At 35.8% G+C, this 144,179-nt stretch overlaps 2 protein-coding genes across 3 annotated transcripts in view; both read right to left on the bottom strand.

Moving 5' to 3' along the window:
* Window positions 1-42,097, bottom strand: part of LOC145663013 (2-oxoisovalerate dehydrogenase subunit beta, mitochondrial-like) — a 42,137-nt gene extending 40 nt beyond the window's left edge. The window contains exons 1-8 of the mRNA XM_081729142.1: window positions 41,842-42,097; window positions 37,019-37,096; window positions 27,540-27,742; window positions 19,284-19,439; window positions 11,979-12,150; window positions 7,456-7,601; window positions 2,775-2,861; window positions 1-454 (exon numbers count right to left, since the gene is read on the bottom strand). The exon at window positions 1-454 is cut by the window's left edge and continues 40 nt beyond it. Coding sequence (XP_081585268.1) covers window positions 314-454; window positions 2,775-2,861; window positions 7,456-7,601; window positions 11,979-12,150; window positions 19,284-19,439; window positions 27,540-27,742; window positions 37,019-37,096; window positions 41,842-41,989 — 1,131 coding nt within the window. The 5' untranslated portion in view covers window positions 41,990-42,097 and the 3' untranslated portion in view covers window positions 1-313. The remainder of the gene's footprint in view (window positions 455-2,774; window positions 2,862-7,455; window positions 7,602-11,978; window positions 12,151-19,283; window positions 19,440-27,539; window positions 27,743-37,018; window positions 37,097-41,841) is intronic.
* Window positions 42,098-60,986: 18,889 nt separating this feature from the next.
* On the bottom strand, window positions 60,987-119,809 carry LOC145663014 (2-oxoisovalerate dehydrogenase subunit beta, mitochondrial-like). Of its 2 annotated transcripts, none has more exons than XM_081729144.1 (8): window positions 119,540-119,809; window positions 108,189-108,266; window positions 90,269-90,471; window positions 83,664-83,819; window positions 81,808-81,979; window positions 76,899-77,044; window positions 69,431-69,517; window positions 60,987-68,224 (listed from the first exon to the last, which is right to left on the bottom strand). In XM_081729144.1, the coding sequence occupies exons 1-8, from the start codon at window positions 119,679-119,681 to the stop codon at window positions 68,084-68,086; spliced, it is 1,125 nt and encodes a 374-aa protein (XP_081585270.1). In that variant the 5' UTR covers window positions 119,682-119,809; the 3' UTR covers window positions 60,987-68,083. The 2 variants fall into 2 exon arrangements, with proteins under 2 accessions (XP_081585270.1, XP_081585271.1); XM_081729145.1 differs by lacking the exon at window positions 119,540-119,809 and adding an exon at window positions 118,880-118,898.
* Between the last annotated feature and the right edge of the window lie 24,370 nt (window positions 119,810-144,179).

Below are 144,179 nucleotides of genomic sequence, written 5' to 3'. Positions count from 1 at the left end.
TAAGTAATACTAATTAATATTATTACATGTGTTAAACAATAAGAGACTGAATGAAATGTACATACATACAATACCTATTAAAGTACATTCATTGATATTTTTAATCTTTAATTTAAAGGAGTTACTAAATTACATTTAGTATTAACATCATAATTGTTATTATTTTTTTTTTCAGAAATTTTACTAAGCAAACCAAATTCTATTTTAAAATATTATTTCAGAGTGCCTGTAATAAAATTATTTTAATATTATTAATGATAGCTATCTAGTGTTATAGAAGTAATGTTTTTTCTTTAAAGAATCCTGCTTAATCTCAATAGTTTATACATTGTTTGATTGCATCATAAACACGCCATTCTGTGGGAAGATAAAAAGGTTCAAAAACATGTGGAAAAGGTGTATCAAATCCACACACTCTCATAACTGGTGACTCTAAATGAAGAAAACATTTTTCCTGTGAAGAGAAGAAAATACTTCATTAGAACCCTTGAATACATGAATAAAAATAAAGACACACAGAACTTATACAGCTTTCTAGAACTACATTAAAAGAAAGAAAAAAACGAAATAAAATGTAAACTTTTCCGATTGTTGATATGTCGTTTTCAAATAACAGAAAACTAGAAAAATGAAAAAGGATAACAAACATTATCAAGGCTGCTAATTAGATAACGCCATTTTGCTGATTTAGAATATCCGACTAGCGCATCTTTTTTATTTTATCCCTTCTTTTTTCCTTATAGTCTGAAGATGCTTGTCAAATAAATTATATTGGATTCAAAATTGGATTTTTAAATTATATTTGATTTGTGCGATTCAGTTTATTTCGATAATTCTTTCATCATTGTAAAGTACCTTATTTCGGATAGTTGTACGCTACTTACTTCCATGTTTCCATTCCTGGAATTGACGAACAGTATAAAAAGGAGAACAAGGCATGTGAAAAACTCATTATTAAATGGGAAATATTTGATTTTGAAACTTGAATATTTGAAAATGGATTTGAGGTAAAGGAAAATGATGAATAAGATTGATAAATAATACAATGTCCTTCGTTGGTTATTGGTTACCAGTTTTTTTTCTTTCTTTTCAATTTTTCACTTGTATTACGTGTTTAGTTTACTTGTTAAAATATTTATTCTTTGCACGATTTCTTCTTAAACAACGTGTCACTGAATATTCTGCAGAAAGACAGATAAAAATGAGAAGATTTCGAATCATTAAATGTTTCTTTCTTATATTATGTTCTAATAATTCTTTTCCGATCATACAAAAATAAAAGATATTTACATAGTTATAAACAAGTCACACTTGAAGAAGTAAATAAAGACACTTTGCTATCATGTCTGAACGTGTCTTCGTCACAGTATATGAAAAAGTGTAAAATACACGCCCGGTTTGTGTCAATGTAGATCATATTAATTCTAACTATATAAGCAATAATAATTTCGATTAAAATGCCAATTATTGTACACAAGGATGAGTCAATTACAAAATTAATTTTTGATATTCCTACTGAAAACTTTCTATTAACTAAGCAAATTATCATATGGATTCCTTTTATAAGTGAATATTATTACTTTCAGTGTCGCAAAATCAAAAGTTATTCCTAGTTTTAAGTTTACTACTTAATTATTTACCGGTTCAATTTTACCTCTTAATACCGTTGTTAGTAGGATAGGAACACTACAAAATAATAGAGAATAGTAATTAGCTGCTAATAGGTGATAATAGGATTTTTTTTTAAATGGAGGGTGATCAAAAACACAGATCGCTTAAATAGAGCCTCCTTACAATATGTAATGCAGTAAATTGTTATCTTACTACAATTTAAATTAATAAGTTTTATTGATGTCTAGAAATAACCAGGCCCTATTTAGGTAAGTGCTATTCTGTGCTCCGCTTTGTGCTTTGTACCAACAATGGAGATGAATAACAAATTCCCTGCTTTTAGTTGACATTTCATTTCTACGTGAATATGGTTTTGGTCAGGGGGAGATATATATATGCCTTATTATAATAACGTTCAGAACTCGCGTAAGTTATGTTGAAATTAAAAGGGAAAAAGTCCCAATTTTCGAAGTTCACCTAAGTCATGAAAATATTAATTGCAAACTCCCCTTAAGTCACGTCAGCATTCTTTGATTATATTGAAAATGTAACATTTGGTTGTTACTAAATCCCTGATTGCTGTTCATTATTAAATTTTCAAGAAAAAGCTAGTTTATTGATAAGAAAGTTCTTAAAATAGTTTGTCAGTGTAAATGTGACGATTCAGCATGAAAGTTGTTCGGAAAATGTTAGCAGGCAGTTGTTTCAAAGTAATTTTGCAATGTAATGTAATAATCTATACAACAAACAATAAATGTTAGTAAATACTAAATAATAAAAAATAATAATGCACTATAAGTATTTTTCGATGCAAAAAAATACATAAAAATTTATGTACATTATTGTGCAGTACTTTGATTTTGTAAATTGTTATGACTTAAAAAAATAAATTTTTGTTACTTTGATTAGATCTAAACCCCAAATAAGGTATTTTTTACGCTTTGACATATTTTTGTGTATAGTCATACATAACATATACCAGTACAGCTGAAACATGATCCATTACTTGAGGAACTATAGCAATACTAGTTCTTCGTTTCTCCTGTAAGATTACAAAAACTGACTTTATGTGGTGTTTGGAAACACGCTCCTCTATTATCGAACGTTAGTTTTTGTTAATTTTACTTAAAAAGGTATGAGCCCATACTATTACTTCCTCTTACCACGACAGTTGCTGCTATTTCACCAGCAAAACCTCCAGTCACTGGACATTCATGAGAAACGATTAATCTTCCTGTTTTCTTAACGCTCTGAAAATAAGAGCAAATATGTAATTTTCTGTGGAAGGCTTCAATATTAGAAGACATTGAAAATTCATATTTTAGCTTTTGTAAATTCTTGTATCAGATAAATACAACTCCAAAGAAATCACTACAGTCAGAAAACTATACAGGGTGTCCACACGAAACCTCCCTGATTACAAATATTAATTGCATGGAAACTATTAGTGTCAGAGAATAACGGTCTGCGACATTTTGAAGAGCAACTCAGTTTTTTTTTTCTTTTGGTTCTTGATTGTTAATTGTTATTTGTTGCAGGTGTTCATGAACAAACATGACAACAATACAAGAGAGAGTGCAGTGTGTTGTGTGGTTGGCTGAGAGTAAATCACCAATTACCGCGCAAAGGAACTTCAGACAAAAGTACCAACGGCACCCACCAGACGTCAAGACCATTAAAACATGGTTTGAGAAGTTATTAGCCACGGGGAGTGTCAACCGACAGCCTGATTCGGGCAAAGCACGAACGTCTGAGGAAACTATGGATGAGGTCAGGGAGACCTTCACTAGAAGCCCAACAAAGTCAGTTCGCAAAGCGTCACTCGAGCTGAACATCCCATGTTTAACGGTCCATAAGGTGCTCCATAAGACTGCGTTTGTAAGCATATAAGGTACAAATTGCTCAGGCGCTACAGCCCGATGACCTATCAATTCGAATTAGGTTTGCAATGGAGATTTTGGAACGGATCGATGATGATTACGATTACTTGGGGAGGGTAATTTTCAGTGATGAGCCAACCTTCCACACACCAGGCAAGGTGGATCGTCACAATGTGCGCATTTGGGGTTCCGAACCACTATACATTGTTCGTGAATATGTTAGAGATAGCGAGAAAGTGAATGTGTGGTGTACTTTGGGACGCGACAGAATTATCGGACCATATTTCTTCATACAATAACTGGTCCCGTTTATCTGGGCGTACTTGAACACTTTGCTTTTCCACAGCTACTTCCTTTGCAATCAAACGTAATATTCGAACAGGATGGTGTCCCACCGCACTGGTGTTTAGACGTTCGTACGGTTTTAGACCGAACGTTTCCACAGCGATGGATTGGACGGAATGGACCCACTCCTTGGCCACCGCGATCTCCTGACATAACCTATATGGATTTCTTCCTATGGGGCTATGTCAAAGATAGAGTCTACCCCACACCTGTACGTGATATCCCTGCTTTTCGTCACAAAATTGAAGAAGCCATCAACTCGATCACATCGGACATACTACACAACACAAGGCGGGAGGTTGTATATTGACTGGACATTCTGAGAGCTACTAACGAGGTCCATATAGAAGTGCATATATGAAAAAAAAGTTGCTCTTCAAGATGCCGCAAACCGTTATTCTGGCACTAATAGTTTCTATGCAATTAATATTTGTAATCAGGGAGGTTTCATGTAGACACCCTGTATTACTTACAGTAACTGCATTTAGAAATATATTTCTTCAAATATAGAGCAAAGCTTGGAGTTCTTTTTATCTAAAATAGAATACTTTAAATCAGTATATTTCAGAAAGTATTCGCCAGAAGTTATAGTAGTATAAGTATCATTGATAGAAGACAAAGAATGATATACATATACAATCTGCTAGTTAAGAATATTTTATTTTTTTTACATATACAGTGCATAAATAAATAAATACTCCATCCTAGTGGAATAAAAGACTGTTGTATGAATAAATAAACAAATAAATAAATACTCTATTCGAGTGGAAAAAAGACTATTACATAAATAAATAACTAAATAAATATTCCATTCCATCGGAATAAAAGACTATAAGTTATTATTGGCAAAGAACGAACGACACACTTTCTAGTGCCATTACAATTCGTTTCTATCTAGATCATTTACCTACCTTTCCGGTACTGAAATTTCAGAATCGTTCAAAATTATACTTGAAGGGATTAAGAGGCTAAAGATGGTAAGCAACAAATTCTACATTTCAAGAAAACTGAGGTCAAAAGTTTTACTATATAACATATTCCTTTATCGACTCAGAATCTCTTCATCCTGACGAGGAATCACTTATGGTTGGTTTAAAGGGACAAGTTTTGTCGATAGATGGCAGTACAATCTTCGTATCTTTTCCATGTATTTTTTATCTTTCACGAAAACTCACGATTTGTTACAAATTTCAACCTACAGACTTCAAATTTTTAGAAAAGTAACTTCATAATCTACCGAAGGCAATAATCTGTGCCGATTTTTTATTTAGAATTTTCTTCATTGTTGAAATGACTTGATTGTTGAAATGGATATCCAAACATTTAACAATGGAACTCTTTCAACAATGAAGAAAATTCTAAATAAAAAATCGGCACGGATTGTTCACTTTAATAGGTTATGAAGTTCCTTCTCTAAAAAATTGAAGTCTTTACGTTGAAATTTGTAAAAGAAATTGTAAATTTTCGTGAAAGGTAAAATATACATGGAGAGATACGAAGACTGTAGTGGCATCTATCGGCAAAACTTGTCTCTTTACACTAACCTTAAATGAGGTATTGTTCTGTAGAAGAAATAGCACACAACATCTTCACAAACTACCAGAACTCATCGTTTCGTTAAAAGGTAAGATAGTACCTTATTTTCTAATTCCTTCATTTTTAACTCTTCGTTCACGTTCAAACTTTCCAAAGATATAAAGACGCAAGACTCTGTTGGTAAATTAAAAAAAGAACTCCAGAAATATTTATTACAACACTGCTTTTACTCTGTGGAGGAATACATGAATTGCTGACTACATTAAAATTCTACATGATCTGTAGTACCGGTATATCAGTGCCATTACTTGTTTCAACATTAGATATACGGTATATGCAAGGATTTCTACATACACTGCAATAGCTACTTACTCTAACTTTATTTTTAATAATGATATCATGCAAAATGTAACGCACAATTATTGACCTAATGTGTATAATTTACATTATTATTGTTTCCTTTACTTTGGTATTGATCTATAAATAGCGTGTCCACTTCAGATGCATTGAATACAGTGCTAAATGTATGGAAAAAAACGAAAATACAATACAATACAGGAAAACAGTCTGAGAATACGAGGGCTGTCTAAAAAGTATCCGACCTTTGGCCAGAAAAATAGTTGCGAATACCTGACAGATTTGGGACCCTAATCCCCTTCAAAGTAGGCCCCTTGTGCTTCCACACACTTAGCCCACCGATCCTTCCACTGCTGGAAACACCGCTGGAAGTCTTCTTTTGGAATGTTGTTCAGCTCCGTCGTCGTGTTCCGCATTATGTCTTCTCTACTCTCAAAACGGGATCCCTTCAGATGCATCTTCAATTTTGGAAACAACCAGAAGTCACAAGGAGCCAGGTCTGGAGAGTAGGGAGGTTGGCGAACGGTTGTAATTCCATGTTTGGCTAAGAACGTGTGGATCAATTGGGATGAATGTGCTGGGGCGTTGTCATGATGGACGTGCCAGTTCTTCGCTGTCCACATGTCTGGTCTTTTGCGCCGGACTGCGTCACGGAGTCGCCTGAGAACATCTTGATAGTACTCCTTTGTCATTGTTTGTCCTTCCGGTGCGTACTCGTGATGCACAATTCCACGGGCATCGAAGAAAACAGTCAGCAACACCTTGATTTTGCTTCGCACCTGCCGCGCTTTCTTCGGCCTTGGAGAATCGGGATGCTTCCATTGAGACGATTGTTGTTTTGTTTCTGGGTCGTACCCGTACACCCATGACTCATCTCCAGTTATCACGGTATTCAGATACCCAGGATCAGTGTTGGTGGTGTCCAGAAGGTCCTGTGCAACGTCAAAACGGGTGTCTTTTTGTTCCTGAGACAACAACTTGGGTACAAATTTAGCAGCCACTCGTTTCATGTTCAAATCGTCACGCAAAATTGCATGTGCAGAATCTTTATTCACTCCAACATCTTCTGCAATCTCCCGCACTGTCAAACGGCGATCTGCCATCACCAAATTTCGCACCCGCTCAACAACAGCTGCATTCCGAGCAGTTTGGGGCCTGCCGCTACGCTGCTCACTCTCGACTGATGTGCGGCCATCTTTGAATCGGTTGAACCATTGTTTAATTTGTGTTACACCCATCGCATCTTCTCCAAACACCTGCTGAATCTTACGAATTGTTTGGCTTTGAGAATCACCCAGCCTTTGACAGAATTTGATGCAGTATCTTTGCTCAATTCGTTCAGTCATCTTGCGAGAAACACTAAATCCGACGAACACTACCAACAGCACCTCACTTCGCGACCACCAGCTCACGACTGGCACACGCGAACGCGGTGAAAAAATTCAAGCATGCGCATTAAGGTTCCTCCTTCCACCGTGCACTGTGGCGCCGCCTGAGAATCACTACTTTGCGTGGAAAAAATTAAGGTCGGATTTTTTAGACAGGCCTCGTATAGCGCTTTCCGTTATTCGTACGTCATTATCAGAGATGAAAAAGCGAGAGACAATGACAAATATATGTTTCTGGACAATATATTGTGCTTGCCACACTCTACAGTTGAAGTTGGTAGTAGTTTGATAGTTGTTAATAGTTTGATCTCTCATAATGTAAAAACTATTCTACTTACATTGCACACAGCTTCTCTGTCCCAAGGTATAATGGTTACCAAATCAATTACTTCGCAATCCACTTTGAAATCCGTTTTCGCCCTCTCTGCTGCTGCTCTTACCACATGAACTTGAGTACCCCAAGTAACAATTGTTAAATCTTTACCTATTAAGAAACATATCAATTTACATATGTAAAATAAAAATTATTTTAATGACAGTTGAGAATGTTTGAATACGATAGACATAATATTATCATAACAATTAGAGTTTTAAGTAATTCTTTACAGTGGCGTGATGATAACTATGCTAGCCTGCCTGTAAAAACAATTTCGAATCCCGTAAAAGCATAATTAAAGCTTTCAGGTACTAAATGATTTACGATCAGTTATGGTATATTGAAGCAAATAAAATTACAAGTTAATGCACTGTTTATTATTACTAGGTTGTATCATTTGTAGTGTACAATATCTGCTGCTTGTATTTTAAATATTTATAAAACTGTATTGCTCTCTAATGAAACTGCACTACCCGACAGCGAAAAGGAAAACATGTGTCGCTATTGTATATATATAAAAAATGGAGATGCAAATAAGTCACAAGTTCTTAGTGTAATGGAAAGAAGAAAACCTTGAGACTGTAATCTTAATGGACTATGAATATGTTTTCTTTTCGAAAATGACCTGTCCTGAAGGACAAAGGTATGTATAAGTTAATGGGAATTTTAATTGCTGAAGACTCATAGTTTAGCATCTGATTGAAAATTAATGAGTAAAAACTTGTAACTTGTAATAAAAATAAGGGTCCTGGAATCAGGAGGCATCGTTGGTCTTGGTGACTACCAAGAAAAGCAGATAGAGGGAACTAACGAATCCTGTGAGATCGTATTAGTCATACACGTCAGAAAAAACTTTGGACTTGGGTTAAGTTTCTCATATCATGTTCATGCAGGTCTTTTTTTATTAACACAGGTAAAATTTAATTAAAAGCACAGCCTGAGTTTTTTTGTATTGCTCTCTTGCGAATATTGGTTTGTGATATTCAATAACAGCTGAGAAGCTATTCATAGTGTAAGTACTCTCTTTTTGTAAAGTTGTAATTTTCTTTTATATTAATAAATTGTAGTTTTAGCATTTAGAGGCTGTAACGGTTCTTTTACTTCATTTCCACAGAGAAAAGAATTGAACCTACCTCTTATGCTCAGATGTTTCAGTTCTGACAGGTTAGAATACTATTTCCCTTTAAGATAATTATATTTTAATACAATAGCTACCACATAAATACACTAAACTTTCATTTTTATTAATCAGTAGTAAAAGATTATGTAATAATTGAGTCTTTTTTTTTTGCACCAACACCAAGATTATGAAGGGCTGCACTTACTTTTAACATGGGCTCCGAACTACGGACGGGGTTTGAATCCCGTACAATTAACGAGAGCACATATCAACCTTACAGTATAGGTCGTTTCCCACCATACTATTTTGCCTCCATATACTATTCTGTTTAGCACAAATCAATTATTGCTTAAATCACTTACCTTTCCAAAAACTCCTTAAAGATGATTTCAAATTAATTAACTACATCATTTTGAACACTGGAGTACCGTTCTCTTACTAAGTGTGCAGATGAAGTTGAAGAAACCCTAGTTTCTGCATCATGATTAACTATTAAGTTTCCCACTTATTGAAATATAGCAAACGACTGTCAGAATAAAGGATCACACCTGTTTTATATGTATTCATATGTTGCTTATGTTATTATTTAAGGACTCCTTCTCGAGGAGGACAATTTCAATAGTTTTATATATATCTATATCTATCTATCTATCTATCTATCTATCTATCTATCTATCTATCTATATATATATATATATATATATATATATATATATTTGTAGTTTTACGTCCCACGGTTATGCCGGTTAGGCTAAAGGAGACGGTGATGATGAGTAATGAATGAAATGGTGGAATGAAGAAAGTGGGAGGAAACGGGAGAACCCCGAGAAAACCCACGCACACGGTGTTTGTAAACCACAAAGTTCACTTGGCGGGAGCAGGGTTTGAACCCGAGACCCCTAGCACCAGAGGTGAAGGCTCTACCACTGAGCCACCGCGGCCCCCCTATCTATCTATCTATCTATCTATCTATCTATCTATCTATCTATCTATCTATCTATCTATATATATATATATATATATATATATATATTGTAAGGATCACAACCTTTCAGTGCGAGCACACGTTATTCATGCAACAGTGCTATGTGCTATTGTTTACAAACATCAGTGCAGCAGACGATACTCATAAAACCAGCAAGACACGAAGATAGCGCGACGGGAACCGAAGAAGAACGAGCCACCAGAAATGGCCTATAAAATGGACCCGAAGAGGGCAGAAGTATCAGTTGACCAATGATCACTTAACCTACACCTGCTCCTGAGGTCGCTCTGGACGAAGGAGTGCTACCTTGCCTAAAATCCCTGGAGGCTGCCATGAACTAAGGAGATTCCTAACTACAACCCGAACCTCTAGAAGCTGCCATGAGCTAAGGGGATTCATAACTACAACCCGAACCTCTGGAAGCTGCCATGAGCTAAGGGAAATCATAACTACAACCCGAACCTCTGGAAGCTGCCATGAGCTAAGGGGATTCATAACTACAACCCGAACCTCTGGAAACTGCCATGAGTTAAGGGGATTCATAACTACAACCCGAACCTCTGGAAGCTGCCATGAGCTAAGGGAAATCATAACTACAACCCGAACCTCTGGAAGCTGCCATGAGCTAAGGGGATTCATAACTACAACCCGAACCTCTGGAAACTGCCATGAGCTAAGGAGTTTACCAAAATGTACCGTATCCTGAAGTCACTGCAAGACGTCCTGGAGGCTGCTATGAGCTAAAGGGTTCCCGTATAAAACATTTCCTTCCTTCACCTCACTGGTCATAAGGAAGATTTTAAGATATTCGCTTTGTAGATACACTGTTTAGTAATATTTTTATAAAATACATTAGGTGAAAGGCTAGAATCTCCGACTACCATTGTCTCTACCCACATAAACATTTCAATACACACACTACACTTTACTGTTTTAGTAGTATTTCCCCATATTTATGTATTACAAACTTATAATTAAGTGGAATTAATGTTTCCTTACTACATGCATAAATTTCATCGTTGTTAAGGCAAATTAGAGCAGATACACAAACAGTAAAATACGAATAGGGTATTGTATATATATATAAACTGCTGAAGTTGTACTTGTTGACAAGGAGACCTTGAATAATAAGGAATTTCTATTTTGCACAAATATTTAATTAATGTTTATTTTGGACAATTTTGGTCTCTTATTCATTATGGAATTCTTTTCTGAAGTATTCTAGTCGAATTCAATTAATATTTAAAACTCGAAAAAGATGTTTGATCACAATTGAAGCTATTTCCAAAGACGAATATTTAATTACTTTTCAAACAAATGAACTATTAACTATTCCATGTTTTGCAGTGTTACAAATATTATTATTTATCAAATTATATATATAGCTAATAAAGGTAACGAAATATGGAAAATGTAGATGCACACTCTTACCATACTAGTCAACACATAGACATCCTTATGAATTTTGTTAAATAAGCTTTGCAAAAAAAGTTTTTGATATTTACGGGAATTAAATTACTTATTTCCTTACCAACATACCTACAACTAATGGAAAAAACGCTTTTAAAAGTTTTTTTTTTTTTTAAAGTGATAAAAGTTTCTACAGTATTTCTCCAAAAACATTGGTTACTACTTAAATTTATCACATTGAATTTGATCAAATTTTTATGTTATTTGAGGTAATGAAAAACTGTACAATGGATTATTTATATGATGATTCCGATGTACAGGTATTTTGACAACTGTCAATTATATATTCCAAAGATGGTAATAAGATGATAATAAGAGAAACAGCAATGAGTACAAGATGTGAACACGTATAAAATAAGTGTGATCCTTCATTCTAACTAATGTTTATTGCATTTCAATAAGAGAAAAACGTGATCATTACCCAACCTTTCTTCAACGTAAAAAAAAAAAAAAAAAAAAAGTTCTTTCCAGTGGTGGATTTACAAGGTAAAAACTAAAGGAGGGGGACAGCCAGAACCCAGACTATGATAGGTATATCATGAGTTTAATATAAGCTTCCAAAAGTATATAAATGATAGCGTAAATTATTTTTATTACTCAAAAAACTCGGGGGGGGGGGGACTAGGCTCTCTCGGGCTAGAGCCGCCACTGGTTTCTTCAACGCTATCTACACGCCCAATAGAAGAACGATTGTCCAGCGTTCGAAATGAATGATGTAGATGGTTAGTATGGAATCATCTTGTAGAAACTCAAAACTCATGGAGAGTTAAGTGAAATATAACTTCTACGCTCTATTTACACGTATTTTTCAGGTTATAACACATTAAGCCATATTTGAAAAATTTATGAAAAGAAAAAAAGATTTTTAAGAACGTTATTTTTGTTGTAAACTAAAATTACTTCTCCAAACCTTCCATAATAATATCTGCTTTTCCCAAAGGTAATGTGTACTCTTGAACCGGGACTTCATCCACTGCAGCACGATACATAGCCTTTGGTTCGAAGAAAACGCATGGATTCTGGTCCTTCACACACGCCAACAGCAAGCCTTTGGCCTTAAACGCACCACGTGGAATAACAACCTGATAACGAAAGTTTAAACAAAAAATACATATCATTCTATGAATACTTTCAGGCTTGAAGCCCGCAGAACTTCTCTCAAGGAAGCCATACATGAGAAATGACTTACCGGAAAATAACTAACTACCTAAGTAATAATAATAATAACATAACCACACGCACTTCAAGAAAATTACGCGATAGGTAGGACTGTCAAACCTCCAATTGCAGCTGAAATGCCCAGGTTCGAAATACATTCTTCGGATCTACAGCCAACAAAACTAAATCTTTAGGCTACTTACCAAACGTTTAAATATTAAATTAATTATAATTAACTATGTATGCCATTTATGTCTTATAGTATATGTAGCACTGAGTTGTTAGCTATTTACAAGAATTATATTTATATTCTAACAAAAGGTTAGGTTTAAATTCTTTTCATTGTTGTATTGTCGCATAGCAGCAAGACTATTTTCATAACAATTTGTCTGAGATGGAAAAATATAATAATTTTTATATCCAAGACTCATAAAATTTTAAAAATTTAATTTTATGTATATCAACAGAGATCAACAATTTGAGAGAAGACCTAATAATTTGGTTTCAAGGATTATACGGAACCGCACTGACAAGGATTTTTAACTTAAATTTTGAACTATTAATGACAGAATATATAACTTATACCAAGCAAACAAATGAAGTGTAATAGTGAATACAGTTCGAAGCTGCCTAAATAAAACCTAAACCCTGCTTCTGGGATAAAGAAAGAAAGAAAGAAAAGTCTTAGATGGAGATGAAATTTAAAATTCGTTTCGGTGGAAATGAACTGTAGAATGCATTTCCTGTTTCGGAAGATTTAATATTAATAATTGACAGGAAATACAATAATGGATGGTTGTAAATTATGAAGTACATTTCTCGCGAAAGTAGATGCACCAAAGCTGCTCAAAATAATCCAGCATGTTCTCTCCGTAATAGCATGTAACGCAGATGTCGAATGGATGTTTAGTGTAATGAATATTTTATAGTCAGATGATAGGAAAATAATTTTAACAGGACTTGTAATGGCTGTAATTTGTGTTCAGATGAACCTGAAGATGATCTGTCCCAAGATTTACACGAAACTGTTCTAGAAACCAGAACGCATCTTGACGTACCGAGCAGGTCTGAGAATATGAAAAATAAGGTAGTTGTCTATAATCACTAGTGTACTATAATTTAATTCAGTACAATATACGTTTGATTATTAATAATAGTAACGTTAGTAGTTTGTAATAGTGGTTAGAACTGTTAGAAGCAACGGTGGTAATATAGTATATATTCAAAAAATACGTCGAAATTTCAGTTTGAAATTTGTGTACACAATTACAGAAATGCTATTGGTCTCCGGGCTTGCCTTCAGTTCAATCTTGCAACCATAACGATAAGCAGTACTTTCGCTAAAGGATTCATCATATAGGAGATAATGAAGACGAAAAAATTACTTTCGCTAAATGCTTCAACATATAGAGAGTAAAAGCAATAACCAGGAAGAAAACTACATTCGCTAAACGCTTCTTCAGATAGGGTGAGTGAGCAGTAAACAGACAAAAAAAAAAATATAGGATTAGTTAAACGCTTCATCAAAAGGGGAGGGAAAAGCCAAGTGTCAGATAAACCATCAACTATTATGAGAGACATTTATTCATGAAATGTTTTCCTTTACTCTGTAGTTCAGTTTCTTCACTTACTACTTTGTTGACATATTTCATGGTAAATGAAATTAGAGAAAATAAAGAGTAGAATTATATTTTAAAGAGGTGTAAAGTAAATTCAATACTTCTGTTACAAGATAGAATAAAGAGATTGTATTTCACTAGAAATGGATTTGAAATAAGATATATGAGTTTGCAACATTATTGTTGCAACGTAAATAACAGTTCCTCGATAAGAAGAACAGATGACAGGAAAGAATGTGGGAGAAAAACTGGAAAGTGGGATCATCGAGTTAACCCTATGGAAGTTAGTCCAAGAGTTAAACGAAACTGTAGGATATCAATGTGGACAATGGTTAGATTTACTTTAAAGATATTTAAATAGAAACAGGAAAGTCAGAATTGAGGGGTGTAGTTGAAATAGCTGATAACAGTAAGAACCAAATTGTTGGATAAAAGCGATTGAAGTGATAAATTAGAGTGCAAAATCGCAACTTCCAACTATCTGCACGAATATTCCTTCTTAATTAATTTTATCAATAACTTTCTATGTTTAAATTGCTAATAATTATTACAATAATTAAATAATTTGGAGAAAAATGCAACAAGTGTCTAAAAAATTGCAATAAGGGTTATCAAGTTTTCCGTCATACACCTCAATTCTACTGCAGAAGCAGCGGTTGAGGTTCCAATATGGTGCCCATCTAGATGCTTGTAAGCTATATTTGTTCTTTGATTTTTCTTTTCATTTAGTGGGCCGCGGTGGCTCAATGGTAGAGCGTTCACCTCTGGTGCATGGGGTCCCTGGTTCGATCCCAGCTCGCGCTAAGTGAACTTTGTGGTGGACAAACACCTTGTGCGTGGGTTTTCTCGGGGTTCTCCCGTTTCCTCCCACTTTCTTCACTCCACCATTTCATTCATTTCTTACCATCACCGTCTCGTTTAACCTAGCCGTCATAACCTTGGGAGGTAAAGCTCAAAGATTTAATTTCATTTATCACTAATCGTTCGCCTCGTGTCCTCTATCTGATGAAATATTTTAGCGAAAGTGCTCATAATAAATTATTTCAGCGTCTGTGATTTGATTTTCACTATTCTCTGGTAAATATTCATTTTCTACGTTTTCAGTTTCTGTTTTGGGATTTCTTTATTGTAAGTAGGACTTGTAAATAAAAAGAAAGATAGATAAATAGTGATAGATAGAGATAAAGTGTGTGTGTGTGTGTGAGAGAGAGAGAAACCATTGATAAATTACAGGAAAGGTGCAGAATAAATTAATGTAATTATTACAGGCCAAGAGGAATAGCATGAGCTATAACCTTGAGGCCCGCAGTTAACACAGTTATAAGATACTGATGTCACCAGTAGTGTTGATAACTGGCAAAAGCGTATGCACTATAATTTGGCAATGTCTCACATTGCTGGGGAGAAGTGATAAACACGCTTTGAATTCATCTCCAGGCTTACTTTTCTCCCATTTATTTGAAACGATCTGATCACTTATATTCATCTGTCCTAGTATTTAACATTTATCTGTTTAAACTAAATGTTCAAATGTACTAGGTGAATTTATGGTTACCTTTTACTTTTTTAATGCATGGTGAGTGTATATTAATTTAAATTGAGTAAAAATTTTATCACATGACACATTTTATATTTTGAGTCGCGGTGGCTCAGTGGTAGAGAGCTCACCGTTGGTTCATGGGATCTGTACTTCAATCCCAGGTCGCGCCAAGTGATGATGGACAAATACCGTGTGCATGGGCGTTCTTGAGGTTCTCCCGTTTCGTCCTATTTTCTTCATTCAATTATTTCATTCATTATCATCATCCCATCTTCCTTAGCCTCGGTGCATAATCCTGAGACGGTGCAGAATATATTTAATCCCTGTATTCTACAGACTTGTCAACTTCTTTTCTCCTCATCCAGTAAAGTTTGTCATTTCTTTGGTAAAACAAAATGGTTCTTTTCTATCCTCCCTCCAGGAATGCTTATTTATGGAACTCAGATAGGGGGAAAGGGGTCTTCAAGGTCACAATAGTGGCCGAACTAAACAGCGTTTGTTCCATGGAGTATGTTTCGTTTTGTATAGTTCTATGCTGTTTTAATTTGTATTTTGTGCTGATTTTCTTCCTTTTTATCACATGAAGGGTAAGAAGAATCACAGACAAAACAGAATTTTTAAATTATTTTATGAAGAGAGAGGCTGATAGTTAAAAACCAAGTAATGAAAACAGGTACCGGTACAGAGCCAGAGCTACTGGTGTTTCAGTAAGTATAGCGACTCGAAAAAGTATTCGTACAGTCCCAGGTTTTGTATAATTTCAATGGCACTGTTCATATCAAAGATGTAAAGTGGGTGATATTACGTGAATTAGTGTATACACATGAATATATTAATGAAATGACTGAAATATAAACTCTCTTAACAAAAAAATAAAAAAAACAAAATAACTCTAAAATTGTACGTGGAAAAAGTATTCGTACAGCTGACACATGCAAGAAAATATAACATCACTTTTCAGTTTATTAATACTTTGTAGGGTTTCGAAGTGAATTGAACTACCAGTGATCTTATAAACAGAGACAGACATTTTTACCTTTGGAATGGAATTGGTGTTATACTTTTGGAAAAATTGAGTTCCAATATCATGTGGATAAGTATCTTATTTAGTTTGAATTGATAATTTTGTTGGATTATGTGGCTAAATTAAATCACAGTGATATTACTTAAAAAAAAAAAAGAATATTAAAATATTGCCACAATTAAATTTCAAATATGTGGATTGTTAAATTTCAGTATTAACAAAGAATCTTTTATTTTATTTGTTAAAAAGTAGTCAAATTTATTTTTCTATTAAATGGCCAAATTTGATTTAAACGTAGCATTCAGAAGCCAATATCCGCAGCTGTATTTTTTCCCCGTTTTCGGTGAAAAGGTATGCAAGAACTATTTTGGCAGCGGAAGACAGTAATGTGCAAACCGAAACAGACACAACAGATATAGATGACTTCATTGAGAATTATATGGAAAGTCTGAGAAAAGAAGAGGAGTATGGCATTTAGTTGGAGGAAGAGTGTAGGCTAAATACATACGAAGATAGTATTAAAAGTTAAAGGAATTGCAATAATTTACCTTACGTCGAAATGTCACTGATATGCTTAGTGTGGTTTTTCAGGCTAAAGTGTTTGTAAGAAGTCGAGGAGTCATGCAGTATTGTGTACAGAAACCCCTTTTTGATTATCGAAAAAAATGAAATTAACGTGCGTATAGTATTTTTTCTTTTCATTGTAAATTTTCTGTGTATTAATTTGTAGTAGAAATAAATACTGTAAATTGACTAAGACATGCATAGTATCTTAACTCAGTATATTCATTATATGCATACATTTATTTATTTATTTATTGCATAAGTCTATCTTCGTTAACCACAAACGTATCTTTAACGGAAATTTTTGCGAGTACCGTTCGATTCCGCTAAAGACAGGTTTTACTGTAGTATCATTTTCTAGAAACAAGTACTTCAGAAGGCAGGATAAATACTTTCTTAGGAGATGTTTAACACACACGTGACTGTTGATTCAAGATGTTACGAATATTAAAATGATTCATAATGATTCATAGTGGTTCCAATTCAATTGCCAGTGAAAGTGCGTCCGTTACAGGAAGTAGATTCTAAGATCGGGCAATAAAGGTGTTATCTATTTCATTCATTTAGGAGATGCACACCAAAAGAATGTGGCGTTTTGATCTAAAGTTCACATTTTTTGTCATTTTAGGAAAGCAACTATGGCGTCGGAAACCTCCATCCTTCGTGTCTAAGTAACGCAGGTTTTATTTACTAGGTGGCAGCAGACGAGTCGTATTGCCTGAACGAGTAAGACATGTTTCTGATACTGCCCGGGGACATGGAAAAGATCAACGGGTAATTGTTAAATTCCTCACTGCAGCTGGACGTTGTGCAGTCAATTGGGTGGTGACAGTGCTCTTGCAGAAAACACTGTTAGGAAGTGGGTGCATGAGTTCAAAGCAACACGAACGAGTGTGAAAGATAAGCAAAGGTCTGGAAGTCCAAAAGCAACATCAATTGAAGTTAACATTGGCGTGTCACTTTGCAGGAGATTTGTGATACAATGGGGCCAACAGTAGGAACACTAGAACGAATAATTAGAAACAAACCGCGCCTATCTCGCTGGGTTTCACGAATGCTTAATGGCAGTCAAAGATTCGATCAAGTTGCAAATTCGACATGCTTCAGAAGAGAGGGACGCAATTTCTTGGAAAATATCGTGACGATGGATGAATGGCAGATTCCATTATTCAACACGGAAATAAAAAGACTATCGATGTAGTGGAAACACGCAGATTCACCCCTCACACACAATTCCCTTAGACGGCATCTAATGATGTGTGATACGCTTTCTTCTGGGATTTCAAGGGAGTGATATTGTACCAGCCTGTTGCCAGAGATCATACAATTATGGTCAAGTATTTACCTACACTTTTGGATACAAAATGTCTGCCAAAATTAACTGAGAAACAACTACAAATGGCAAATGGCAAGTTCATGCTCCACATGGACAAAACACCACCACACCATGCTAATGTTGTAGCCTCATTCTTGGCTGAACACGGCATTGAACTCCTGCCACACTCACCCTACTCACCAAATTTATCCCCTAGTTCTTCTGGTTGTTTCCAAACCTTAATGTTTCTCTTCGTGGACGTCATTTTGCCAGTATATTCATCCCTGGGAAGTGTTATTTTCCAATATCTGAAACATACTCCCAAAGATGACTGCGCCACACGCTGCACAAAATGGATTGAGCGATGGCGACTGTGTATCAATCAAGAAGTTTGTTGAGAAATAGACACAGAGTAGTTCCCTATATTCCTTGTTCTTGGAAATTAGAACAAAGCGAGAAGTACTTTTGGTGTACACCTCGTAATTAATATTTTTTAAAGACATATATACCGGGTGTAACAAAAGCGGGGCCATAGGCCATAGACTATCTTTATTGTGAGTAAAGATGTAAAGAGAGGAAACTTGTTGGAAATAAAAGGTTTCCCATCTAAAAGAGCGGAATTTTTCCGCTTGGCCAAGCCGTTTGGGGTTCTACATTGGTAATGTGCCCAATGTTAAATGAAAATGCAATGTTGCCAGTTCGTCAGGTTGGTCGAACGGAATATAATGCCACACAAAAACATTGTTGTGTGAGGGAACCTACAATACCTTGGTGAAACGGAAACGTTACTTTTTAATTTAACATTGAGCGCATTACCAGTGGAGCTCAAATGGCTGATGTAATTTTAAAAATTCCACCATTTTAGATGAAAACAATCTTCTTTGAACAACTTTCCTCTTTTTTAATTTTTGTGGATCTTTTCTCATAACAGAGATAGCCTATGACCCAGGACTTTTGTTACATCCAGTATATTACGTATTATATCTATAACTTACTTTTAAACCTGGAGTATGTGCAAAATATGATTCAGGACTTTGAGAATGGTAGAGTGCACCGTGACCAACAGCGCCCCATGTAGTACGAACAACTAACCCTCCAACTGGCCACATATTACCACTACGGTATCTCATTTTAGCTGATTCATTACAAATCTGTAAAAAAGAAATAGAATTAAGGAAAAATATAGAAAACAACTGAGGACATATCTTCGATGATAATTTATACACATTACTAATGTTAATATATGTTTAGCATGCAGCACAAACTCTAGCCCAAGCCTTCACAGCATTATAATTAAAGCACTCGTGATATTCGTTCAACCAGTACTTTGGCGGTTGGTGCAACCAGCTATTACACCATAGCCAACCTAACAAACAAGGATGTAAATAAATACTACTTTTATTTTATTAATTTCCAAACTATACTATTGATAAGCTTAGTAAGTCTTATAGAACGGTTATGTCCGTTCGTCTGTCTGTCTGTAGATAGGTATCAGAACAAAAGAAGTAAGAGGTAACGAGAAAAGGTTTCCTGATATGAATTCTGTGCCCCAAGAATAGGTCCCATCTCCGACCTTATCCACTTATTCCAACCGGAAGTTAGACATCTATCTTTCATTTCGTTTAATTTACTTTCAATTATTTACTCCATCTAACCTATACATGGTGTTTGGATGGTTCAGTTCACATGTACATAGTATTTGTGTAAGATTATATATATAAAAAACACATGATTTACAAAAGTGATAAATATAGGAAAAATATTTTTCATTGTTACACAGATATTCCTTGATATTCTTTTACACTATAAATATTTTTCTCTATTAGATACGTTTTTAGGTTTCGTTTAAATTTATTTAAGTTTTTCTCCGACTGGGGAAAGCATTGAATATTTTATTTACCATATGTCTGCTGCCCTGTTGTACCAGTAATAATTAGTAAAGTAAGACTTTGTTTTGATCTCTAGCGTTATAATGATGAACTTTCGCCTTATATTCATTTTGCGTTAGGCTGAAAACGGATTCTTCATATATGTAAATAGATAGAACTGTTAATTTTCACTAACTTTCTAACGTACGATTTACAGCTTGTTGTGTAATGTAAGTTTGCAATGGTACGGATGGCCTCTTTCTTTTTAATAAATATAGATTTGATTTTAGCTGCGTTATCCCAAAATACAATGACATACTTTGTGATAGGTTATATGGATCCAAGGTAGATTTGCATTAAGCCTTTTAAAGTTAATGTGTATTTTACTCTTAGAGCATATAGCCTTGAGTTGAGTTTATGTATAGTTGCTTCCATATGGCTATTCCATCTGAAATGCTCATCTATTATAATGTCTAAAAATTTTGTTTCGTTGACCAGCTGTATGGATGGGTCCTTTAGATTTATTGTGGATTTATTAATATTTTTAGCATCCGATGAGTGGAAAAGTATATATTGTATTTTCGTGTTGTTTAACTGATTACTTTCAAAATAAGAGCGAAGTTGTTTTTGTTTTGTTTTGTACATTGTTAACAAGAGCTTTTGCATCTTTTTCTTTGATAATAACTGAGGTATCGTCAGCATACAGTATAGTTTTGGTATCTATATTGCTAGGTAGATTATTTATATATAGTACAAATTGTTTCCTATTTTCTAAATAAGATTTGAATAATTTGAGACAGTTTTCATGTATGCCGTAATGTTCAAGTTTGTTTTGAAGAATCTCTTGGTTTATCACATCAATTGCCTTACTCAGATCGTAAAAAATACGGAGTACTAGGCATTTTTCGTTTATTCCTAACCGGCATAACCGTGGGACGTAAAACTCAAAGATTTTTTCGTTTATTCCTTTCAGTTAAGCTGTAGGTAGCGGTTTGGGTGCCTTTGTTGCGCACAAAGCAATATTGCTCATTCCTTATAATATTCTGGCGTATGAGAAAACCCAATAGTCTGCTCTTTATTAGATGTTCAAATATTTTAATGAAAGCAGGTAGCAGTGAGATTGGCCTGTAATTTTCGTCGGATGTGGAGTCTCCTTTGTTGTATATTAGTTTTACTTGAGCTATTGTAAGAGGATCAGGAAATACACCACATATTAGGCATTGATTAAATAAATATGTTAGATGTGGTGTCAATGACTCCTTACGTACTTTTATTATTTTTTGTCGGTATTTCGTAGTTTGTGGACCTATTTTCCTGCAATTTACTAATTTGTTGCAGTACCTCGTTTTCTAATATTGGTGTACGAAATATGCTATAAACAGAACGCGGTATCGCATTTGCTAACAGTTTAATGCTGTATCAGATTCTCTTATTTTTAATAGCTTATCGCCTGTTTCCGTAAAATGTCGGTTAAATTTGTCAGATATTTGAACAGGTTTATGTATGTTTGTATCATCAATGATTAACTTTTTAATATTACTTACCTGTCTATCTTTTATGTGTACGTGATCTCTGACAGCTTATCAGAGAGACTTGGTTTTATTCCTAGAATAAGTAATGATATTGATGTAGTGAATCGGAGGTGCGCGATGTATCACTCGTTTCTAGCTTTTATGAGATGAGGCTTTAATTGCTCTTTCTCTCACCTCTTTGATGCGATTAGAGAAATGTTCGGATAAACCTATTTCCTCCCTTCGGAATTTAGCATTGTTCCATAGAATTTCTTCTTTTATTGTTTCCGGATTTAATATTAATCATAATAGAGCAAAAATGTTAATATGGCGCTAAATTCGTTGTACAAAAGCAGAGGAGTGATTCCTGAGAGTAAAACAAACAAAAAAATTCCTATAAACATAGGGCGAAAACCCCATCGTTTACGTGTGTTATAGGCTGCCGAAAACATGAAAAAATGAATTCTAAAGGTCCATAGCTCCAAAAGTATGGGACCTACTGTAGTGGGGTCAAGATTTCACTTAGGAACTAGTATGTGCTCTATACAAAAATACATGTTTTAGAATCCTAAGGTACTCACGCAACAATTTGTATGGAGGTAGGTGGAGAGTACTTTATATCATAGGCCCGTAGTCAAACTCCCTCTAAAAAAATTGTTGTGGAAGCGCCTCAGGATTCTGAAACACGCATTTTTGGATAGGGCACATACTAGTTCCTAAGTGACGTCTTGAACCGACTACGGTAGGTCCCATAGTTTTGGAGCTATGGACCTTTAAAATTCATTTTTTTATGATTTCGGCAGCCTATAACACGTAAAGGATTGGTTTTTCGCCCTATGTTTCTTGGAACTTTTTTGTTTGTTTTACTCTCAGGAATCACTCCTCTGCTTTTGTACAACGAATTTAGCGCCATACTGTATATTTTTAAATATAAGTCCAACGTCTTAAGGACAGACCTTTCTGTGTCATTATCACTCTACTAAAACCGGAAGTGGTTGAAATTCACTGGAACTTCCGCCTTGAATATTGATATCGTGAATCATAAAGTGGAATGTTTATATATATACATATATGAACTTTTAAATTTCCATTTTTAATAGATAAGTTAGACCGTAGATTAAACTTATTCTTGAGACAATAAATTAATATATTAAAACTGGAAGTTCCGCTATGGAAACTAGAAATCCTACCATTTCTGAAATGAAATGAAATCTTTGAGTTTTACGTCCCACGGTTATGCCGGTTAGGCTAAAGGAGACGCTAATGATGAGAAATGAATGAAATGGTGGAATGAAGAAATTGGAAGGAAACGGGAGAACATCGAGAAAACCCACGCACACGGTGTTCGTCTACCACAAAGTTCACTTGAAGCGAGCTGGGATCGAACCAGGGACCCCATGCATCAAAGGTGAACGCTATACCACTGAAACACCGCGGCCCTCCTATCATTTCTAGCTTCAATATTGATTCTCATAAAAGCAAAACGGTAATAGATAGTGAGAAAGTTGTTTCGTTTATACAATAGCAACATTTCATTAAGCGGGGAGCTGAAATCTCATATCTTTTCAGGACATATTTGAATTTTGTATTCAGGATGGACCACTGAGCTCGAAACGGCCTTTTAACTTTTAAAATTCATTGATAAAATTCAATGAAATTTTGTAACGTGCAAATATCTACAAGAGACAATGTTTAATGTACTCTGCAATGCTACCCGATTAATACTATTGCGAACCCAACATAAAGTGATCTATTTTTAAATGGTACCACGTCAAGTTACTACATATTTTAAATCTAATCTACATGCTAAAGAAAATTTATGATACCACATTTATTATTTTATGTTACAAACTAAGGACGCTATATTATTATTTTTGGGGCTTCAACCACTAGCGGATCCAGAAGGATCGTTTGGGAGGGGCAGTTCGCTTCCTGGAAGATGAACGTAGCCCCAAGGTGACCAGAATTCTAATTTGCAAGAAAGGGACGCATATGAATCCGGGGCTGGAGGGGGTGTAGATCTAAACCTGATTCCCAGATTCCATATTGGGACCCGAACTCTTATTGTTTTTATATGAAAGTATATGCTTTCTGTAAATTTAAATTAAATACACACTTCCGTTTTGGAAGCGAGGCGGTGACATGATTCACTTCACACATAGTCACTGCAATATATCAGATGCACTGTTTTGCACAGCACTTGGATAAAAGAAAATACTGTGTTGACGATGGCCTTCATTTTAACGAAAGCGTGTACACTTTGCTCTAATAGTTTATATTTTGAATAACAATTGCGGGACAACAATTGGGAAAAAAGACAGGCTCGGTCTACGCAAAAGTAGATAACAAAAGTATACATGCATAAATAATGATACAAAATTCATGTATCTTTATATTTGTGGGGTCTACGAAACACAGTATAATCATAGCTATGCCTACAACAACAATGAAATTATACTAGCCTTCACCCAGGTGGGGCTTTGCCCTGAGACCCCCAATTTGCTCGGCATACAGCCTCGCACGATATAGCAAGTGCTCACTGGCGCAAATCCGGGGGGGAATAAGGAGGACGCCCCTCAAATCTTGAAACTGGGGGACTGCCCCCCAATAATCCGATTTGAAATTTGTCTTTTGGGGAGAAATGTGATGATTTGTGTCCGATTGCCATAAAGGAAAGTGAGATGAAATTGATGTCCCCCCAGAATAAGCCTCAAATATGCCTGCCTCCCAATGTTCAAGAAAACTCTACTCTCCAGAACCCTCTACCGCATTGTTTTGCAACTTCATAAATATTTTGAATATCGCTTAAAAAATATGGGAACGGTCTTACCCGTTCCCCCCAATGTTGAAGACAGATTTGCGCCGCTGTAAATGCTCCTACGTGATACTCTGCACAATATTTCGCGTTCTTCTGTGTTTTTCATATACAATTGAATTGAGCTAAAACTCTGTCACAAAATTCAAACACCTCGTAAAGCATTTTAGTGAACCACCTCCACCTCTTTTCCTTCCCTTTTACGTTAAGTGGCAAACAAACCCGCTCAAATACATTTTGAATTATTTTAAATAAAAAATCAAATTACCAACTTTCATATTTCTAACCATAAGGAATTCTGAGATATGGACATCTTATAATAATATTTCCCTTCCCTTTTAGGTAAAATATCAAAAGCACTGAAATATGTGTTGAATTATTTTAAGTGGGAAGTCCATATACCAAATTCCATGTTTCTAACTTTCAAAGATTCTTATTGCAATCCGCGTCCCTTTTTCCTCCCACCTGTTGTTTTCTCCATTGTACTAAAGTATCAAAAAACGTTGAAACGCTTGTAAAATTATTTTAAATAAGAAATCCAAATAACAAATTTCTATTCCTTAATCTTAAAGGATTCGGAGAGATGGCCATCTTATTAAAATAATTTCCACACCATTCCCCCTTCCTTTCTTCGAATTTCCAAAAAATCTTTCCTTAATGATACCCTACGTCACAAATCTTAACTACTGTTGGAATTTCAAGTTCTAGCTTAAGCAGTTTGTCCTGTGCGATGATAAGTTATTCACTTAGGACTTCATATTTTATATATGAATTACAATAACAGCTTGTGTCATTTCCGAAGAAAAGATGAAATGCCATTAAAAGTCACAATGAATCCCTGATCCCTTCCTAATGTTTCCGCGTTGAACCCCAAAAATCACGGCTCTCTCTGTTGATCTAGTAGCTAGCGAACGTAACTTTGATCTTTGATGTATGAGGTTGTGTAGATCAGTGCCGTGTAGTGGAAAATCAGCGCCTGGGGCGAGAGTATACGACGGCGCCCCCGTACATATGAATTATGTCGATAGACCAGCCGCGAAGCGCCATCATGGTTGGCGCGGTGCATAAGAAAATTTTCAAAAATAAACCCTGCTTTTCCTTGTTCCTGAGCACATTTTTATTACTTCTCTTCCTCCCATTTTATATATGTGCACAAGTATAAATCTGACTTCGGTTAAATTAAATATTAGATTGAAAAATACTGCTCTTGATCTAAAATATCCCAAGTAAGTTTTCCTTTCTCTTTTTTTCCTTCTTTTCTTTTTCCTCCCGAATTTTGGGCCCCTTACTCACCCCCCAACGGCACGGCACTGTCTGTAGTTTGATTCCGGGTGAGAGAGCATCGAACGCACTACAGTGGTTCAGATCCAACTTTAAACTCTAGTTATCGTTTTGTAAAACATCGCTTTTGACAAACGACATAAATACATACCAACCAATCAACCAACCGAAAAGTCTCAGATTCAGAGAGCTTTTCGGTAAGGAGCGCTGAAGATTCTGTTTCTCTTTATTCAAGGTAAAGGTACTTGAAATTTCGGGACCCGAATTCCATTTCCATATCCTTTTTCTAGGACACAATGTTAAAATATACCTTTTTAGTTCAAAGAGTGAGCCGTCTTACCCTCCTTCCTACAGCTGTTCGTCCAACGAATGAATCATATTCTCGTTCCTTTGGGGCTTATGGTGACCGCCTCAAGGAACTAGGGACAGAAGTAGTCACACTTCAAATATGTTTATGTTAAGTACTATTAAGTACCACACATTTTGATTAGACTGTGGTAGGCTTGTCCTACAGTTTGGATAGGTCGGGAAAAGACCTTCCCAATGGTGAATGCTGGAAGTAAAATTTTAAAAACCTTTGGAGGGGTCAGTCGCCACCTCCGCCCTCCCCGTGGATCCGCCAGTGGCTTCTACAGTAGTAAGAACGTAAGTGAGACGGATGTGCCAATGCGTATCGAATATATCTTGATATCGAATACTGTGACCATGATAGGACGTATTTCTCACTAGTAGAAACGAAGTTACAAAGGACTGAAAATTTTACATTCTTCAAAAGGTTTTATTTCGAAAAAGTGGTTGCAATTTTTACAAAGGTTTGTCGTGTCTTGTACATTTTGATTCAAAATACATAATACTATATATATATATGTGTGTGTGTGTTCTATACAGCGAAATAATAATAATAACATCCTGATGTGTTAGGTACAATCTGACTTTATATTTCTCTAATATGCCGAAGTCATTAACCCTTTGCGCTCCAAATGCCATTTTCCTATGTGCGTGCTGTAATACTTGGCTTTCATTTACTGTTAAAAGATTGTCTACACCGTTATATAGGGCATAGTTTAAAGTTCAATAAATATCATTTTCTGTGCAATCACACACACACACACACACACACACACACACACACACACATATATATATATATATATATATATATATATATATATATATATATATATATATATATAAGTATATATTCACACACAAAAAAAATTTATTGTGCAACACTTGGATTGAAAAAGGGAATTTTTGATGTTCTGAAGGAATTTTATGGTGCTCCAGGTTGGCAACACTGACCGAAGATCAAAGACAAAGTTTTTTTCTTTTTTATTTCTTTCTGATTTCGATATAGATCTGGAAGTTGCCAATTGTTTATCGTCAAAACAAAGACACGTGTGTCGTAATTGAATGCTCTCTTATGCTTGACATCTATTGAGACAATTTTTTTTGTCTTTTCTGTCAGTAAGGTGTTGTCACCTAAGAAGAAATAATAGAACTAACTCGTGCCTATCACCAACTAAGAAATTTCATCATCTCCAGGATTAATACGACTCTCAATAAAGAATACATATCCATGACATCCCCATGAATGCCACTGGTATTTTGCAACGGAGTATTTTATGAATCCACATGACTGTCACTGGAGTGCAAAGGGTTAAGAGGCCTGGTTTCATTAAAAGTCCCGAAAAGAAATTAGTTTTGTAGTTCAGTGGTTATTAGATGTTGTTTTAAAGAAATAAAACTAGAAATGAACATAAAATTATCTATTACCTGGTCAAATGCAGGGTAAATATAATCAGCAAACTGTATTTCAGCAATGGCTGATCCTCCAGCTAAGACATGTCCAATAGCGAAAGCTGCAATGCCTTGCTCACAAAGTGGAGTGCTAAACACCCTTTCTTTGCCATGTTTCTTCTGCAGATCTTCAGTCACGCGAAAGACTCCGCCAAAAGCTACATCTTCCCCACATATAACTGTTATTGAGGAAAAATTTATTCAACAGACTTATGTTTAACCTACTCAACAACAACAATATAAGAAAACAGGCTAATGGTCCTCAGTTTGAAAACATTTTATTTAACTTTTTAAATCTTGTAATGGTCTTTGGTGCCATATAAGTTAAAAATAAATCTTTAATAATAAATTACCTACATTCTCTCTAATCCACAATTTCTTGCACATATTAGGGCTGAACTAGGGAAAGCGCCGGATTATTGACAACGCTTAAAATTTTCTGTCCTTACCTACGTAGAGTTTAATATACATTGGCAAAGTTCAAATTTAGTCGCAAGTATAATCAAATTGCTCGTTATCACTTTTTCGCAGAACATTTCGTTTCCTCAAATCACTGTCCATTTCGCTTGCGTAGTGTTAGATTTTCTTTCCAATTTGCTGTCATAAACAGAGCACGTTCTATGTTGTACTCAGCAGCGCTGGCTTTCCTAGAAGGTCCTCTTTTGAATTTTCCAGTAAAGTAAGTTAACGTCACTCCACTTTCGACGCAAGGCATGAAGGCTCAAGGACTGTGTGTGGAGGTAAAGTTTACACACTTTCTTGACTTTGTCACTCATGGAAATGATGTAGCCTGCACTACGCTTGAATCTCCTATACTTCCCGAAGAACAAATTTTAAACAGAGTGGGCGAATCTCAGAGCGCCACTGGAACGAATAAAACTTTTCGCTCTCACCGGGTGTCAATCCCAGGCTGCTCAGTTGGCAAGTACACGCTTTACTGACTACGCTACCCAGCTCTTCTTAACTTGTCTAATGATCTCCAACCTTTCGAACAGATCATGCGTTACTTGTTTCCATTTGAATATCATGACTAAACTTGCCAATTCATGACAATCGCTTCAAAATTGTCATGATAATTCATGCCTCAACTATGAGTTGTAATGTTTAGAATTGTACAAGCTTTGCTTTTTGTAGATTTAAATTTGATTTTAACTTCTTGCTGAGCAAAACAATGCGTTTATTGGAATCATCTCAATTTATGAACAGTAGAGTAAGTTATTGAGAAGTCTTACAGGATAAATAAGTTAACAGTACAGGTTTATTTTTGTACATTTAGTATTATTATTTCTTTCTTTCTTTATTTTTATTTATTATTTACATTATTTAATTAATTTTCATATTTTAAAAAGTTAATTGTAGAGCTTATTGGATCAAAAGATCCAATATATTTCAATCAAAAATTTTCTTGTAGGTCTTGTATCTGGAGAACTACACATATAGTGTAGCCGAACCCAAACTACCACTTGATTCAGTATCATATCCTTATTTCATAAAAGATATGAAAACTCAATTTACGAGCCGTCCAAAAATTTTGTGGCCCCTGATCCAAAAACTAAGTATTGGCCAAGATCGCAATCTTTTGATGCAGTTTTTTGGATCATTCCTAAAATTCTTGTTTTGTTAATTATATGAGTTAGACCTAGTTATTAGAAATGAATGTATGGTGTTAACAGGGCGGGGGGAAGGTGAATAGTAACTTTATTTGTTTATATGTGATGTACGGGGTTTGGCTGTAGTAGCCTATAGTAACTAATCACAATTCAGGATTTTTTTTCACTGTCTCTTATATTAAAACCTGTCACTGCCAGTGTATTCATAGTGCTTGATGAAGCCAAAGCGGAAAATTGGCGAAACTGTTACAGATTAATAATTTTTACATTAAACATATTGTTTGGAATCAAATTCAATTACGAGAGTCAAATTTTACATTGTTGGCGTGGAGTCACAAACGATCTTAGTGATAATGACAATGTGATAGAAAATCGTTTCGACGGCTAGAATAGCAACGGGATAAGTAAAATTTTTGCCACTGAGATCACTGAAATAGACCAGTGCGGGGTTCTAGCCAATACTTGGATATGTGGGTGGACGGATAGTAGTGGGAAAAACCACGTAGTTAGCAGTGTGGTGTTCAGCTAGGATTGTGAAGATATACGAAGAGTCACTTGAATGAAAAATGTTTCGCGGACTCCAATCAAGAAAAGTGTAGCAAAAACAGAAGTGAAATTTGCGAATTACTGATACCATATCCTTTAATTTAAATCACCTGCTGGTTCCCTGCAAGCCATTCGAAGCTTCGTGCGAAAGAATTTAGTTTAGTTACAGATAAACAACAATGTGAGTTAGCAATGATTTGTCTCTAAATACGTCTTAATTTTAAAAATTGCCAAACGGTTTCTACAACGTCTCTTGTCTTCTTCGGTTGCTTCAAAATTTCTATTGCAAACCTACATTACATCTCCTGACGGAAAAATAACATTTTTCACCATCACAGGTATTGCACAGACGAAGAATGTAATGTGATAACACGATAAAAAAAACTGAAGGGTCTACTGTAGTTCAGTGGTAAAGTGCTCACATCTAGTGCATGGAGTTTCTGGTTCAATCTCAGCTCTTGCGAAGTGTGATTGTGGTAGAGACCTGCACAGGCCGAATTTTTCGGCCCGAGCCCAATCCAGCCCGAATGTACCTAGGCCCAGTCGAGCCCGGACCCGAAAAATTTTGGAGATTTTCGGCCCGTCCCCTTCCCGGCCCGGCCCGATAAGTTTTTTAAAATTCTTGGCCCAAGCCCAGCCCGGGCCCGATAAATTTTAAAAGTTTCATTTTGTAACATTTTTCACGGGCACACTTCTTCAACGTTTGCCTTTGTTCTAATTACCGTTTAACAAATGTCAATAATTATTAATGAATTTCAATTAATCAGCCCCAGCCCGGCCCGGCCCAAAGAAATAACAGTCGGCCCGCCCAAGTCTCGCCCACGGGCCGGACCGGGCTTCGGGCCAAGCCCGGCCCGTGCAGGTCTCTAGATTGTGGTAAACAAGCACTGTGTGCGTGGGTTTGCTCGGGGTTCTTCAGTTTTCTCTTACTTTATCCATTCCATTATCATCATTCATCTCATCATCATCGTTTCTTTAGGCCCGGTTCGACGTTAAAAAAGTCACTCACTGTTCCTTGGTGTGAGATGAAAAAGTAACCTAGTATTGTCATAAAATTGTAAAATTATTTTTAAAAAAGTCTATTATGTTTGATACAAAATCAAAAACTTGCAAGAATAACTTTTAAAATTAAAGTAGTCCTTTTCCTTTAGTGTTATTTCTGTATATTTTCTCAGATCACGGGCAAAAGAAATCCTGTAGCAATCTTAATGTTATTAGGTTGTTAAGTATTTAGATATCTAAACTACCAAAAAATGAATTTTTTGTACTTCATCTAATCAGGTTCTAAGTTAATTTGTCAATACGAACTCAGTTACGTATTTGACAGTTTAATCAATAAAATCATTTAAGCAGGAAATTAGAAAATCCAGTTCAGATTCAGCTAAATTAGGTTACACAAAAATAGACTCTCAGGAAAGACGATTGTAAAATTTGTTGTGTATATAAAGGTCCAAAAAAGAACCAAGTGATAACTTAGGTTTTGACAAGAATACAGAAAATAACCACAGTCGAGAACAGTAAGTTGTTTGGAAATCACCATGGTTCCTAAGAAGGATAATGGTGCGGTAATAAGACGGTCCCTTCCTCTCATAATATGTAAGTTGCATTTTGTTATTAATATATATCAAATTTGTCATTGATAGAATCTAAAGCTTATAGTTTGGACTCAAGGGTTTTGGCTATCTACAAGTTCTCTCTAAGGTTGTTGCAAATGTGAACAATTGATTATTATTTAATTGTCCGAAATTTTGTATTTTGTAATTTGTCAGGTAACTTTAAGAAATTAGAAGGTGAAGTTTACAACCTACTATTTGTGAGTGTAAAACTGTACATAAGTAATTTTCTTTTGTAATGAGAAATAATAAGATGTTACTTTAATTTGATTTTCTCTGAAGAATTAGACAGATGGAAATACTTACACTTTTCTGAATATTATTTATATAAAAAGGCAACAGTCGAAACTTTACAATATTTAAAGAGTATTAAAGAAATCGTAATTAAAAATGAAATTTGTATTCTCCAAATTAACTGAAAGTTGAGCTAAACCTACATGTATTAATAACTTAGTTGAAGAATGTTAGTGTAATAAAATTAAAATTGAAAAATTGCGTCCTTCATTGAATATTAGTTGTTATCTTGTGTGCAATAAGAAAGAAATAGTCGTTATAATTTTAAAGCCTGTAAACAAATCATATCCTTGAGAAACAGTAGCGGGTTCACTTATGAGAATAATCGATTTTTTCTTATGAACATTGCCAGATATCTTGTGAAGGGGTAACCATTTTGAAATATTAATAAATCTTGCAAGTAACAATAGTAGTTAATGGAAAATTATTGTATTACAAAAATGCTATGTATGAATATATTGATTTTAGGCCGTATGCTTTTTGAGATTGTAGATTATGTGATCCCACCACTTACCTAGACTTCCCATATCCAGATTCAGACTAGGATTTTTAATTTTTACATTATGGTATGTTTTAAGTATTAAAACAAAGTGATGAACTACTATCAAAACAATTTCCTCTAATCTCGTTTTATATTTTATTTATTTTAAAATTCTTTTTTCTATTTCTGTTCTTATTTATTATATTTAAATAGTGAATTACTTGAAGTATGCGTCAATAGCTTATATCCCATTCTTATCCAAATTACTTAAATGCGTTAAACGGAGAATGCAAGAATAGAAGAAACAATCTTTTCTTTTCTTTTTTTTTTTTTATCATATCTTCCCTAGTCCGAATTCAATGAAATACAAAGAATGAAAACATATTTTTTAAACTGTTTGGTTTACCAAAGCTCTCTATATATTTACTCTGTTCGTCTATCCAGAAGTCAAAATGAATATCTGACCGTCCGGGGAACCAAAAATTCTCAAGAACTACTTGATGGATCATCATCAATTCTGACCAGGATGTATAGAGTCAAAAGTTAGGAATAGAGTTCATTGTCGAATGTGATATTTAAACCGGAAGTTATAGAAATCAACCACTTCCGGTTTTAATTTTGATCACTATAGAGTAAAAACTGGAATAGATAGCGAAAAGCAGTTTCCTGCAATCAATTGAGTGCCCTACAAAAACATTTCATCTCTACCTTTAGCTCTCTAATAAAACCGGAAGTGATAGAAATCCACTACAACTTCCGGTTTCAAGATTGAGGTACAACTTAGATTTATTTCAGAAACGATAAGAAATTGTACATTAGTTGCAGAGTTAAAAGAGAGGATATTCAGTGTAGAACTAGGAAATGTAAACGAACAAAGAAACCAAAAGAAATGTGATTAGCACCACGAAAAAAAAAAAAAAAAAAAACTACAAGATGGTAAGAAACTGCAACACTCGAAAATGTTGTAAGCTTACAGACGTCTGCAATTCTAGGTCTTTTCAGGGAATGCCGAGTTGTCGAAAATTTAACTGAATAATGTATATTGAGCAAGGCGCAGGTGAAAAACCTCCGTTTGGGAAACAAGGAAGACAGAAGAATAAAACCACAAATAGGGGAGGACAATGCCTGCAATGTACACAATGTAATGAGTACAATGTACACATGACAACGACCTCATTTGAATACTGAACCCAAGTTATTGTGGGAGTCAGTCCACGAATTATTAGCACGGATAGCACAAGGGCAACTCTGGTCCGAGACAAGCTTGATACTACAAAGTCTCAACTTTAGACCAGAGCCAAAACGACTTTATAAGTGTACTACTCCTAGTGTTTCTATGTCAAACGATCAGAGTTTCGTAGTTGGCTCGCTCACATCCTGCAGAAGGGACATCTCAGACGAAGAACCATTAACAGCAATAGCAGAAAGAAGACAACATACGAAGTCAGTCTTAGCACATACCGGTAATGCGTTGGTCAGTCAGGACTATGCGGAATTTTACGGTCATAATTAAAACACCTACACATGCATCATTAGAACATAATTAAACGTTTTCGAATTACCTTAATTCTTGTATTCTCATTTCGTGAATATCCAAACATTGAATACGTTTGGTCTTACGGATCTCGGTATTTGCCATTCACAACAGAGTATGATGGAAACAACCTTTCCTTATTGGTACAAGTCTTAGATTTTTTATTGTTTCCTACTCCACCCAATTGGTACTAGTAAAGGAGGGTAAAAAATATTGATCTACACAGAAAGAAATCGATAAGAGAGAGCGAGAAACATTTTTCTGGAATCGATTTAGCGTTCTAAGGATATGCACGATCTTATCTCTTAACCCTCTATGTAAACAGGAAGTAGCAGCAGTCAACTATTTCCGGTTTTAACGGTAACCGCTAGAAAGTACAAATGGTAATAGATAGCAAGAAGCAGTTTACTGCAATCAATTAAAAGTTCTAAGAATATATTCGTTTTTCCACTCTAATCTCTGTACTAAAACCGGAAGCGGTAGAAAATATATTCTTTCAGTTTCACAGAAAATATATTCTTTCAGTGAAAGTGAATTCTATCACTTTCAGTTTCAATAATAGCTGAGAATATATCACGCCATATAAACGAAATTCCTTCATGTGGTGTACATGTGGCATTATTACTTGTTTCATTCTTCGAAATTTATTGATTGGTCGAAGTTTATAACGTCCCTTTTCCCCACCAACGCTATATAAAATGGGACGTGCTGTTTAAGATGAAATCCTAACTCCTAGTTAAGTTTGTATCTGAAGCAAGTAACTCTATCAGAGATCGAGCCAGAGACCGCACGTTAATATCTTGTCCATAAAGGGGCATATGAATTTCGTTGAGTATACATTCATTTCCATAAATTACTTGCACTTTTTCAATTTATTAATGGTCATAACACAAACAGAATAACTTGGGATGAACATATTGTTATTTTTTTTTTTAAATGTTTGTTTCATTATCTACAGGGTTTGTTCGTAAAGTAATGAAAATGAAACTGATAAAAAGAATTTATTGATATGATCGGTACATAATGTTAAAATTCTTCAAAATAGTCTCCTTGGGCGTCGATACACCGCTGCCAATGATTCCCATGCTGCAAAGGCTCCATGAAAATCAGCTGCCTCAATTTCTTTCAGAGACTCTGTGACAGCCCGTTGGACGACGGGAACATCATAGAAACGGTGACCTTCCAGGCTTCTCGTGAGCTTTGAGAACAGAAAAAAGTCTGGTGGGCTCACATCGGGGCTGTACGGTGGCTACGGCAAAGTTGCAACCCCTATTTGAGGCAGGTAGGTTGTTACAAGGCACTGTGGACTGAAACGTTGTCCAGTCGTTTCCGTTAGATGGCTCTGTGCAGGTGTGCAAGAACTTCTTTGTAGAAAACAGCATTGAATGGGTTTCGTTCGCGGAGTAACAAAAACTCAAAAACAAGCTTTTGCGCCACGCGTGATTCTCACTGCGTCGCAGCTCGGATGCGACTGCAGCCCGGTGCGTTACTTAGCTTAGATCCCCACCACGCGCTGCTGGAGACTGGAGCGCCACGCGGCGGCTAGTCTCATTACTTTACGAACAGATCCTGTATAGATTACATGCTTCTGTTTCAAAAGAAAATTCTAGTGCACTAAGTTATAATATTAAGTTTCGGAATAGTTTTTTGGGCAGTTTCTTACCTTAGAGCTTCTGTTTATCGCTCACAGAAGAAGATAATAAAGATTATTTTTAATTTATTTGTTAAGGATCTCCTCCAAGTTTTTTTAAAAAATAAAATTCTTATTGTCCTTCGTTCGTATATATAGGCATAATTATCATGTATGTTAAAAGAAATGAAAGCCTTTTGACTCATATTAATGATGCACATTCATATGATGTACGATAAAAGAACAACGTTAACACGATTATGACAAAATCACATTCCTACTAGAAGGAAAACTGTCCCTCCAATATTCACTAAGTCATACAACACGTAACCGACTTACTTAAAAGATATTTAAACCATAGCAAAGTTCAAAAAGAAATTATATTTTTATGTAGCAAAAGATATTATGATGTGGACGAATATTTAAGTGATGTTATTGAAATAAATGTAACATTAATGATACTCCTAATATCTCAAGCTCTGACTGATTATGTACAAAAAAGAATGAATGAATATAATGGAAGGAAATATTGTTTACTCCATTTCTCACATAATATCTAATTCACTGTTAGATGGGTTTATTCATATATCATAGCTACTGGTTGTCCAAACACAATGGGAGTCCATGTAGTCAAGAATGAGAACGTGTGACTGATCAGAAACGAACTGAGAAAAGCTCATTAGTATAACAAACCGGAGACACCTTTCAATCGCTGGTCCAGCCTTATCTTTTCACTCTTAAAATGTCATTATCTAAATTAGTATTTAATTCTCATGTTGTAGCTTTTATGAAAAAACATTTCAAAATCCTGCCTCTCAGTCAAAGGTGTTAAAAGTTCCTATCTTAAGCAATTTCTGTTCTTTTTCTAATTTAAGTTTTGACTGTTTTCTATACTCAGGTTCACTTAATATTTTCCGTATCTTGGGTTATGCAGGTTATGCCTGTACAAGAAAAATATATATATATATATATCAGTCACACCTGGTTACCTGCCTCTACGCTAACTACTAATGATCTAGAATATTCAAAGTGTTAAGCTGAAGAATAATAAGACAAGTGTGTCAGAACAACAAAACTCGTAAATTTCTTACGGTGGCGGCTGGGTTTATAAAAACTAGGTATTTCTGGAAGTAAATCAACAATAAAAAATATTTAAATTACGATAAAAGAATATGGTGTCAATAATGGAATAATAATAACCAGCCAAACAGATTCTTCTTACTTGGATATTTACAAATATAAAAATCCCGTTTTAGCCATATCCGAGAAAATTTGCAGCCTTTTGATACAAGAAGCCCCATGCCATGGCCCATGTTGGTTCATGTGTAAGTACGGTCCTTGCAACCCGATGTTGGTCAATAGGTAAATACGGCCCTTGTAACCCGATGTTGGTTAATGCGTAAATACGACCCTTGCAGCCCTAGGGCATGACTCATGTTGGTTCATGCGTAAATACGGCCCTTGTAGCCACAGGGCATTGCCCATGTTGGTTCATGCGTAAACATGGCCCTGATTATAATTAATTTTCGTATCAAACATGCTGTCTTTTAACGTTTTTGTTTGTATTTTATCTTATTATCACATTTTATGTTCCCTAATTATACATTGTGTCTTTACTTCACGATATTTTCTACATCAGTGAAGATATAACTGATCAGTCGAATATAATAAAACTTGATTTTTTTTTACTAAGTTCTACTGCATCAAACTTAGTTAAGTGCCCATTAATATCTACAAGTTTACTTACTCAAATTAGGATCCTTCTGCAATGCTATATCCATAGCACTCCTTAAAGATAACACCATGTTTGTTTTCTTTTTTTCACCTAAAATTAGAACAGAGGTTTAAGTCAGTTTTTGTATTTTCCAGGGACAAAGCAGGAAACAAGAAGCAACAATTTCAGAAAAAGAACTGTGATTTTGGAAAGTTTCCATTAAAAGTCGGTATGAAGCGTCTTCAGGACGAGTAATAAATTCAAAGTACACTGGTTGGTGATTTATTATTCACTTTGGTGATGCAGAATGAGGAATATTAATAACCAGAAGTGAGACATTCACAACATATATTCTAAACGTTGACCTTTTGACATGATCTTACAGGGAAAAGTGGAAAACTGAACCTAATATGATGGTTGCTGTTCAAATTGCAATGATAGCTGGTTTGATGTTTTAATAGAGGTGTATTCTTGTCATGTTAACACTGATACGCAATGAACATTTCTCGGGCAACTGTTACACAATTCTGCAGAAACGAGTTTCGCAGAACATTTTGTTGAATATATCTTGAGGTTGATTTGGATTAGAATCTTTTCAGCACCGAGGTTGTATGAGATATGGACCTACAGTTTAAGGTGCAATCCGAACTACCGTGATGCTTTCGAATTTCAAGACCCATCGGGAATTGAACATGGGAATCCGTGTGTTAGCAATAGACCAGGGGGAGGGATTGACTATTTCTAGTAATCTTATAAGTTTACACTTGAGTCAATCTAAAAGAAAGTATTGAGATTGGCTATCTACATTAAAAATAATGGCCTATGTTTAGTTGAAGAAACAGCCTTCTTTTTCGAAAAAAATGTTACAATTTTGCTAATTTCTGCTAATATTTGGTTAGGTTAGGGTAACTACATGCATTATTGTATTCATATTCTCTTATGTGAGCTTTCGGTAAGTATGTATAATCTCTACACAGCGTTTCGCATTTCTCATTTTTACAACATGTACTTCTATTCTATTCTTAAATGAGTAATATATGCAATTCCTCTCTTGAAACGGGAACATTTCCAGATCATCTTAAACTTGCAAAAATAAGACCAATCCACAAGAAAGGATCAACTACTGACCCAGGAAATTATCGTCCTATTTCTATTCTATTGATTTTCTCCAACATTTTGGAAAAAGTAACGTACCGGTATAATAGATTGGTACCCTTTCTGCAAAATAATATCTTCACAAATAACTAATTCGGTTTGAGGAAGTGCAGATAAATTAAATGACGTAGTTGATTTTCTATGTGATATATATAAGGCAAGAGAAAGCAAACATAAAATATATGGAATTTTTCTGGATCTCACGAAAGCCTTTGATCTTGTTAATCACAAAATTCTATTAAATAAATTACATAGTTATGGTATTAGAGGTCAAGCTAATTTATGGTTCCAATCCTATTTAACTAACCGCATGCAATATGTGGAAATAGGAACAACCGTGTCAGAGTTAAGGCACATTAGGCATGGAGTTCCACAAGGATCAATATTAGGTCCTATACGTTTCCTAATATATATTAACTATCTTTCCAATTATATAGTTCCCAACAAAAGTGTCCTTTTTGTTGATGATACAAACATTTTAGTTGAAATCCCAAATAAACTTTGCTCCGAGGAATATATATATTTAAGAACACGACAGATAAACTTATAGAATGGATGAAAGTAAACCAATTCAACTTAAATACAGCGGAAACAATAATAAATCCTAACGAGGGAAAGCAGAGTTTTCTAAATATACATCAAATACATATAGGCGAGGAACTCATGCAGGTATCTGAAAGTTATAAATTTTTAGGATTAAAAATAGATTCTAAGTTAACATGGGATGAACATTGAATGATTTGCTGAAGAAACTAAGCGCGAGAGTCTATCTTATATGTAAACTTAGTAAGATTCTAACTACGGAAACAATGAAAACAACTTATTTCGCTTGATCCAGTCAATGTTACCGTACGTAACAATTTTCTGGGGTAATACTTGCCATGCGACGAAAGTATTTAAAATGCAGAAGAAAGTGCTATGAATAATGCTATCAGTTTCCGTTAACACTTTCTTTTTATTTTGTCTTCATAATCATACATATTACACGAATTCGTGCATATGAATAAGACTCGTCAAGGCATAAAAATACCAAAATGCGAAACTTAAAATACACTTGAAGTTGTTGGTACATAAACATATTTTGTATAGTTCAGAGGAATATCTTCAGTTTGATCTTTCTGTATAATATAGATATTAAGATTTACTTAAACGTAGAAATATATAGAAAAAGATAAAATTATTTTTAAAATAACTTTTAGTTTAGTATTATTGTTACGAATGTATTTTGAATGTATAATATTTATACTATTAATTCTTGTACTGTAATAATGTATATCTTGATAAACAATGAACCCAGTGTTCTTAAGGTGGAAAATGAAATAAATAAAATAAACAAGAGAGCCAAATCAATTACAATTCCCTTAATTCGAAAAAAGTTAAATTTACGCTAATTAGGGTGAGGTTACTTGCATCGCTGTATTCATATACACTTACATACACTTCCGCTAACTCCAACTAGTCCCCTTTCGCATATCTCACTTCCTTGCAGTATATTTTTATTCCATTGGCACTAGCGCAAATTCCGGAGGGGATGAGGGGGACATGTCCCCTCCAATCTTGGAACTGTGGGGGACTGTCTACTCCGATAATCCGATTTAAAATGTGCTTTTTGGTGAGAAATGTTTTGATTTGTGTCCGATGGCCACAAAGAACGTGAGATGAAATCGATGTCCTCTAGAATAAGCCTCAAATCTGCCCGCCACCCAATGTTGAAGTCAGCTCTGCTTCCCTGATCCTCCACAGAGTTGTTATTCAACTTCATACATATCTTGAACATCGCTTAAAATGGGAACGGTCTTACTCGTCCCCCCCCCCCCAATGTTGAAGACAGATTTTCACCGCTCTCCATTGGCCTATCAAATTACACAGGTGTCAATTATCCTCATGTAACATCAACTCATTTCTCCTGTAAATATTGTTTTTATTTTTTACTTACTTTTGGCTCCCCATATCTAAACATAACCCGTAAAATCATATATTTCTTATAGTTTGTTTGTTCCGTGCTTATCATTTTGACATTTGTTAATCTATATTGCTCTGAGTATTGTAATTCGTTTCGCGATAACTGTTATTTTCGATTTGGTGTCCTGAATAGGAACCACTGACCCGTGTTTGGCATAAATTATAATTATTCCTAGTGATGTATGTTATTTTTTCTCTTTTGAGGTGTGAGGGAAGAGGGGGACATTAGAGCATCACTTTCAACATTGAACTTAACCGTCTGTGCTGACATTGAAAGTTGGGCATTTATTCTGAAGTTGGTCGTCCGCCTGATTTCCGACAAAAAGCGAAATAACAGTTACGAAAAATCATCAATACGAAAAATAAAATGAATAACAGTAACAGTTAATTTAAAAATCATCAATTTTTAGAACCGCTTTGAAAGGGCATAACAGAGTAGGGTAGGGCAACGTAGAGTATGGTAGAGTAGAGTCGGGTTAGTTTAGGATCAGGGAAGTTTGGACTCATTTTGTTAAACTTAATACAATGTAATTTCTCGTCTCTGTGTACGGATACCAACTTGAGCGTCGCGGCACACCTGCAGGCATGTTCGAATACAAATGCTCGTTACTTTCCCACAATTCAACCTTGCTCGAAGTAATTCCGTGCGTTTGCCAAATAGTTCCATGTTTATAACCGCTTATAAAGAAAAATAAACACAACTTCCGCTCTTCTTACATATTATCAAGCACACAAACGAGCAAATTATCCATTTCTTCAGGGTAAAATTTCAATTTTTTGGTATAAACGGATGACCAACTTTGGAACTTAAACCTGTAAGTTGTCTTCTACTTCAGTGCAAAAGGTAACCTTTACTTATATCGAAATACTGATTTTCATATTACATACCTACTTCAGAATAAACTTTGAAGTTAATCTCGGATTAACTGCTGTATCGCCGTACCAATTTTAGGAAATTTAAACTTACTGGGTCAATTGGAGAATTTGTTTAAGTTTGTGAGGAAGAAAGTCAGGTAAGGGGGAATGGTGAAAGTAAAGAAAATGGTTGTATTTTCTTGATTGTTTTTGATGTTATAAGCGGCACTGTATGTGGAGGTGGATGGACTATTTCGCGGAGAGGTACACTTGTTTTAGTATACGGATCCATAGATTGTAAAAGGGACAAGAAAAATTTGGGCAAGTCTTTAATTTGCCTATTTCATGTCGAGAACAGAATCCAACTAACCCCTGTGGAGCTTCTAACCCGTTTCTCCTCCTCCTCCTTCTCCTACTACTACTACTCATATTATAGATCCGTATAGTAAAACTACATGCCTAATAACGTAATCTAACGTAACGTAATGTAATCCAACTAAATATAACCGAATGCAGTACATTTTGGTACCTTTTTCGATTTTCAAATTGGTCCGGCGACACAGCAGTAATGCCGTTAATCTCTGTAAATATTTCAAAATACAAAATATCAGAACAATACATCAATATTGAATGAGAATCAAATAAAAGACTGAAATATTATAATATTAATTTCTGTATTGGGTTTTTACTGATAACATTTATTCTGAGATCTATTTGGTCTGCTATATATATTGGAAATTTGAAGACGGTTTTTGCTATCGCATGTAGAAAGGAGATTAACACAAGTGCTATACTTAATTTTCTGGTAAATTAAGGTTCTTCATGTGAAAATAAACGAATTCAACATTAGACTATGTACAATTGATCACATTAGGCGTGTTTACCATACGAATCCGGTACGGTTTCTTCATAGTATTTAAAATGAACAGCGCGTTTCTGTTGTCCAATGTATCTTTTGATATTTTCTTGCAGAATACAGCATATTTCTGTTTCTGGAACGGCAATTGCTTTCATTATTTTAAAAAATGCCATGTTGAATTGTTTTCAACCACCACGGGCACTATCTTCCAAGATGTTTTGCTTTCTTTCTTAACCTCAATTCATGTTTCATTTCTTCAGGTTCAGACCTAGGTTTTAATCACCTACATTAGTCAGCTTTGTTTTCAATACGTAATTGCTTTGTAATATAGTATCTAATTTTAATGCGAAAATCAAATAAAACGATAGATGATAATGAAGGACTGTGGATGAATCATCTCCTTTCAAAGATTATTATCTATAAAATGTCTTTTCAAAGATTATAACAATAGAAGGTTTTCACCACTTTACATCAACTGCGTACCTGGCTTGCCAACCATACAATAATTTAACGATATTCGATGATTCAAATACAGTGGCGTATGTAGGGTTTTGTTTCGGAGGGGGCTATGCACAATACGTGAATAAGCACATAATTTTTTTTTCTTTTGGGTGCCGACAAATTTTAATGAAGTTGTGCATATAATAAATTTATTTCGGGGGAGGGAGCTTGAGTCCGATAGCCCCCTAAATATGTCATTGGCTATATATGATAATGTCTTTGCGATAATAAGTGAATATAGCGATAATTTTAGAACGCACATTTTTTTTTCAGTTTGTGAATGTGCAAATGAATTGTAGATGTGCATTAAATAATTATAAAACACACATACTGAGGTTTTTAAGTCATTCCGGCAAAATAAATTAATATTGATTTGAGAATTGGCAAATGGCAATCCGGCATTCATTAAATTTAGTTACATTTACGCGTGGAGGTGAAAACATTGTTGTTGTTCAAAGTAGTGTTATTAACGATTTAAAAAATGAAAGAGGACAATGTTGCCGATTTGGAGTTCGAAATCGAAGATTACTAGCTAAGGTTATTATATATTATTGCTATTATTAGTAGTCTGCAATTATAATGTGGAGTTCGAGACAGTTTGGCGTTGATATAGGACAAACCATCTCGAACTCCAGTTTAACACAACTTAATTTTTCTACAAATGTTATTTTTTAGTTCTTTTTTTTTTTAGTGTGATACAATTTTTTCTGAGTGTGGACATTTTTGCTGCTAATAATATTATTATTTACAATGTTTATAGCTGAATGACAGTTTAAAACTGGCGATTTCGGGCATTATGTCTGCTCCATTTCGGTTTACATCTTCGGTTGTAACCATGATACCATATAGTATTTAACAATTAGCTTAAAACAATTTCCTACTTTTTATACATTAATAGCGTAACAGCCGACATGGCTAATGACTGCGGTATCTAATCTATTTTCAGCCACAAATGTGGTTCTAGAACAATATTATAATGTGCGTAACGAATATACGACAATTTAAAGACGAAAATCGATCATTTTGTTCACTGAGGCTGGCAACTCTGCTGCTTACCATCCAATAGCGTCATTACAGGTTTTCTTGGGGAGGGGGAAGACTCTTCGCTGACACAACTAGTCCCACGTTTTTTGTTAGTATAGTACTATACTACTGATTAAAATGTAATGTCTAGAACTCAGGGTAATTGCCTCCTTGCTCCCCTAAATGATACGCCTGGTACTGTACCATCAGAACAACACGGATAGTATAACAGCAAGATGTCAGCAGCAGGGACGTACGGAAGGGGGGGGACACGGGGGTCCGGACCCCCCCCGAAATTTCGACTTTTTAAAAATTTAGCCTAATTTTAGGGGCAATTTTAGCAATTTTAATATAAAATAGCTTCATATTTAGTTTGAACCCCCCCCCCCGAAATAAATTCCTGGGTACGCTACTGGTCAGCAGTGTCACAAAATATTGATGCGTTTGAAAAACGAAATTGAGTGATGCCATTTTTACGTCCTGTGTCAGCTCCGAAGCTATATAGGATGGGACCTATAGTGTAAAGTGGGATCCGAACCACTACGAAAGAGAAAGATAACAATGAAATATAAGGTGAAAAGTACAACAAAAACATGTCCGAGGCGGATTGGAACCCACGATCCCTAATATGTCGGTTGTCTAGTCTTCTAGACCACAGACTATCCGGACCGACTAAAACCGAAATGGGGTAGTAATAAGATAATTATATTTCCAATGTGAATATGGTAATATTATAGTGGCAAACATAACCATATGGTATGTAGGAGGGGAAGTAAAAAAAACTCTCTTCGTGCACTTAACACGAAAGACATAAACCAAGAAAGTACTCTTCCAAATATTGATAAGATAATCTAGAGAACCAGTTTACATAATTAGAAAACATGTTTCTATCTTCGCGTGTATCATTTTGTTTTCGCGAGTTGTCTGGTTATTCACCGGGGCTACAGAGGTATAATGCGAAACGTTCACTTTTTTCTAATACATTTCTTTATTACTATCTGTCGCCACATATCAGACTTCTCCATTGAAGATTTTCAGCACACGTGGCTCGAACAGTGTGCAACACTGTACCATTACACTCCACTGTTATGTTTAGTGATAATAGCGCATTTTAAATCTGTGCACACTTGTATATGGTTCCATTTCAGACTAAATATTTTATGCTCAGTTGGCAACACTACACCTATGGCAAAACTGCTTGTGGTTTTCGATAGAGTATTTTCTTCTCATTATATGGCAACACTGTTTACGGTTTTTGATAGGGCATTTTGTTCTCATTATATTGTGCAAGTTTTGTTTTGATTGCTTTAACGGTTTTCAAGATATTTACTTTAAACGTATAATTTTTTGGATATTCAAATTTTGAAGCTCTGTAGCTCCTATCCTTCTGGTCCATAGCACCTTAAATTTTGCTCATTTTCATTTCTCATTATGATTTATCAGATGTGCCATGTGGCAATCAGATTTGAGCGACAACTTGTGGGATCTTTAGAAGAGATCCTGTTTCTACCAATTTATTCACTAGCGACCATAATATAATGTTCATGTGTGAGGCAGAACGTGAGGCAAATTTGTTTCTAAATGCATCCTTGCGTAGCAACAACATATTCCGTTCTTCAAAAACTTTTAACGATAAACTTACGATGCTCCAAAGAGTACACTATTCTCACTGTGTACTGATAATACACAGTAACACAGAACTATACAGCACAGATCCCAATACAACGACATACTTTCCTGTTTCTAATTGACCTTGGCGAGGTTGCCATCTAGTGAAGAAAACTCAAATCTCCACACCGCACTGACCTCGTTCCAATTGTAAAGGTACACTGGCGAACAGTGTTTCTTTCAGATCTGTTTTTTGGGGGACACTCCCCCCCACGGAGCTGAGAGTGCCCCCCCAGAGCAGACCAAAATAATTCGTCTATAATATAATAATAGAAAAGTGTCAGTAGTGCCCCCCGGAATACTAAGCGTGTCCGCCCGGAACATTGTTTCTAAAAGAAACACTGATGGTTAATATTTGATGTTTTTCTTGAGGCGTAATAGTTAAAGCCCGTCATGTCACAGGGGAAAAATACGTTCTTTTCAATTGAAAGTGATATTCAAGAAATTATTTACGTAACATATGCCCCCTCATGAATATTTTTAAAAATCATTTTTCCCTTTCTGAAAGCTAAATAATCCATAGGACGAAAGAATGGATGTGATTTTCAAACTCCCTGTTGTTTGTTTAGTAAAATTAATTGGCTACACACATCTTCTGAAAACTTTCCGTTTTTAGGTGAGATATACTACAGCAGATTTCAGATGAGAAACGACATGGCCTTGAGTTGGCTTCACACGGCGTCCAATTGGCATTGAGCGGTGTTGACAGTTCGCGACAAGCAGTTCTGCACGCTGTCTTCTCGCGCTACAGCGAATCTTGACAATATCAGAGGCGCTACTTAGAAATATTGTACTAGCACATTAACTGCTCACTTTAGGAAGTAGAGAAAATAATTACGAACAAATACGTGAAAACTACATCTTTCTATGTCGACTGGTTGTCATGATAGACGCTTTGAAAAGTTTCCATATAAAACAATTAGTAGAACGAGCGTTGAGTCCCGCGTCTAATTTCCAGTGGATTTTGTTTCGAATTGCAAATAGAACTCACAACTTTTATTACAGGATAATCAGGGGTGTAGCCAGCAGGTTGTTCTAGGGGTACATTACTTACAATGGGAGACAAGCTTTTCACATATTAAAAGCAGAACAAATTACCTTTTTCACAACATGAAAGCATTTTAATTCACCGTACATACATACATACTATACACATATTATATTTTCACAATGCTACCTTATCAAAAGACGGATCTTGACAGTACTGAAGTTAAAAACCGGATTGTAAAAGATGAATCAATAAGCTATTCATAAGAAAACAAATGCTGTTTTTGGCAATCTGTTTATCTGACTTTGTGTTTATGTGGGTTAAAATAGTAAAGGAAAAAAACTTGAAAAAAAAAAATACCAACTCAGATAGGCCCTGTTATTGCAATAATATAGAGACTTCACACAGAAAGGGAAATGAGAATGTAAAGCATATGATTAATTTTAGCTGTTTTAATTAGGTACAAAAACCGTACTGATGATGTTTTCTTTTTTAATTTTCATGTTTTATCATAAACGTCCCTCATTTACATTAACTATTAAATAAGTTTATTAATCATATACCAAACAAACCTCATTTCGGGGTTGGAAATAATTTGGAAAGACAGGGCCCCCTTTTCCCCCGTGGCTACACCCTTGAGAGTAGTAAGCGAGCGAGAACAAAGTATGGGAAGTTCGTAGTATTGGTTTGAAGTTCACTTCCAGATAGATTCTTCCTTATTCGACAGAAAGAAGAGTAGTATGTTTTGTTTATTTTTTCTTTCACGTTTCACTACGTTACATATATGCGACCACTTATTCCCTCTTTTCCCCTCAAGCAGGGATTCAAAAGCACCAAGCGTCTGAATGGTGTCGTAAATTATCGTAACCCAAAACAAACTCGATCATATGGACTTGCTTAACAGAATCAGACGGATTGTTTTCGTGAGACCTAGACCAAGCCCCAAGAGTGTTATTTGTTATGAAAACTGATAAGGAACAAAGGGGCTATTCGTGTAGGAACGCAACTTCTCTTCTAGCATAAACAGAATCCATCAGTATCTGGATTGCTTTCTTTCCTGGTAGTTCGTTTGTTCTCCGAAAACTAAAATTGACGATGTCTTTTAGTAAACCGAGTGCAAGTGCGGGATTTTCTAAAAAAAGAAGTGCTTCGAAGTCAAGCTCGGAGAATTATTTTTTGTATTTACAATTTTTTTAAGAAATACTCATCACAAGAAGAAAGAAAGAAACTTAACTTTAAAAAGTGTCAAAGCCTAACAGCACAAGCTTGCGGGATAAATCGAGCCACAGTGTCACGAATCTGCGTGGAGGCAAGAAAGATGCCTCTCAGTAATATTCCAGTTTTTCTATCTCCTAGAAAACACAAAGGACCTCCTAAAAGGCTCACAAACCTTAATGACTTTGACAAGGACGTAATACGCAGGACTGTTTTTGACTTTTATGACCAAGGCGAATTTCCGACTTTGCAAAAAATCACAAATGCTTTGAAAAGTAAGATTTCCTTTACAGGTTCCAAGTCATCCACTTACAGAATACTCCGGGCTTTAGGTTTCAGGTATAAGAAAACAACCGATGGACGTAAGTTTTTAATGGAGAGGAGTGATATTGTGGCGGCAAGACTAAAATTTCTTCGGAAGATGCATGAAATTCGGACTTCTGGCGACACAAGACCAATATTTTACTTGGACGAGACTTGGGTAAATCAAAATCATTCACATAAGTCAGTTTGGCAAGATTCCACAAAAAACGGTGGATTAAAGGTGCCTCCGGGAAAAGGAAGCAGACTTATTGTCTGTCATGTGGGATCTGCAAAAACTGGATTTATACCTGAAAGTAAGTGGATATTTCGGTCTAAATCAACTTCCGACTATCACGAAGAAATGAGAAGTGCTACATTTAAGGATTGGTTTTTGAACCATTTCTAAATTATTTAGAGGAGGGTAGCATTATAATAATGGATAATGCCCCATATCATTCAGTCGTCACAAATAAAATTCCAAATTCATCAACTAGAAAAGATGCCATTGTTGAATGGCTACACCAAAAAGGTGTTGAATTTTCGGCAACAGAAACTAAGGTTGAGCTATTGCAGCGCGTAATGCCGTTCAAAAACCAATCTAAAATGTACGAACTAGACCAACTGGCAAACGAAAACGGACACGAAATAGTAAGGTTACCACACTATCATTGTCAATACAACCCAATCGAGCTTATATGGGCTCAAGTAAAGAGAGGAGTTGCAACAAGAAATAAGACATTCAAGTTGACAGACGTTGAAAGACTGATAAACGAAGAAATTGATAGCGTAACGCAAAACGACTGGCAATCTTGTGTACAACACACGGACAAATTACAAGAAGATGACTTCATGAAAGAAATAGGACGTGACGAAATTTTGGAACCCATAATAGTAAATTTACAAGACTCAGATTCAGACAATGACGAAATATTAACTGACATAGACGATAGTGAAAGTAGTGGGGAAGACGAACCTTTAGCAGTTCCACTGGAGTAGATAACAGGTAAGTAATTTAGTTGCTATATATACTTTTAGGATGCACAGTCAAAATTCCAGATATTGCTGGAATAATATTGTTACATTGTGAATAATGTTGCAAATTTATGTGTCATAATCTCAGCTGGAGGAAGAGCGAGAAGGGAAAGGGGAGTCCGCAATCCGGCAACACTGCGCGAAATATCGCGCAGCATTGGCTACTGCCCGTGATGCTTTACATCTGAAATACACAATAGTTCTTGCAGGTTGAATTTTGTTTCAACCTGAAGAACGAAAACCGAGACAAACAGGAGTCCCGAAAGCGTTTTTCGGGCAGTTAATTATTTCATTGAAAACAGGGGCTGATTCGGAAAACCGGGACGTCTGGCAACCCTACATACAGGGTGCGGAAAAAGTCCCGAAACGATTCAATATCTCGCGAAATATATAAACCAGCAAAACAAAAATAACACGTATTAAATAGTTTTGAAAAAGCTATCCAATGATACCAAACGCAACCTCCTATTGCCAACCCCTTCGGGGGTGACTTTAAAATTTTAAATGGAAACACCCATTTTTTTTATTGCACATTTGGATTCTCCAGAAAAAGCGACAGTGATTTGACCCAAAATTGAAAACAGTGCCTTCGCGGATGGCACTTGAATCGACGCAGGAAAAAGGGGACGGGAAAACGTTATGAAAATGTGGCATCTCTGTATCGTGTCTGTAGCCTTATGGTTAGCATACTACACTGCGGAATCAGAGATCATGAGTTCGATTCCTGCGCAGAGTAAAATTTTTTATGTGAACTTTTTATACCCAAATAATGAATTCATACATTTTAACTTCGATAAAAATAATGATTTTTGTCCATATTCATTAATTTGCAAGAAAATACAAATGGTGATATATTTTTTTTGTGTAAATAACCCTATGAACTCTATAACTCTATTACTAAGAACTACTTCATAAAGCTAGTTTGCAAAACAATTATTGAAATTTGTGTAATGTAACTTCAAAAACATACTAATTGAAGTTAAAACGTATAGAATTTATTTGGGTAAATGAAAGAAGAAAGATTGCCTTGAACGGGGATAGAACTTCTGACTCCGCAATCCAATACGCTAACCGTACGGCAACAGAGCACGGGACTTTCAATTAGTGTTTTCGTAACTTTTTGGTGCCCTGCCTTGTGTGTGTGTGTGTGTCGATTCAAGCGCCATCTGCGAAGACACTTTTCAATTTTGAGTCAAATCACTGTCACTTTTGCTGGAGAATCCAAATGTGCAGTAAGAAATGGGGGTTCCCATTTAAAATTTTAAACTTATCCCCTGTACCCCAGAAGGGAGAGAGGATAGGGGGTTGCGTTTGGTATCATTGGATAGCTTTTTCTAAACTATTTAACACGTATTATTTTTGTTTTGTTGATCTTTATACTTCGCGAGATATTGGACCGTTCCGGGACCTTTTCCGCACCTTGTATAATTAACATATTTTACATGCATTAATAATCAACAGATTATTCCCAATTTCTGATGATTGTTGTCATATATAAAGGTAACCAAGAAAGTTCTGTCGCTTTTTCACCCACCACTTTCGAACATCGATATGTCAACTAAGACGTATATAGAAGATCAAAAATAGTCCCCATCAGCATCGACGACCTTCTGTCAACATTCTGGAAGGCCATGGATTCCATCGCGGTAGAACTTGGTGGACCATGAAGCGAAGAAGGTACCAAGTGCACTTTACACCTCTACTAGGAATTTGAACTGGTGTCCTCGAAGGTGATTGTCCAAGGAATGGAATAGGTGATAATCGGACGGTGTTCAGGGAGTATCCAATAGTGTTTCCCATCCAAGGCGTAGAATAGTGTCCCGGGTCATCCTTGCCACGTGGGGCTTAGCGTTGTCCTGTAAGAGAACGATCCCTTTGGATTCAGTGGCTTCAGAGTTTTGAGTTTTTCATGAACATGGCTCAACTGCTGACAGTACACAGTTGCATTGATGCTCTGACCAATTGGTACCAGTTTCCGATGCACGATGCCGCGAGCAGTCCACCAAACACACAGGAGGACCTTCTTCTGGTGCAGTGCCGGTTTCGGCTGTTTTGGAACCGGTTCATGGGATGCTAACCGATTATGATAACGCTGTGGAGCTTCATACAGGACCTACTTCTCATCACATGTCAAGATCTTGTCCAGAAATCACTCCTTCATCAGACGAGACAGCAAAGAAACACAAATGTCTGCTCGCATTGCCTTCTGGCCCGGAGTCAAATTATGTGGAACAAATCGACCCAACTTGTAGTCCTTCCCAAGTTGATGGAGGTGCTGCCAAATGGTTTCTCCACTGAATTGTAGTCCCAGTTTCTCACACGTCTGGCCACTGTTCGCCTCACATGCTGCCTGGAGATCTTCATTTTGTATATGTGTTGGTCTTCCGGCACGTGGCGCGTCTTCGAGTGTATTGTCACCACAGTCCTTAAACTTGTTAAACTACTGTTGCACTGCCCACGTAGTCATGATACCCTCATCAAAGGCCTGGTATATCTTCCGCTCCGCTGCAGCGACATTTGACCCCAGTTCAAACTCGTACAGCATACATGCCCTTATGACGCTCTGTGGAGGTCCCATGTTCACGGTGTAACTGAATGCCACAACCAGGTAGTATGTTGGATATACCCATACCAACAACTGACCTTCGACTTATCCCCATTTGCATTCAACTCTCGGCGTGAGGGCCAATGGAACACAAACTTCTACAAAAAGCGACAGGACTTTCTTGGTTACTTTTATATTTATATCCATAGGTACAAAGCAATTTCGTCTGTCAAAGATGAATCTTGTCTGGTTGGAGAAGTTGGTGCAGCATGGAAATTGCTCCTGCGTCGTATGGATTCAGAGACAGCACAAACTGCTTGATTGTGAAAATTCTCGTACGCTCAATCCACTATGACCAGGAAGGAATGAAAATTTAAAAACAGTAGCAGTAAAACAAGACTTGAGGGGGATTATGTATAGATTAAGGGGATAAAGGGCTGGAAAAGAAAAAAAATACTGGAAAATTATTCGTTTCCACTGGAAGCTAGTGTTGCCACGAGACGAGACTTCAGGCTGTCTCCTCTCGTCTCGTGCAAAGCATGTGTCGTCTCGAAAAAATGTGCTCGTCCCGTCTCGTCTCGAGAGGTTGTCCCGTCCCGTCTCGTCTCGTTTGTCTCGTAAAAAATATAGCAGCGTACCATGGGAACGAAAGAAAAAAGTAGCAGACTGCACCATGCTAATCAAGATACAACTAAGTTATTACCCAGAACACACAAGACAAGAAATGCCACGGTAGCTACACCGTGAAGCATTCACCTCTGGTATGCGTGGTAGTCGGTTCGATCTCGGTTAGTGCCCTGTGAGCTTTGTGGTGGACAAACATCGAGTGTGTGTGTTTTCTCGAAGTTGTCTTGTATCCTATCACTTTCTTTATTCCACTAATTTTCCCATCATCTCTATTCGGAGTGCGCCAAAGTTGCCTAAAAATAAATTCAAATAAGCTCACAAGGTAAGGACAAATAGTTTACAAGATAATATATCTCTGCTGTTAGTTGTCTGAGGCTTCTCGGCCCTGCCTTTATTTTTTTTACATTCTGAAACATTGAAATTTGCTTCACAAGTTTCAACACACGAATATACAGTAAATTGCTCATAGGTACGTCGAAGATGACGATACTAATGTCAAATAATGTTTACACGACAAGCAAAGTTCGATGTAAAGGCGTCACCATTCCCGACACTACCGTATACTATCAGCCCACTTACCGTATACTACCAGTGTGTGTGTACACTTTGATTTCATATATTCCAGCCTTTAGGTTTCACAGTGTTAACCCATACCAATCCAAAAACTACTTTCCATTTTAGCATGTTTAGATTTGTTGCAATTATTTTTTTTAAAAAAAGCTTGGAACCAAATAATTTTATTGAGTAATGGAAAGTATTTGATTGAAAATTTATAGGTTACTGCACAATAAGTTCTACTTAAAGTGTCACAGTAATGGGAGCTGAACGACACATCGGAGGAAAGAATGCTTGGGATCAGTCTACACCTCCATGCTACAAATCTGTTCCCATACCCGCGGGATGTGTGCCCCTATATGGTAGTTGCCCCGTTTGTGTAACAAACTCATGACAGTACACCCAGATTAGCTAGTGGTCTAAAAATGACTTTAGGGTGGCCATTTTGGATTAAAGTTTCTTATATTGTCATGATCTATTCGTAATCATACAACGTACACACCAAGCCAAGCGGTCTGCGGCGATAGATCATCGGCTTGAAGGCCCCGGGTTAAGTCCCGGAAGGATCATGTGTATGGATTTTAACAGCATTTGTTTTTCCGTATTGTGTCGGGGGGCGAAATCGTACGGAATAAAAGGATTTCAGTCTGAAAAATTTGGAGAGAATATCCTCGCCAGGTTACTTTCATGGGAGTAAGGAATTAGTAAAAATATAGGATATACATTTTATAGCAGGGTTAAAAATATGGTTTGGGTATCCCATTTCTTTTCTGTTAATTATGTTCTTCAATGTTTGAATTTTGATCATTCTCATGATATTTTCTGCTTTCAACGGAGTTCCATGAATATTATACCAAATGTTCTTTACACTTATCAAGTTCGAGAGGTTTTATATGCCTGTAAGAAACAATTTCTGAAGATAATTCAGGTCCTAACGAATATTCACTAGGAAATGTAAGTATTCCCCTTCTCAACATGGAAGCAGACGGCAATTTTGCACTCTGGTCAGATCAAACATTTCCGCGGAACAAAAGGAAGGCCCCCCTGTAAGACCTCTTCACCTTCAGTGTTATTGTTAGTACCATAAATTTGCTGAAAGCAAACAATTTGAAGGGTTCGTCGACAATATCTTTGCTTTCTTTGTCCTTCGCCCGGGTTCCAAACGAAGAGGTGAATTTTACATGACTGCTGTAAGCGAGCGATTGGTAAAATGGTAAAAGTATGTTTATATATATATATATATATATATATATATATATATATATATATATATATATATATATATATATATATATATATATATATATATATATATATATGTGTGTGTGTGTGTGTGAGTGTGTGTGTGTGTGTGTGTGTGTGTGAGAGAGAGAGAGAGAGAGAGAGAGAGAAAGACAAAATTTTGGTTGCAAGATGAAATATTTCAATTGCCGTTTTCGGTTCATTTAGGAAAAAGAATACCGTCACCAGAGAATATAGACAAGTGTAGTCTGTTCTCTTCCGCCACCTCAGCCAGAACTTTCAACTACAGCCTGTGATGAGTGTAGACCTTACTCAGTTTTCAAATGGAATAGATGGTGGTGGTAGTTCGGTTTCTTGACCTTGTAATAATCTTCCCTGTCTTTGTTTTGTTTGTCATCATTCCAGCCAGAAATGAAAAAAAAAATGAGAATTCCTCAGTTTACAGCAAGGGGAATTTGGGACAAGAGATTAAGGATGATATTCCTGGAAGCTCATGTATCACGATTGTTTCATTCAATAGGAAGAGGACACTATTCTATGAAGGCTTTTCAACGTGTTTTCTCACAAAGGGGATTTTCCTTTTGCAATCTATATGACCACTGGCAATTTCAATCTTGACCATTCCCGAAAGCTTTTTCATTTTCGAGACGAGACATTTCAGGAGACGTCCCGTCTCGTCTCGTTTTCGAGACGACAAGTAGTCTGTCTCGTCTCGTGGCAACACCAGGAAGCGACATTTGACACCTCGGGTACTTTCGGACAGTTAGTTCTTGGTTTAAAACAAACTAGTACGTACCTAAAATCCTAATCCAAATAACATTTAAACTTGTTTCTGCACTAATAACAAAGTTGCTTTTGTCTTGATCTACATTTTCGTAGGTCACTCGGTATTTAATGTGTTTTCACTATGACAGATAAGTACACAGAATACATAAAAATGGAGATAATTAACTATAACATTTTTCCTCTGTGAGAACAATTGCGCGAATGAAATGCCCACTTTGAAGTCTCGTGGGGAACTCAACTCAGCAACACAACATAGGGATGGAATAGTCACATATCTAATGTTAGAAACTCTTTACATGTCTAGGAAACAGGATGGGGTACCCAGACAGAAAGAAGATAGTGTGTTCTTGAACAGGATCACATAAAAGTGCACCATGTAAAACACAATCCCAAGTGATTTTGTTTACGAATTAAAATCAGATGTTCTGTACAGCAAGTCACCAAAAACATTAACGCTGCATTTGGGCTAAGAATGGCGAATGAACTCACCATTCGCCGTTGGTTTGTCAAATTCCGTTCTGGTGATAGCATTGTAAATGATAACCATGGGCATCGATTAACATTGTGTTCAGATCAGCTCTTTAAGAACACAATGGAAGCAGATCCTCGGGAAAGTGTTGAAGATAGGCATACAGAATACCGCTGTCACTTGGCGGCTACGTGCAATCGGTAAGGTGAGAAAAGTTGGTGTCACTAAAGTTAACGCCAGCATAAATAATAAATAAAAGGAAGAACAGGGAAATTTCTTGCATCAAAATGTCACTTCAGATGAAAATAAATCTTCTATGACAATTGTACACGATCAAGGCAATGGTTGAATTGTGAACAACGTCTAGGACGATTTTCTAAACTACTTTTCTACCCAGAAGGTGGTGGTGTTGGTATGATGGTCTACGGTGGAAGTGATCCACCATGTTTTTCTCAGGCGAGGTGAAACAACAAATAAATATCGTTATTGTGTTAAACTCCATGAAATGCAGCCCAAACTTGGTCCACATCCATCTAGCATCCAGCAATAGTCAACAGAGATGGCGTCATCATGTTGAACGACACTGCTCGCCCATGGTGCGGGTCTCCCGTGAATTGCAATATGAAACCCCTCCTCATTTATAATATTGCCCCAATATCTCTCCTACTGACTCTTCATGAGTTGTTCCAGCATCTCGAACACTTCTTGGGAGGGAAGATCTCTGATGATCAGGCGGCAAAACGTACGGTTCAGGACTTCTTCCTCGGATCGCAGATTCCAGAATTGCTACAGAAACCAACCATTCGCCGAGCAACAGCAAAATTGTGTAGTTGGAGGCAGCAACTATTATGATTAACCAGTTACTATAGTTTTCTAATTCATTTATATGTTCTGGTCTTTCAAAATGACATCTGGAGCGGATATTTCATTCGGAATAATCCAATGTATCGCTGTCATATAGAGTATAATTCAAATTTTCTGCAATAGAATATACCCAATTTTCAATTTTCCCCGTACACATTTGCTTACAATAAATATAACATAATTATATTTTGCAAACGTTTATATCGTTTCTTTCACGCTCAATAAGTGAGTACATTGGGTATTTTAGGTTATAAAAACCATGAGATGGAGGAAAGAAAGCAATTAATAGATGAAAGCGGTACCGATATTCTTTTTAACATAAAAAAATAAATTATGTAGGAAGAGTATTAACACGACTACAGCCACGCGTGACGTCTACAACCCAGCATTATAAATGCAGCTGTTTAATAAAACATGATGCTTTTCAACTTTCTTGCACAATATTTTCTACTAACTTAATTCAGAAAGAATGTCTCAAATTGATCTATTTTTTCTTTGCTTTAATCTCACAAACAAGATCCCATATGAAGTATTTTATGGCCCCAGCGTGTCATTCCAGTAAATAAGATCAATTGTCAAATTGACAATCATATTCATCAAACGGCGCATCAGATTCAAATGCTCAGATCAAGCGACGAATCTTACTTGTTCTTGGTCGTAATTCATTCTCATGCAGAACAGGGATACAAGGAAACACTAATAAAAGCTAAGCAAAGCACACACTTATTACTAGTCTGTATTTCATTTTCGGCAATATATCATTGCCTTTATCAGACCAGTTAATCATTGTCTTTATCAGACATTATCAGATCAGTTAATAATTGCCTTTATCACACATTATCAGATCAGTTAATAATTGCCTTTATCACACATTATCAGATCAGTTAGAAATTGAATTTATCACACATTATCAGATCAGTTAATCATTGCCTTCATCAGACCAGTTAATGTATTTGATAAACGCAATGACGTATTCAAAAACTAACTCAGATTACTAATCATAGGAGTTTGTTTTGATCAAATTTTATTTTATTTAAGTTATGCATTGTTCCAAAACTAGAATGAGCTGTATTCAAGAAAAAAAGAATGAGTCTAAAGTACCTTCAAACACAAGTGCACTACGCCATTGAAGTGTCCAACACACGCCGCGTGACTGTCGCTGTCAGTTTTCTTGATCACAAAATATGTTTCCAAATAGCGACGAAATCAAGGTCTTTGCAATATTACATCACCAGAAATCAGAAAAAAAAAAATGAAATAAAATGATTCAGTTTATCGTCCAAATATTCTGCTGCTTACGCTAAAGGAGATGGTTGATTAAAGCAAGTGAACAATAATGGAAGAATCGGTGGAATGAGAACATGGGAGGAAAGGGAAGGATCCCGAGAAAACCTACAGACACGATGTTGTCCACCACAAATTTACTTCACCGGGGATCGAGTCAGGAACCCCACGCACCAGAGATAAGTGCTCTACCACTAACACACCGTGTTCTCCTTCAAGAAATCAGAACATCGGCTATCAGTTACTAATCGTTCTGTGTCTAAAACTAATCACTATTTTTTGATTTTAGCACAACAGCAATAATTAGGTTCTTCAGCATATTTAAAGCTGCTGCTGTTAATCAATGTTTTAGACAACCTGTGAATTGGTAACCAATTAGATTGTACTGGAAAGCCCTTAATCTCTACTTTTTTTAAAAAAAATTCTAGACAATCATAACAGAAGCAACAATTAAACTCTTGGGTATATTCTAATTAATGTTCTTATCGATTTGGGATCATTTACTTAAACAATGAAAACATGACATCATAAGTATTTCTCGGCTAAAATAATTAAAATAAAATACTTTATTTAACTTTTCCCATTATATATATATTAAAACCTCAATAACCCTTTAAGTTTGTCAACTAAAAGAAACCCACTGGCTGTCAATTTTGAAATTTTAACCAGTCTTTTATTTACGAATTTTCTACAAAGAAGAATCTGGAGCTAACACAAAACAATTTAATAACTGCAGCATTCCCTCGCAATCCTGCACCAAACAGAAAATGAGATATGGGTATTTTCTGCGAGACTATTCGATAGACATCATTACAGTTGCCTTGATAAGTATATAGAACTTCATAGACAGTATCTTCTATTTACTTGGTACTCGAATTAGCATTATTTTTTTGTATAAATACAGCTATACAGAAAAATAGGAATAAGAACACGGGTAATGTTGAACAATAAAATCATAAGGACGACAGGTATGGTTTATGTCATCTTAATAAAAAGAATAGAAATCGATTCAATGTCTTCAATGCATCTTAACCAAGAATGTTACGTAATGAGCATAAACTTTCATAAATATCAGTTCTTACCTCAGAACACTGAAGATATTGGAAACTGGTAAACATCCAATGTTGAATGCTTATCAGTCGCAGATTGCCAACCACATTTAATCCATTTAGCAGCATAATTTCCAGCATTCAATGAAGAAACCAGCGGCATATTAATATTCACGAAAGTACAAATTCTAGCTTGTAGGTTGGATTTTAGCGTTCCTTTCAGCACTAAGGCTATTATAACATGTGGACCTACAAGTTAACGTGGGTTACGAACAACATGAGCTCCCGCCGACAATCGAACCCGGGTCTCCCGCGCCAAAAATGCGTACGCTAACTAGAAATTCTACTATTTTAGCATTTAAATGATTCCTAGATGCAGTACGATGGAGATCCAAGCTTGAAAAACCCTTCCACTTTTCCAGATGAAGATGGATGAACACCGAGCCTTAGGTACAGTTTGAACAAGTTTTGTCCTAAAGCTACGCTGCACTCGAAATTCCTGGAAAATGTTTAGACTCGTCTGCAGAAAAGTTCGATTTTTCTGGAATTTCAAGTACTTTCTAGTCATTTTTTTTTTTAAAGCTGATTCCTTGGCCCACTTTGATTCTATCAACATTACAGCTTCATTTCTAGTGAAAGTGAAACTTTATGTTGTTCACTAGGCTTTGAAAAATTGTAGTATTATCCATTCATATTTATGAAGAGACTCTTCTGATGATTTCGTGACTGGAATACAACCAAAGGTACTATCCTCTTCCAACTACGAATGAATCCTTCAAGGTTCTACAATCTTCAGTTTTCAAAGGTTGCAATAACTGCAGTTATTTCAATCTTGGATAGAGATATACCGATGGATTCTGATATTTCTTGGAAATATAAACGAAGTATCTGAAGATGTTTTAAAATCCCGAATCATGGTCAACTCATAAATAAATATCCACTTTGACAGTTTTTCATACAGTCCGAAAAATGTTGGTCAACCCTGAGCATTCTATGGGAATCTGTAAATGCATTTTTAAAGTGTACCACTAAAGCAGAATAACACTTCCACAAAGACTCTCCTGAACGGTATGAAGATATCCACCTAATATAACACATTTTGCATATATATTATAAAACTAACTTCTGGGTCCTCTAAGAAAATTTTCCGTCTACTTTTGGGTGATATGACTTTTCTAGAAATTTCTCAACATTAATCACGTGTATTGTAATGCTGAATGCTTTCACGTACAGCCAATTCAAGTTTGTGGCTCATGCAATGAAAACAACTGCATATACACCTAATTTCTTTTCCAGCAACGACACCGCACCATTTATTTCTCCCTTGCATGTTCCTTGCCCCATCTGGAAAAATGTCAACAAATCATTCGTGTAGCCTAATTTCAGAAATCTCTATGGACTCTCAATTAGTTATGACTGTCTAACAGATGTTTTCTTATTTTAGCAGTTTATTTAACCTAAAAATACGTTGCAGCGCTCCTGATTAAACATTGTACGAAGATACACTTGATGATTTATCCATCAGCAGTGCAAACGGTTCGTCAGAAGTCGCAAGAAACCAAGTCATACTTTTATCATGTAATGATATTTAATGAGAAAAGCAAAAAGGCTAATACTCACCGCAAAAGATATATAGAACTTGTTGCATGTAAAACTGCTATATATCTTTTGCGGTGAGTATTAGCCTTTTTGCTCTTGGGCAGCCACAAACTCAACTATATTTGCACACGATACATTTTAGAAAAGAACTATGCCTAGCAGCACGAGTTTTTCACACTAAGAATTTGAAAATTTCGCGTTTCGTTTTTCATATTTCGCGTTTTGTCGCATTTTCCAAATAAAGTTTCGCATTTTGCAGGTCTTGTCAAAAAGATATTCCCTGCCATTTTAAAAATTGTTCCCTTTATTCATAGATCACTCCAGAAATAAAACACTAATTACCTAAAAACAAAATACACTGAATATTCTAAAAGTTCAACTGACATAGGTTTCCTGCAGTAGTCAGGCCTTTAGTATTACACTTACCATACGTCAAAACGACTCTGCATAAGGCTTACTATGAGTAGGAAAGTTTTGTTGTCTTCTAAAAACACATAGGCACAACTTACATTTAAGCATTAAATATAAGCATGTTACATGTTTCCACATTTTCGCCTTCATTGTAAGTTTGGCACTTATCGCCGGTCCATGCCATTAGTTAGCTAATTAAAATGGTTCCTCACCATCCAGCTGCAATGGTGATAGCTAACACACATGTTCTCTACAGCCGTGGCCGAATCACCCAAAATGCACCGTTCATACCAAGTTCTACCGTTCCGTCAGTGGAAAACTCGCGTTTTTAAATTAATGAAAACGTATTTTTAAAAAATCGCGTTATTTCGCGTATTGTTGGAAATTTCGTGCAAAACTGCCAATTTCACGTTTTATCGCGCAACGGAAACCAATGCAAATACACATAGAATATCATAAAACGTCAAGAAACTGAAAATTACTTAATTCTGACGCATTTTGTTTTATCGCGCATTGCAAAAAACTCGTGCCTCTATGTCTAAATCTGCTCCATTTAATTGTTGCATTTGGACGACATGAGGATAACCAGAAATAAAAAGGCGAGTCTGAGCAATCACATAGACTGTTATCGATTTACGGAAACTTCCGAAAGGTAGCGTGGCCACAGATTGTATCCCAACGTTTAATATAGATAATGTGTTTCGTAACTGATAGGGTCCCCAATACTACAGCCCTTGACAAATGTGTTGCTAAAAATCTACAAGGATCATTACGAAATTTTTTAGAGGTAGAAAAAACTCTTCCCAGCTTGGGAAAACAGTAATTAAATTAATGCCAGGGAAGGGAAAGCTAGAGAGGGTGCGGAGTGAGATTTTGACTTTCCCCCCTCTAGATATAAACCATTGCTTTTAACTAACATGTGCTAACATTTTAAGACATTTGAAAATAAAAATAATCTATTTTTTGCACAAATTTCTTTATGACGACGATGAATAAAACCTGCAACAACTAAGTACAAAGCATGTTATTATTGATATTTCCCTTTAACATAAACAGTGGTATAAAAATGTTTTTACAAATCTAAACATCTTCAATAAGGTTTCTTTCCTAAAATTGATTACAATAATATGATAGAAAAATAAATCAACATCTTCCATATTAATATCTTACCAAACCATAACAATAACAGTAATATTTATTTGTTTTATCTATATACTAAACAAATGGTAAAAAAATCATTTGGCAATGTTTGAGCATAACAATATACTATGTGCGTTACACAAAATACTACAATAGTATATTGCAAGGACAAAACACATTCTTATTATGATTCCTTTCAAACCTAAATATCAATTTCTCTGGCTTTAAGACGCTATGAAACACCATATACCACCAAAGCATCTATACAAACGACACTTCAGGAAAGTAATGCACAAAATGTTTTCGTAACACATTTATGTAATACAAGACGAATTCTCCAAAATAAAGAAATCGCTTCAAATGTTTGGTTGAAGTAACATGAATCAATTAGAAATGAAGTTAGTATAAGAAAAATGATAAGATCCTTAAATAAGTAAGTTTTAAAAATACACAGATCTTAATCAAATATGGAATTACCCTTGCAATTATCACTCATATATTTTTGAAAGAAAGAAAAAAATGTTGAAAACCTACAGAGGTATTTTGAAGGAATAAGTGAGAAAGTGGAATTAAAATTAAAAGAAAAACCTGCACAGATCCCTCTAACTGGTAGATAATTTCACTTAGGTTATTTTGTTTAGCCCTAACATTCTCCTTTGCTATCACCTGATTCGGAGTTAGTAGCACGCCTCCTACTAAACAACGTACAAAATGGTTTTGAACTTTGTAGGACATGAACTACCAATTTTAAAACCACATAATATGGCGATACCATGGGAGAATACTGTGAAGTCCCCGGGAGAAGTTTTAGTTCAGTGGAATTACTTACACTAATGGGACAGATCCATGCAGAATCCCCTTTTAATTCTTTTTCCTTCCTTATTCCTTAACCCAAAGAAGAATCCCGTGTAGTTTGCACATCGAAACATTGTCTTCTCAGAAATATACGAGTGGTAAGTACAATGATAGTTCTATTCTAGATTATGAGGCATCATTAATATGTAATATAACAATAAACAGATCATAGTATTGTGAAAGGTCAAAGTAGGTATACTTATAACTAATCCATTATTCTTTTAAATAAGTAATTCGTTCTCGTTAACATGATACATTTTAACAAAGACTTACAACAGGAATACGAGAAGGGACCGAAAAGAAACCGGATTGAAAAAGCGCAGTCGTTCCTAGGCGTAGTAGAGAGTTCTCCCGCAAGGTGGGTCTAGTAGAGACCTTCCCAAATCAGTTGGCCAAGCGACGTCTGCGTAGGAGATTAATGTTTGATCGTATTATTGTTTTTCTCAACTGTTTTCGTTTGGCGCCTTCGAAATCGTTATGGCAGATTCAAAGGAACAAAGAGTGTGTTTGAAATTTTGCTTCCTACTTGGAAAATCGGAAATGAAAACTTACCAAATGCTTCAACAGGCTTTCAAGAAGAACACTATGAACAGCACACAAACAATTTTTTGAGTAGTTTGGACGTATTAAGTGTGGTGAGGTGTGTTGAAGATCATGCTCATTCTGGGTGCTCTTCTTCATTACGAAACGACGAAAACATCGAAAAACATCTGCCAAAAAATTAACGAGGATCGTCGTTTCATGATCGATATTTCAAAACAGACAGGAGTGAGTTGAAGCTCGTGCCAGCGTGAGGTTTTGCAAATAAGACGTGTTGCCGCTAAGTTTGTTTCTCGCTTGCTCACACAGAATCAACAACATTCGTGTAAATAAGAGCCAGGGCTTGAAAAATCAAATTGAAAGTGATCTAACTTTTTGACAAATATGATGATATTTTCCGAGAATTAAACTAAATCTAAAAGGAAAGCGTTTTGATGTAGAGGCTGCAAAAAGAACTTCGCAAAGCACACAGGACGATATAAAAGTTGAAGTTCCAGAGGTGCTTCACACAGTGGGAAAGAAGACAGGAGAAATGAATCGCATTTAATAGAGAGTGCTTTGAAGGAGGCTGAAAGAATTTTGTAAAAACCTTAATAAATTATTTTTTTTTGAACAAAAGTCTGGTTTCCTTCTGGGTTTTCCCTCGTACGTTAATATTTTATACCACGAACTATATTTCGAACAGAAACACACTAAAGAAACCTTCTGTTCATACTTATGGTGACTTTTATGTTCGTAGAATAAGAACGAGGAGATTAGCAATACATTACGTACATAATAGAATTTCATACAATGTATATATATAGTACATTTCTGATAGGAACTAAATAAAACGAATACTTAAGACTGTGATATATCAACTCAGTCACACATTATTCACTTAATAAAATCAAAAGAATAATAATAACACAAAGTAAAAACCTCTTTACTTTCAACATATAAACAAGTCTCATTGAATGTAATCTTGCAAGTACAACAAAGAACATTCAATAAGACTTACATGTGATTTATTATGTCCATAAACCATCATTTAATGGAATTTTGCATACAAGAGAAAGTTAAAATATTGTATACAGGGTGTTTCAAAACAACACCGACAACATTTGGGAGGTGATTCCCGACACCATGATAAGATAAAAAGTATAGAACCTCCTGCGTGCAGAAATCTGTCATTTCGGAGTTATAGGCTGCCGAAAACATGAAAAAATTAACTTTAAAGACCCACAGCTTCAAAACTATGGGATCTACCGTAGTCCGGTCAAGATTTCACTTAGGAACTAGTATGTGCCTCATCCAAATATCCATATTTTGAGAATCCTGCGGTACTTCCTGCAACAATTTTCATTGAGGTAGTTGGTGAGTACTGCAAATAATATACCTGTAGCCAAACTTCCTCCATAAAAATTGTTGCATGAGTTCCGCAGGATTCTGAAATATGTATTTTTGGATAGGACACATTCTAGTTCCTAAGTGAAGTCTTGACCTGATTACGGTAGGTCCCATAGTTTTGGAGCTATGGACCTTTAAAGTTCATTTTTTCATGTTTTCGGCAGCCTATAACTTCGAAATGATTATTTTTGCACCCAGATTGGTCTATACTTTTTGTCTTATCTTGGTGTCAGGAATCACCTCCCAAACGTTGTCGGTGTTGTTTGGAAACACCCTGTCCTTGAGGTGCAATATAACGTATAAATTGTTTATTGACATTTCAACTTATTGGTGTTACATATTGCTTTCAACAAGTCAATAGTTATGTCTATAGCAGTCAGATTATATTTAGTTAGACGTATATTTTTATGACTAAGCATGGAAAGAACGAACATTATTGCACTGCAAACTGCATGTATTATCGTACGATATATGAACAAAACATGATCGAAAGCCGCTTAGTTTAAAAGTTGGACATGATAAAAAAGAATGGTTAAAGATGGAATCAATAGTACTGTACAATTCAATCACACCGGAATTTTTCCGTGGTATATTTTGTAACTTTATGACTAGAGCGGTCGTTTTAGCTGCGCATGGTTTCAAGTACAAACTTTGGTGTGGTTACAGCACCCCCGAGACAAGCCCGAGTAGTGGCTTAGATCCCGTTTTAATCGTAGATTCCGTCCTTCATAATCTCATTGATGTGTAAGGATATAAAGCAAAGAAATCACAAATTTTCCTGTGAATAAATGGTGTTGAAAGGATTTGCAAGAAAGAAAAGGTATCTGTAATTTTTTCCTCCGTAAAATAATGTTCTATTTGGGGTATAACATGATCTGCATAAACCTAACTGGTATCGAGAGATACTATGAGATCTGATTCTCACTTCTGGAATTTTAAGCACATCAACTTCTTTACACGCTACATTTCTTTCAAATTCTTCCCGAAACAAAATTCCTAACCTCTTAACATTACACAAAGTACTTGCCGCTTAAAAGAAAAAGGCTCCATTTGGTGTTAAGACATCATTCCAAAGTTTAGCCTGCATTTCCTGCCAAACTACTTGCAGTTATTTAGAAATGCATAGAATTCCAAGTCAGGTAGCGGTATTTGATAAATCCATGAACTTACTATCTCATTACACACTTACCTCAATATTTGTGGGTTGTCTATTACGCAACGCAACAGAGTGCTACGTAATTATTATGACAAAAATATTGCAAATAAATATAACTTCACTTCACGAGTGTCTTTCTCGTTTGATCAACCCTTACACATTTTGAAAATAAAATTGCAAAAAAACAAATTTAACAACATAACTCCTACATTTCATGATTTTTAAAAATACACTTCATTACTGACTAGTCTAAAACATCTGAATCTGGACTGGGAGGGACTTGGTGCCGATGCGAATGATTGTTGTGTCATTAAGCTACCACAACCATTGTTAGTTTTTCTACACTTTGAAAACTGACCGGCAATCGCCATGCATGCGAGATCCTGACTGAAGTCTCCCTCCAGATTTATCTATGGTACCCCATTTGTACATACATATATATTTGAAAGTATTAAGAAAGAATATATGTACTTTGTACTTACAAGTTATTCTAAGTAAAATTTTAATGCTTTATTACAATGATTTTGAAACAAAATTCTTTACTCAAAACTGGAGAAGGTGCTTTTAAACTTAGGAATTACTATGAAATAAGGAGAGGTAAGTTAGCAAAGGGTCTTTCCTAGTAAGATAGTGAAATTGGCCCTTGATCCAAATTGGGTTGCTATTGACCCAAAAATTTACCCTTGGCCTTTAAAAAAAAAAAAAAAACGAATTATCGTATCATACATGCTCAAAATTTAATATTTTTTAATTTTGGTGAGGGTGGTCGAAAAATTTTGAAAGTTTCACATTGTAGATACTATCTTGATGTAAATGTGCAATTTTTTTCAAAACTATCGATGCGTGTTTTCTTTATTTTTTGCGTGTTGAAAATTTCAAAAAAATTGTAGAAAAAAATTTGGGGGGAACACGTCGCTGATTTTTTGGTTATGAGATTTGTTATACCCTTAGGTACAACATATATTTTTTTTCGGGGCCTGGAAGTGATGGCAACATTGTCAAAAAGAAATAAAACTGAAAACAAACGTGTTTTTCGCACAGTTTTCCCGCTATTTTAGGGCCCTCAAGGCGAGAGCCCCTTCAAACAATCCTTTGCCAAAGTTCACAATTTTCATTTCTCTTGCGTCCCTTCCGCTTCTGTCGTTCTTCGGCTGCTTCGATTGTGTCCATTTCGGAATGGAAACAGCAAATATATATCTCCGTAACAGTGCTTCCACTTCAACCGACTATTGCACAACAAAGTTACACAGCTCGCAGTAGAGAGCGCCACTGTGTGTGGCCAGTGAAGCTAGCACTGATAGATACGAGGAGCCGAAGAGAGGTGTGTGTAACTTTGTTGTGCAATAGTCGGTTGCAGTGGAAGCACTGTTACGGAGATATATTAAGTGTTTCTATTCCGAAACGGACACAATCGAAGCAGCCGAAGAACGACAGAAGCGGAAGGGACGCAAGAGAAATGAAAATTGTGAACTTTGGCAAAGGATTGTTTGAAGGGGCCCTCACCTTGAGGGTCCTAAAATGGTGGGAAAACTGTGCGAAAAACACGTTTGTTTTCAGTTTTATTCCTTTTTGACAATGTTGCCATCACTTTCAGGCCCCGAAAAAAATATATGTTGTACCTAAGAGTATAACAAATTTTTTACCCAAAAAATCAGCGACGTGTACCCCCCCAATTTTTTTCCCTACAATTTTTTGAAATTTTCAACACAAAAAAAAAAAAAAAAAAAAAAAAGAAAGAAAAAAAAAGGAAACATGCATCGCTGGTTTTGAAGAAAAGATGCATATTTACATCTAGATAGTATCTACAATCTGTGAAACTTTCAAAATTTTTCGACCACCCCCACCAAAGTTTAAAAAATGTTCAATTTTGAGCATGTATGATATGATAATTCGGTAAGGGGAGGGGGTCAAAAATTTTTTTGAGGTAGTTTTAGGTCAAGGGTAACCTTTTGGGTCAATAGCGACCCAATTTGGATCAAGAGCCGATTTCACTATCTTACTAGGAAAGACCCTTTCAGACCTGTCTTTAAAATAAATAGGTTCTACTACTCCACGTTTCGGGAACATTGGACTTTATCCTCTACTGCAAGAGTTAAAATAAACAAATAAATAAAAAAAGATAAAATTATTGGAGAAAACATAAATAATTACCGCATTCTATTGCTCTAAAATATATATTCTACAATCAGAATCACGTCTAAATGAGCACTGCCTTCTATACAGTTGTGTACTGTCATTTTACAGGGTTGCAACATTCTCGATATCTAATATGTGCACTGGATTCCGCATATATACCTATACCTATGTTGTACTTCTTTTTTAAACCTGGAATAGATAAATATACCGAAAATCTGGTGCATATATTAGATGTCGAAAGTATGGTAACATTATGAAAAGGCAGTACACTGATATACATAAAACATACGACATAAAGTAGATTTAGACGCAGCTCTGCTGTTGATTTTTCTTTCATAGATCAGTAGGCTAAGATAAGTATGTTTTTACGAATAATTTGCTCCACCGATTCAACCTTTGCACACCTGAAGATAGAGGCAATTGCGTTCAAAATTGTGAAGTAGGACCTATGTATCCGAATGGTGAGTATGAGATTTCTCACTTCGATTTTTCTTGCGATTAAATTCCATTACAAGTGGTTAGATATACCGGGATGTAATTTACAACTGAGAAATACGTCAACAACAAACTACAACGCCATATTATGAGTATTTTCATTGCAGAATTCTGAACTCTAAATAAAACTTACCTCAACGCTTCGTACTCTATTTTATAGTTTTTTTTTTTTTTTTTTAAGTTCTCAAGTCATGTTCTTCAAATCTTTGTTTTATAATTAATTTTTTTTTTTTTTTAAAAAAAAGAAAAACTATGCGAATTATGGTAGGGACACAAAGTATAAAAATAAGTCTTATATAAAATATAAAAATTACACTTTCACATCTAAAACCATATGTACAGTATAAAGGAACAACATTAATGATATTAAAAAACCCTAAATTCCAATTACGCTATTAGTAATTAATTGACTTCTTGACTGCATCGAACACACGCCATTTAGTTGGTAAATAAAATGGTTCATAGACATGAGGGAACGGAGTATCGAACCCACATATTCGTTGGATAGGTGATTCTAGATGAAGAAAACATTCGTCCTAGAAAATAAAGTTCACAACAATTTATGAACTATTTGTACTTTTATATGAAAAATACAATAAATTTGTGCATAATACCATGTACTGTAGCTAGCGTAAGGATTTAACTATACTTTTTTTTTCATACTTTACTAATAGCTTTGAATTTTTATTTTCGTGTCAAAGAAATAACCTAATTCTCTATGCGTTCCTGAAAATATTTCGAGTACCTGAATTATTTCTGAAGTTGACAAAAGGGCTCATATGTAAAGAGTAAATACTTTCATTGACAACTGTACATCCGCAAATTAAATTAATTTTAACTTTAAAATGTTTGCTTTAATACATCACTCTACTCAAGGCACAATTAGCATATGAACAGCGTATCACGAGCTTCCGATCATCATGAGTGTCATAAAGTGAGAACAAATTAAAACTGTATCATCAGAGACTAAGTTCCATTTTTTAGCAATTCTTAGTTAATTTTTAAATCCACTTCCTTACATTATATATATATCGAGTGTTCTAAAAATGGCGACCACGGACTACAGCACTATTCTACAACTCAAAGCTATATAATTGTATACCTTTCGGGTCCTCGACTATAGACACGAATTACACTATGTGGCAACGTCGCAGCTAAAGAACCATAGAGTAGATCTACCAATCCATCAAATAGTTAACGTCAGTTCTTTCCAGATAGCAATTAAAATCGATACACGTTGACACTAGCACCACTTATTAATGTAACAATCGATGCAGCTGTTTGATGGATTGGCAGAGTAATTCTAATGCTTCCAAGTTAATCTACGACGTTGCCACATAGTGAAACTTTTGATTCCCTATAGCGGCTGGAGACCCCTGAAAGTATACCATTATATAATATTTTCGCTTTATTTTGACCTGAAGAATAGCGCTCTGGTGTCCGTGGGCGCTACTTCTAAAACACCCGACATATATATAAAATCTCCAGGAATTGACCTGGATACTACCATACCACATTTTTAAATTTGTCCATTTCCAAAATTTAAAGGGATGGTCCTATGAACCCCTCCCAAAATTTAAGGAATGGGCCAAGGCACAATTGCCAAAATCAAGAGGGTATTGACCCTATGACGTCATACCACGTGATCACGTCACATGACGTCCCTCAGCCAATCAGAGAAAATAAGGCCGAGTGAGATATACGAGGGTCCGTACTACTCAGAAATAATCTGTTATTCTTACCAGTACAGTTGCCGCTATCTCGCCTGCAAATCCACCAGTTATAGGAGCTTCATGGGAAATTATCAATCTTCCTGTCTTCTTTACACTCTATAAAGATTACAAGAACATAAATATTAGTCTTCAATTCTTAAAATATATATAATTTCAGTCTATTCTAAATTGTGTATACCAGAAAAACATATTTGCAAATAACTTTATACAGAGGTTGTTCAGCCTACGTTTGGCCGATTTCGTTCCTTCCCCCTCCCGGGCAGAGTGGACTCACCCGACCTGGCTCGTGGCTTCTTGGGAACGGAGTTTTTTCCACGCGGACGACAATAACGCACAAAACAGGACCATTGTTGTGAGTATTGTGTTAAATTTGTTTCCAAGTGTGTGGATTTCCGCTCTGTGATCAAAATGCCGCCCAAACTAAGCCGGTTTTGGGAAGGCTCTGTTGCGGCTCTTTATGACGCCCACTTTAGTGTTTCTGTTATTAGAAAACAGTGCAAGAAGAATGGTTGCAACATTAGTTTAAGTGGAATAAAAAATGTTATTAAAAAGTACAAGGGGAACGCAGGTCCACCATTTGGATCACCAACGAAGTTGTTTAGGAAGCGGGAATGCACCAAGGCCACCTCCATCATGCAGAGAAAACTTCGTAAAATGGCAATGCAAGAAAATCCGCCAACACAAAGATGTATGGCTAATCGTCTTGATGTGTCTTTGGGGACTGTGAACAGGACGTTACACCACCAACACAAGCTGGAAAAAGTTATGAAAGCTCGCGGCCATCTTCTCACGGATGCCCATCAAAAGGAACAAATGTGTAACGCCCGGAAGCTGTACGAACGGCATTTGGCAAAACAAAGGTGGATGTACGTCGTAACGCTCGATGAAGCATGGATTTACCTTTCCGACTGCGGCAAACCGAGAGCCATCATGTACCGAAAGAAAGGCACCAAGAACTTCACAAGGTGGGTCCGTGTCTGTAAAGAATCCTTCCCAAAAGGGTTCATGGTCGTTACTGGCTACTGTTACCGAGGTAAACTGAAGATTCGTAGGGTGGCGAAGAACTGCAAATTCACAGTATTTTCAGGAGCAGATCATGCAGCTGATCTACGAGCATGATATTCCAACAATGTACGGAAATGATGTCAATCTGGTGCACATTCACATGGACAAGGCCTCATCACATACCTCACGATCGTCCCTCGCATTCTACAGGGAGATGGAGGAGGCAAGTGGTATACAGGTGATATCTTTCAATGAGGTACCTGTTAAATCTCCAAATGCAAGTCCTATGGACTATTGTGGATTCGGATTGCTCAAGCGGGCTTTGGGAAAACGGCGTGTGACAACTGTGAAAGGACTTTGGAAAGCTGTGCAAAGGGAATGGGACAAGATTCCCCTCCCAGTTCTTCAGAGAAGCCTATTACAGTGGAAATTACGCTGTCGCGCTATTGTTAAGAACCAAGCAAAACACATCGAGCACTTACGGACCTGGCGCCATGAATTATTCTAAATTTTTAGGTAAGTCGAAATTGGCCAAATGTAGACTGAACAACCTCTGTATTTTGACCTTAGAAAGTTGCTGATTTTGTTATCAGAATTTTATGTATCATTCTGCTTTATAGGACCATAGATTTTGATCCTGGTAAAATTTGCCTATTAACAGATTGCCCTATTCAGTAAAACTACTGATATTATTAAAACATGGAAGCTATAACCACATGAAGTTCGACACTATCTACGCATGGAAGTACTAATTCCTAAACCTGCCTAATCTTTAGAGAAGTTTCTTTCATTCTAAACTGCAGCTTTAATTTATTACTTTTGTACTTTTCTTATTTGGGAATTGAACCCTACTTTCTGTAACAACTTTAACTCGATATTAATAATAACATTTTAATATTAATAATAAAAATGTAGAATATCAACCCCTCAGGTTATGTTTGGGGAAACGAGTGGAAATAATTCTACTACGGTTACAACATTCTTCCGCATGTCAAAAAGGTTATGCATGGACTGATGATTTTTACTCTTAACTACTTTAAGTATCTTTCGGTTAATGTACAGACTATACAACTCAACTTATAAGGTAGAAGAACTTTAATCGCGCACTTCCGAACGAACCAAATCCCCAGGACACATAATAAGAAGAGTTTCGATGCTAGGTGTCTCTGAGATCGAGGATTATACAGCTGCTTTACGCAGCTTCTCATCCTAACCAGGAATACATATGAAAGTAACTAGGCATTATCACAGCCACTCCTCATACTCCGGGGCGCCTGGACAATAAATAATTTAACAACACTTCAACCTTTCGCCTCACTTCGATTCCCAGAAGACATTTTCCTAATTCAGACTCCAGCCAAAAGCATTGGAGCTACATCTACAGTCCGTAAACATGCATCCAACAAAATTCATTTGGTCTTTCACTTTCTCTTATGTGGACACCAGACTTGAGAATGAACGTCTCGAGACGGGCGTACACATGAAAAGTACCAATAATATACAATATCTCCACTTCAAGAGCCCCACCCTCATGACATTAAATACTTCCTATTCTATGCCTTGGTCATTTAGTGAACATGTATCTGGTTGTTGATTGGCGTGGAGCTTAACGTACCTTTCAGCACCGAGAATATTATGAGATGTGGTTCTACAGCTCAACGTGGAATCCGAATTACATGAACTCCACCGAGAATTGAACCCATGTTCCCATATCATCTAGCTAGAGAAAGTTCAGGTTAATCCGTATCTGTTCTACTACATTACTTGAATAACTACCTCAAAATCCTCTCGTAGGCACTCTCCAACCAAAAATACCTTCTTAATCTTATCAGCGAACAATTCAGTTGTGAAAAAAGGAGGAAGAAAAGAAAAAGATACCGGAAACAAAACAACTGCTACTGTAAAATCATCTACTCCGAAATTTTTTCTTTGCCTAATACTATCCCAGATATCCCCATTAACTAGAGAAACTAATTAATCTTATTTATCATATATTCACTAACTTACCCAAAGCTGGAAAGGCTTTCTTGACCCGCCCAAAAGTCGTTTACCGAACCTCTACACGCACATTATGAGAACTGCTCCCATGAAACACCTCGTATCTTCCACCATACATATATAAAACATAACATTTTCCTCTATTTGGCACCAATTTGATCTTCCAACACTACAACACTAAGACAACACATATGTTTCACCATTCAGATATTGAAATTGTTCCAATCTCATTTACATGATAAATGCATCCACGGTTAACTTCTATATTAGTGAAACTCAAAGTCCTCTTTAAATTCACAGCAGCAAACACAGATACTCCTGTAGCGATCAAATTCCCTATCTACCTTCCCAGAAAAAAGAATTCTTCCGAACAGTACATGCAACCACATATGCCGTAACTGCTTCATATCCCTGACAAACAAATGGGACGACATACACATTACCACCATTATTAATCTTAATACCCTACTTAACTACACTTCCTTGTTTCACACATTTATTTGACAGTTTTTCTTACATTTTACTCAGCATTTTTCCCCAATTTATATTTTTCTCTTTCCATTCGCTCCCCTACGTCCTTATTGATCAACTCTTCTCATTAATTTAATCTTCCGCCATGATTCTCTCTATTGAAGCCTGGCTACACTGTCACCTTTCAGCTATTTACTTCTTCTATTCTTTTCGCTCACTTCCTTCCCTCCTTATCTGATGAAGCAATTGGCGAAAAGGCTAATGTACTAATATTTTCAGTCATTTCATTTTCCATTTCCGCTTTGCCCTTTGTCCCAACAACATATTTATTTTACATGCAATATTTTAACCGCATTGATCTGAATATATTAGGATCTCGAATATAATACGAGTCCCATTTTTAAGCTGGCATAAGTCGCAATCGGTCTCTCAGTTCGGGAATGAGTGAAAAAAAAGTCCTTGCGTTTTTTTTTCTTTTCTTTCTTTAGTGATATGTTCATTAATTCCACCGTTATCTTAGTTTCTGACCTTCTACCGGAAAACTGCATTTTTGTTTTTATTGCTAAATTACATTTTGCTCTGCAGTGATACGTTTGTAAGTGGCGTGGTTTGTGAGTCCGTGTGCGACCAAAAGTGTTACCGAAAACCCAGTTTGACATTCTGCGTGCGACTAACTCAGGTCCCTGTTTTTTATATACTTTTAAGATCTCACGTCAAATATTTTCGCACTTCCGTGATCAAAGAGGATATTATAAAGAAGGAGAATGAGCAAAAGTGAGAGAGAACGTGTTCTACAATTATTGCAAAAGCTCTAAATGAAAGTGATGTAAAGTTTGATTCGGACAATAGTGATTATATAGACGAGACTGAACATGAGCCAGAAAGCGAGCAATCTGTGGAAAAACAATCACTGTGTTAGACATTTATTCGAACTGAAAATGACTTATCTTTTAGTGATGATACTACTGTAACACCTAATGAAACTTGGCAAGATCACGATGTAGAGATGCTTAAATAATGTTTTAGCAACAGTTGCATGTTTCCATCACTCCACGTGTATATATATCTTTACCATATAACTTTAGTAAAGACAATACTACTGTTTGATACACTCAATAGTCAAGAAAGGAAAAATGTAACAACCAAGCAACATAACACTGTAATGCATTTACTTGGTGTAAAGAGAGTGCAGAGGGCCGATCTAAAACACCGATTCCTGTCCTATGCTGGAAAACATTGTTCAGAAAACAAATCATGAATTACAGTGCAAAGGAAACATTTTCAGAAAGAATGTGATGCTTGTCATACAAGTTTGGAAGAAATTAAAGCTGTCTTAAGTTTTCTAAATACGGCTGATGTTCTAAGGTCCTTTCATGTGAATCTGGATTATCATTAGGCCACAGACGGTACGGAAATAAATTTTTTCGATGGGCTGTAACTAAAAGATTATATTTTTTACTTTAAGCTATACGTTTCAATGATAAGGATACCAGAAATGAAATGAAAGTCCTAGGTAACATTGCTGGAATAAAGGAAGTTTTTGAAGAGTTCGATCTTTGTAACAGTAAGAATCACGCATTGGAGAATACACAACCAATGACGAATGAGCCTTTTCGAGGAAAATGAAGGTTTAGGCACTACATCAAATCTAAGCATGTTAAATACGGAATTAAAATATTTGCTCACTGATGCTAGGCTAGTACAAGTGGAGATTTATGTTGGAAAACAGCCCAATGGATTATTTTACCACATGAAGTCGTTCTTGGTACATACAACTTCGGGAACTAGTCGAAATGTTACAACGGATACTGGGTTCACTTCAGTTCCCTTTGTACTTCAACTAAAACAGAGCTCCAGATCTTTACTTGTCGAAACATTAAGAAAGAACAAAAGGAAAATATCATTCTTGTTTAGTGAGACTCAGCAAAGACAACCACAAAGTAGTCTCTTCTGCTTCCATGATGACATATGTACTTCAAAAGAACTGCAATGTGTTTCCTCTTTCTACTACGTACTTCACAGATGCAATCGACGTAGCATTAGAAACCAAGAAACTGGAAATCCTTATTTTTTACAATATGAGCAAGGGAGAAGTTGGTACTGTAGATCAAATGAAGCTAACGTACTCGGTTTCATGAAAAACAAACAGATGGCTTCTTGCTGTCTTTTCTTGCAATAATGAACATTGGAGGAATCAACAGTTACATTATGAAGCAAGCAAATACCATGTGGATGATCAATAGCAGAGTGTTTCTCAAAATCATGGCCAAAGAGCTGTGTGCGGACAACCTGAAAGTGAAAGCTACTTGCGACAAACTCCCTCGACAGCTAAAAACAAATGTGAAATAAACTTACTGGAATTACGGACGAAGAGAAAAACACAGGAACATGTGGGAACAGGAATTTTTCACAGACTTGCGCGGTATTTGCGCCATTATCGAAATAAAATTGTAAAATATAAGGTAGTTTTGCGGAAAGTTTGCTCACTTTCACGGTGCCATTGCGTACGTCTGATTCTAAGAATGCTACTGCTTCTTGCACATCTATTAGCTTCAACTATCAGCTATTAAATGACGTTATGCCTGGCCCGCTGTAACTCATATACCTTCAGATTTGAGACACTAATGCTATCTCGTGTTCAAAAGGCTCAAAACTTTTTTAGACAATCCGACATACACGTCTGAGCTTGACAGGTCATGGAACAGCATGCCACGGTCGCGGGACAGTGATACAGATGCTACAATCCAGTGTGAAATGAAATAAAATTTTCTCATGTGTAAAAGTGGATTATATCATGTGTAAGGTTATCAAATTCTTTTTACACTAAAAATATCACACTACGCGTATATTCGGACTAATAACTTATACTGCAGAAATACGAGCGGTGATCAGAAAGTAAGGTTACAAAGCCTGCAGGTATACTATTTTACACAACCAATACAGTTCACGGATAGTAAATACATTAGGTTATTTTTCGACATCGTCTCCCTATCGATTGAGGCAGCTGTCGCATCGTGGGATGAGCTTGAAGATTCCCTCCTGGTAAAATTCCTGTCCTTGCGTGTTCAGCCACGTTGTCACGAAGTGTTGCACCTCCTCCGAAGCAACGACCTCTTAGGTGCTCTTTCATGTGCGGGAACAGGTGAAAGTCGCTTGGAGCGAGGTCCGGGCTGTAAGGAGGGTGGCGAGCTGTGTTCAAATCTGTTGCTGCCATGCTAGCTCGGCCACTGCGCTTCCTCGTTGGTGACGTTTTCTCTATGAGCCGCAAAATTTCCACACCATTTCGCGACACACTGATAAGACATTACAGTCTCTCCGTAAACCTCTAACAGCTGCCGGTGAATTTAAGTCGCGCTTACACGTTTCGCTCCAGAAGTCGCACAACTGAGTGGACCTCTTCGCGAGACGAGTTTACCAAACGAGTCACTATTTGTGTTTACCTACAACTAGTGCCGTAGGTGGTGGGTGGCTGAAACTGCACAGTTGCCAGCTCCTCATATTAAAATTACCGCACACTGCTCATTCCTCAATAGGAGACGCAACTCCAGAAATATCGGCCTTGTACCTTAGTTTCTGATCCTCCCTCGTATTTTTTTTACTATAGCTTATTTATACTGTAGAAACACACATGATGATAACAATTAGTTGCTTCATTACAAATTAGTATATTAAAATCTATAATACTTTTTATTTTAAAACACTTATTTTCTGTAAGTGGAATATTTCAGTAGGACCGACAGGTGCCGACAGAGACATTTTATACAGAAATCGTGAAGAGCACAATTAAATCCAGAGAAGACTCTTTGCGTTTTCAACCTCACTCATCATCAAATTAAGTGCGTAAAATTGGAAGTATGTGAATTTGAGGGGGTCATGACGTTAAGTTGAGAAACTAGTAGCTAAACTGCAGTCCAGTAAGATCTGCAAACAAAGATGTTCACTACCACCTCTGGCTGAATCATTTTTCGTTTTATCTTGCTAAAAAAGAAGAAAAACAACTTACATTGCACACAGTTTGTTTATCCCATGGCAAAATGCTAACTAAATCGATCACTTCACAGTTAACTTGAAGCTCTTTCTTTGCCATTTCTGCTACTTCTTTCAGAACATGAACTTGTGTTCCCCATCCGAGAAGTGTCAAATCATTACCTGCAAAGTACATTGAAAGAAAAATAAATTATTTCTGTATCACAATATTAACCATTTGCACGGAATTTGTACGCTTGCTTTCTTTTTAGGTCACTTACTATGGTCTTTCCTTCTATTATTATTATTATTATTATTATTATTGTGGTGGATACATTATTATTATTATTATTATTATTACACCACATTATTATTATTATTATTATTATTATTATTATTATTATTATTATTATTATTATTATTATTTTACAATGTGTATTCTCACATACATACAGCAATGATTTTATAGTTCCAATTCACTGCTTTCAGTGTAAACGATATAACATCAGTGGTGCTATTCAGCCGGTTCGCACTTGCTAAAATGTTTCGATTTCGCAAAACCGTTTGTTATACCCAGACGCAACAGTAAATTTTACCCAGTTATACCCAAGAACACAAAATTTTAGTTTAACTACCTTTGTTTTTAGAAATTCTTACAGCTACAGGGTTAAACATATGATTTCTCAGAATAATGGTATAAGCGTTTATTTCTTAATCTCAAATATCAAGAATGAGAACTGGGATCACATGAGTATAGTGGTGAGAGTTACTTATACTTGAAACGTATGCATACCATTATCAACAATAGTCGATTCGTTACTGGATTAAGGTCTTTCAAATATTTTTTGACAATGATCTATCTTGGATATTTCGTTTCCAAGATATTCCCAGTGCTGCCTAATTTCGTGACACCACCTTGTATTAGAATGCTGTGTATGTTCTCTTCTTGTCACTTGTGGTATTCAGTAAAAAAAAATTGCGTTTGTCTATCTTGTATGGTTTGTTTCCTAAGAGAGTTATATCTATTTCAACCTATCCATTTACTATCTCTCTCTCTAATACACATTTATGTATCTATCTACATATATTTCTATATCTATCTATCTATATATGTGTTTATGTATACAGAACCGATTGTTAAAGAATTACAATAAGATCACTGTGTAACATGTAATTGATCACCTATTACATTGATGAACAAGTCGTAATTAAAAGTGGGGAGGACAAAATAAGAACCATATTTGGAAACCAGGCAAATTTAAGTAATAAATAGAAATAAACGTAAACATTCAACGACGGCAATTTAGAAACATATTATATTCATATTCAACTCTATGGAACCTTGTTCTATTATGCATATCCTGCTTTTTGTTTCGTACGCCTAGGTTAATTAGAGTCTACGCTACGGACATTTGAAACTAACTATTTGACACCTGCATTTTTCTAAAAAGCGGTTCGGTATCAACGGCCTTATCTTGAACAACAACCTTTATTTAAGGATGCTGAAGGATACATAATGAATAAATGAATATAATTTCGTTACGTTATATATATATATATATATATATATATATTACGTTTTGTATGGTTAAATATACAGAGGATTTTTTAATATGTCTGGTGTGTAACTAAGTTAAAAAGAACACTGAAGAAGATATCAGAGTATGTTATAATGACTGGCTGTATACTCTGGAAAAATGGGTCTTGAAGAAGAACCTACTCTAATAATTTTCATGTGTTTTATTAGCTGTTAAATTTAAATCAGCACATTCTTTATTACTCTGAGTTAAAATCGCTACTTAAAAATGCTATACTCCTTTAGTGACAAAAGTAGTTGAGCAATCTTAAAGTTGAGGAATGCAGTAGTGATAGGCATTTAGGAACATTGGTGCTTTTGTAGCCACATTACTTGTAGGTCCGTAGCTACTTGTACACTGCCAACACTTCTCTACACATTTCTCCCGTTTCTTCTCCTTGGCTCTATTTTGTTTCTCTGTAATGTTTCTCCGATGGTATACATCTTCCAGTTGGAAATGACTGATCTAAAGACTCAATTCCATAGTTCTGATTATTTACTATATCATTTATTTATTTATTGAACAAATTCCCAGATACAGCATAATTTTGTCATTTTACACAGGGAAATGTTAAAATAAAGAAAGTATCAACAACTATAACAATAGCAGTGTCAATGTAGTGCAAAAGTAATATTATTTGATCAATACTCGTTTAATTATTGTGTCAAACACTGGATAGTTCGAAAACAAATGTCCGCCTCAGTTGTAAAATTAATAGTTCAGTATTCTGTGAAAACGAGACCTCTGTATAATTGCCAACCTAGGGCGTGCAAGATGGAATAGATGGATATTCCAGGTTTTGCGAGAAGGATCATGTAAAGATAGTTGTTGAAGTAGGGTTTCCGATCTTTAAGTTCCCATTAACTATCTTACGAAAAAAAATCAGGCCAGTTATTTCTGCGTACTCCCGGCAGCTGGATATTATATCGCAAGAGTTCCTCCTTAGGTAATATTCGAAGTGCGGGAACACGAAAGCGTACTATAGCAATAAAGAAACTGAGAACAATATCAAGTCTAGAGAGATGTATAGGTGCGGCCATGGGCCTGTGTTTTATAGAATGTTGCTAATGATGCCACAGTGCGTAGTTCAGCAAATCGGTAAAGAAGCCCCAACATACGCATTCTATTGAAGGGATCTGGTCAGGGAGCGTGAGTTTCGAATCAAACAGACACCAAGATCATTATGACTAGCAGAATGTGTTATAGGGGAACCGTGTTAACTTGGCCGCCTACCTAATTTAGGCTAATTTCTGTACAGACTGAAGGCTAATTTTCGTAAGACACACGTTATTTATTACTTAATAAGTTAGCCGCAGTGAAACATTGTTTCCTACATCGTTATGTTCAGGCCTTACGCGATCTTCATTTCTTAGAAACTCGTTCGGAACATCTTTTACTGTTGTGTGTTTCAGAATCTGAGTAAGCCAAAGGGGAAAGAAAAAAAATCTACTGAAAGTAGTTTCTCCAAAAATACAGAAGGCGGTAATACTGTTTATTGCTTTAATGTTTACCGTCGGCGAGTGTAGCAATTCGCTGGTGTCATTACGGCTTCCCATTCATATTCCATATTGCAAGAGCATTTCGTAGTTCATTTCAGGCAAGTCAGATTTGGATATCTTTTGCTTTTGTCGCGTATTCAAATACTTTCCTCTTTAGGAAACTTGCAAGAAATTTAAAACAAATAACGATAAGATTCACAGTACAAAGTGTTCAAAGGAAGGAATAATAACAGAACGAATTTTTTTGCTCCGTTGTCTGTTGCTTAACGACCTTAACCAGGACAAATACAGCTGCTTCCATATGCAAAATAGGGTCACGTTTGGTGTTCTGCGGCTTAGAGAGGCTAGATACTATGAAGTTTTCAGCATTTCCTTGACTGACTATCTCATCTGCATCTATCATCACAAATGAGGAGAGAAAAGGATAAAGAATGTGCCATAGCATTTTGCAGCGAATTACTATATCTAATTTACAACACTTAGTGAATGACAACCTACGATAAACGGTATTTTAACACCGAATAAATAATTTCTAGAAAAAAATGAAATCTTAAGTTTCATGTCCCACAGTTATGCCCGTTAGGCTAAAGTAGACGGTGTTTATGAGAAATGAATGAAGTGTTGGAATGAAGAAAGTGGAAGGAAACGGGAGAAACCCGAGAAAACCCACGCACATGGTGTTTGTCAACCACAAGGTTCACTTGGCGGAAGCTGGGATCGAACCTGGGACCCAACGCACCAGAGGTGAACGCTCTACTACTGAGCCACAGCGACTCATTATATACCGTATTCTCGCGTGTATAAGCCGCACTCATGTATAAGCCGCACCCTTAAAATTTAACTTTGCTTCCGTTAAAAAAATATTTTGTTCGTTTACCGGTAATTGTTGATTCAAATCAACAATAGCGGTATTTGAGTTAACGTGTTTGTTCCTGTATTGAATTGTTGTTTCGTCTGATTGTGGCTTTGTGGATTTGTTTACTATACGTGTTTCTTGTGATGTACGGTAAATGCCGTACAACAAACGCAAAAAATTAATACCGTAATTATCTTTAAGCCATTTTAAATCATTCGCGTGTATAAGCCGCACCCTACATTTTCGTTTGCTTTTTCGTGAAAAATAGTGCGGCTTATACACGCGAGAATACGGTAATAGAGAAACTAATGCGTACATGAAAAATCAGTATCTGAATTGGAAGTGCTTACTACGATCTTATCATAATTTCGCTTCAAAATATATTTATTTCCTTTAAATTGGCCATTTTCCAATGGAACTGATGGTGGCCAACATAGACATTATTTAAAGATTTATATCACTATTTGTCAAATTAAAATTTTCCTACATATCTAGAATAGGACCGAATGACTCGTATAGTCCGCACAAACTGATTTCCTATATAAACCTGGAGTTCTCTTCACCTTGAAGTATTGTCATACTAGAATACACTTAGGATTCTACGGTTACTCTTGTTGTGTACTTCCTAAAATATACAAATTTCTGGCATTCATGCGAGTAAATTTCATATGTACCCGACTACCTGTTCCTTGGCGCGCTTCGCCACTGGATATACGTAGAACTCACACTACGTGAGCTCCCAATGAGAATCGAACCGGCTACTTACTCATGAAGTAACCCCCTAATTTATTTGGACTGACAGTATCAATTTGTTATATAATAACAGGAAAGGAGTTTTCATGTTCTATTTCAACTAATATTCTAATCAACATCAAAACTACCTTCAGTCAAGCACAAGCACGTGTGGAGGCTCTTGTATTAATTAAACATCTTATGAATTAAATTTCACATAACTTTTAGCAACATTAAAAGTATGCTCTAAACTATTCGCATAAAATTTTTAGACGTACCTACCTTGAACCAATACATCTGCTTTTCCAATAGGATACGTGTAATCGCTCACAGGAACTTCTTCAACTGCTGCACGATATAAAACTTTAGGTTCAAAATAAAGACACGGGTTTCTGTCTCGAATACATGCCAAGAGCAATCCTTTTGCTTTTGCTGGACCACGAGGAATAACAATCTACGAAAAGAGCACAACGAAAACATAACTTTGTTTTGATGCTTGTTTTGTTGAATAACAGTTAAATTAAACTTTACTACATATTTTAGTCATTATGTCTCCTGTAACACAGGAACTTGTATATCATTTATTATGCTATGGCATTTTCTTGAGTATGGTATAGTATTTCTTGAGTGGTCCCACGTAGCGTAGTCGCTAACGCTCTCGCCTTCAGTGCGAGTGGTCCCGGATTCGATTCCCAGTGGGGGCACTCGGTCGAAAAAGTGTAAAAAGCTATTTCAGGTCAGCCATCCTGAATGACGTTTTTCTGAGGTTTCCTCATTTACACCAGGCAAATGCCGGGGTGGTACCTAATTTATACGTCTCAGGCCCCCTCCTTCCTTCCCTAATCTTTTCTTCCTTCTCTTTCCCCGGATAGTGTGCTCACCAAGAGACTTCATACCTCATACGTGACGGGTTAAAGGACCATAGATGTCGAAAGCCCAGAAATCTAAATCATAAATCCTAAGTATTTCTTGAAAAGCGTGCCCAACTCTGTACGATTTTTTTAAAAACTATTTTAGTCCAATTGCAGTGCAGCGTCACAATAGGAAATAAAATTATACATTTACCAAATTGAGCATATAAGAGAGGTCTGAATTTCCCTCTCAGAATTCCTTCATCCTTTTAGGATTTCTCTGATCATTTTAAAAAAATTCTCTCTGACATTTTTATTATCAATACATTTAAGAAATCAAAACAAATAAAGGTATCTTTCTGAAAAATGCTGAAACTGCAGACACGTGGCGAATGCTGTGATTTTAAAGTTAAATAGCTACTGTGTTCGTTTCTTATCCACCACACATTGTATGTACACAACAAAGTTTAAAATTTTGATGATTCAATTTACTGAAATTAAAATTTTTACTGCATATCTCAATTTTGTAAGCAAAGTAAGACAGTAAGGTCGGTGGGGTAAGAAACATTGCAATGCGAAGTTCTGTTGCGTGAAGAAAGGAGAGTTGTGGCATTTACAAACATGGCTTCTCTCAATGATCAGAATTCGTGTAACTATACTTCGGAATGCCGTGTCCGTATATTTTCTCAAGATTCTCCCCGTTTTCTCAAACATTTTTATTATACCAGTTTGTTGACAATCATTCGTCGTAATTTCTCTTTGAGTTTAATGTCCCTTTTCAGCAGCAAGGATATATAAGATGTGCACCTAAAGCTTAACGTGGATCTAAACTACGTAAGCTCCCGCCGGGAATCGAACCTGGGTCTCCCACGCCAAGGGCTTATACGCTACCGCTTAGTCACAAGGAAACTCGTTTTACTTAATTATCCGTGTTCTTTGGTCTACAAAACATAATCGTGGAACGCCTGGAGAGCCAGACATATATACATATATATAAAAAGGAGAGCTGGACATACTCGATATGCTCCTGTCTCGGGTTATCCTGTCTACATACTTCTTCGTAATGTGGATAATATTGTGTATTGTGTTCGTTGAGAACTCATCGAATCGTTGAAGTCAGATTCCCGTTAAACTCAGTTTTCACTGTAATTTTTTTTTTTTTTTTTGTGTGTGTGTGTGTGTGTGTGTGTGTTTCTTATTGTTACCTCGTAATTTTTACTCGTGTTACTCGTATATACTATGAATATTGGATTTTAATCTCATCGTTTCCATCTTAACTGAACTCACCTTCAGACCTGGAGTATGAGCAAAATATGCCTCTGGACTCTGTGAATGGTAAATGGCTCCATGTCCAACTGCACCACAAGGGCTTCGTATCGTAATGTTTCCTGCATCAAACGCTCCTCCACTGCGGTACCTCGCTTTGGCAGCCTCATTAACTATCTTAAATAAATTTTTAAAGTTAGTATTTATTACACAAATATAGTCTGAAAATTAGTTTTGTTTGCGGTTTGCTTATGGTAAAATGAAAACGACACAATGACATAAACAGATCATTTATACAATACCTTTTTCTTCTATATTTTATCTCCGCTTAAGGTATTTATACACAGTCAGCGACAAAAGTTCTTTCCATTTGATGAAATTAGTTTTGTAAATACCTTCAGAATGAAAGGACAATTTGAGTACAGCTTCCAGTAAACACAAAAGAATCTAATTTTCTGTACGTTCCAACCATACCATCGTTATTCCTAAAATAAATTTTACCAAACGGAAAGAACTCTTGTCACTTACTGCACAAGAAGACCATTAATTTATTTCGATTTTTTGTAATATAAGGCAGGCTTTAACCCTGCAGGTAAACAATTTTTAAAAAATCACTTCCTTTCTTTTGTAAAATAAAGGAAGCTTTAATTTTGCAGGTACACAGTTAAAAAAAAAAATCACAAAAAGGTTGCTCAGTTTTCATATCGTACTGATTCTGAAGGGTACTCACTTTACAAGAAACTTTGCTGCTTTCGTCGAAGGTGTTCTATTGAATCCTCAGCCCAGAACTGTGTCTGACATCAAAGTTTCCATTGAAACAAACTCCGACGAATCACTGACAGAGGAATGTTGTCCTACTCCTCCCTGCAAGCTTTCCCGAGACCAGCTAGGGTGCACGGAAGCCGATGTTAGAGACGTCTTTTCAAGAGCAAGGCCGCAGAAATCCATTGAATTGGCACAAAGGCTCTTCATACGAATATCTTGAAACGGAATGATACGAATGCCTGATTGCCGTTTCGTTTCCTGATAAAATGCTCAGACATTTTGGCGGTGTGAATTGAAACCTAGCCATACGGATCCTTATCTAGTTTGGCGTCCGTACCACACAAGGTGGGACGTGAATCCGAAGGATACGTGCTATAATGGATTTCTGAAACTAATTTAAATTTACGTTCATGAGGTTAAAATATTTTTCGCAGTAGTCACTCTTGAGTACGTAAATCCATTCTCTCGACACTGTTTCACTATGAGGAAAAAATCGAGTATGCCGAATGTCTATGTCATACCTTTCACAGTAACGGTTTAATTTAAGCACCATTTGACGACAGTCACCCACCTACAACTTCAAACAAACATAGTACTGTTCACGACAGCAGACATGATATTCTAGGCTCATTTCCCAATGGCACTGGCGTTTCTAATTCCGCTTGACATAAATGGAGCAATCTTCTGTAATAAAGTACATAAGACATTCCCACTATCAGAACAATTTTGTTATTGGTACTAGGTATCCGTCCATTGTTGTGTAATAGAACTCAATACGTAATGTACAAATCAGAGAAATCATTTGAATATGTAATAAACTAAAGTATTCTGCACGGCTCTAACAAGGATCCATTGTTTTTCATTATATACATATGCCTAAATGATTTACCTAGTTATCAATTGTTCGAAATACTTCATTTTGCTGATGATGTAAAATTATATAAGGAGATAAACAATGATATCAGCGTTACAGGGTTCAGGAAGATTTGAATAATATATATTAGTGGTCTTTAAAGAATCGTTTAAAGTTTAATATTCAAACGTTTTGCCCAATACGGTTTACTGGTTTACTCCTAGCAACCAGTATACTATGACAGATTATGAGGTTAATGGTATACATTTGAGGCAAGTGTTGACAATAAAGGATCTTGGTATTAGACTATTATACAATGTGTCCTTTAAGATTCATATTAATAGTACTGTAGAAGAGGCATGTACGAAACTCGGATTTGTAATACCTAACTAGTTCAATGGTGCGTTTACAAAAGCTCTCCATCGACTTTTGTCCTTAGCCAACTGAATGCAGTCTCTATTTTATATTCCGATTTCTGAGAGAACCATGTTAATATTATTCTTCCACCTGCGGTTAGGCCTTCCTAATGGTCGTTTCGGATTGGATTTCAAGTTAAAATTCTTCCCAACAGAATTTTAATCATCTCTATCAACGAACTAGATTCCTATTATTCGATCCTCAACATCCTGGCCAAAATCGATAAGATCATCATGCACTTCTTGAGTTTTTTTTTTTTTTTTGGTCTGGACAGATAGACACATAGTGACAAATAGAGCATATATATACAGGAGTTTTAGTACATCAAATTCCTTAAAAACTTACCATTTAAGATATGTACAAAAAATGGCACTTGTCCCGAAAAGATATTAGTTTAGATGCTTGAGGCCCTTTCCCCATTGATGAAATTCTATCTACGCTACTCAAATAATGTGTAATAATTTGGACGAGCAAAGTGAGGACTTTTTGAGTTTATTGATAAGATTGCTCTGCAAACTGTTCACTTTCTAATAATTTGAGCTATTCTTCTTCACGTTGTAACCCTTGTTTAGAAGTGCTTCAGTTACACCGTTACCTCTAGAATTAGAAAAAAGAAGCCACAATGTTTTACTTATCTACAGAGAATTGATTAACAAACTTCACTTAGCTTTCTACTTTCCTATGCATTTAATCACAAACAAGTGACTGCTCAATCTGATCAATTATTGCTTCCTATACTGGTGATTTTTTTTTTTTTTTTTTTTTTAACCTTAACATAACTTAAGATATGGTGAGAGTATATTCAAACATTCATTATCCTCCAAACTTTATCAAGACTATCCTATGTGTCTTCAAAGCATTGACTGTCATATTCCAACCACCCAACACTTCAGTGCAAATAACACATGCTACTTTGTATTTTGGAAGCCCATATATGATTGGTAACATGCAACAGGTAGCGCTTTCGGAAAATGCTACTTCCTTCATCTCGTACATCCAAAATATACGAATGTGCCAAAAAGTCTCGTTTTACTAGATGTAAGGATAACCCATTGAAATCCTTGATAACAGCAACCAATCGGTTGAATAATGGCTCTCTAAAAATACATAAACCTAACGTTCCATTGAAACTATCAGTAGCTGGTTTTCATCATCCTACATATTTACTTTCAAAATGGCTGTATGATAAACTCGTATCATATAATATTCCAGTTAAATATACGGTTAAAAACAGTTTGGAGTTGAAAACAAGCTTGAATTCCTTTGTTGCTGCAAATTCCATCCATTTGGCATCTTTTGATGTTGTGGAAATGTATCCATCAATATCAGTAGACCTGGCTCTACAATGAAAATGGCTTTACTTACACTAAAAGTGAACCCATACGAAATCCAATTAATCTCTCAACTAATAGCCTTTTGTCTAAGGAACAATTTCTTCCAATTTGAAGACACCATTTTTCGACAGGACGATGGATTGGCTATGGGTAATACCCTTTCTCCAATACTTTCTAATTTGGTCTGGACATGTTTGAAACAAATATCCTTCCTAAATTTCCTTTTATTAGATATTTTTGATATGCTGATAATACTTTGATTTTGTACAAGGATCCACAAGAATTAAATAATCTGTTCGATGAGTTTAATCAAATTCACCCTAGAATAAAATTTCCGAAGGAACTTGAAGAAAATGGTGCTCTTAACTTCTTGACATTACCATAAAAAGACATAACAATAAATTTGTTACATCGGTTTCCGCAAACCTTATGCTGGTACAAAATATATCAACTTCAAATCATCACATTCATGGCTTCAGAAATTAAATGTTTGGAAAAACCTTTCTTAGGAGAGCTCTAACTTTCAGACCTCTCTGAGGATCTCAACTAAGAAATACAGGATTTATTACAAATTGGACAGGAAAATGGTTTCCAAAAATCTTTATTGTTAAAATGATAGAAACAAGTACAACAGGAGATCGTCGGCATCCACCATCAACCAACAACAAATGCCGTAACTGACAGATGGATTGGTGTCCCTTTGGGTCTACATTTTTCAGCAAAAATCAAGAAGATTCTGCAGACACAACATCAAAATTTCGGAAGTTCCTCCAAAATCTATAGATAAATACATAACCAATTTTAAAGCATTTTTTACTGACCCTTTACAAAGCAGTGGCGTTTATCGAGTGAAATGTCAGTGTGATAAAGTGTATATAGGTCCAACAAAAAGGAACATTTATACTAGAATAACTGAGCACGTTCGTACCTCGAAATCTCGGAATTCGCAACAGTTATCCGGTCTACCAACGCATCTTAGAGATTATAACCACCATATCATGGAATCATGTTTAATTGAAAAAGCAAAAACAGCAACGGAACGAAAAATTAAAGAATCATATTATATTCACAAAGAATGTTCCTCACTTAACCTGGATAGAGGAGAAACAAATATTATTTGGAGTATTCTTTTCACTACATACTTTCGCCATTTGAAAAGCAAGAACAGAAAACAGTGAATAGCAGTGTACAATGCCAGTGAGTTTCTATTCCCTTGTGTTTTAATGTTTGACAAATGATTTGTTTTTTTACATATCCTAACCTTTTAACCATCCTTCATGTTTTTTATTCTTTTTGAAGTCTACCACAGGCTGATGAAGGAAGTAGCATCTTCCGAAAGCGCTACCTGTTGCATGTAGAAGAATATTCTGCTACATATTTTTGCGGTGTGTAATAGCGTTTCCGCTTTTTCTCATTGAATATAATTACCGCTCGCAATATTGTGATAATCACAATTCAGTTTTCAGAAATATAAAAGTAATTTCATATTTCACCATACTTTGTTAACGAAATTAGAAGAACTTTCAAGGAAGAATTTAGAAATTTCATCTTAAGATCGAAAGATCTAGAAAATAATGATAATAATAAAGTAGCAATGTTACATGTACACCACATGAAGGAGTTTGGTTTGTATGGCGTGATATTTTCTCACTTAATATTGAAACCGGAAGTGATAGTTTTCTATTACTTCCGGTTTCAGCAGAGAGATTAAGAGTGAAATTGGACTATACTTTTGGGACGCTAAATTAATTGCAGAAAACCACCTCTCTCTATCTAATGCTGTTTCTCCTCTACAGTGATTACCGTTAAAGCCGTAAATGGTTGATTTCTGCCACTTCCACTTTGGACGCTCAAAAAATCAATTGCAGGAAACAGATTCTCGCTATCTATTACCGTCCAAGCTCTATAGTGATCAATATGAAAACCGGAAATGATTAATTTATACCATTTTCGATTTGAAAATCGCCTCCGTAAATGAACTCGATTCCTAACTACTCATCCTCTACATCCTGATCAAATTTGGTAATGATTCCTGAGATTTTTGTGTCTCCCGGACAGACGGACACACAGCCAGGGTAAATACATAAAGGAATTCTGATACACGAAACTCCTTTATAAATTCCATTACTTTTTCACAATTCTCCAGAAGCGTAGAAAAGACGATATTTCACATGTTTTCTTTATCTGCATTATATACTCCTGAAAAAGTTCCTTTTTTTTCCCCCTTTAAACGAGTATTTAGTCTAATATTTTCAAGCATTGTTCTATCCTTAAATTTGCGAGTATATTAGTTTACTTCGGAGTTTGAAAATTTGGTGGAGTTCAAAGCAAAAGAGAACTTGAAGGTGTTCATGAATCGCGATATATCACTTGTCTACTAGTTGTAACGTAAGTGTAGTTAGTTATGTGCGATTGGTGTGTGAAATGTCATGAACTTCTAATATTTCTTCACATGTGTCTATTACAATATTTGCTATGCTATTTATAAGCGTAAGTTTTATTTATCACATCAGAAATGATTGAAGCCGCCAACTGCTAGCTCGATTAAAGAATTAGTATGTAAATCACTACGGGCACGAGTTTTTCGCACTAAGAATTTGAAAACTTCGCGTTTCGTTTTTTATATTTCGCGTTTTGTCGCATTTTCCAAATAAAGTTACGCATTTTGTAGCTCTTGTGGAAAAGATATTTCCTGACATTTTTACAATTGTTCCTTTCATTCATAGATTCGTAAAGAAATAAACCACTAATTACCTAAAAACAAAATACAATGAATATTTCACTTATAGAAAATTATATTTTTTTAATCAAACTGAAGGAAAATCAGTAGCTAAACGTACTAAGAGTAGGAAAATCTGGAATGGTGATACCCAACATGTTCTCTATAGCTGTGTCCGAATCACTCAAAATGCACCGCTCATGCCACGCTCTACCGTTTTGTCAGCGGAAAACTGGTGTTTTTAAATCAATGAAAACATATTTTTAAAATTTTGCGTATTGTTAGAAATTTCGCGCAAAACTGCCAATTTCGCGTTTTATCGCGCAACAGAAACCAATGAAAATACACACAGAATATAATAATACGTCAAGAAACTGAAAACTACTTAAATCTGACGCATTTCGTTTTATCGCGCATTGCGAAAAACTCGTGACTCTATAAAATCACACAATTTCTTCTCGTAGTAACTGAAAAGTAATTGAATAATGGATTGAAAATTAACAACTTCAATAAAATAAAAATCGATTATATAGACTACCTGATCAAATGCAGGAAATATGTAATCAGCAAATTGTATTTCAGCTATTGCTGTTCCACCAGCAACAGCTACACCAATGGCAAAAGCTGCTATTCCTTGTTCACATAGTGGCGTATTGAAAACTCTCTCCTTGCCATATTTCTGCTGAAGACCCAAAGAACAACGGAAGACTCCACCAAATGCTACATCTTCTCCAAATAGAACTGAAATAATAATAATAATAATAATAATAATAATAATAATAATAATAATAATAATAATAATAATAATAATATTTCTCCATAGACACCTAATGTATTTTATAACATGATATATTTTGGATATTTTGTGTACGATAGAAATACCGTATTACACCTTTTGGACTACTGTGAAAACAAAGATGAATATAGTTTACCTTGCAAAGGATAGAAACTACTTTAGAAAAAAATTCTCTGCTACGGTATCATAACAATCCTTTATAGACTTTTACTTACATGCTCGTAACTTTGTATACTGGTCCTCTCCATGTATATTCTCCTTCTTTATTCTCCCCTCTCGTTAATAACAAAAAAATAAGATGTGTATGAAATGATACACATAAACAAAGAAATGGACGGAAAAGAGCATTAAAGCTACGCCTAGAACTGTTTGAAAATGTCACAAAACAGCCGAATGCACAACACTACAGGAAGAGGACCCAAAACAGCATGGTAGAGTATATATACACACACACAGCGTATTCCGCTTAGGACTATAATAAAATAAAAAGTAACAATGAAACAAATTATTAGAATGATCGTACTTTGTACTTTTGTGGAGATTAACTTAGAATTTTTTTAAATAATGCGTCAACTGCTACAAGTGTTACCATCTTGCGCAGTATCCACAACGTCGTTAAATTCTTATCGCTAATCTATGTGAATACCTCAACAGAAGGTACTTTGTATCGCTGGGGAATTGTCTAGAGAAGTTTCCGTATACGTTATGGTGTCGATGCAAAAGAAGTACTAATTTACACGTCCATAAAAAAATGGGACCAGAGTTACGAGAAACAGGATTGTTGTTATCGATGATTGGTAAAGATGCAAAAAGAAAAAGTTTTAGAAGGAAGTACGGAGAGAATTCGTGTTGCATTTAACAGAAGTCCCTGCAAACCCATATGACAAGCCAGCACGCAAATATAAATCCCAAGATCAACTATGCATAGGGCACTCCATAAAAAATTGAGCCTGCATGCTCAGAAGATTCAACTTCATTAGCGCAAGAAATCTACTGACAAGCCGTTGAGGGTACATTTCGCAGAAGAAATGATTGAAAAAATAGATGAAGACGACGCAATCATGAACAATGTGTGTTTTTCAGAGGAGGCGACCTTCCATAAGTGGAGATGTTAACCGACATAATTGTAAGATTTGCAGAATCCCTACGAAATGTGCGAAAGAGAACGCGATACTCCGAAACTGAATGTGAGTGTGATGTCATGAAGAAGAAAATTATTGGTCTCTTCTTTTTCGCTAAGGCAACAGTGAATTTGAATAATTATCTAGACATGTTGCATCAATATGCCTTGTCCCAACTCCTACCTGGAGTCATTTTCCAACAAGACAGAGCTCTATGCCATTTTTCTCATGACGTCAGAGACTTCCTCGATGATCACTTCAATGGAAGATGGATTGGAAGAAGTTCAAAGTCCATAACATGACTTCTGTGATCACCAGATCTTACTGTGTGTGATTTTTTCTTCTTATGGAAATTTGTAAAGGAACAGGTTTATTCTCAGGTTTAAGATCTGGATGATCTGCGTGAAAGAATAGTGTTGGCAATAAGCTAGAGAATGTTTGGATTGAAGCGGAATACCATTTTCACATCAGCCGTGCAACTAACGCTACACACTTAGAAGTTCGTTAGTTTTCCTTATTTGAAAAGAAAAAAAAAAGTACCTGTTTTGTGAGGAAATGCAGATAATGCTGTACCTTAGAGTTGGAAGGGATAACACATTTGCTGTGTTGAACTTATCGCCGACTATTTGGATTTTCTGTTTATAAATGAGGAATTAATTGACCTTTTTACATAAATAGAATACTGTCTCTCTTTTCTTCTACCAATGCTCTCATTTAATCATCCCAGCATTTTATAATACTGGCAACTTCCAATCATAAACACTCCCCTTCCTGTCGGCACTAGCGGATCCAGAAGGATCGTTTGGGGGGGGGGGGGGGGGGCGGTTCTCTTCCTGGAAGATGAGCGTAGCCTCAAGGTGACCAGGATTTTACTTTAAAAAAATCGGACGCATATGAATGCGGGAACTGAGGGGGGGGGGGTATCTAAACCTGATTTAGCTAAATCCGATTCCCAGATTCCATTTTGAGACCCGATTTTTTTTTTTTTTTTTTTTTTTTTTTTTTTTTTTTTTAATGAGAGTATTCTGAAGATTTAAATTAAATATGCACTTTCATTTCGGAGACATGGCGGTGTCATGATTTACTAGTCACCGCAATATATCAGATGCGCTGTCTTGCACTGTAATTGCACAAAAGAAAATACTGTATTGACTATGGCATTCATTTTAGCGGAATTTGCTCTAATCATTTATATTTTGAATAACAATTGCGGAACAGCAGTTGGAAAAAAAAAAAAAAAAAAAAGGACAGATTCGGTGTACGCAAAAATCAATATCAAATGTATACATGCATAAAGAATAATACAAAATGTCAACAAATAACAAAATACATTATTATATTTCTGTATACGTTTCTCGGTAGCTTAAAAAAATACATTAATTATAAAGTGATGTTTAATAGTATATGGCACACAGTGTTCAAATGGGCCAAAATATAGGGGAGCAATCTTTACATATTGCTTATATTGCTTTCATTTCTGTTTATATCAGATATAATTCAGCAAATCGAAAAGAAAGAAATATAATATTCAAACTGAACTCCCAGGATGTTTAGTGGCTCCGTGATTATTCCTCGTAGTAGTGATTGCCCGAACTTGAATTTCGTGGCTTTCCCCCGAAATAAGGATGTTATGGCTTTTGCCTTAAAATAACTATGGCCTGCGCTTTCAAGGGCACAGATCAAGTACAGAAGAATGAAATAGATACACTTTCTAATACATAATACTAATCATAGCTAATACATAATACTAATACATCATAGTTCTAATCATTGTACTGTACTACTAACGAATCCAGAGCGACGATTTGAAGTTAACCTACAGAATTAACATACAAAGAAATGAATTGTGAAGATAAATCCTACATAAATATAATATATTGCAGTACTCCTTAACCATATAAATCATTACGAAGGTAAACGCACAATTTATTCAGTAAAATACTGCAAATAATATAATAACAAACACATCAATACTAAACTTTCTCTTACACAAACTCAACAGAAATTTTGTCGTATCTAGCACGAAATGTGTATAAATTTTACACGAATTAAAATTATATAGAATAACAATATAAGCCATTATAATGTATAACTAGTAAAAAAACTGAAAGACTAGCGAAGTCTACAACAAAATGAATGAAAGAAGATCAGAAATGTAAAACCAAAGTGATGTTTCCGTTACTTACAGCACACAAGTTATATTTCCTAAAACATACCGACTGGCGATATTATTTGACAATATCAGATTTTTTTTTTTAAAAAAAATGCAAATTAAAATTTAATTTTGAAAAAAAAAAATTATCACCTTAAAACGAAATTACCAATAGAGAATAAAGTACGTATAACTTGTTTTTCTTTCATCTCAGATATAATATGGACCCCGTTTGGTCTAATGGCTAACACGCTTGCATTTTGTGCGCGTGATCCCGGATTCAATTCCCGGGGGGGGGGGGTACAGTTGAACGAAAAACTGGTTCGGATTCCACTATAATCAGTAGGTCCACGTCTCCTTTAGCCTTTCTGGCACAGACGTGGGACGTTAAACAAACAAATATTATATTATAATATATAACTGTTTATTAAAAATATAATATAGTCTATATACCGGTACACATCTTTTACGATTGTGGTTGTACCCTTTTGTTTCAGTTAAAGATTTTAAAAAAGCAATTTCAGAAACTTTTTCGAGTTCGTTCATATTTCTTGATTTTGTTTGCGATTCAGATACATCCAAGGAGTTCAACTTATACTCAGGCTCATGACTTTTGTGGAGTACCCACGAGTTGAAAATAATTACGAGGAAACACCACTACGGGCGAAAACAAAACAACAGCCTTAGTCACCTTGCATTGCATCTCTGTGAAAGTTACAGCACAAATTCAAATCTACGCTCTATCTTGTTCCTGGCAAATCTGTCGATGATACGAGCGTTATCTACGTTTGTCTTGATGCGTATATAGTAGTGCCAGGTCACTAAGTCGATCTGCACCCATCCAGGACCGTAGCCATGTCTTCAACCTCTTTAGCGTTGAAATGTTCTTTCGGCTGATGCTTTGTATAGGGTATTTTGTACGAATACACCCCCTCTTTTGCAGTGGTATAATTGAGAATGTAAAGAAAGAAGAAGAAGAAAAAAAAGGATTATACCAGAGTAGGAATACGGGGTTGGAAATTGCCTCTATTAGGTAATTTCTTAAATGCAGTAGTTAGAAACATAATATAATTGGTGCCTTCCATTTCAATTCAGGCAGAGCATGTACCATCACCATCTCAGATATTGTTGAAACTTTTTTTTATAGCAACTAGACATGTTTTTAAGAGACCCATATTTTTTTGTTTTGTCGAAAAAAAATTTCCCGCCAAGTAATGGGCCATCAAAGACGGGGAGTACAATTTATGAATTGTAGAAGACATGGAAAATGGTCAATTTCGGAGTCTCACCATTCGGCTATGGAGACAGGTAGAGTTATAATTCTTGTTGTGGTATGTACATAGGGATATAAATAAACGATATTTTATTATAGTTTGGTTTGCGCATGCGTATCTTTTTGTACATAAATTAACAAATGAACGTCAATTTATCTGAAAAGTCGAAGTTTGCGAATTTTTTTCGAGCACTTTCGGTTCGAATTTTAAAATTCTGTTTTCACGGTTGGTAAGACCTAGTTACCCGCTTTCCGAAAAAAAAAATGTATCGCTTCTGTGGTCAACCGTTTTGTCGCAAAAAATTCGAGAAATTGTAAAATTTTCAAAAATCGCCATTTTTGGGCGCCATTTTCTCGAAAACACCATTTTTTAAAATTCTGAAATTCTGTCAGATGGTTCAACTTTACCCGAATAATAAACACACCAAATATCATTCTCGACCAATGCTTCATGGATTAACTGCAGCCTTTTAAAGTTAGCAAAGTTTCGCTAATTTTGATGTCTCAGTTAGCAACACTGGGAACAATGAAAGTGCAACGATTTTATGATGTTTGTGGTTCATATTCATTAAATGAAGAATAAAAGGTTTTCTTGGCAGGTTTTTTATTATTTTGAACAAAGAGGCTCTCTGAAATAGTAAAATGAGCTCCCCTACTCCTCCGTTTTCTTAAACTGAAGTAATCTGAGGTGGAAATTACGATTACGAAACACACAAATTTTAAGTTTACTTGAAATGGCCATCCAATGAATTCTGATGATCTATAAAAGGCCTAAACTATTACCTCAGTATGATTTGGAATGCTCCAGACAAAGTCTCAATTAAGTGCGATGTCATTACAGTGATCCAAAAATGACAAAGTTAAAAAAAAAAAAAAAAAAAAAATCGAAGCGTTTTCTTACGCGTTCCAAAGAAATTTACTGAATTTTTAAACAGAACAATCCCAGCATAAAAATGGGCCACTTGGAATTTTATAGTGTTCGACTAAAGTGTGTCAGTCCGCAACCTGAGAGGGAAGTGTGTGTATTGTGCAAATTTTAAGTTAGCTGCTACTGCGTTGCTACAAATCAAAGGTGCAACCTGTATTGAAGCTGTCATGAGTGACCTATTTCCTTTAGTAATATGATCCGTAGAAAATGACAGCTGTCTTCTTCAAGAATGTGGTGGATGTCCTGGAGTGGAAGAAATAAGTGTGGTGTATTTAATTATTGATCCTGATGAAAATGAAAGTGGTTACGTATGCCATATGGGAGAATAATGATCTCGTTAAAAAAAAAAAAAAAGTGCCACTTTCTGTTTTCGTATCGTACATTGCCGGTTTAACTGTAAGAATTGTAATTCATGACTACATCAAGAAAATCCAAACAGAATCAATTGCTACTGAAAACCACCGTATAAAATTTCAAGATACAAATTCTATTTTGAAGTGAAAATAGGTGTCTACAATTTCCCAAACCGTGTCAGTGATTTCTGATGGTGCTGCATCCCACTTTAAAAGTCGCTTTCAGATGTTCGAGATGCAGACAGGTCCGATAAAGCAGTGTTTTTGCAGTGAAACCGGCCATGCAAGGGTCTCTGCGACGGTAGTGGGGAAGGGGGGGGGAAGAATGTGGCAACGCGCCATAGCCTTAGGCTAAAACAAATACACAGTATTAAAAGCGCAGAAGAAAAAAAAATGAAATGAAATCTTTAAGTTTTACGTTCCATGGTTATGCCGGTTAGGCTAAAGGAGACGGTGATTATGAGAAATGAATGAAATGGTGGAATGCAGAACGGCACGAGCTGGGATTGAACCAGGGACCCCAAGCACCGGAAGTGAACGCTCTACCACTGAGCCACCGCGTCCCCACTAAAACCGCAGGAGAATTCGTGAGTATAGTGCAAGTACAAACTCCGGGTATTACTCTCGTTTTGTTACCTGGAACTGAATTCAACGAGTTCCGGAAGAAAAAAGGGAAAGTATGCGACCGGTAACTGGTATTCAACGAAGTTATCTTTGGCTTTCGGAAAATTGCGAAGTTTTTATGGCAGCAACGGGTCACCATGAACTAACTTCATACTTCCCCCAAAATCGAACTTTTGCAATTCAAAGTGTAGATTTAAGAAATCTGCAAAAAGGAACTTTTGTTATATACATATATGTATGATAACCAGTGGTGCGTAGCAGAAATATCTATATATATAAAAGAGAACGTACAAATCCTTTGTCCGCTCATCACGCTAATACGGCTGAACCAATTTCTTTTATTTTTGGGGGGTTATTAGGATTTGGACCCTAGATGGTTTTTATCATATCACTTTAATTTTCAATTACCAGTGTCTTGAGATAATTGACCATTCAGGTGTCCATTACGTACAAATCCTTTGTTAGTTCATCATAGGTATAAAAATAAACGTATGTATATGCAACCCGCATGACCGTGTCACTCGGCGGGTTAACATAAATGACAGGCGTTATAATGGTTTTTATCATATCACTTGAAAGCGAAAAAGTAAAAATTATCTAAGTAACAAAGTTTATTGCGTTCGGGGGTGACCGCAGCGAAGCGGGGCGGGTTAACATAAATGACAGGCGATATAATGTTAACATTTACTGCAATCTTCTATGGTTTTTATCATATCACTTGAAAGCGAAAAAGTAAAAATTATCTAAGTAACAAAGTTTATTGCGTTCCGGGGTGACCGCAGCGAAGCGGGGTGAACGCTGCTAGTTATGAATAAATCATGAATTACGTGAAGTTTAAGTGCTGTTTATGCTTCCACATGAACCTTCAGCAGGGTACAGGTTTCCAGAAGAGCATAAGAGAAATGAAAATAAGTGTTTTGTGACTATCGACAATGTGCTACGCAGGGGCGGATCCAGGACGGACTTCTGGGGGGGATTGTAATACTGCTACTTAGAGCTACTTTTAAGAGCTCCAAACTCTGGGATGGGTTTTATATATATATATATATATATATATATATATATATATAAATAAGAAAGTTTCTTCTTCTGGGGAGGGGGCGGCAATCGTCCCCCTAGATCCACTCCTGGATGAGTTATGAGTGAACCAACATCTATTGGAGCATCTGCACGGTTACATGCTATTAGCAAAGAAGACAACAACCAAGCAAATGATTGGTCCATGTAATATATCAGTGAAATTTTGTTTCCGAAGACCATTTTAAATAAGTGAACTTGAAATTTGTGTGTTTCGTAATCGTAATTTCCAACTCAGATTACTTCAGTTTAAGAAAACGGAGGAGTAGAGGAAGGCTCATTTTACTATTTCAGAGAGCCTTTTTAATCAAAATAATAAAAAACCAGCCAAGAAAACCATTTACTCTTCATTTAATGAATGTGAACCACAAACATCATAAAATCATTGCACTTTCATTGTTCCCAGTGTTGCTAACTGTGACATCAAAATTAGCGAAACTTCGCTAACTTTAAAAGGCTGCAGTTAATCCATGAAGCATTGGTCGAAAATGATATTTGGTGTGTTTATTATTCAGGTAAAGTTGAACCATCTGACAGAATTTCAGAATTTTAAAAAATGGTGTTTTCGAGAAAATGGCGCCCAAAAATGGCGATTTTTGAAAATTTTACAATTTCTCGAATTTTTTGCGACAAAACGGTTGACTACAGAAGCGATACATTTTTTTTTTTCGGAAAGCGGGTAACTAGGTCTTACCAACCGTGAAAACAGAATTTTAAAATTCGAACCGAAAGTGCTCGAAAAAAATTCGCAAACTTCGACTTTTCAGATAAATTGACGTTCATTTGTTAATTTATGTACAAAAAGATACGCATGCGCAAACCAAACTATAATAAAATATCGTTTATTTATATCCCAATGTACATACCACAACAAGAATTATAACTCTACCTGTCTCCATAGCCGAATGGTGAGGCTCCGAAATTGACCATTTTCCATGTCTTCTACAATTCATAAATTGTACTCCCCGTCTTTGATGGCCCATTACTTGGCGGGAAATTTTTTTTCGACACAACAAAAAAATATGGGTCTCTTAAAAACATGTCTAGTTGCTATAAAAAAAAGTTTCAACAATATCTGAGATGGTGATGGTACAATTTTATATTTTTTTGCCTGAGTTGAAATGGAAGGCACCAATTATAGCTATGCTTATAACAATAAAATTATATTATACTAGCCTTCGCCTAGGTAGGGCTTCGCCCCCAGACCCCCAATTTGCTCTGCATACGGCCTCACACAGTATAGCAAATGCTCCTACGTTTTACCGTGGCACAACTTTCGCCTTCTTGCGTCTATGTATCTCTTTCATATAGCATTGGATTGAGCTAAAACTCTGTCACGAAATTCAAACACCTCGTAAGGCATTTTAGTGAACCACCCCCACCTCTTTTCCTTCTTTTCTACGTTAAGTGGCAAAAAACGCTCAAATATGTTTATTTTAAATGAAAAATTAAACTACCAACTTTCATGTCTCTAACCGTAAAGGATCCCGAGATATGAGCATCTTATAATAATAATAATAATAATAATAATAATAATAATAATAATAATAATAATAATAATAATAATAATAATAATAATAATAATAATAATAACCGTCCCTTTTCTTTCCCTCTATGTAAAATATCAAAAACGCTGAAATAGATATTAAATTATTTTGAGTGAGAAGTCCATACACCAAATTTTATGTTTCTAACCTTCGAAGATTCTTAAATATTGATATTTTATTTTTATAATTGCAAACCCCGCCCCCTTTACTTTCCCTCCCTTTTTTTCCACATTTTACTAAAGTATCAAAAAACGTTAAAACGCGTGTCAAATTATTTAAAATCAGAAATCCAAATACCAAATTTTAAGTCTTCATCCTTAAGGGATTCGGAGAGATGGTCACCCCTTCCCTTTGAATTTCCAAGAAATCTTTCCTTAGTGATATTCTACGCCAGAAATGTTATCTACAGTTCGAATCCCAAGTTTCTAGCTTGAGCGGTTTGGCCTGTGCGATCAGTTACTCACTCAGGACTCAGATGAAATGCCATTAAAAGTCACAATAAATCCCTGGTCTCTTCCTAATGTTACCGTGTTTGAACCCCAAAAGTCACGGCTCTCTTCGTTGATCTAGTAGGTAGTGAACGTATCTTTGATGCATGAGGTTCTGTGATTTGATTCCCGGTGAATGAGCATAGAACGCACTATAGTGGTTCAGTTCCAACTTTAAACTCTAGTTCTCGTTCTGTAAAGCATCGCTTTTGACAAACGAAGTAAATACATATCAATCAATCAACCAACCGAAAAGTCTCAGATTCAGAGAGCTTTTAGGTAAGATTCTATATTTCTCTTTATTCAAGGTACAGGTACTTGAAGTTTCGGGATATGAATTCCATTTCCATATCCTTTTTCTAGGACAATTTTAAAATATATCTTTTTAGTTCAAAGAGTGAGGCGTCTTACCCTCCTTCCTACAGCTGTTCGTCCAACGAATGAATCATATTCTCACTCCTTTGGGGCTTATGGCAACCGCCTCAAGGAACTAGGGACATAAGTATTCACACCTCAAATTTGTCTGTATTAAGCACTACTAAGTACCACACATTTTGATTAGACTCTGCTAGGCTTGTCACACAGATTGAATCGGTCGGGAAAAGACCATATTTGTATTTTTCAACGATAAATGCTTGAAGTAAAATCCAGACCTTTGGGGGGGGGGGGGGGCGGTTGCCCCCTCCGCCCCCCCCTTGGATCCGCCAGTGCCTGTCGGCTGCTGGGACAATCAACAAAAAGTTTATTGTTTACCGTAAAGAAAGAAAAAAAATAAGTACTGAACGGCGTAAAGTTGCAAAAATTAGTTGTTAGACATGCAAACTATACTATAATACTATATCACGGGCAAAATTAGTTACTGAAATTAAACGTAAAATATATTTGGTTAGATTTACATATTTGAACCTTTTATGTTAAGAAAATATAGCAAGAAACTTACAGAGATATTTACGTTGTTTGACACTAGTAAAAGCCACTGCAGTGAGTATAATCAAGGAAAACTTTTACGTGCTGGATGTCGTTAAAGTCGTAAAACGACTTGTGGGCTTACGCTTGAGCGCCAAGTCACGAATGAAGCGTAGTCTGCTATGATTGGTCGGATTACACACGTGGTTAATAGATTTTCAGATATCACAAAAATCGACCAATGATCGAAATTGGTTCCCAGGGCTTTGCCGGGCCGAGGTTAGAAGTACGTCGGAATATTTGCTAGAGCACTGAATAAAGTAACCATTATTTTAAATGCAAATGTATTGGGCTTTATCTAGTTAAATGGCGCCGGAGTTATTGCTTCGCAGAAACTAAATCCTCACTATGAAACTAAATGAATGTTTTGTCCATGAAGAAAATGTAACTCTGTTTTTATAAATTTCTGCCGTTGAAACTTTGAGCTTATGAGCTATATTAAACTAACGTTTTATGACGTATATACGAGGCGTGTTCAAAAAAGACCGAACTTTTGAAATAGCGCGTCAACCGGCACAGGGAGTGCGCTGCTGCTATTGCGCGCACCTAGCAGCAAGTTTAGACAACAAACTGCGATTTTCCCCGTTTCACTATGACCGTTAGTCGCCGAGTTAGAGCCGCTGAAGTGAGCATGTGCACAAGCTGTTTGTCGGATTGGTGACAAAGTAACAATGAACGAACATGAAGAACAATGTGTGTGTGTGTGTGAATTTTTACTACAAACTTAGCAAAATTTTTACACACACATTTCAAGTGGTTAATCAAGTATACGTGGAGGACTGTATGACTCGAATATAGGGCTATGGCTGTTTTAGGCGTCTCGGTAAGGGCAGAATGTCAGTCGGTGAGGATACCAGGTCTGGACGATCTTCCATATCAACAGGTGACGACCATGTGGAAAGAGTTCATGAGATCGTGGAAATCTCGTTTAACTGCCTAAGCTGCTTACGAAGTGTGCATCAGCATAGGATTATGTCATCAAATTTCGACTGAAAAACCCTATTTACGCGTCTCTACTCATCCACAGTTATCAGGCAAAACATCAGACTCCCTCAGCCCCATCCACCCTTTTTTCCGGACATTTCTGTTTCCCAAACTTAAAAACACTATGAAAAGATGTTTCCAAACCACAAAGGAAATTCAGGACAATGAGACAAGAAACCTGCGCGCTATCTTAGAAAGTGCGTTCCAGGAAACTTTCCAAAAATGGAAGAAACGTGGAAGTGGTGTATTGCCAGCGGAGGAAACTACTTTGAGGGGAATAGTACTCAAAATGTTGCAAAATGAGCAACACAAATCTTATAGCAAAAGTTCGTCTTTTTTTGAACACACTTTGTACAGCAGTGCTGCTACTATTGAAGTTCCAATTCTTGTATGTTTTGGGAGGACTGATAGAGTGCTCATCTCTAGTGCGAAGGGTCCCTGGTTCGACTCCAGGTCGTGTAAATTTATGGTGAATAGTACTGTCCGTGAGTCTTCTCGGGATTTTTTCGTTGTCTTCCACATCCTCATTTCAGTCATTAATCACCTACCAATTTTAGCCTAAAGAGCACATTCATGGGATGTTAAATAAACGATTTCACTTTTCCTTATATGTTTTTCGTATTGTAATGATAATTATCAAAGTCGATCGATTCCAATTTACATTTTTTTTTTTTATTTACGTAAGATGTGTCCAACTCTACATGAATTATGAGACAAGTCATTTGTACAAGAGCAATGAAAGAAAACGCTCAGTGTTTACTACGAATTCTTGCTATTTCACTACAATAAGGAACTACGAAATATGAAAGTGAAAATAACAAATTAGTAGCAAGTAACACAATCTAATAAAGCAGATAACCATGCAAACATAACTAACTTACTACTCTCAACGTACTTTGGGTAAGTACATAAAACGACCAGTGCACTATTCTCAACCTGCTTTGGGTAGACACATAACTATTTACAATATTTAAATTTGTATTAACAAATAACTTACTTTAGTTTTTTTCTCTCCTATGAAAACCGCTTACTATTTTTCCATCACTTACAATCTGGAAGAAAAGTATGCACAGAAACAAGGGACGTTAAATACAAAAGCACCATGTACACGAACACACAAAACATATCTCTATTTCCGCACCTTAGTTCATCACTGGCAATTGTCACAAATCTAGTTTTTGAGGAGAAGCAAAAGACGAAAGTGAAGTGTGAATTTCTTAGTGGACACTGCCTTTTTGCAACTATATATATATATATATATATATATATATTATATATATATATATAAACCTCTGAAACTACCAGGCTTAGCGCCATGAGAGATATATACTTTGATAGGCCACTGGCCACTTGTATTTAGTAATATATGGTTTAAAAAAAAGCCAGAAATAGACAACCGCCCATTGTGAACTAAGACACGTATTTATGCACCAGTTTGAAGTATTCATGCCAACAAATCAACCAATCAATTTATGTTCTATGGCAACGAATTGACATCCCACATTCAGAACGCATGCGCAAGCGAGCTTTCGAGGTTTAAGCCCCCCTTGAGCAAGATATTATGGAAAAATAAAGGGCCCTGTCCATTTCAATTCAGCAAGATTTTACAAAATCTGTCAGGATGATGTCACAGATATCCATCATACTGAAATATAGTATTCTAGATACAAAATGATCAGACACATATTTTTTTGTTTTGCAGAAAAAAAAAAAAAAAAAGTGTTGGGTGGACTTAAGAGTGCTTCGAAGTTCGAGGTCTATTTTGTCACAAGTTTTGGAGCCAAATTTGTAAACGGCTATTTCTCAGGAAGTATGAAAGCTATTTCAGTTGGGTTTTTGTATTTGAAAGGTAATAGCAAGGCCTTGCAAATGCATACACAACGAAGGTCATATGCAGCGTTTGTGATGTGCTATTAATGAAAATACAGAAAAAAAAAAGTTTTGGACCCCCCTAATCTCCAAAAGGACACCCTCAAGAATTATGTAATTTGCAGGCCAGTTATAACAATACCTCAAGTTTCACATCCATAAATTACAGAAGGTGCATATTCCTGGTTTCAGCTTCACAAACGATGTACATAAGCACATTTTACAAGACCAAAACGTGATCTTCACATTCGATGTGCAAGACAGGCAATGTGTACTAGTAGTACCGGTATTTTATGTGTGTGTTCTGTGCATGAAAGCTTCTTCTACATTGGCTGTTTCAGCATCACAGATAGCATATGTAGTCTTCCAGATTGTCCAAGGGGATGTGGTGGAGAAAGAACTTGCAGAATATTTCGCAAAAGTTTCACGCACTGATGTTTGTGTTGCCGAATGTTATCAGGGAATTTATAGCCCTTTGCAGGTACATGTGGCAGCATAAAATTTACATGCATTTCCTGTATCTCGAAGTTAACTATTGCACAGTCATTTGCGAGAGACGTGGTCTGGGTTGTCATGGAGCATAATTGGTTTTTTGAAAATAACAATTGCTGGGCATAACTATTGAAGTTTTTGGTGCATTCTGACGATTTCCTGACAATACCTAGCTGATGTGGTTGTTTCGCTACGATTCAAGAAGTTGTAGTGAATGATCCCATGTGCTGACCACCGAACAGTAACCAAAACCTTCTGTGGATGCAGCTTAGGTTTCGGAAAGTGTTTTCGTGCTTCATCTTTGTTCAGCCACTGCACAGAACGCTGTCAGTTGTAGTATAACATCCATTTTTCGTCGCAGGTCACAATGCGGTCACGAAATGGATCAGTTTTGTTGCGAATACGAAGCGCGGAGCACAGTTCTTACCGGCGAAGTTTATGGTTATCGTTCAGATCATCAGGTATTTGTCGGTATTTTTTCGTTTTTCTCATTAAGTGCAAATGTTGAACAACTGTTCAATTGCCAACATGTAGTTTTTTGCAACCTTTCGCGTTGGTTAGCGTGGGTCCGCTTCAGTAATGACCCTCAGTTGGTTGTCGTCAATCGCAGCAGGACATCCACGACTCTCCTCATCCTCAAGGCTCTTATCTCCTTTGCGAAATGTTTGGAACCAATATTGACCTATACATTCGGTGACAGTCCCCTGGCCAAATGCATGGTTGATATTGTAAGCAGTTTCTGTTGCTTTTTGTCACAGTTTGAACTCACAAAATAACGTCGCTCGAATTTGCTTTCTGTCCATCACTGTGTCTTTCAGGCTCTCCAACCAACCATCACCTTGCATCAATAGAGCGAAATGAGATCTGAACAACGATATATTACATGAACATGAATGCATAACACTTTATTCCTACAATTACTTTTGCACCAACTAGCATGTTACGATTGTTTTTTTCATTATGGACTCTTATTAACTATATAATGCTGTTGTTTACGTTTTATTTGGTTTGAATTTATACTTTATATATTGTTTATCCATTAACACCCTGTTGCAATCACGTTTGTCTGCTGACAAATTGCGATTCTGTTTACGTTTTCAGTTTGTAAATCGTCTGTAAAACTGAAACCAGGAATATACACCCTCTGTAATTTATAGATGTGAAACTTGAGGTATTGCTACAACTGGCCTGCAAATTACATAATTTTTGAGGGTGGCCTTTTCGAGATTTTGGGGGTCCAAAACGGGACTTTCTTTTTTTGTATTTTCATTAATAGCACATCTCAAACTCTGCATATGACTTTCGTTGTGTATGCATTTGCAAGACCTTTCCATTATCTTTCAAATACAAAAACCCGACTGAAATATTTTTCATAGTTCCTGAGAAACAGCCGTTTAAAATTTGGCTCCAAAACTTGTGACAAAATGGACCTCGAACTTTGAAGCACTCTAAGTCCGCCCAACTTTTTTCTTTTCTTTTTTTTTTTTTTTTTTTTTTAAAAGTGTCTCATCACTTTGTATCTAGAACACTATATTTCAGTATGATGGATACCTGTGACATCACCCTGACACCCCCTGCCTGTCTGCATTTGGAATCCACCAAAGATTTATTACAGAAAGACAGATATACAAAAATCATGTTTGTCCTGAAAGGAAGCATGGTGGCTCAGTAGTAGAGCACTTACTCTTAGTGCACGGGGTCCCTGGTTCGATTCCCGGACAAGAGTTTGTGGTGGACAACATCGTGTCCGTGGGGATTCCTCATGGTACTCCCATTTCCTCCCACATTCCCATTCCACCAATTCTTCCATCATCATTCATTTGCCTTAATCATCGTCTCCCTTAGCCTTACAGGCATAATCGTGGGACGTTAAACTGAAATATTATCTTTCCTTTTTTTCCTGAAAGAAAATGAAAGTTAATTTTGAATTCATCCCTTGATACTGTGTGCACGCCACTGACGGAAACAAACAATAGACTGTCGTCTCTCAAGAAATCAAAAGGTATTATAGTTTCTCAGTTGTCGCAACATTTATGCTTTCTCATTTGCCCAGTTCCATTATTATACTATTTTCAAGCATAATATGCTAACGTTGCAAATAAGACTCATAAGGTATCAACACTTATTAATATTTTCATATGAATTTATTTATCTTACATCCTCGGAAATAATAGTTGGAATGTTAAGTAGTTTTCTGAATAATAATGATTCCATCTCGGGAGAAAGAAAAGTCCAGCAGGTCACGCTCCACTTTTATTTTTGACTTCTCTTTATGCTATTGAAGACTGGGTTGCTTCTGAAATTATGCACATCAAAGACAAAAGACCAACCATTTACCTACTCCTGAGCGACACTCACCTTCCTATACTTTCTTTCTTTTGCTTATTTGTAAAACAGTGGATACAATTGGTTTAAGCGTCTGAATGTTACGGTATGAAATCCACGTTAACTGCCAACAGAGGTCTCCTGTCAGACTACGCATAAAATCTAACAATCATCATTTTGTGTACGACTGACTGAATCTATAATGTTAAAAATTATTTATTACATAATTATTTAAAAGTTTCGCAACAACAGCGCCACTCAATTCCAGTGACTGATTTATTAACCCATTCATACATGAACTCATTTTGGCTGTGTTGATTTTTTCTTTATGCATTAGGTAGGTAAATCATATGATTTTTTTTTGTGTTTTTACTTGTGCAGTATCAAGTTGATGGAGACTGAGTCATTTGGCACGAAAGAGCACCCTAGTGATAACGAAGTTTGACGCCACTCAGCAGAAATTACGTGATTTCAGCTGTATGAAAACAGAGATTTCTGAACTATGTTATAGGTACCAAACATGCACACTTTATTCTTCTTCGTGTGGCCACTGTTTTCATATGGCATCAGCATGCACCATTCGCTAATGCATATTGTAAAGTTCCGCATGTCTTCACATCATGCTGTAACCATGTGTGTACTACACGTGTTGGCAGTAAACAAATACAACGCAGACGACAGTACCGAAGAGGAGTCGCCCACAATCGCCAGCAGTCAGCAAGACGGAGATCACCAGCATGCCTCAAGAAGCATCAATCTCCACAGGTTGATCAAACCACCAAAAGCCCTAAGGCGCCTGACCATTGGGTTCACCTTACCCTCTCACGACGCTTGGTCATTGGATTTCCTTTCTCTCTCACGACGTCCGATCACCGAGAGACACCTAATCACACAAACTCATTCCCTCTCACGACGCTTGGTCAAAGAGAGTAACCTCATCTACAAAAGCCCCACGACGCCTGTCATTGGGTTCCTTCCACTTTCTTACCTAACATACTAGAGGAAACTACTTATTGTAATATATTTCTGTATTCAAGAGAAATCTTTTATAATAAAAGGTGATGGGAAAGCCCAATCTCCCGAGTAAGATAATTGCTCTACCTTACATGAACTAAAAGAATTTTACAATATATTATATTATATTGTATTTTACAATATATAATATTTTGAGATTATTATTATTGTTCTTATCGGTATTAATTCACTATTATTGCAACTCGCATGTAAGATTATAACGCATTCGAGCAAGCGAGAAATGTCCGTGGAAAACTAAATTACAAACCACACAATATATATATTTACGTTATACCACCAACCACAAACAATCAGGCAGACAAATATACACGAAACCCAGACATGAACTTTAACCTACTTACATGTAGGATAACAGTATTCATGAACGTAGTAACATTTTCCCTTTGTAAAAAGAAATACCAATTTCCATAAATCTACAGAAAGCTCACCTGCTCCAGGATCCTTCGCTAAAGAAATATCCAAAGCATCAGTTATGGCCTGAAGCATGTTCATTTGCCTAGTTTCACCTGAAAAACGATTTACAATCATTTAGAAAATGTACACTGATAATGAGGTGTTAACTTGTTGCTGCAAACCAGGCTATATATTAAAAGGACAATAATCAAACTCACGAAGGTTGCATAAAGATTTGATTTGATTTTGAATATATATATTTGGTCTAGGAATTAATTCGTGCGGTTGGTACGCACACATTGAAGCTGTAGTACAAACACAAAATACATAAATACCTTAAGAAAAATATTGTCCATCGCTAGCCACCACTTTCGCCCATCTGTCAGGCAATGTACGGATTCCGTGGCGAAAGAAGTCCTCATCCTTGGAAGCGATCCAGTCAGAGACCCATGTTTCGATATCTTCTGAAGAAGTAAACCGCTGTCCAATCAAATCGTTGTTCATGCAATCGAACAAGTAGTAGTCCGAAGGACCAACGTCTGGTGAATACGGCGGGTGGGGTAAAACTTCCCATCCGACATTTTCTAAATAGGTTTTGACCGGTTTTGCGACATGTGGGCGAGCGTTATCATGTTGAACAATAAGTTTATCATGTCTGTTCTCCCATTCTGGTCGTGTTCTGGCCAGAGCTTGCTTCAAACGCATTAATTGTCGTCGATAACGTTCTCCATTCATAGTTTCACCCGGTTGCAGCAGCTCATAGTACACCACACCTTTCATATCCCACCATATGCACAGCATAACCTTTGCACAGTGAATATCTCGTTTTGGTTGTGATGGACCTGGTTCACCTGGTTTCCCCCAGGCCTTTTTTCGTTTAGGGTTCTCGTAATGGATCCACTTCTCATCACCCGTAATAATTCGATGCAGAAACCCCTTTCTGCTCTGTCGTTGAAGCAGCAATTCGCAAATGGTTTTTCGTCTTTCAACGTCTCTGTCTTTCAATTCATGTGGAACCCAATGTGACATCTTTTGAATCATTCCCATGGCTTTCAAGCGTTTGGAGACTGTTGTTTGATCAACGCCTAATGCTGCTGCAAGTTGTTCCTGCGTTTGACACGAATCCTGCTCGAGCAATGCTGTCAATTCTTCGTCTTGAAATTTTTTTGGCTGTCCAGCTCGCTCTTGGTCTGCCAAGCCGAAATCACCACTTCTAAACCGTGCAAACCACTTCTGACACGTTCGCTCAGCTAGAGCATGGTCACCATACACTTCCACCAAAATACGATGACTTTCAGTCGCACTTTTCTGCATGTTAAAGTAATGCAGCAGGACACCCCGCAAAAACACTTTATCAGGCACAAATTGCGCCATGTTCACTTAACTACAAACTGGTGTTGTTGACGCTTTAATCCACTGCCCTATACTACGAACGATACGCGATGACAGGGGTTTGCAACACATGTGTGGATACACGGAACTGTGGGACGCTCCGTTCGTTGCGCCATCTCTTGTCCACCCGCACGAATTAATTCCTAGACCAAATATATATATATATATTTCTGAAATAAAGTATGTAGTAACTAGTATAGAGCATATAGAATACGTTATAGTACAGTGTATATCGAAAAGGACTTTACAACTTTGAAAACTCAAATAGATTTGAAAAATGAAATCTTTAAGTTTAACGTCCCACGGTTATGCCGGTTAGGCTAAAGGAGACGGTGATGATAAGAGATGAGTGAAATGGTGGAATGAAGAAAGTGGGAGGAAACGGGAGAACCCCCGAGAAAACCCACGAGCACGGTTTTTGTCCACCACAAAGTCCACACGGCGCGAGCTGGGGTCGAACCAGGGACCCCAAGCACTGGAGGTGAACGCTCTACCACTGAGCTACCGCGCACCACATCAAATAGATTTATTCATTTATCTTACACACACAGTTTTGGTGTCATTTTGTAACAAAATAATCTAGTTTTGACTCACGTAGTACACTAGTTCAGGAACAAGCCACCGCCAAGTGCTAGCGGTAATTGGAGCAAAGATGGCTACTTTTACTGGTCCCGAGCGTCCTAACTCTGTGTTTTGTTTGAAGAATCCAAGTCTGCGACAACTGTTGAATGTAATTTTCGTACAAGGTATGGTAAAGATCCTCCCAGTAGGTCTATTATTTATCAGTGGGATAAATGTTTTATTGAAACTGATTGTTTGGTAAGACACAACAAATCTTCAGGTCATCCTCGTACGTCTGAAGATATTGTTCAGCAAGTGAGAAAAAGCTTTGTGAACAGTCCTACAAAATCAACATTGAACCTCTGTAGGTATGAGGTAAAAAAAACTTGACGTATTTTGCTACAAAATGACACCAAAATCATGTCTGAAAGCTAAATAAAAACATCAATATGAGTTTCCAAATTTGTAAAGTTCTTTTTGATGCACTCTGTATAATGAATTACTCACGTACTTGAGTTCCTATGCCAATTATTACTCCAATATTTCGAGTGCTTCACTCGCGCACTACTCTTCACGGACAAATACAGACTTATGTAATTTATTCCAATAAGTTCTTCATACATTTGGTTGTTTCAACACAGTGGAAATCATAAGAATACCTGACAAATGATATCATTACTTAGTGGTAAAACTGGAGGCAACTAGTATTTTCTTTTCACATAAACAAAATGAATGTGTGTAATATACGTTTAGTGCACTAAACAATCCAGTAATACTTTATTTAAATTTTTTTTCCTTATGTTTTCCAGGTTGTATACGCAAGTGGACTCTTCTATAGAAATATTCCAATGATTGTCGTTATTGTTCGCACGAAGATATATTAAAATCGATGTGTATTCAATGCAGTTATCTTACACTATTACCCTATTTGGTGTAAACATCCACAACATAAATTTTCTATTTTGGGTTCAGTGTAAGATATGTTTATCAAAAGTGAGTGTAAGAAAGATTTTAAATTGGTATTTGTTTTCTGCATTCATTGATGAAACTAGTAATGCTGCTTACCCAATCTCTACCTAAATTTCATTTATCAGTGTTTAATTTTGGATATTTGTGTCCTAATGTTGTAATATGCCTCATACACATTTCTTTTAACAGTAAAAAAAGTTATGTGTAGAAAACTCATATTCTGTGTTTGGATAAGCCCGAAATGGCTTCTTTGTTCTCTTGGGAGACCCTATATTCCTTTTTGTCATCTTTACAGCCACATGTGTAGGAAATCTAAAGCATGTTCATTTGCATTTTAATGCATTTTACTGCAACTAGTTAACACAATCTCCATGTCATCTAACAGTTCACTAACAATATTCTTGTTTGGATTATATATACTAAAAAGCATTAAATTTTTCGACATGAATTTTATTTGTATTCCTAGTATACTATACGCTTTATCTATAATATATAATTGTCTACAAATTAATTCATTACTGATATAAACAAGTATTCCTCCACCACGATTATAGTCCCTGCACACATAGAACTTATTATAGTTACTAATATTATAGTATTCAATTTCACCAGAATACAACCATGTCTCAACAATAATTATAACTTTTACAATATGTATTCTATGTAACAGTAGTTCTAATTCATTAATTGTATTTCGTATACTTCTAGCATTTAAATATAAAACTGAAAAAGTTTCCCTATTGTTTGAATCAATACAGTTTTTAGCATATTGTTCTATATTGTCAAAACTATATTCATATAGATAGATACGTAAATCTAAGTGTTCATCCATATTTAGCTTTCTTTACGATTCCCAGTGTCTGACTTCCCGATTTTTGTTTTGTTTCCCTTGTTTTCTAAGATGATCTTAATTTGTAGTTTAAATATTAGTTCTAAGTACTTATTCATAGTCAATTCGGGATACTTCTCTTTCATACAACATTTTGTATGTTAGGATTGAAAAGACTTCACAAGCTTGGTTTGAAGATCTTTGATGGACTCATTCTCCTTCCCTTTTAGAAATATGACTGGCTTTTGTTTGGCCATTGCCTCTTTAATTGCTCTTGTTCTTACCGTCTCTTGTTTTTTTTTTTACTATCTTTGCAAAAGTTTTTGTTTTGGGATTAGCAATCGTGCATGAAACAGTATTTTGATTTCTTATTTTTTCCTCAGCAATGACTAGTCTAGTCTTAAGTTCCTCGTTTTCGTCTTTAGTTTTAGACTTTCTTCCTTAATATGATCAATGATTTTCTCCATCCTGGATTGATAGATGAGCTATTTTGTTAGTTCTTCTTTAACTGCATCTATTTTGGCTTTACCATTTTACTGTAATTAGTAACATCATTCATCCAGGAACACTAGCAGTACGACTAATAGCAAACATAACTCCAAGGCATTTATTCTTAAAACAAATTACATAGTTTAGACTTTCTGTTGCCAGCCACATTGCAATATCTCGACTTTTATTGTGAGGTTGCTTTTTATTTTGAAGCCTCTCTATAAGAAGGTTACGTTCTAATAAGCCCCACCGGGTCAAACCTTATGCACGAAATAAGTGAAAGAAGCCAAACCTAACCTAACTTTCATTCATAAGGAATTATTATCATGTTGAAAAGCTGGCGGGATTAACGGAATAAATGTCCTATAATAATGTGGAAACTAAATTCCAATAACAATAAATATGGAAGTCGGACCATTAAAAGTTCCGTCAGAGCCATATTTCTCTCAAATTGAGACAGGTGGCAACTCCACATGGAACGTAAATAGGGTTAAATATAGGAGACTAGGTCCAGAAATATGAAGGAAATACCTAAAATTTACAGTAAAGAAATAGTAAATCGGTTATTTTTAGTGAAATTTGTACAAGCTACACAAGTTTAATGTCTTATTTTGACATGTTGAGAGCTGCGTTTTTCTTGGTATTAAAAGTGTGGTGGAGGTATGCAGACGTCAGATACTATGGTGTAATGAGGTAATTAGTTACCCCTATTGATAGGTGGCAGTACCATATGAAGGGCTTGAAAAATCTTGCTTGCAAGTACTAGCCAGCCATTTTGCAGTCACAGTGTTTATACTCGCCGAATGTAAAAAAAAGTACTCGCCAGTAGCGAGTGAATTTTTCAAGCCCTGACCATGTGACATTCCGGTTTTGTTTTATAACAAACGCATGTTGGTAAGAAACATGAGTTCGTACGTTTTGTGGAGAGGCACGGATTACTGAAATCAAGCACATAGTGTGGTAAATGTAGGAAATACGGACAGCCAAAATTTTTCGAAATCAGAAATTTCAATTTTCGGATTTCTCCATTTCTTATTTCCAATGCCGGAATCCGGTAAGTAAAATCGGAAAAAAATCCGGAATTCGCCATCCGTAGTAGGAATGAATTCAAAATAAAGAAATGGAGAAACAGTTCATATCCAAATAAAAGATTGTGTTAATAGCGTTAAAATAAATAAACAAGGTGAGCACATGAAAGGTTATGTATTAGAATGCTGGTCAAGTTTAGGAACACCACATTTTACAAAATTTAAGGGTAAAATTCAACTCTATGCATGAAAAGTCATGTTTATAAGAAGCAAATTTCTGCAGGAAGCAGAGTTAAATTCCACGTAATACAGCTGTATTTTACGTTTACAAGAGTAGGGTTACTATAGTAAAACCATTACAAATGCTTTACGATGTTTAAAATAAGTGAGTGTATATATAAGATGACTGTACTTGATACTATTTCCGGCATTTATTCCGAAGTTGGTCGTCTATCTGGTTCTCCACCGAAAGCGTAATAAAAGCTATAAGAATTTAAACATAAACAAACTATTTGCGGAGCAAAACAATATAGTCACATAAAAAACTTGAAGATCTTTATGCAAATATATTGTTTTGCTCAGCAAATTTTTTGTGTTTAAGTATACACAAAGCAAAGCTTCTACTTATGGAAATAATTTTAAAATTTTCAATATTTACTTTTTTTTCTGACTTTCTGTTCGCTTTTGTAACCTCGCGAGGTGGGGGAAAGGTTAAGTTCTGTTTGGTTAGCTTGAGAAGGTTCTAGGACACAGGTCCCCCCATATAGGTTCTTAGCTAGGTTAGTTTCTTTCTGTACCACACTTTAATATTTCATTCGCATACTATTGCCGAGCCAGCGTTAGCAAGTGAAAGCGGATTAGAGCCTTTCAAGGCACATTATTTTCTGTCTTTATTACAGCTAAATGGGAAGGGAGACCATTATATTGAAAAGCATAACTTTCTCCACGTTTCTTCGCACTTCCTTTCTTACAACCCTTCTGCAATTTCTTTTTAGATTCATTAATCCACGATTTTCACAAAGTTTTAAAAGATTTACCTCATTATCAATGCACTGTTTTGCAAATTCTATCACTGTTAATTCACATCCATTACATCATCTTTGTATATTTGCAGCGATGTTGACAATAAAAATGCTCGTTACTTTCCCACAATGCAACCATTCGGTAACGTTGCGAAAAGTATTTCCATCCGCCTGCCAAATAGTTCCATGTTTACAACCGCTTATATATGTATAACAAACTATCAAAATGTTCGATCTCCTTATATCAAGTACACAAAGGAACAAATTATCCCTTTCTTCCCGGCAAATTTTGAAAATTTTGCTAGAAACGGACGACTAACTTTGGAACTTACCTCATATTTCCTACCGACGGAGTATTTCTACAGTGTACAAAAGCTATATTTTTTAAGGACTGCTGTATCGCCGGACCAATTTAAAAATCGAAAAAAGTATCAAAAGCTACATTAAGTTACGTTAGATTACGTTATTGGGCGTTCATAGTAGTAGTAGGAACGGGTTAGAAGCTCCGCAGGGGTTGGTTGGGTTTTATCCTTCACATGAAATGGGCAAATTAGACTTTCCATATTATCTCTACATTTTACAATCTATGGATGCGTATAGTAAAACAGTTGCAAAATAGTCCATCCGCCTCTATATACAATGCCGCTTACATAAAAAAACAACCACTTTCGTATCTTTTTACTATTTCTCTTACCTGACTGTCACTCATTCTTCCTCACAAACTTAAATAAATTCTCCATTTGACCCTGTAATTTTCCTAAAATTCGTTCGGTGATACAGCAGTTAATCCTTTTATAAGTGTAGCGTTACTAATGTGAAAAGATTACAAGTACGACTGAAGTCGTAGTAACATTACTTGTACGTGTACCCACCGACACTGACGCACCTGCTCCCTTCGGTCGCGCAACCGCATAGGCCCACGAGCCTCGCCCTGTTTACTCAGTTGATTAGCATTCGTGCTTTTTAGTGACCACGTAGCAAAATTTGGTTTGTGTTTTCTGCACTGCAGTTTTTGGCACACATACGGACGCTGTATTTATATGCAACTCGTAAAACGATCGTAAATTTTCAACAATTACTTGTAGTGCTCATGTTGAATTTCATCTATGCTACGTGTGAGTTGATTTCATTTTAATTTTAGCGTCACGTTCAACAATAAGGCTATATGAGATATGGTCCTACAGGTGGGATTCGAACCACATTGAGCTCTAACCGGGATACGCTAAATGTGGTTAACGTAATGGCTAAACTGCTGTAAATGGCGGTCTGGATAAAACCCACATGAATCTGTTTTGAACGTTGTATTACAACTTACCTGTTCTTACTTTCATATATCTTTCCTACAATTACCCCTGTTTCGTTTCTGGCAGGGTTGGCTGGTTTAAACCAGCTGGTTTTTTCAAAAAAAAAAAAAAAAAAAAAAAAAACTGGTTTAAACCAAAAAACAAAAAAATGCTGCAAAAGTGTGTTTGTAAAATCTTGATGAACACACATTTGTGGGTTATCACGTTTCACTCCCGTATATTATTCGTATTATATTCAGACCTAAATTCCCCATTCATTATTCAAAAAGATTATACTACAAAAGCAACTTTTTTTTTACAAGTTTATAAATGTTTATTTTGTGTTTTTTTTGTAGTTGTTATTATTGTTATGTAATTGCAATCGAAGAAAAATTCTAAATATTGTTTCGTTTCAATGTTTACTATTGATAAAATACATCGAAAATGCCGTACTTTTTGTGTGTGAGTGGGGGGGGGGGGGGCGGTCATACAGACCCCACGAGAGGCATTTAGTGAAATAAGTATCTTTGGTATCTATCTATGTATAAATGAGTTTGAGTCAAAGTGGACTCAAATAATTCGTATCTTTATTCACTTTTCTTATTGATTTGCAGATTAAGTCGATGTATTTCTTTAATTTGGACCAATAAAAGTCGTTGTTAACTAACTTGAACTAAATTAGTTCTTCTGTACTCCGTAGTACTTTGAAATTGTTCATATGTAATTCTGTGTCATGGTTTCACTTGTGCAACTGTTTATATTTTTGTCCTTCTGAAATGACTCTTGACAGTTATATTAAGAAGCATGTAAAGATCAGTTCAACGTATTTTTTTTTTTTATCAGGATTCCTTCGTGAGTGAGTCGGCAGACGTATCACATTTGTGGCCAACTAGTCCTGGTTCTGAGTTCAAATGGAGGACAATTTCTCTCGGATGTAACTCGAGAAGCGATTTTTATTCCGCTTTAAGCTTATGTGACCCCTTCCATCATAACCCTGTTGTTGCATAATAACATCAAGGCGAAACAAACTTATTTCTGTCCATATATGATATGAATATATAGAGCAAATCATTTAAACCATAAAAACCGGCTTTTTTGGTTTTTTAAATAAAAACCATGGTTTTTGCCAACCCTGGTTTCTGGCCTTCACTATTCACTATTAATCACAAATGTTTCTTGTTTTCATGTTTCTTTTGCTTTCTTTCTTTTTTTTTAAACATCAGTATAGTATTACTGCGCAAAATTTGTAGTTTGGAACTGTTAAGAGTTGCAAACTACACACTACTCATTAGTGACTAAAACAAGGTAGCCGATTAAATATCATGTCTTTCCAAAGGGTGAGGTTAAATTTACATTGAGTTTCACCAGGTGAGTGTGACGCAATACCACGAGTATTTAGTCCACATTGCACATACAACTTTTTTTTTTTTTTAAAGTGATTTACTTAGTTATGAAACATAGCTGAGCGAGCGAAGGGGGTTAGAAAAATCCCCAGAGCTTGATTTGTTCCACCTTGACCTCAATGATAAAAGAGCATACATATCCTAAATTAGTTAACACAGTGGGTGGGTCAGATTATGCTCTACTGCCATCTTACATGATATCGCACCAATCCGCGAACACATACAATCTACAATTTAACTTACGTTTTGTCCCTTATTAATCACCCTACAGGAATGACCTTTCTAACATTTATTACTCTCATCATTACATTTCGTCTAATTCTGTTCATTTCTCCGTAAACTTTGTATTTTGGGGCTGCCATCTGCGGCAGTTAACCGAACGTAATGTCGCCCACTGTAAATCATTTGGAGGAAACTAAGGAAGAATTATAATTCTTTAACAATTTTTTTCTAGTGGTGTGTCTAAACTTAACCTGCACGCATTCAAGTCCTCTATCAGAAACGAGTTTGTTATTAATTCTATATTAAAGAGTTCGACTAACGTATGTTTCCTGCAGTAGTCAGGCCTTTAGTATGACGGTAATTATATGTCAAAAGAACTCTGCATAAGGCGGATGGTTTTGAACATTCTAATTTATCGGAAACCCAACATTGCTGACGAATCTGATCCCTAAAGACGCATACCGTACCTTCGCTTACGCTAGAACCTTTCTCCTGTGCTCCTACCCTAGCTCGGTTAGATAGCATTCGTGGTTTTTAGCAGCCACCTAGCATAAGTTGGTTTGTGGTTTCTACACTAGTTTTATGGCGTTTCAGGACGCAGTACTTACACGCATAAGGGAGAAGTCCTCTTATAGTAAATATGCACAGAATTCTTGAGAAACACCTTATACGGTAGTGACAGTGAAATCTCTGATTAATGAAAAGATTTTAACGTTTTAAAACCTGAAAATACTGGAGCTAGTCTGCGGCACAAAGGCCTGTGTTTTATAAGTTTATTGAAGTGTATTAACCAGTTTTTACGACCAGTGGTCAAAGAAAGATGGTATGTGGTGGTATGTCATTCCACCTCTGGTTTTTAAGTAATAAAAGACATACCTTCACGGGAGAGTAGCTGCTAAATACCATCAATAAATCTATTTTCATACACAGTAATTGACTCACAGCTTGGCAAAAAAAAAAAAAAAAAAAAAAAAAAAAAAAAAAAAAAAAAGATCTTATGTAGAAATAATTTGTAAGCTGACAACACCGATATCTTTTTTCCTATCTTTTGTTTTTAAAATGAGGGGCCTTCAAAGTAGTTCATTTAGTTTATATTTTGATGTGCCATATTGATTTTTTTTTTCGTATTTATAGGTGTGTGTGTCATCTCTTAATTCACATAAATGCAGTGTTTTTAGCATGAGGATTTAGGGTTGTCTGATGTGGGAGCGATTCTTCCGGGGGTTTGAAATACCCCTCAGTCGTGAGGGTTGGTCCGGGAGCTTTCCCGCATGAAGTTTTTAATATAAAAACTCGATTTTTGAGCATTTAATTGTATAATTCTCTATAATACAATATAAGGCGATTTTTTTTTAGAAAGTTGGTGCCGAGGGATCAAAGTCTCTCCATGTCTTCCTACCGTAACTAACAGAAGCTCTTCAGTGGTTTTCTGTCATTATGTAAATGGAATCTTTTAGGCAACCTACCCTCACTGTATTTTAACATTTAGATAGCCCGTATCGCGAGTCAAAATCGTAATAAAACATACCACCTCTGCTTTTTTATCACTTCGAACACTGTTTACGACACTAACTTATACCATATCTCTTTAAGCTCTCTTGGGATATAGTATACGTAAAGGCGCGTCAGTTCCCGAAGGAGCTGGACGCTCATACTTTTAGGGATTATTCATTGAGTATCTACGAACTTACCAAGGGGGTAACAAAGCGAGTTTGATTTACTTATCGACTGATACGAAAATAAAAAAGAACGTACCTGTACTTTATATCTGCATGTGTAGTGCCCTTGTATTTTATCTACGACTATGTGTGTGTGTGGGGGGGGGGGGGATTTAACGCATATCGCATGTCTTGTGCACATGGATACTTCTTACTATTGCACTACGTAGAAAATTTATGGTATTTCATGTAGAAGTGGTAATAGAACACAGAAGAAACGCAGATCACGGCGTTCTCATGTATACTTTTACCCTACCTTGCTTCTCGAAAGTTCATTTTTGTAATTAAATGAGGATAGCAAGTAAACTAGTTGAGCCGGTATTCTCAATCTGCACACTTTCTTTTATATCTAAGGAAGGAAGGAAAATACCTTGAACCTGAACGCATATAGAATCCAATTTAGCGTGAGGTAATTCTGTACGTGATTATACAAAGGAAGAGTAGTATTTAGCCTATATAAAACAAATTACCTTGTGTCGAAGAGGCATCTTCACGATAATATTTAAAATGAGAAGCAAAGCGATTAATTTGGACAGAAGGTAACACAGCATATTTACAAACTATATTTATGTTTCCCAAACATTTTGGAATTGCTCTCATTGATGAATACATATTAAAAACTTGGAGTCCTTCGAGAATCAAATTTTCGCACAATTTCTATTCTTTTTTTATTACGCTCGTGCGCTGCAGCCGAATCATCGACCAATGATAGTATTTTGTTTCTTCTTCTTCTTTACCGGGAATGATTGGGAAATGTTGCCACTGCTTTTAACAAGACCTATGAGCAATTTACTGAGGTAACAACAAGATGAAAGAAATATCAAAGGGGTATGAGATAAATTCTGGAACACAGGCGGATCCATGGGGAGATCCTCCCCAGAAAACGAAACTTTCTTATTTTACATATAAATAAAACTCATCACAGAGTTTTAAACTCTTAAAAGTAGCTCTAGCAATATTACAACTCACCGTTCCCCCCAGAAGTCCGTTCTGTATCCTGGGAAAATTAAGAGGAAAGCAGCAAACAAGAAAGAAAACTAGGAACTGTAGGAAAACATGCGATTTATAGAAAGATAAAAGAGAAAATAATTGAGGATAGAAATCGGGGCGTTAAAAGAATGGGATCCAAGTTGAAAGGTCCAAGATGTTAGTAGATAAATGTTATTACTCGGTAAATGAGATTTTGAAAGACAATGAATAATGTCTTTTTTTAAAGTTATGTTAGTAATGTGTAAACTTATAAGTCATGGTTATTTATGTATTACCATATTTGCAAGTTTTTTTTATAGCATATATAATAAGAATACTCTCATTTGAAGGGTAAGGGAAAAAAAAAACAAGGAATGTCACAAAACTGCATTTTCGAGAAAACGGCATTTTAATATTGAAAACCGTGTAAGAAACAATTGTGTTAGTCTAGTCTATTGTCCCTTTTTAATGAACATTTCTACATTTACGCATACATGGCATATACGGTCAAATAGTACCAAGAGTCACAAACAGATAGGGCAAAGCACTCGATAAAACACATTCATGGACATTCCTTGTTTTTTCCCCTTACCCTTCATTTGCATGCAAAACAGGCGAATAAATAAATAAATAATATTTAGTGTGCAGGTTAAGTTTAGATACACTATTCAAAAAAATGTCGAAAAATTTTTATTCTTTCATTAACTATTTTCTTATTGGCTCCCAATGACAATAACCCACTTTTCATGGACGAAATTCAGGATGCCACTAAAGGTAGGGGCTAACTGTTGAAAAATTACAATGCTTTCACGATTTGTGTATAACTACAGCGTCTGGTTACATGCCATAAAAGCCACACTACAAAAAGACAATCAGCATGTGCTAGGTCTTTACTAGAGCTCGAATGTTATACCACATATACACAAAGAGCCGGATTAAGTAGCCTACTTCTGAGCAGGCCCGTGCTGGGATACTAATGAGGGCGGTGGACAAGACTACTAAAAGGGCGCCCATAAAACGGGAATATATATATATTATGTACAGGCTTTTATGTACAGGGTGCCATTTTACATGAAAATCACCACCAAATTTGTTTCAGTATTAACATAAACTGCTAATTTGTGAAAACTCGAATCGAAATGCTCTTTACTAGAGAAAAAGTTTTTAGTTTCTGTAACATTTCTGTCAAATAAAAAGAAGCTAAATATATCAACAACCTAATATAGCCCTATTGCCTATGGACATTGGAGGTGCAGTGCCGCGTTTACAAAAGCTCTCCATTGATTTCTGTCCTTAGCCAACTGGACTCAGTTTGTACTTTATATTCCAATCTGTGCGAGAACCATTTTAATGTTGTCCTCCCATCTGCGCCTCGGTCTTCCTAATGGTCGTTTTCCTATTTGAATTTCCAGTTAGAACCTTAAAAGCGTTTCTAATTTCTCCCATTCTAGCTACATGACCTGCCCATTTGAGCCTACTAGACTTGAGGAACGTAACAATGTTTGATAAACGTATAAATTATGCACTTCCTCGTTAAGAAGTTTTCGACATTCCTCATTCCCTTTCCTCTTGGAGCCCGAATCTTGTTTTCAAATACTTTCAGTTTGCGATTTTCCCTCAGAGTCAGTGCCTTACAGCACAACAGGCAAGATTATCGTTTTATGTTTTAAGCTGCAAATTCTTCAACAAAATTCGCGACAACAAAAGATAGTTCAAGAGTTATTAACTTACAAAAATAGTCAATTTCAGTCTTATATAATTTGATTTTTATATATTTCACCCTCCTTCGTTGCTCCGTCAAATTTAAATCATAAAAAAGGTTCCCAGACCTTAACCTCATCTATGTTGAAAATTTGATCAGGATCGGTCGAGTGGTTCAGAAGTTATTAAGTTTTATTTATTTTTATACCCCCTCTCCCCCTCAGCTCTACAATCGTAGTGAAGAGCCTAAAACCAGCCCAGCCTTGAACCTCATCCATGTTACAAATTTGATCGAGATCGGTCGGTCGGTTCAGATTTAGAGTCACAAACATAGTGATTTTCAATTTTATATACATAGATGACAATTGAAGGGAAAAATAATCAAATAAGATGTACACTGGTACTTCCAATATATACTCCTGTGAATTTGTCCTTTGGATTTTGTCTTCGTCAGAATTTTCATTGCATTTTAATCGCTTGGATTTAGTTCCCGCGTTCGTTACTACACAGGCCCGCAATCAAAGGGGGCTAGGGGGGCCTGCCCCCTTAACTTTTTGTGGCCCTTCCAGACCTCAATACAAAATACTATTATTAATACAAAATAACAATTTGGAGGAGAATTTTAATGACTTGGCCCCCCCTAACATATCCATGGGACCCCCAAACCTCATTGGCTGGTTTCGGGCCTGTTACTACAGCCATTTTATACATGAGTTCCGATCTGCATACAAGCACGCTAGGAGGCAAGCTTTTCGGTGCTGCATTTCCCTAAAAATTTCCACCTCGTATTGAATTCCCTATCTCCAAAGATTAGGCAGAACGGAAACTCCTGTTCTGTCTAAATATAAGATCATTTAAAATAGTTTCTACAAAGTCCTGGAGGTCTTTAGGCAGAACGAGAATGAATCTTTCTAATATTGCACCCCCTAGTTGGGAGGTGTAAGGAATTTATTCCTGGGGTTTGTCCGAAAATTTTATGGCGATGCTGGCGGGTGTTAGGGGGTGTAGATAACTCACTGCTCATGCCTGTACGACTTTAGAGATGGAGTGGGCCATATGTCTGGCCCCGGCAATTTGACCGCCATCAAATGCGCTATGAAGTCGTGCAGGCTCACCCATCTTGTATCAACTGTTACTCTACTAACGTGGATATCTGGTTTCCACACTGTTGTATGCCATGTTCTCTTACTTCGCTGTGTAAGCACAGCACAATTTCTCCAGAATTACAACTATCTCAAACACAATTGCTCATGAGCGTATATGTTTTTTTTTTTTTTTTTTTTTAATTTAATTTAATGTCGGGACCCCTGTTGCGGATCTTGGTTTAGCTGCATCATTTTGCAGTATTGCACCATATGGTCAATGGACTATGATGAATTTGGTTATGGAAAATTTCCAACTGACACACAATCATAGTCATACGTCTTGCAAATAAAATCAGAAAAATAAAAACACTGATGAACAAGACTGCTCTTATTTAATATAAACACATTTTGTGGTATTCCATTCTGGTGGAAAATTTCTGTGGTATGCCATTCTCTTGTTCTCATAAGCACGTATTTATTTTGCTTAGTGATTAACGTACTCCTGCGTGCACATAAGCTAAGCATTATGTGGTGTTATCCGGCAGAAATGTGGACCATATAGTCTGTATGAATCATGTTCAACTGGTCATGTGTAGACAGTGCATTATTTCTCGCTTTCTAAATAGGAGTTTGCTATCTCTTAATTGTGATACCTCCCAATTGCCTTATGATGCTGAGTCAATATAGGAAAATAGTAAGATTGCACTTTGTGCAGAAGATTCATAGGAAGAGATGCAATACACACGGATACGAGCAATTACACTCTGTTAATTTTAACAAAATGGTTCCAAACTTCCCTAACCCTATGGACAAACACCGTATGCATGGGTTTCCTCAGGGTTCTCCCGTTTCCTCCCACGTTTTTCATTCCACCATGTCACTCATTTCTCATCATCACCTCTCCTTTAGCCTAGCCGGCATAACCATGGGACGTAAAACTCAAAGATTTCGTTTTATTTCATTTTCCTAACCCTAAGCTAATCCGACCCTACCCTACTTGTTCCTACCTTGCGTCATGTCAACAACATGGCAAAATCATTTCTTCTGCATAAGTGCACTCTTGCCAGGAAAATTTTAGTGCTACCACCGAAAACAGAAACTAGGGGCCTTGTAAGGTACTTGCGGCAAATAAGGCCCACCTAAGAAAAATTGCTACATTACGTAAATACTTATAATGTAATAGACATAAATCGATCTGCATTTTATTTGCCAATGTTTTATTTATCTTATGGTATATTTGCTTTAACTTAAACATTGAGCTAACTGTATGAATAACGTATTGAAAGAGAAACACAAAATGGCCTTATTAAAAGTTTACGACCTGAGAGACCACTAGAGAGACCAAAATAACATCTAATATTTTTAAAGCACTTTAAATACTACTAATAAAAGGACATTTAGTAACAATATGGATATGAAATAATAAAAATATAGGCAATCTGCCATGTGTTATGTAGTCGTTAGTTAAGTAGTGGCAACTAACTGAATTTTAAAGAATAGGCCTGACCATATAATAAACAAGTCACCATTCAAAAAATGTCACACTAACTTTCAACAGTGTTTCACAATGTTTACACTTGATAGCACTTGTAGCAAATGAATTCCTCATCATCGGTGTCGACCAAGACAATGCATTCGTTATATACCCATACACCGCACCCAGTGGCGTGCCTTGACTTTTCTTACAGGGGACTAGGTTCGAAGAGAATGTGTGCTGTGGAGGTCCTGCTCCTCTCCTCAGTAGTATTGTTGACACCAAATAACACAATTTATATGTTTCTGTAAACGCTTCTTCAACTAAGCCTCTTTCTTTCAAGAAATGGATAATTTCAGTCACAGTTTTATTTGAAAAATCTAAGAGTCCGTAAACCTATATTAATTCACTCCGCAAATTGTAAAAATTTAAAAAAAAAACTCCCGTAAATTGATTTAAGGGTCAAAAACAAGCAATCAGGAAAAAGAGATTTCAAGCACTGAAAATTCTTTAAATCTAACAGCTCAAGAAATTGTAACTCACTGAGATCTTGAAATCACAGTATCAATAATGTCATTGAAGAGACGCACGTATTTAATTTCTGAATCTGTTGAGTCATCTACTTTACGTCTTTTATTAGAAGGTTCCCGTTGACATCCAATTCTACTTTTCTATAAGTCTTCAAAATCGTTTCTTGCATTTTTAAGTTGAGATACCATCTTTTGTACTTTTTGGATGCAATATTTCACATCCAAGGTTTTAAAGAATGTTGAATAGTATATCCGTGCGGAAAAAAAAAAAAAACTTTTAGTAGAAATGCAAAATCGAAATCCTTCAATGATAACTCACACATTTTTTCTTTTTTCTTTTTTGTAGTCATGAAAGCTTCAGTGTCGCAATTGTCTGAATCTTCTACAATGTTCTCAGAACACCGTAAGAGTTCCATTTGATTTTCATTTACTGCATTCACAATTTTGGAATTGTAATTCCATCTTATAGTGGCAACCGTTGGAAATGGCTCTGATTCAGCAAGCGCGTTACAGCGTTTCGATGAATATGAAAAGAAATTTGGAATGCCACTTATTCTTAAATATATATATATATATATATATATATATATATATATATATATATATATATATATATATTACATTCCTTGATGTGATTAACAGACTGTGGATCATCGACATTGAGTCTGTGAGCATAGCAGTGTATGGTGAGTGCACCTTTTCACAAAAGATTGTAAACCGTTCAAATGTCCAGAAAATGTGTCAGCTCCATCCATAGCCTAGTGCTACAAGCTTTTGCTTACAATTAAAATGAGAGAAAATTTGGAAAGCATGTTCACTTAAAGCAGTCGCAGTGCAATCACTAGTAACATCTGTAAAACAAATAAATCTTTCATGAATTGCCTTCTTTCACGTACCGATTGAATGTTGAGAGATCTTTGCAATGTCCGTAGTTTTGTCCAACATTATTGCTGTAAGAAGTGTATTGTTTATTTCTGACTTAATTTTATCCAGAATTACTCACCAACACATTTAATAATATAATTCTGAATTCTGTTTGATGTTACTTTAAACACTCCCATGCTGTGAAGATGACAAGTCAACATGGGCGCCCGAACGAGAGGGCAGGGTGGGGCCCGGACCTTCCTCTGGCTCATGAAAATGTATACGTAATATAGCAAACCACGTATATTAAATACCAGAAATACCAGACGCAATATAGCAACCATGGAGATGGGTCCCTCCCTAGAAAATTTTCTTCAGGCGCCCCTGCAAGTCCATTTAGTGTCGTACTTAGAAAGTAACTGAATTACTTCAATATAATTTCCCTAATTGACAGAATCTTCCTGTTTGTTATGACTTCTAAATGATAGCTCTTGTTTAGCCATAAAACAAGAGGAATAAATCAATCGGTTCATTAGTTCTCGGTTTGAATCAACTTCTGCATTGCTTGCTCAATTGAAAATCAATTCTAGTTTCCCGAAAGTTTTCAATTTAGTTATTGTGGACAGGTGTGAATAACATTTTTCTCGGCGCAACTTGGGTTTGTGAAAATTGTTCATGTCACAAAAGCCATCATTCTTCCACACGTCCTTTTCTATGTGGAACAGAATACAAGGCCAGCAATACAGTTTGTTTCTTGTCTGACATGCAGTTAACTATTTCGAAAATAATCCGTTTTGATATTATATATATAATCTTTCATTTTTGTCTAAATGGAAATGCTTGGAGTTGTTCTACCACTGGTTATTATTTGTTGCATTTCTTGAAAATTAAGGAATCAAATGGTCCAGAATACAAGACTGAAAAACGGCCGATCCCCACCCTACTGTCCCCTATACCAATTGAAGTAATATCACTGCTTGCGCCATCGCTTTGCTGCAAGGGACTCGATTTCTCAGACGAGTCCCCTTCCATACTTTATTCTTTGAGTCATTTTCAAAATATATTGATAATCTAAAAAGTTCACACTTCACTAGATCTCTTAAAGTGTCAAGATTAATACTTTAAATTTGATTGCGTTAAAACTATTAACTGTAAAAAGCAAACGAGCATTAAATTCGCTTACGACAAAACGCCCGTGCTTAGAGCTTAGACCCTATTCCCTTCCCCGAGAAAAGCCGATTAAAACCGGAGCGTTTCCGATCTCCACTTCGCTGTCGCACCCAGCACACGGGCGCTGACTATAGTTGTGTCAGAACAATTGAAATAGTGTTATTTTACGAAAATAGAGAAATAGAAATAATGTTTTCGTTTTCTTTGGTATATATTTATCACCAAATACTTCAATTAAAATGCCAGGGGACTAGCCTAGTCCCCTAATCCAATTGACGGCACGCCGCTGACCGCACCGTTTACAGCTTCGCATGTCACCGGTCCATTCTTTGGCGCATAATGAACGATGTCACGACACCCCGAACACTCAGAACCGCATGAAAATGGGCTTAGAATATACCCCAAAACAGTGGTACAAGTCATTCACATGCATCATAATTAGCGATTTACATTATGAAAGACACCAATGTAGAACTCGAACCTGCAAAACCCCATAGTCAACAACTAGGCCCGAACATGATAGACCGCCCTACTACAGAGGCTGGCATTGGCCAAGAAAGAATAACAAACTAACACACATTTAAGTTGCCAGTTTCTAAGTATTTAAGGTCGGAACTCTGGGGTGGTTTCAAGCACTTTCGGACAATTATAGAGCCACCATTCCCGCACTACATACGCTTTATGCTTCGGGTCATTGTCCTGATAAAATTTAAAAGTCCCCCTAATTTTTAATTCTTCTAACTTCGGTGGAGATTTTCCCGGAGACCATCCAAATAAACTTCCTTTGTCATAATCACTTCAATAAACACCAGTTCTCCCACTCCCAATGCAGACATACACGCCCATATTCACACTTCTTCCTCCATGCTTTAGGGTAAGTTGAAGATTTGCAGGATCTAACTCTGTATTTGGATTCCGCCACACCATTACCTTGGCATAGGACTCATACAGATTGAATTTAGATTCGTTTGTGAATAACACGTCATTAAACCAAGTTGAGGGCTTCTCAATATGAGCTTTAGCGAACTTAACTCTTTTCCTTTTGTTAACTTTACTAATAAAAGGTTTTTTCCTAGCTATTGTCCCATTAAGCATTTTACTTCGCAACACTCGCGGCACAGTTTCAGGATGCACCGTCTTCCCTCTGTCTTCATACAGCTCTACGGTTGATTTCGGCGCACTTATTCTGGGATTTACCCTCACTTTTCGAATCAATTTGCGTTTCTCTCGATCATTCAGTTTCATAGGTCGACCTTTTTGAGGCACTGATTCAATTCAATCCTCTTTATTAAACCTTTGTACAATGTCATAAACCGTACTTTTGCAAATATTGAGTAGATCTGAAATTTCCCTGTAAGATAGACCTTTCGCATGATGAAAAATTACTAACTGCCGTTGCTCAAACGTTGTGTTTGGCCCCTTCCGCCCCATCTTCCTTTTATGCTTTCTCTGGGTCACACTAACAACTAGTAAACTAAGCAGCTACACACGTCCTGTCTCGGAACAACTTAAACTTCAACTGGAACTCCTTTGCTATTGCCGTTCGCTATTGGTAAACAAACGTCAAAACAACTGTCCGAATATTAAAAGTGACATCCAAAATACAGTATATTGCAATTGCATGCTTATAAAGTGGACTTAGTTTGCATAATTTAATTAACTGATAGCATTTTTTCTCGACTAAAGCATTACCTTTTTGCTTGTTTTCCGTTGGTTTCCCTTTTATAATTTTTTCCATGTGCAGCAAGCAAATTATGTGTAATATCAATGGTGTCCGAATATTAATGTGAGCCGCCGTATTTGGAAACACTTTATTTCGTATTTCCAAAAAACCTTTCTGAATGGTTCTATAGAGAATGATTTTTGTAATAAAATTGGTGAACGTCTAAGCCCGGACTATTATTGACTCTAGCAAAAGAACATTTCAATATATCTATATATCTTTCTATCTCTATCTATCTATCTATCTATCTATCTATCTATCTATCTATCTATCTATCTATCTATCTATCTATCTATCTATCTATCTATCTATCTATCTATCTATCTATCTATCTATCTACCTGTATACAGTTACTAGAAAAAGTATTCATATAGTTACTATTTTTTAAGAATGAGTGCTTGTTTACGATTGTTTAACGAGTAAATTGAGATTACATGTGTCATATGAACTTACGTCCACACTATCTTGCACCATTAGTTCACTAGTTGCGCCATCTCTTCACTGTAGTCTGCTGGTTTCTCGTCTTACTCTCGTCGAAAAAGTATTTGTACACCGTAATTTTGGTCGTAGTAAAGACACCTGCCAAGCGCTGTTAACGTAATTATTCTTGCATTCGTGCTTGGAAAGGTTGCTGACAGAAGTATTAACCTATTTCTCGGTTTCCGTTCACCATAAACATTTAATAAAAGGTAAGATGGAGAAAAAAGGAAAAGAATTGAATTTGAATTTGAATTGAATTTCTCTTTATTTCAGCGGGCGAGGTTCAGCCGGAGGCTGCTCTGCCACCTAACCCTTGTCATATGTCATAATTACAAAGAAAAGAAAGGAAAAAAATAAAGACACAAATAAGATACAAGATACAAATAACAACATAAAATGATACATTCAATAATACTAATGATAAATAAAACACTCAGTAAATGTAAATGAAAAAAAAAACTATACTCATACTGCTAGTCCAATTTCAAACTGTAGTAAACTTGTCATGTGTGCCAATGCTTTGTCTCTGATCTCTAAATAATAATGTTTGGAGTGATGATTTAAATAAATTATACGGTTTGTCAGTGATTGACTTTGGTAGGGAGTTCCAGATTCTTACTGCCGAGATTGAAAATGCCTTCTCTGTTATTTTTAAAGAATGCCGGGGCATATTCAGCTTATTACTTCCTCGGGTATTGTAACGGTGAATTTCTGATCTACATGTTAATTTATGATGCAAGTAAGATGGTGCTTTATGTGAATTTATTTTGTATAGTAAACAACAGTATCGGAGATATCGTCTTCGGGACATGGTTAGGATATTGTTTTCATTAAGTACCGGCAGAATATGCTGAGACTTCCTGTAATTGAGAGAGAAGCGTATAGAGTAATTCTGTATTTTCTGAATTGCTCTAGTATTTTGAGTGGAGAGAGAGCTACCATATATTGAATCGCAGTAATCGAACAGAGGCAAAATCAGAGTGTTAACAAGGTATAGTCTTGTTTCTTGCGATAAATAGCCTTTCAATTTATAAAGCTGTCGTAAGATGCGCTTAGCTTTAATACACTGTTCAGAAATTTGTTTATTCCAGCTAAGCCCTTGGTCTATTATTAAGCCTAGATCTTTTACAAAGGGAGAAAATGGAATACTGGAATTCACTACAGTTACTTTTAGGTCATCAGGGTTGATTTTGCTCAACTGATGTGATGTTCCCAATACAGTGAAAACACATTTTAATGGATTAAGTAAAAGACCATTCTTAAGGCACCAGTTGCTAACAGCTGAAAGATCCGTATTAAGTAACTCTATTGTGTCCATAATATTTTCAGGCGTACTACTGATGAAGATCTGGGTATCATCCGCATAGAAGTGAACTGATGAATGTTTTATGACTGTAGAAAGATCTGCTGAAAAGAGTGAAAATAATAGGGGACCTAATATTGAACCTTGCGGAACTCCTGCCTTTATCAGGGATAGGGTAGATACCTGAGTCTTTTCTCCTCTTAATATTACTTGTTGCTGTCTACAAGAGAGATAGCTGTGGAACCATTTAATACCTGATTCCGAGAAGTTGTAATATTTCATTTTGGCCAGTAGGAGTTCATGATTTACTAGATCAAAAGCCTTCGAAAGATCCAACAAGACCAAAACTGTTACCATTGAATTTTCTATTGAATTCAAAATTGAATCTGTAATTTCTAAAAGGGCTGTGGTTCTGCTATGTTCTTTACGGAAGCCGGATTGAGTAACAGGCAATGTTTCATTTTTATTGATAAAAGTTGTTAATTGCTGAAATGCTACCTTTTCTAGTACTTTGGAGATAATTGGAAGTATACTGATGGGACGAAGCTCATCAAGCGACTGTACAACTGTCTTCTTGGGCAGTGGAACCACCTTCGCTCGCTTCCACAGTTCTGGAAAACAACCTTGAGTTAGTGAGTAATTTACTATGTGAGTTAGTGGAGTTAAAATAAACGGAACAGACAGACGAAGCATTTTTCCTGTTATTCCATCAAATGCACATGTGTTGGATTTAATACTGTGTATTGCAGTTTTAACTTCTGTTTCGTTTACAGTGTGAAACTTAAACGTTTCAATATTGCTATTTAGTTTACGCGATGAAAGCCAATGCGTTTGTTGATCAAGTACTTCAGTGCTTGTCTCAGACATTTTATAGACACTTGTGAAATGTGAATTTATAGCTTCAATGTCATTTACATCATCTGGAAGAATCAAGCATGAATCGCTTTTACCTACACCAAGATCACGCAAAGTTTTCCAAATGTTACGTACATCAGTAGTGGATCTCTTACGATCAGAAAAATACGCAGTCTTTTCTTGTCGCACAACAGTAGTTGTGAAGTTACGCAAACGTCTGTAATCCTCCCAATGCAACTGATTCTTCGTTCTTTTATATTTTCTGTAAGCACGGTCACGCAACTTCATTAAAAGTTTTGTGTTACTTGAAATAAAGGGAAGAGTGTTCTTAGATAGCCTTTTCGTTTTGAGCGGTGCATGGTTATCAAAAATGTCAAGTATAGAGTTTTGTAAAAATTCAACTTTACTATCTATTGTTTCCATTTGAATAATATCATCCCAGTTGTAATTTTGTGCATCATGATAAAACGATTCGGTATTAAATGAAGCGTAAGTACGACACTGAATTACTCTACTGGGAATTTTGGATATTGTATGAAGCTTGAGAGTGACGTGAATTACGCTGTGGTCTGATGTTCCAATGGGTGGACTAACTCCAAACTAACTCCAAACAAAAAGAAACAACAGAGGGTGAAAGAAAAATTATCATCAGGCTTCACAATTAGACTAAATCGGTGTTTGAAATATCTAGAAACATAGAACGACGTTCCTCAATGTTACAGTGGATATTAGATAGATTCAGCGTTGCAAAGTCAATTAGAAATGAACGTAGAAGTGGTCGCCAGAATAATTATCAAATAGATCCATGAATATAATAGTGCATACTATTTAAACTAACCCGAAGATAAGTGCTCCTTAGATTTAAAATGAGCTGCAGATGACGAATAAAGGTACCATTGGCTACAGTGAGGTATGCGTCGAAAACAACATGCCGTAATTGCCGCATTTCAAGAAACAAAACTTGGGTGAATAACTGTAATCGCAAGAAGCGCCTAGAATTCACTCTGAAGGGTGTAAATAAGTCCTTTGACATAAATGAAAGAAAAACTGTGAGAAGAATGAAGGAAACAGAGACCGGTCCCATAGATCGCACTCCCAAAGTAAAACATGCTGGAAGATCTATGCTGGTTTGGTGGCCAATAATGCCTGTTGGTGTCGGGAATTTGTGCTTTGTAGAAGGAACGATGAACCAAGGAATTATATTAATATTTTGAATTGTAAATTTCTGCAAAGAGCTACAAAAATGGATTTCAATAATGACTTCGTATTTTTATACAATGAGGATCCAAAACATATCACATATAATACTAGAATGTGAGCATTACAATTAATAATATCCCCGAAACAAGTTCACATACACACGTAGCGACCAAACATCAATCCCATAGAGCATTTATGTTTTTGACCAAAAAATAAGATGCAGGGTTAGTTGTAACAAAACAGTTCTCTAAAATGCTTTATTGGATGAATGAGACAATATTTCACCTAAAAATACAGCGAACTTAGTTGTTCCCATTTACAAAAGACTTCAGGAAAAGCTGCTAAAAGGAATCATACGAAATATTAATCAATTGAAAAGTGATGTCGTTATTACTATTATTTTCTTGAATATGTCAGCTCTACGAATAATACCTTTTCCACGTACAATTTTATAACTATTTTGCCCAACGATCTTATAAAATAGAGGATCTGCCTATATGTATCTTCATCATATTAAATTAATGAAGCCAAAAAACAACCGAGCATCGTCAAGTCTGATTGGCTATTCTCGTTTTTGCCATCGTCTGATTGGCTACTTTCGTTTCCGCCATGATTGTTGGCTCAAAACATTGCGATCTTATTGGGCAGAGTGGGCGGAGAGGGGTGGCAAAACTGTGACGTAAGGCTTCAAGATTTTGATGTAAGGGCAGATCCTCTATTTTATAAGATCCTTGATTTTGCCTTTATTTTTCCTACAGAGAAAAAACTGGCTTTTAATTGAAAACCACTTTCTTAATATATTCATAGATGTATACACTAATACATGTAATTTTATCACCCATTTTATATCCTTGATGAGAATAGTACCGGTACCATGAAAAATATTCGAAACCTGGGACTGTATGGATACTTTATCGACTTGAGTTGATTTTGAGTTTAACGTTCCTTCTAGCAGCGAGGCTATATGAGACGAGGACCTACTGATTAACGTGGAATCCGAACCACATGAGCTCCAGTCGGGAATTGAACTCTGGTCTCCCGCGCCAAAGGCGCGTATGGTAACCGCTTAGCCAGGAAGGAGCTCTAAATACACCCCCATATATATATATATATATATATATATATATATATATATATATATATATATATATATATATATACTCAATAAATCATTTTGAACGATAGAACGAAACTAATTTGACTGTGTACAGTAACTGTAACTACGCACACATACGTTTCATTACAATTAGACGTTGACCCAGAGATTAATCTGTGTTCCCTATGTGCTCTCGGAGAAAATTGAAACGAGTTTATCGCGCCAAAGACCCGTATGCTAGGCATATAATCACAAGAAAAGTCGTAATATTGGGAAATTGCAATGTGAAGCATATAGAATGTTGTACCCACGTAACGATAAATATGGTTATAATTGTATGGAACTGATATTAGGCTAACGGTTAAAAGATAATATATAAAAGTAGAATTTGTTTATATTATATGATCTCGTATAATAGACTGGTGGATGAATGTGAGTTTATCATATCTTTCAGTGGCGAGGCTACGCGAGACATGGACCTATAGTGTAACGGGCCACCTAAACTACATGATCTCCTTCTGAGAATCAAAGCCAGGTTTCCCACGTGTAAAGCGTGTACCCAGTAACTATGTAGTCACGAGGTGCTCTTATTTATAATACCGTTTGTTGCTAAACAGAAGAAAAGATTTTAGGAATGATACAGTCACACGAACGTATATCTACAAACAACTAATTAAAGAGAAGATAAAAAAAAAACTCATGAAAAATAGATATAATCGTAATTACGAAATAATTGTCAATACTAGATATATTAATGTTGGTTTGGGAGGAAGGTCACAAAAGAACAACCATACAATTGACATTTGCGTAACAATACACTGTTTGTGACTAGGAAATTGAACGCTTTAGTTATGATAAACAACATTGTACTGTATTGAGCTTGTATCTGATAAGAGTTCTATCAGTAAAACATGGGAGCCTTAAAAACAGCCTTTTGTAATTCTATTTATTAAATATTAAAGGAGTTTCTTTTGTAAGTATATACTTGAAGCACGTAAGCTCTGTACTAGAGGAAATATACGAATTGTAATATTTGCTTTATTAGTTTTGTGTACAAAAGTCTCCGATGTTGAAAACGTTAGTAAGAATTAATAAAAAAAGCAAGAAAGGAAAACAAGAATTACTACACCCTGAACTTGGTAAGTGCTTAAAAGAAAAGAATTATAATATCAACTGGTATAAAAGAAATTGTATGAGAAATAAATACCAGGTATAAGAAATTTAAATTTTGAAATTTATGTCTTCTGTTAGGCATATGGCCATCACTGTAAAAAGTGCAGAATGAAGTCTTTCAATTTAATGTTCCACGATTATACTTGCTGGCGGAAGGAGGACGGATGTTAGGAATATGGCCATCACTGTAAAAAGTGCAGAATGAAGTCTTTCAATTTAATGTTCCACGATTATACTTGCCGGCCGAAGGAGGACGGATGATTAAGGAAGTGAATGGCCATAAAAAATGGTGACATGAGAATGTGGAAGGAAACGGGATCCAGGGCCGTCGCGTTGGCGGGGAGACAGGGGCGAGACAAATAAAGGAAATTCAAGTAATTCATATACTGTTATCTTAGTAATTTTTTTTATTTAATATTAATTCAGATATTTTATTAATCATCAGGCGGTAACTCTTTACTTTGGGCAAGGCAGTGATATCCTGTCACTGTTAGTATTATTCACAGGTTGTCACAGATTACTTGCTGTTCCTTATTCACATACATATTTTCTCACTATTGTCGTTTGTGTTCCTGATTCACATAGTATTGCCGAGCGAGCGTTAGCGAGTGAAGGCGGGTTAGAGCCCCGTGGGGCACGTTGTTTTCTGTCTTTCGTTCTTGGGAACTGTAACTGTAACTGCGTTAACCGGTTCACATGAATCGGTTATTGTCACTGCCTTGCCTAAAGTAAAGACTTGCCCATCAGGCTACAGGTAAATAAATTACCGGTAATGTAAAGCATCGTCTACGATTATTCAACTGGAACTCTCTCCAGCCCTCTGTGAGAAGAGTTTTTATCTTGGAAAACTGACTGAGATCTGCTACTACTTACTTTTTATCCGTAAGAGAGTTTGGTACAAACTGAAGACACTTCAGTAGAATTCAATAACATTGCTCTATTCGTATTCCGACCAAAAATATTGTTCAAATAATAGACATATTTACGCTCAATAATGGCCCAGGAAAGTCTTAATTCATTGGCTGTATTAGCTATTGAAAATGATGAAGCCAGAAAGTTAGATTTCAGGGAGATATTGTCACATTTTCTCACAGAAAAGTGAGGAGAATGCCATTTAGTGTTTGAATAAAGTATGTATATGTCATTATGCAGTTAATTTTGCTCACTTCTATTGTAATTTATTAGTATTTTTATGTTATATGATCCTTACACCACATGTTTTGGAGCAACGTATCGATAACATCGTCTTGCAGAACAAACATTAACAAACCGTACATTTTGATTTTAAACATAAATTATAATGTAGGATTGAATTGAAGCAAGTACTCAAAAATAATTACAAACGTCACCTGAAAAAGTTACTTTAGTTTCACAGCGCTACGATAGCTTTGCTGAAAAATTTGTGTTAATCCCAAGGAAAGAAAGATTTATTTTGTTGGTTTTTAGCGAAAAATCAGAAAATTACAAAGTTTTTGTTATCACTAACACATTGGGCTTTAAGATTTGTATCGTTATTTGTATATCCTATCCTATTACTATGTTAATGTGTATCAAGTTCAAAATAAATAAGAATAGCACTCGATTTCAATAATTCAAAACAATATTTTCATTAACTTTTATGTTTTAAATACTAAATCCATTCTTTATCAATACATAATACTAACTTCTTTAATCTTACATTATGATTTTACATTCCATATTTTAATCTAGGAGTACAGAATAAACTCTTTTTATTTTTCATAACACGTTGGGGAGGGGGGAATTATCGCCCTGGGCGCTTACAACCCACCCAACGGCCCTGATGGGAGTAACTCAAGAAAATAAACAAACACGAAGTTGTTCGCCACAAGCTCACTTGGCTCGGATCGAACCAGTTATCCCACATCAGAAGTACGCACTTTATCACTGAATGTGTGTGTGTGTCACTGTTAGCAGTATTAACGTCATGTCAAGATAAGTCAAACAACAATACATAGAATCTACTCACGGGCGGATCCAGGACTGACTTCTGAAGGGGCGCGGTGTGTTGTAATACTGCTACTTAGAGCTACTTTGAAGAGCTCGAAACTCTGGCATGGGTTTTATTTATATATAAAATAAGAAAGTTTCCTCTTCTGGGGGGTGGAGCGATTGCCTAACCCTGATCCGCCCCTGAATCTACATGTACACAGTTTTTTTTACATGTACGATTCTCAAATAAACTTGTAAATAATATGTTTGAGAAGCATTAGTCACATCAGTTACTGTAGGAAACCAATGACATATCTTTTAGTGCCACAAAAATTCATTTTCTCAAAAAAAAAACTACTTTTTATTACACACACACACACATATATATATATATATATATATATATATATATATATATATATATATATATATATATATATATATATATATATATATATATATATACTCATTGGACATTTTAAAGGAGTCTGGTTTAACACAATTCTTTTATACATTTACGATGTTTCATTCCAGGTGGAGACACTCGGTTGAAACAGTGTAAAAAGTTATTTAGGCCCGCCATGTTCAGTGAGGTTTTCCTCATTCGTACCAGTCAACTCCTTGGATGGTTCCCAATATTTCAGGTTTTAAAGTTTATCGGTATAAGGAAAAATCGATAATAGGTACGGAGAAGTGGTTCTCTGCATTCGTTTAAGTGTCTCAACAATATTATGTTTCCATCTTTAACTTTCTACTGGAACAGAAAACCTCTTCAATTTTCGGTTTAAATATCATTTACATATAGCAAAAACGAAATTAGATTGCGATAAGAATTTTTTTTTTGTTGATTTAGCATTCTATAAAATAACCTCCTCTCTAATAACTCTACTAAAATCAAAAGGGCAAAAATCAATCGCATTCCTTATTAACTGATCGTTACGGTATGGACTAAAAGCAGTGACATAGCGAGAAGTTGTTTTCTGCACTCAGTCACGCTTCCCAAGAATATGTTCCTTTTTCCAATTTAATTTTCCTACTAAAATTGGAAATGGGAAAAAAGAACCATTAAAGGCCTTATCCGTGATCGAGAGTAAAAACGGTAAATAGGAGAATTGGTTTACTACAACGGATGAAGTGTTTGAAGGATACATATCCCACTTTCTTCCATTCTAGCTACATGAACCGCCTACCTGAGCCTTCTGGACTTGTGATCCTAACTAGGGATGGGCAAAACTGGCTTTGGTAAAAACCAGAAAACTGTTTGTAGAAAAAACGAAATCCAGAAAACCGACAATTCGGTTTTCTCCAAAACTGATTCGGTTTCTCACTGAAACAAATTTCGATCTCAAAAAAAAAAAAAAAAAAAAAAGAGGTTCAGTTTTCACCGAACACATAAAACTATTTCTGTGGATACGTACAACAGTATGTTGTATACTTGCATTCTTTATTGTATACTTGTATTTTCTTTTATCTTCGAGTAATATTTGGTTTATAAATATGAACAAGTCAGTTCATTTTATAGAAGAAGAAAAAGATAAAATAATATAATATTATTATATATATTTTTAATGTATATAATTGAATATTTATATGTAACTAAGAACGACGAACTGAAGGTTGTCATAGAAACAAACAAAAAAAAGTTATATAATGTAATATAATGCAATGGATTCGCTGTTATATTGAATGTGAATTAACGTTTTATGAAGCTCCAAAAGATAATAAAAAAAGGTTTAACAAAGTAATTTAAAGTCGGCCAATTTTACTATTTACGAACCAGTGGGTTTGTTGTGCCAGTTATATAGTGATATATTTGTTATATTATATGGTGCAGAAACGTCGGGAAACTGTGATATAGATTAGAAGAATAGTAAATCTTTATCATCATTGATCAAGACGTAAATTTTACTTTGCTTCGTAGTGGAAGTAAAATATACAGGAGCGTAAAGATGAGTGTCCCGAGAAAGGACTCTATTGTGGATACAGATATGGAAGATGAAACGAATACTTCCGAGAATGTGATTAATATAATGCCACAAGAAACAAACCCAACCGAACGTTAGCTTGGAAGTAATCCTTCAACAGATGAAACTAATACAACAAAATAATCACATGAACCAACGATTGGACCAGATGCAACAACGAGGTGATGAACGGTGGGAACAAATGCAACAACAAAATAATCACATGAACCAACGAATGGACCAGTTGCAACAACGAGGTGATGAACGGTGGGAACAAATCAACTACAAAATAAAGACGATTTAAAGCAATTATCTGAACAAATTGACGGTAAACTAAAATCTATGAATCATCAATTTAGTGCGAAATTGGAGTTAAATGAACGGAAGGTAGAACAAATATCACGTAAGTTCACGGTAGTGCAAAGCTCGTAGAAGTTATGGAAACACTCGTTAACGAACATTCTACTCAAATCAGAGAGCTACAGGAGGGAGTTAATACGCTGAAGGAAAAATGCATCCCAATTCTCATGGAACATAATATTCAGTCCAAGAAAGATATTACATCTTCTAATCGAGAACAGTTACCATTCACGGTAAGGACGCAGAGGAAAATACCAACTCTTCAGGATATAGTGAAGCTAGCTAAGACGATGAAGAAAAGATGGTCCATACTTCACGACATCGAAAAGTGGTATGGGATATCAAAATCGGAAAGTTACGAGTAAAGGTAAGCCTTTGCGGGTCAGTTAAATTCGTTCTCTTACAAAATTTAGTGGAATGTCCGAACATATTTCTGCGAATGTATTTCTGGAAAAAAATTGAGGATGAGTGTGCTTTGATGGGGATTGAGGAAACGCAATTTCTAAGAATCATACCGCATGTATTAGTGCCACCACGCTTAACATGGTTTAAAGGTATCCGACATAATTTGCATAAATACTCTGATTTCAAGAACATGTTATTATCTAACTACGAGAACGACTTCATGTTAGCCAATAGAGACGCGTTGATCCGATTGAGACATTTAAACCCCAATATCCACAAGATTATTACTGATTTTGTAGTATCCACGTATAATGAATTGAAATCTATTAACCTATTCCATCCAGTCTCGAATTATCGCATCTATTCGTATATTACTGCCATTCAGATTACAGCAAATATTTATGTCATTGCAATGTATTACTTTTAATCACCTAATCATCATTGTGTAGAATTTTGAAAGCCAATCTTTAATACAAAGCAATAATAGACGACCGGACAGAGGACAGAGTAATTATACCAGTAATCCTGTCAATCATGCTTCCATTCATTTTGTAAATATACAATCTGAAGATATTTCAAATTCTAGGTGGAATAGTAACCCTCGCTTTAATAGTAGAGCAAATGGGCTGAATCCTACCGACAAACGAACCGAACCTAATAGTTGAGGCAATTACAGTAACTTCAGAAATAGAAATAGAAATTATAGAAATAACAATCGTGGTGTTCTTTGTACGAAATCAATTCACAGGTGACAGGAATTACAGTAGTAGAAATTACTATATGACAACATCATATGGCAGACAAGAATGTACTCAAGATTGCGGTATACAGTGCGATATAATAGAATGCACAGACCGACGTAATTTAAACTAGATCCGGGTGACGTGGAGGGGGTCAAATCCACGTCAGCGTTAAATGTACTTGAATCATCTTGTGACTCTGAAACTACTCTTAAGACAGATACGAAGGCTATTTATCAATATATACCGGTTACTAATTGCTTTTGGATGTTTGATGATGATATGGAAGGGATAGATACTTCCGAAGAAGATTTCGTTTTTCTGAAAACATATTGTACAGCTATAATACTCATTAAAATAAATGAAATCCCTCTTCAAGCATTAATAGATACAGGTGATAAAGTGTCACTTCTCTCTTATTCTTTTTGGCGTGAATTAATTAAAGGAGATGAAATGAAACTTTGACGTCCTTCAAAAGATACTAGAAATTGATGGATGGAAATAGTTAAAACTCATTCCATCGGAGACTGACTAAGATTAATATGGATGACGTATGACACAGGATACCCAATCTCAAAAGGAAAACGAAGAGCATTATTGCTATATACAATGTATTATGTTGAGTTTTAATTTGTAACATTTTGATCTGTAAATTCATATTTGATGTGATGTTTTCTTTGTTTATGGTAGTGTGTTCTAATATTGCTTTTATTTTCTATATCATCAGTATTTCTTCTTTGTTTTGAATTTGTTTTGTATATTTATGCTATGATTATTCCTTGCTGTTTAAAATAATGATAACTTGTGAATATTTGTTACATAACATTGAAGCTGTAACAAACGCACTAGACAATTGTAATTTAAAAGAGCAAATAGCTTAGCATAGTGTCTTAAATTTACTAATCCAAAGTATAACTGGAATAATTTATAAAATATATCTTTGTCAACTTTCTTTTGATTTTGCTCGAACAATTTTGATTTGTTAATTAACATTTTTATGGCTTTAAAACGGACCTAAAATAATTTACAAACTGGACTTCCGACGTGACCTATCGACAATATAAAATGTAAGAATATAATTAACTATGATATTGATATAAATACAATATTAATATTGATATAAAACAAATATAATGAATAATAGTTACGATATGAAATATAACTTGTATATACAAGGGTTGTCTAAAATGTGTAAAAATTAACGGTCTAGAATTCTTTTTTTAATTGATAAACTAATAAAAGAAAAGTCCGTCGAGCACCATATACAACATTATGTTGTATACTTGTATTCTTTACTGTATACTCGTATTCTGTTTTATCTTCGAGTAATATTTGGTTTATAAATATGTACAAGCCAGTTTATTTTATAGAAGAAGAAAAATATAAAATAAGATTATTATATATATTTTTAATGTATATAATTGAATATTTTTATATGTAACTAAGAACGACGAACTGAAGGTTGTCATAGAAACATACAAAAAAGATATATAATGTAATATAATGCAATGGACTCGCTGTTATATTGAATGTGAGTTAACGTTTTATGAAGCTCCAAAAGATAATTTAAAAAAAGGTTTAACAAAGTAATTTAAAGTCGGTCAATTTTACTATTTACGAACCAGTGAGTTTGTTGTGCCAGTTATATAGTGATATATTTGTTATAAACGGTATCGGTTTCTGCAGAACAACAATATATTATCTGGTCAGATATAGAACCAGTTTTGAAAAAACAGAAACCGGTTCCGATGAAAAACAACCAGTTTTGGAGAAAACTGAAACCAGTTTCGGTAAAGAAAAGCCGAATCAGTTTCGAAGAAAACTGAAACCGGATGTGGTGAAAACCCGAACCAGTTTTGGAGAAAACCGAAACCGGTTTCAGTGTAAAGCGGTTTCGGCGAAGACGGGTTTTTTGGAACTTTTCCAAAAAACGGTTTCGGTTTTCCTAAAAACCGCTAACGGAAAAACTGGCTTTTTGCCCAGCACTAATCCTAACAATATTAGGAAAACCGTATAAATTATGTTTTTTCTCGTCGTGAAGTTTGTAACACCTCTTTTCATGGGTTACGTTTGTTTATCAATATGAGTATGAAAATATTTTCTTAATATTATTACTCTGTATAAAATTTGTGTGGGTCGCCATGTTGCTTCACAACAACAATTGTTTTAGTAGTTTGTGTTCTCAAAAGAAACATTCGACTATGTAAGATAGGGCCAGAACTCTTCTAACGCATCTCTCACTTACCAGGTATCCAGATTCCTATACAGCTGGTGCAGATAAAGTAAACAGATTATACTAATATGATATCTCAGCAGCTTCGAACTTAAAATATTGAGGAAAATAATTATTAATTAAATAAAAAGTCAAAGATTTAAATATTTCAGGAAGGAAAAGTTTATGACACAACTTGTATACATTCCAATTTAGGCGATATGATATCATCAGTAGTTTTAGTAGTGAACCTACAGCAACATTTATAAAAGCACGAAATTACATTAAAATACAACAGAACACAGCAGAGCGCAATTGTCAACTAATCGGATACTTTCTTATTCTTCATAAACTTCATGAAACAGTTATCGTCAATATTAATTTTCTACATATATTCATTTCATTTATTATCTTTTGCATTTATTTAGCGTCGTATTAATTATAATCTTCCCCTGTTGATGATACAACTCTGACATTTGATATTCTGTTGAAATTCCTTCTATTCAGACATTTACTTGAGTGCATTTAATGATCAGATTGCTGCTTTAAATAAAAAATGAAATGAAATCTTTAAGTTTTACGTCCCACGGTATGCCGGTTAGGCTAAATGAGACGGTGGTGATGAGAGATGAGTGAAATGGTGGAATGAAGAAAGTGGGAGGAAATTGGAGAACCCCGAGAAAACCCACAACCACGATGTTTGTACACCACAAAGTCCACACGGCGCGAGATGGGATCGAACCAGGGACCCCAAGCACCGGAGGTGAACGCTCAACCGCTGAGCCAACGCGCCCCCTGCTTTAAATAAGCCTAACTAGTAAACAAGTCTTCAGTTTTGGTATTTCGATGCTCCTGATATTTTATTTGGTTTAAACAATATAGATATCGAGTTAAATTTGCTTGATATAGTCTTATAAGTTGTAGATTGTTTTGGTAACTTCAATTTTATGCATAAAACTTAGCGTCATTTAGAGATTAGGGACAAGAGCTATTTAGAACGACATTTCTACTGTATTAATCGCAGCTACTGAATATTTTATATTAAAACATTAATTATTTGATAATACAATTCACAAAAATTAGGTCTAGTTCTTTCCTGCGGCTAATTACCTAGTTTGGCATAACAAGTATATTTTAAGATTAATAGTCACAATTTACTTTCATTTCGAACTAACATTTTTCGTTCTTTTCTTAAGACTTCAATACTTACAGACCAGGGAAATGGCATTCACGGAGATGACAAAGTTTTTGTGCTAAGTACTTAGTACAAATTTACTACTTGTAAACATCCTGTAATTGTACCAAATAATAAACAATGTAGTAGTAATAATAAAATAGAACATTGTAACACATGACACATAGATTGGCATAATTGATTGCTTAAATTCAACATTAACAATAATTCATAATATTTTAAATAGGTTAATACAAAGAATAGGGACGCACACAGACAAGATCACATAATTCCTGTAATGGATCAAACTGGCCCATTACAAGTTTTCATCATTCTTCATTCCCGTCCTTCTTGGATCCGAATATTCTCCTCAGGATTCTATTCTCTAACACTTTCAGCTTGCGTTGTACCCAAGCTTGCGTTGATGCCATCTTCTGCAATCATATAGTACAATAGACAAAATTATCGTTCTCTACATTTAAGTTTCGAGTTCGTCGACAGAACTTGCGGAGACAAATGGTTTGGCCTCTGTTAGATTTACATCATTAGCACAAACCATTACCTGTTGAGTGCCATTTCGCTCTCGGCAGTGGTTGCTATCTTTCATTTTCCTTATATATTTGATTTCCCGTATTTCAAAAGAAAATGAATAATAATGGAGATAGTGCATCTCCTTGTTTCA

Source organism: Thermobia domestica, chromosome 10, assembly GCF_964235325.1.
Source record: "Thermobia domestica chromosome 10, izTheDome1.hap1.1, whole genome shotgun sequence".
Taxonomy (NCBI): domain Eukaryota; kingdom Metazoa; phylum Arthropoda; class Insecta; order Zygentoma; family Lepismatidae; genus Thermobia; species Thermobia domestica.
This window is presented reverse-complemented; position numbering and strand designations above follow the sequence as displayed.

Bases quoted from the DNA above. Each gene is read 5' to 3' on its own strand.
- LOC145663014 (XM_081729144.1), bottom strand. From the start codon at position 119,681: ATGTATTCATCAATGAGAGCAATTCCAAAATGTTTGGGAAACATAAAT. The intron at 77,045-81,807 runs GTAGGTACGTCT...TGTACTTTGCAG, and splicing joins AGCAGATGTATTGGTTCAAG to GTAATGATTTGACACTTCTC. The intron at 68,225-69,430 runs GTAAGAATAACA...TTTATTTTCTAG, and splicing joins AGATAGCGGCAACTGTACTG to GACGAATGTTTTCTTCATCT.